Source organism: Rhinolophus sinicus, linkage group LG06 (genome assembly GCF_036562045.2).
Source record: "Rhinolophus sinicus isolate RSC01 linkage group LG06, ASM3656204v1, whole genome shotgun sequence".
In the NCBI taxonomy this organism is placed as follows: domain Eukaryota; kingdom Metazoa; phylum Chordata; class Mammalia; order Chiroptera; family Rhinolophidae; genus Rhinolophus; species Rhinolophus sinicus.
In genome coordinates this window covers 96,412,112-96,556,290 of record NC_133756.1, presented here as the reverse complement: position 1 = coordinate 96,556,290, position 144,179 = coordinate 96,412,112, and the positions used below count along the sequence as shown (strand labels likewise).

The window sequence follows — 144,179 nt, the reverse complement described above, 5'->3', positions numbered from 1 at the left end:
ACGGCCCTCTACCTCCTATCCTGCTCTCTTTTGTTTCAGAGCCGTCAACTGCTTGTTTATTTGTGCATTGTCTGTTTCCTCAACTGCAGTGAAGCTCACTGAGAACGGGACTTTGCCTGTTTGGTTCATGACTGTATCCCTAGTCTTTAGAATAGGGCCCTTAGTAAATATTGTTGAATGGCTTGGTGAATAGATGAGTTCTGGAATGCAGAGAAAGGTCCTCAATATCAGTAATAAAAATGAGCTACTTCTGCATAGCAATTGCCTTTTGTATCAAAAGCTGCCTTCCAGAAAGTAAATGGGAAGATTGCATGAATCCCTTTGATATATGTAGCTACCATGTTTCCTGCTTCGAAGAGCGTGTTTTGAGCCAACATTAGATGAACTTCTCATGTGTCCTGTCCTCTGCCTCCCGTGGTGTAAAAGGGAATGAGAGGTTACCTGAGCTTCTGGTGGGGAAGAATATTCTGGAAAAAGAAGGGACACAGCTAGAGGCAGATGAAATTTATCTGATACTCAAATCTACTCGTGGTCATGACCCTACTAGATCCCATTCTCAGAGCAATAAAACCCTCTATAACATTTTTAATATCCTAAGCAACTCGAATAAACTTAGGAAGACTTCTCATACAAAGGAAATGTCAGATTAATTATGTCCAGAGTTCTGAACCATGTAGAAAAGAAAACCTTCATAATGGTGTTTTAAACCACCTCACCATACTGCAGTTGTACTGTCCAGTGCAAGGAATGTTATTGCTACTGAAACAGAATAATTCTTCTTCAGTACTTTGCAGTCTTAAGAGGGCCATATTTTTTTTCTTTGTGCAATGTGACATCTTCTATTCTTGTCAGATGGATGTGATTTAGCACAATATTACAGTTAGCAGTTGTGTCCAAACATAATCAGTATAATGCTGAGCGATACAAAAAGGCTATATAAAGAGTAATTAACCACATTGACAATTACAGTTTAAGTAGCTGTTTCACAGTCTGAGACATTGTGAAAAGTTACCATAAAAAAACCCTAAAATTTCCTGAAATATCTTGACCTTTTATAACTAAACTATAACACATGGTTTCATACTTATGATGAAATTATGCTCTGCATTGACTTAAAATATTTTAGTTTCTTTTTCGGAGTTTCATAGTCTTTGTGGCTATATGAACAAAAGCAAAGAAAAGTAAAAATGCCACGAAGCTCTAAATTTTGTTTACGTTTTTTTTACTTAAAGAAAAAAAAAAAAAAAAACCAGCAAACCTGAACCATCATGGCCAGGTTTTGCTTTCTTACCACTAGAAGGAGCTAACAACACTATTAAACAAAAGTTCACTGTTCAAGTGTAACAAACTATGAGAAGAAGCCCAGTGGCCCCAGGAAGAAATATATTTATATGTTTATTTTTGAAAAAACTGATAGTAATTTGATTTGAAAAGAAAAGATAGAAAGGTCCGTCTTTGCTTTAATGGGAAAACACCTAATCATAAACGTTGTTATTAATGTTCAGTCTAGAAATGTAATATAAAGAAGGAATACATACAAAACATGATCTCTTAGTCTCTGGAATATATGAAAGTAACCTGAGGTGTACTCTTGGACTTGGTGACAATGTTTCTTGAAATTTGTGCCAAGGTAAAATGTCAGACAAGTGAACAGAAAATAAATAAAATCTTCACATAGCAGAACACTGTGTAATCATAAAAATAATGGTGTAGACCTGTGTTTATTTTCATGCAAAGCTACCATGCAATATTATTAAGTTAAAAATGCAGGTTACAAAACAGTGATTTAACATCTCATTTAAAGCATTTATAAGGAAAAGTGGGGGAAATATTCGCTGAAATGATGATTGTCTCTACATGACGTGATTATTTGTTGTCATTATTTTCCAGTTGTGTGATCTGGAGAAACAAATGTAACTTCTCTGTACCTCTCAGATTCATCAGTGGCAAATGGAGGCAATGATAGATCATAGAACTATATGTAAAGTTCTTAGAAATATGTAGAACACGTATTAACTCCTCAAAAAATATTAGCTATCATAATCACTATCCTAATTGTATATTCTGAGTTTAGGAGTGTGTACCTATTGATGTTATAATCAGAAAAGATAATAAACACCTTCTTTTTTAAAAAAGAAAAAGATGGTTCACATGGGGAAGAAGAGAATTGATTTTATTCCCATCTGTAAGAATAGTAAGTCAACTCCTGTTTACTCAGAAAGTTAAATGGTCAGATCATTTCAATGTATAATTTGCTAAATGTTCTAAACAAGAATTCACTTACCCTATATGGATTAATATCAGCATTAGTTTCCTTGGTGTCAATTCTAGCTAAAGGGTTAAAATGAAACATTATTAAGGTCTGGCATATAGTAAGAGCTCTAAATATGTTGTAGGTGTAACAAACCAATTGACGCTTTACACCATGGCTCTTCCTAGATAAGAGATCATTTTTGTTTGGAATAAAGACATTTAGATAGGTAAATGTTTGGGTGAATGGTGGACCAAAGCCTAGGTGTCGATTTGGTTAGTGCTTTACAGAAGAAAGGAATTGGTGCTCTTCAGTGTGAGGGGAAAGATGAGAAAAGGGGGGAGTTAAGGGGATGAGAAGAGAGGGAATGAGAGGGCGGGGAGAGGAGGGAAGAGGTAGGAGAAAGAAGCTGGGTGGAGGCCTGGAGGAAGAGAGTCTGCACAGGACTTCCTAGAAATGCCCAAGTCATTATGGGTCATAGGTGATGTAATGGACCTACTGCTCCATTCTGCAAAGTCGCATGTTACTTTGGTTAGTGGAAAATGATGAAAAGGCTGGATTTCACATGAATGTTGGTGTGGCTTGGACAGAGATAGCATGTGTAGATGCAGGATTCTTAAAGCACAGGAGATCACGAGACCACATAAATTTCCAGAAATTCACAGAAATCTTGGACATCTCAAGCCATGAAATTTGGGCTCAATGCCATCTAGATCTCAAACGACAAAGGAGGGGGGACTCCAGGCAGCGGCATCCAGTTTACATAAGATGTGCGTGGTGTGTGTGTGTGTGTGTGTGCATGTGTGAGAGAGAGAGGAGAGAAGAAGAAGAAAGAAAGAAGAAAGATTACAGAGAGAGGAAGACAGAGAAAGAGAACGAGAGAGGAAGAGGTAGAGAGAGGTATCACACATATGGGACGAGAACGGAGGAATGGAGAGAGAAATTAGTAATCAGTTGTGCTTGTGAAAAATCCAACCACATTTATATCTTTAATCCTGTAATAGTCACATTTCATGCAAATATCGATTCTTTTCTGGTTTCCTCCTTGCTTTCGATTAGTAGTTGAATGTGTTGCCCAATATCCTGAGAAGCAGATATCTCCATTCATAGGAAACTCAGTGCCTTTGGGGGAAGGTCTTTCCGTTTTTGAAAATTTCTGTGTTAAAAAGTTCTTCATATTGAACTAAAAATGTCATTCATTCATTCATTCACTGTCAAATATTTATTAAGTGTCTACTATGTGTCAGGCACTCTTCTATGTATTGTGGTTACACAGTCCTTGTTCTCATCAGACGTATTTTGTAGCAAAGACTAATTGAATAAATGATATACACTATGCCCGGTGGTATACAGGCATGTGCTAGCATACTATTCTGAGAAATACTAAAAAGGGAAATAAACAAACCTCAGGGTAGAGTATGGACTGGAGATACAAATGAGTGAGCTGTCAACTCATAAAGATCTTTGGATGGTGAGTGTAAGTGGTGATGAGACGAACCCTACAGCACTCCAGTGTTAACATTCTGGGCAATGTGGAGAGACTGGCAAAGCAGCTGTAAAGTTGCAGATTCCTGTAGCTTCCATTTCTGTTCACTGGAGTAGAAACTCTTCCTCAGGAAGAAAACATTGTTTTATATTTGAAGATCATTCTTTGACATGGTATAGTGGAAACGGAGTGCTTGTTAACTCTAGTAGGAGCAGATTTCTTCCCACAACCTGGGTGCAGGAATGTGACAATGCCACAGAGAGCTGCTGGTACTGTGCCCAGGGAGAGGAGGCAGCAATGGCAGCGGCCAGCACCCACCAGCAGGGGCAGAAGCCACAAGGAAGCAATGCCAGATCAGTGAGGAGATCTTTACAGGCCACAGGAAGAAGGGGAAGCCACCCAGGGTGCTTCCCAGGGGAAGGGATTTGCATGGGTTTAGAGTTCCAGTAATTAGAGTAACCGGAGACTGTTGTTACCATGACCCACTGTCCTGGAACTAAATGTACTCCTCACACCCTACCCCACCCCACTCCACCCTACCCCATGCTCCTATGGCCTGGCTCTCACAGCTTACACTACAAAACACGTCTGTCTCTGCAATTCTAGTCTTTCTTTTCTTATTTTTTATTTATTTTATTTTTTTATTTTCATTCATTTGTCTCTGCAATTCTATTCTTAAGCTATTTTATGCCTTGGTGAGGTCAGTTGAAACCACAAATCTCACCTGTTGAGATCTTGATTTTTAAGACTATTATCTATTTTACTGTCAATCAATCCTGGGTTTCTGCCACTTGTAAAAAAATGATGAGTAGTATCTTCATCCAATCTATTCTTAATTATATTCACTAAAATATTGTGAAGGACAAATTTGAGATCAGAGCCTGAAGCATCATCTCTTTAGAGACATCGTCAAAACCTGCAGGGAGAAAAGAAATCGGTTTCATAGACATCTAGTTGGATTGAACAGATACAAATCAATGCCACTTATGCCATCGTCAAGCCAGTTTCTATCCATTTTGCCAGAGATACTGTGAGAGGTGTTGCCAAGGGCTTTGTTGAAATTCAAACATCTGCAGTGTTACCATCAGTCTCAACAGTTTTTCAAAACAGGAAGTGGATGTGTCAGGCACAGATTGTTCCTTATGATTGCAAGTTATCACACAGCAATCAGTTTTTTATTTTCTAAAAGCTTATGTACCACCCTTTGACTAATTCATAATAGAATCTTGCTGAAGATGGCTATTAAATGTATTTACTCTGAACTGTCTGCAGAATTTCCTTTCTTTCCTTTTTTGAAAATTAGAATCTTGACTCATTTGTGTGACTTCTAAAAATTATTTAGAGTTGCTACTTACATTTTACAGCCTCCTCATTCATTTGGACCTCTGTTTCCTTCTTACTAATGTTTGCCCCATCCTACTCCCACCCCCTTGCTGGGGAGTCAGGCTGGACTGGGAGAAGCACTAACCAAGTAGCTATGCCAGAGGATGAGACCAAAAAGCTGACACTAAAGCAGGATGGTCTGATTTAGTAGAGAGCAGTGAAGGACAGCAAGATGAGTCTGAGCTAATGTGCAGCAGGAAGGATAAAGAGTCTAATGCATAGCAGACCAAAGGTCAAAGTTGGGGTTCAAAAGCAAGCCAAGACCAAGCAAGCATTCTATAAGGTTAGTGTGTCAAATTTGGTGACCACTAGCCACATGGGTTTCTGAGCCCTTGAAACGTGGCTTGCACCACTGAGGAACTGAATTTTTAATTTCAGTTTAATTTTAACTGGCTTACACTGAAATTGAACCAATGTGCAATATTTTCCATTAAATACAACCCAATTTTTAAAAGATATAGATATAATGGTTTACTTACTTTATTATTTATTTATTTATTTTATTTGGGATATATTAGGAAACAGTGGGTTTCTCCAGGGCCCATCAGCTCCAAGTTGTTGTCCTTCAATCTAGTTGTGGAGGGCGCAGCTCAGCTCCAAGTCCAGTCACCATTTTCAATCTTAGTTGCAGGGGGTGCAGCCCACCATCCCATGTGGGAATTGAACCGGCAACCATATTGTTAAGAGTTCATGCTCTAACCAACTGACCCATCTGACTGCCCCTCCGGAAGCTCAGTGGCAGCTCGTTGTCTTCAATCTAGTTGTGGAGGGCACAGCTCACCGGCCCATGTGGAAATCGAACCCGCAACCAAACTGAGCCATCTGGCTGCCCCTATATTTCTCAGTCACATTACATTGCATGTAAACCTGAAGCTCCAATGAACTGAAAAGCTTATTTGTAACCTAGCTCCATAGAATTAATGTTGATATTGAAATTTTTCATAATATAAGTCAATAATTTTTCACACTTTTAAAACATGGATTAATATGCAGGATATTTTAATTATAGTTAATGTTGTTATGTAAGAAGGCTGAAAAAAAAACTAGAAAAAAATTGAAAAACACTTCGTTGCTAATGATAGAGTTGCTTTGCTTCCCGCCTCCCTCCCCACTTTACTGAGATATAATTGACATATGAGGTTGTGTAAGTTTAAAGTGTGCAATGTGATAATTGTGCAATAGTTACCATAATAAAGTTAGTTAACAAATCACTTCACATAATTGCTTTTGTGTGTCTATGTGTTGGGGGAGGTGTTGAGAATATTTAAGACCTATTCTTTTAGCAATTTTCAAATACAGAATATGGTATCGTCACCACACTGTATGTTAGATCCTCAGAACTTATTCATCTTGTAACTGGAAGTTGGTACTCTTTGACCAACGTAGAGTTGCTTTTCAATTTATGCAATACCTTGAATCTGAAGATATTACTGAACTGTCATAAGTTCGTGAATTTACTAAATTGTGACATCGTTTTGAAATTGACATGCTTAATTTTTAAGGATGTCAAGAAATTGACATGCTTTTTTTTTTTTTTTTTTTTTTAAGATTTTTATTGGGGAAGGGGAACAGGACTTTATTGGGGAACAGTGTGTACTTCCAGGACTTTTTTCCAAGTCAAGTTGTTGTCCTTTCAATCTTAGTTGTGGAGGGCGCAGCTCAGCTCCAGGTCCAGTTGCCAGGGGTGCATCCCTTGCGGGACTTTAGGAATCGAACTGGCAACCTTGTGGTTGAAAGCCCGTGCTCCAACCAACTGAGCCATCTGGGAGCTCAGCGGCAGCTCAGCTCAAGGTGCCGTGTTCAATCTTAGTTGCAGGGGGCAGAGCCCACCATCCCTTGAGGGACTCGAGAAGTTGAACCAGGAACCTTGTGGTTGAGAGCTCACTGGCCCATGTGGGAATCAAACCGGTAGCCTTCGGAGTTAGGAGCATTGAGCTCCAACCGCCTGAGCCACTGGGCTGGCACAACATGCTTTATTTTTAAAGATACCAAATATTAGGGTTTGTTTTAATGTGTGACATTTGCATAAAAAAATATTATTGAAAACTGTAAGACATCATGTAATCATCAATTAGCCAAGTGCTAACTGTACACTTAAGATAAGAGGACATATAACCTAAAATTTAAAGACTAGTTCCAAAAAAGTACACAAAAAAATTAACATGTTAAGCTATTTTTAAATTTTTTTATTAGTTTCAGGTGTACAAAGCAACATAATAGACATTCAAACCCCTCATAAAGTGATAACCCACCCCCCAAGCTACTACCCCTCTGACATCTTATATAGCTGTTACAATACCATCGATTATCTTTCCTATGTTGTACTCCATATCCCGTGACTATATGTACCTATATATTTTGTTATAGTTGACATTCAATATTATTCTACTTCAGCTACAGGTGTATAGTGCATTGGATACAGTCGATGAAGTGCTCCCCCTGAGACGTCCAGTGCCCATCTGGCACCTTACATGATCTTTACAACATTGTTGATTATATTCCCCATTCTGTATTAACTACCAATTTGTATTTCTTAGTATATGTGCTGCTGAAGCGAGCACCTAATTTGTATTTCTTAATACCTTCACTTTTTTCATCCTGTCCCCAACCCCATTCCTATCTATCACCCCGATAGAACTAGTACCTGTCTGGCACCATACCTAGTTATTACAATATTATTGACTATATTCCTTATTCTATACCCTATATCACCATGACTACTGTGTAACAACAATTTTGTACTTCTTAATCCCTTCCCCTTTCACCCATCCTTAACCCCCCTCCCATCTTCAAGAAGTCCATCTGAGATTCCTTGTAATACTGGTTTGGTGGTGATGAACTCCTCCAGTTTTTTCTTGTCTGGGAAGCTCCTTATCTGACCTTCAATTCTAAATGATAGCTTTGCTGGATAGAGAAATCTTGGTTGTAGGTCCTCACTTTTCATCACTTTGAATATTTCCTGCCACTTCCTTCTTGCCTGCAAAGTTTCTGTTGAAAAATCAGCGTCCAGTTTTATGGGGGCTCCCTTGTAGGTAACTAACTGCTTTTCTCTGCTTTTAAGATTCTCTCTTAGTCTTTCACCTTTGGCATTTTAATTATGATGTGTCTTGGTTTTAGCCTCTTTGGGTTTATCTTGTTTGGGACTCTCTGTACTTTCTGGGTTTGTAAGTCTATTTCCTTCACCAGGTTAGGGAAGTTTTCTGTCATTATTTCTTCAAATAGGTTTTCAATTCTTTGCTGTCTCTCTTATTCTGGTACCCCTATAATGCGAATGTTGGTACTCTTGATATTGTCCTGGAGGCCCCTTAATTTTTTGGATTCTTTTTTCTTTTTGCTCTTCTGGTTGGGTGTTTTCTGCTACTTTATCTTCTACATCGCTGGTTGGATCCTCTGCTTCATCTAATCTACTGTTGATTCCCTGTAATATATTCTTCATCTCTGTTAATGTATCCTTTATTTCTGACTGGTTCTTTTTCATGGTTTCCATCTCCATTTTTATGCTTCCTATCTCTCTGTTGAGGTTCTCCCTGAGATCATTGAGCATTCTTATAACCAGTGTTTGGAACTCTGCATCTGATAGATTGCTTATCTCCATTTTGCTTAGTTCTTTTTCTGGAGCTTTGTTCTATTCTTTTATTTGGGACATGTTTCTTTGTCTTCCCATTTTGGCTGACTCCCTGTACTTATTTGTTTCTATGTGTTAGGTAGGGCTGCTATGTCTTCTAGTCCTAGTAGAGTGGTCTTATGTAGTAGGTGTGCTGTGGGGTTCAGTGGCGCAGTCTTTCTGGTCATCTGAGCCACACGCTCCAGGTGTGTCTCTTGTGTGGGTTGTGTGTGTCCTCCTCTAGTAGTTGAGCCTTGGTTGATAATTGCACATCAACGGGAGGGACTGACCTTTGGGCTCACTGGTTGTAAGGACTGGCCTTGACTACAGTGGAAGAGTTGTTGTGCAGGGGCTGATTCTACAGAGCAGGATCTGCCTCAGCAGGACTCTGGTGCCTGCCCAGTCTGCCACTTGGGTGTGACATACTTGGAGGAGGCTAGGTGATGCTCCAGCTCATTTTGAAGCTGGCCACACAGGGCACCAGCCCCAGGACCACCTTGGAGGGGACCCCCTGTAGGTCAAGTTCAGCTACAGCCCATGCCCCACCTGGAGCCACCCAGCAGGAGCCACAAAGAAATCTGCAGATGTCTGCCACCCATGCTGTGCTTGGAAGCGTCTTGAGAGGCCAAGCCATGAACCAAGGCCAGCTGCTGCTAGTGCCATGTTTAGGGCTGCTCAGCCAGAGTTATGGGACATGCTCAAGCCAGATGCTGCTTGTCTGGGTTCCGCAAACGTTTGAGAGACCCTAGGAAAGCCTGTGGCTTGAGTTGAGGTAGGAGGTCTGCATGAAAGAGCCACTAAACGTGGCCTGGGTGTGCCCAAAAGTTGGGCAGGGTGGTGTCTGGAATTGCCAGGGCATGGAGAACAAACAGTGGAGACTCAAATATGGCGGCCTCCTGCATCTTCATGTGGGGATGGGGAAGGTCTCAACAAAGAAAAAATGGCCTCCACCAGCTAACCTAATCCAGGAAAAATCCACCTCTCTAGCCCCCGTCTGCAGCCAGGCAACTCAGTTCCCCACCATCTGTCCCTGCCACCTTTCCAGCTGCCACCCCAGCACTGGAGCTCAGAGTGAGTGATTCTGTTGGTGGGTAAGTCCATGCAGTCCCTTTAAGAGGAGCGCCTGGGAGTACAGCTGCACTCAGTCTCACTCAGTCACAATCTCTGCTGGTTTTCACAGCCAGAAATTATGGGGACATCTCTCCCCGGCACTGGAACCCTGGACAGGGGTGGGGCTGGAAGATGGCAGGGGGTATCCCCACAGCCAAAATACCCCTCCTGATCTTTAATGGTCACATAGGGTGTGGGAACCAGTGTGTTCAGTGTCTCTGCCCCTCCTACCAGATTGGATGTGGCTACTTCTGCACATCCTTAGTTGAAAGGCTTCAGTTCAGCTTGATTTTAGGTGATTGTTGATAATGGTTGTTTGTAAATTAGTTGTAATTTTGATGTGGTTGTGAGAGAAGGTAAGCACAGCGTTTACCTACTGCACCATCTTGCTTGTCCCTCCATGTTAATCTTTTAAATATGGCTTACATTTGTAGTTTCATGTTGTTAAAAAGTGCTCCAAGTGTACTGCTGGAAAGTTGCTCTTTATAAATGGAGCTGGGGTAATATCAAATTATAAACAGTAAAAACTAATTATTTTTAGGGAATTAGAAAGCTAACATTGTTATATTCAAACTTATTTGAATAGTTTTCAATTCTCACTCAGATTAAGTTGATAAAATATTATAACCTAAAAAATCTGTTTTGTAACCAATGAAAGTCTATTGAATTCAAGTTATACATGTTGAATAACCAAATCTCTGAGTAGGCCTGAATGGTGAGACCTGGAACCCATTTGGGTTGGTGTTAATTAATGTACTGTGCCATGCAGTGGAAGCCTTCTAGGTAGTATTGTCTTTTGAGTACACTGCTTATGAAAACTTAAGGGTTATCATTCAGTTTTTTCAGAGATACTCTGCCCTTTCCTGTTGTTTGACCATATAAACCAAACATCTCTTGTAACCTCTCTTCACTGATGGTTTCAGGTCTGTCGATCTTATTCCCAACAATCAGTATAGGCACATTAGAAATGTGTCATTAGTCAATCAAGTTCTTCTTTTGATTCTAACAGGCTTTCATGACCTGCACAGTCCACTGAAATACATGCCATTGATAGCAGGAATGCAGTTTTCCCACACTTTTTGAGCTTGAACATGTCCACCCAGATCAATAGTTGTAAAGGTCATGTTAGCAATGGTTAGTTCTTCTGAAGTGGGATTTAATATGGGGACATGTTGTCCAAGTCTGTCATCTTTTAGCATGTATAGCAATGTTGTTTTTCCCACATTATCCAATCCAAGAAATACCAATTTTCCAGTTTTCCTATATACGAGGTCTGACAATTAAGTTCACAAACTCATCCTAGAAAAAGTGCTACATACCTCATTGCTGAATATCACTATGGTCACCTTCAAAGTACTCCCCTTGGGAAGCTCGGCACCGATGCCAGTGCCTAGTCCACCCTTCAAAGCAATGTTGGAACTCTTTTTCTGGAAAGGCCATCAGAGCTGTCGTGGTATTATCCTTCATGTCTTGAATGTCATCAAATGTCTTCCTTTCAATATTTCCTTTATCTTTGGGTGAAGAAACAAGTCATTGGGGGCCAGATTAGGTGAGTAGGGAGGGTGTTCTAGTACAGTTATTTCTTTACTGGCTATACACTCCCTCACAGACAGTGCTGTGTGAGCTGGGGCATTGTTTTGATACAAGAGCCATGAACTGTTGGAGAAAAGTTCAGTTTGTCTAACTTTTTCATGCAGCCTTTTCAGCACTTCCAAAGAGTAAACTTGGTTAACTGTTTGTTCAGTTACTACAAATTCGTAATGAATAATCCCTCTGATATCAAAAAAGTTTAGCAACATTGTTGCAACAAGTTTGCGAACTTAATTGTCAGAACTTGTACAGTAGTCCCCCCTTTTTTTCAATTATAGTTGACATTCAATATTATTTTATATTAATTTCAGGTTTAAAGCATAGTGGTAAGACATTTATATAACTTCTGAAGTGATCCCATCAATTAGTCTAGTACCCTCCTGGCACTATGCATATTTATTACAATATTATTGACTATATTCTCCATGCTGTACTTTACGTTCTTGTGACTATTTGTAACTACCAATTTGTATTTGTACTTCTTAATCCCTTCTTCATTTTCACCCAGCCCCTCAACCAGCTCCTACCTAGCAACTGTCAGTTTGTTCTTTGTATCTATGAGTCTTTTTGTTTTGTTTGTTCATTTATTTTGTTCTTTCGATTCCACATGTAAGTGAGATCATATGGTATTTGTCTTTCTCTGTCTGACTTATTTCACTCAGCATAATACACTGTAGACCATCCATGTTGTTGCAAATGGTAAGATTTCATTCTTTTTCATGGCTGAGTAATATCCCACTGTATATATGTACCATCACTTCTTTACCTAATCATCTATTGATGGGCACTTAGATTGTTTCCATATCTTGACTATTGTAAATAGTGCTGCAGTGAACATAGGGCTTCATATATCTTTTTTAATTAGTGATTTGGATTTCTTTGAATAAATACCCAGAAGTGGAATTGCTGGCTCATAATGTAGTTTTATTTTTAAGTTTTTGAGGAACCTCCATATTGTTTTCCATAGTAGCTGCACCAGTTTTCAGTCCTGCCTACAATGCGTGAGTGTTTCCTTTTCTCCATATCCTGGTCAACACTTCTTGTTTGCTGATTTATTGATAATAGCCATTCTGACAGGTGTGAGGTAATATCTCATTGTGGTTTTAATTTGCATTTCTCTGATGATTAGTAACATTGAGCAACCTCAAAATGGATTAAAGACTTAAATGTAAGACCCAAAACCATAAAACTCCTAGAAGAAAACAGACAGTAAATTCTCTGACATTGCTCTTGGTAATATTTGTTTTACTGATATATTTCCTCGGGCAAAGGAAACAAAAGGAAAAATAAACAAATGGGACTATATCAAATTAAAAATTTTTTGCACAGCAAAGGAAACCATCAAAACAAAAAGACAACCTACAGAATGAGAGAAAATATTCTTCAATGATACATCTGTTAAATATCCAAAATTCATAAAGAATTCACATAACTCAACACCAGCAAAACAAACAATCGAATTAAAAAATGGGCAGAGGATCTGACTAGACATTTCTCCAAAGATTATAGGCAGATGGCCATATATGCAAAGATGCTCAACATCAATGACTGACTTTTTTTTTTTTAATTAGTTTCAGGTGCACAAGACAAAGTAATACTTAGACGTTCAATGACAGACATTTTTGATGTGCCATCCTATCCTAGTTTTAGAGTTTTATGTGAGACCTGCCTAGACCTCTGTTGCAACTGCATCATGATTCAGTTTACACCTCTGCTCAATCTTGCTTCTTTCATTCCGTCATGAGCATTGTCTCTGAAAGCAGTGCCCCGTGACCCACCTGCACACAATCTCCATTCCAGGGTCTCTTTGCCAAAGAATGAAATCTTAGGCCACAGTGTTCCTTTCTCTCAAGGTCCTTGTTATTTTTTACTTCATGAAATTCTTCCATATTGGTTACAATGAAGGTCAAATCTTACCTCCTATGTCTTATAAGAGATAAAGTTTTTCAGCAAGGCAAGTCAAGAAATTATCTTTGAGAATATTCCTATGAATTTTCATTGTGGGTGCATTTAATAGCATGAGATTGCTATCTGAGTAGTTGAAACTCTCATAACTAATACATCTCACCACTTTTTTTGTTTACTACTTGAAATGTTGTGATTTTTACTATGTCATTGTAGTAAATGCCTACTCAGTCACATACAAAATTTTTTCACACTTCAGAAAAAACAGAAATAATTGCCCAAAGTTGAAGCACTCCTAACTATATCAGATGAGGGCTATTTTCAAAACTCCCTTCCCGACAAAATCTGGCACCTCAAGTAGTCTCAATTTCTGAGTCAATAGCCTATATTTTCAATATGTAGAAACTAATGCTTTACATTTAAGAGGAAATATTTCTCAATCTCTCCAAAAAACAAATTTATTTACTTTTCTCTTTCCAAATTCCTGTTGTTTTACACTTGAATTTTCAAGTATAAAAATAGGATAACATAAAGTCAGGTAGTTGTATTCAATTACTGCATAAAATTATATAGACCGTGTTGAAGTCCAGTGCATGAGTCAGAATTCTGACTTTTTGACAATGCCTTTGTCCACAGATTAGATTAAATTGTATTTTCCTAATTTGATCTACAGGCTAAAATAAAAGGAAATTGTATGAAATTAAATAAAAATTTGCTTTATTTTCTATTTTCTGATCTTTATTAATTTAGAAGGTAAATTATTATTACCTTCTAAACACTTAAAAATCATTTTTGCAATATATGCACCAGACATCCAGAGGAATAGTCTCTTATTTATTATAGGTTTTTTCATAGTGCCTGATATGAGAATACAATTGAATAAAATATGTCAAAATGTTCTCTGCAAACTCTTTTTAATCAGCTTCGAATTTGACAATTACTCATATTTTCATAATATGCTTCTAAAGAAATCAAAGTTTTTATTGGTAGTTGTAAATGACTTTTCAAATGCATCTAAGAGATAATCTGTTCTTGAATATTCACTAGTGATTCCTGTTTGCTTGTGGTGGTAATGAAGCAGTTGCCACCTTAAATTACTAAATCTGAGGCAAGGTGTGTTTCAACATTTCTGGAAAGTCTCAGCTTCTTTATATTGGATTTTCCCATCTCTCTATTATCTCTTCTGGATCTTGAATTAGGCAAATATAAGACCCATCCTCCATGTCTAGCAACATTTTCACTTTTTAATTTCTTCATCTCTCTGTGCTGCAATCTAGTAGTTTCTACAGGTTGCTTATCAAGTTCACTCATTGTTTCTTCATTAGCAGTTTCATTATTTCATTAATGTTTTCATTTCAATGATTATTTTTCAGTTTCTGAAAGATCTATTTTGTGTTTTTACAAATCTATCTGTATTTTAAATAATCTCTCCCTCTTTACCTATGTTTTCAATTACCTCTTTTATTTCTATAAACATATGAGATGTACTTCTATGATGATTTTAATATGTGTCATGAGTTTTATGTGGAGGATCACATTCATTGGGGCTCTATCAGTAGGTTTTGGAGACTCAGTCTGAGGATACATTCTTCCACAGAGAATTTGAATTTGCTTCTGTCAGGCAACATAACATTATTTTTTATAGCTGTATGATATTCCATGGTCTAAACATATAATTTAGTCAATTACTTCTCTACTGACAGAGATACTGGGGAGGGATGGCAAAATAGTATTGTGTATTTCCTCTTATTAATATGAATTACACATTGAGTTTGTTGTGATGGGTTGCTAGGCTAAGAAGACTGGAAGAGGTCTTAATGTGTTCCTTGTTACTAATGGTATAAGCAAGAGCTAACTTGGCCTGTGATGCATCATTCCCAAAACAATTACGTTAATTAGCCATTCTAAAAATTATTATAAAGAACTGCCATAGCTTTATCTAAGATAGCACCAATCTCTCATAATAAGAACTGAACTCACCTGGAATCAATGTAACTTTACTGACAATTGTCACCCCAATCAACTTTAATTTAAAAAAAAAAGAACTGACTGTATGTGTCACTTTTTGAAATACTTCACAAGTCTCAACTTATTTAATCCTCTCAATACTCTTAATGGTTATTTCACTATTATCCCCATTTTACAGCTGAGGTACAGATTGATGGATAATGGGTAACTTGCTCAAGACACTACATTGTTAGGCTCTCCAGAAGCAGGCTAGCACAGGGATTCAGGAACACATGATCTATTGAGAATGTACTACTCTTCAGGAAGACCTATAGCCAGTAAGGCCAGTAGGGTACAGCCGGGGTGATGAGCTGAGCAAGGAAGGAGTCTAGCCTTAGCCTGATCCACAGTGGGAAGGGCAGGGGATTGCAATGGTAATCTGTGGGAGTAGGTTCAGACTCACATCAACCAAGGGTAATGCTCTAGAGTAGGTCACAGGTATAAGCTGCTAGGAGCTCTGAACCATCTTGGGCTTGAGTGCACAGGGAGGTAAATGGGATCTGGGCTGAGCACCAGCAGTGTCTGCTGCACTCACATAGCTAGCAAGGGGAAAGTGGGCTTCAAAGCCCAATTATCTGGTTCCAGAATTGCCCTGCTGCCATTGCACGATTGCTGTGAACTCTGCTACTGCTGCCTTTAAACACCTCAAGCACTGTCCACCAGGAAGCCCCTGACTTACCAAACCAAGTACTGCCTCCAATTTTATAGAGAGATTAGAGCTCTTTGTCTGCAGAAAATTTTATAGATATTTAATCCAGAGATTGCAAGATCAATTTATCAAGAACTCTCTTGTTTCCATTGCTCTCCGTTCAGAAAGACCTATTCAATGCACGTTTTGCATTTGCCCAGGCCCAGAACTAGGGTATACAACCCTGAGAGTGAATGCCTCCTTAAATTTTGTGCACTACATGCCTTTCTTGCCTTACCCCAGTGCACTGAGAAAGGGGCTATGATCCTACACTCTCTGTTTAGACAACAGAGTCTGCTTGGTCCTAAGTATCCTGGTATTTCTCTCTGTTTCTCCTCCTATAGCTTATCAGTGGGGGGAAACGAGGGAGATCAGCATCTGGGATTAATCACTCCAGCTTTTAAAGCTTCTGGTCTTTGGAATGTACTCAAACCTACACAGGCATGGAGTTAGCAATGGAAGGCTGGGAAGCTTTGGGAATGGGAAAACAAGTCATCACTAGCGTTCTCCTATATACAAACAGCTCTTTGGATATTTTCTCTCTCCTGGAACCTCTTCCAGTCTTCTTAGCCCAGTTCTTTTGTTATAAACAAACTTCTCCAGGTCTGAGAGTGTTCTTTCCTAGACAGCATAGAGGACTGTCAATTCCAACATTTTCACTCACAAAGGTGTCATGTGTTCAGCCGGTTTGGCTCCTGTAAGAAACGGCCAGGTCCTTGAGCAGACACCTAGTGTTTTGTTTTGTTTTTCAGCCTTCAATCATGATTTGCCTGCTTTATTTCCTCAGAAACCCAACCCCAAATGCTGTGAGAGTTGCCAACTGCTTCAACTGTGACCTAGTCTAGAGAATTACCCTTGGCTGATGTGAGTCTGGGGTCACTAAAATTCCATTAGTAATACTTACTACATGGGATCAAATATAGTAAGCATATGTTATCGTGTGTTTCTCTTCATTCAACTACATAGTAACAGTGATTAATATAAATTATTGACTTTTAATTAGTCCTTCTCGGCCACATTTAAGTATTTTATTCTAGTGATGTTCTATGTTCTCTTGGTATCTCAGTTACCCTATTTCTATTCCTCCCCCCATTGTTCCTCCTTTTCCACCCTCAACTCAAAACTCCTAAACAAAGTACTAGCAAGTTAAGTCCAGTAATACATAATAAGGATATTACATCATGACCAAGTGAAGTTTATCTTAGAAATGCTAAGCTGGTTTAATACTCATAAATTAACGTGATTCTCCATATTAACAGAGTAAAGGGGGAAAATTACATGATCATCTGTATAAATACAGCTCCTATTTATACTAAAAGAAAAAAAAAAAACTCTTAGTAAAGTAGAAACAGAAAGAGACTTCCTCAATCTGATGAAGAGTATCTACGAGAAATCTATAGTTAGCATTACTTTTTCCCTAAGGTCAAGAATAAGGCAAGGAGGTTGATTCTAGTCAAGTCTATTCACTATTGAACTCGAGGTCCCAACTTGTACAACAAAGCAAGAAAAGAAAAAAAAGAAATAAAAATCAGAAAGGAAGAAATGTAATTTTTTTATCTGTATATGACATGATAGTTTGCTAAAAATCCAGAAGAACCTAAGAAATGACAATAAGTGAATTTAGCAAGGTAGCAGGATAAAAGATCATTATACTAAAATCAATTTTATTTACAAATATTAACAGCAAATAACTGAACATGCAATTAAAAAATACTATTAACCATTGAAAATCTAAATTAAACATAGTATTTATAATAGATCACAACTATGAAATACTTAGGAATAGTTTAACAAAAGATAACATCTTTGCACTGAAAACAATGAAATTAAGGAAAATAAATAGAGAGATGTACCATTATGGATTAGAAGACTCAATAACATTAAAATATCAATACTTCTCAAATTGATCTGTAGATTGAACATAATGCTAATCAAATTCCCAGGAAATTTATAAAAGATATTCACGAGACAATTCTAAAAGTCATATGAAAATTTAAAGTTCTTAGAACAGCCAAGAGAATTTTGAAGAAAAGCAAAGTTAGAAGACTTATGCTGATATCAATGCTTACTGTAAAGATACAGTGATCAATACAGTATAATATTGGCATAATGATAGACAAATAGATTAATAAAACAGAATAGAGTCCAGAAAGAAACTTTCACATGTAAATTCAATTGATTTTTGACAAAGACACTAAAGCAATTCAATGGGGAATGGGGTCTTTTCAATAAACTGTGTTGGAACAATGGAGGAAAAAAATGAACCGTGGCCCTCATCTCACATCATATGCAAAAATTAATTTGCGATAAACCATAGTCTTAATTGTTAAAGCTAATATTACAAAGTTCTAAAAGAAAATATAGAAGACAATTTTCTGATCTTGGGGTAGGTACAGGTTTTTTAAACAGGATATAAAATGCACTGTACATAAAAGAAAAAAATTGTTAAATTAGACTTCATAAGAATTAAAATATTCTAACCATTAAAAGAAGCCATTAATAAAGCAAGCCATCAACTTGGAGGAAATAGTCACAATCTACATATCAAAGGACTCATATCTAGAATATATAAAGAACTTCTGTAAATCAATAATAAAAGGTCTATTCAGTTTAAAAATGGACAGAAGATTTGAACAGGCACTTCACAAAAGATGATATATAAATCATCAAAAAGCATATGAAAATATACTAAACATCATTAATCACTAGGGAAATAAAAAATAAAAGCCTAATGAAATAACACTACATACTCAAAATAAGAGTTCAAATTTTAAAAATTGACAATATTAAGTCTTAGGAAGAGTATTCAAAAACTAGAATTCTTATATATTGCTGGTGGGAGTGTAAAATGGTGCAGACATTTTGTAAAAGTTTTTGGCAGTTTCTAATAATATTATAAACATACACTTGTCCAATGGCAATAATATGCAACATAAACAGATTCACAAAAAGACTTGAACTGAAATGTTCATATCTTCACACTTCATAAGGAATCAAATCAGGTAATCCAAACGTCCATCAGCAGGAGAATGGATAACAAACTATGGTATATTCACCCAGTGAAATATTACTTGGCAACACAAAGAACAAACTATTGCTACACACTACAATATGGGTGAAACTAAAAATATGATGAGTGAAATAAACCTTTATGAGTACACACCATATGCTGCCATTTACACTAAATTCAAGAACAGACAAATAAAATCTATGGTGATAAAAATCAAAAAAGTAGTTGAGACAGGGGGATGGAGGATTTGATAGGTATTGACTGGAAAAAGGCATGAAGGAATTTTCTGGGGTAATGGAGAATGTTTTTCATCTTGATCTGGTTGATGGTCACCCAAGTATATAGATTTTTCAAAATTCATGAGCTGTACACTTAAAATGTGTTCACTTTAACTATGTAAATTATGTGTCACTTGATCTAACTATTTTATTTGCAAGATATAAAGTTTTCAACAGACTAGGAAATTCCCAGCATTTACAATGACTCTCTTACTTACTTTGGAATCAGACTGCACGTTCCCTTTGTTAGATTTCACTTTTACTTTCAATTCTAGATTCTGGGTAGAATCTTTATGTATTTCTTTAATGAAAAATGTTAAAAACTTATAGTGCAATAGTATTAGGCTGGAACTGAAGTTGTTATAGGATTATTATTATTATGTGAAATTCCTTCCAAAGAAAGAATTTTTTACCATAATTACCCTCAAGGAAAAAATACTTTAAAGTTGATTATGTAACAACACAATATTGAGAACATACCACTGTTAAGAGTTATCAAAGTTCCAAACCAGGAATGGGGTGAAATGCCTTCTCAACACATACACATTGACAGTAGAAGAAAACCGGAGAACTAGAGATACTAATGGCCCTATGTGTCTACCTTGTCACTTTCCTCAAACATTTCCTTTCTTATTTCTGTCTCTAAAAGTGTATTTGGAGAGAAAATATACTTAGGTAAGTTGGATGCTGGAAGGAAAAGGGGAGTTTTATATAACATATTTGGGATATTCAAAAGATTAGAGGGAAAATGTAAAGTGTGTTACACTATTAAAAATCTGGGTACAGTTTTAGAATAGAGTAGGCCCAAGTGGATAGATTGACACCATTTTTGTGAGGGAAAGATTTATTGAGCATCTACTATTTGCTGGTGCCCTGCTAGTACTAGAATAATGAGGTGAATAAAATATATACAGTCCTTGTGCCTATGCAACTTAGAATTGTTACAGGAAAACAATTCCTTTGTTGTTGTTTTTTTAAATCACCGATTAAAGTTGTGTAAAATGTTGCAAAAGAGACATAACAATCCACTCCAAGCCCAGACAGGTCTGATCCCAACAATCATTATTTGGAAGAACTTGGGAATCCTCGTCAGTGTAGGATTTCTTAGCCCACGGTTTTTAAATTGGGATAAGTGTTCTCTTAGGTGAACACCAAGTCTTTACAAAGATTTAAAAATGTGTAAGTGGGAACCCAAACAGCTTTAAGGGAATTAACAACCTGATGTTATATTTCCACATGTAGTTTTTCCTAAAACTGATCTGCATGAAAACAAAAGCTGTTCCAGGTGCCAGGTCTCTTCTTTTTTCTCACCAACCTTCTCACAATGGTCCTCTCTTCTTAAGAAATACAGGCTCACCTGTCATCCATCTTGGGTTTTAAAATGATGTATTGCCCTTAGGCGTAAAATCTTCCTGGACAATTAGAAATATCCATTGTTTAGTGTTGAGAAAATGAATGATTCTGATATCTGGCTATAGAGTTGCCAGATAAAATATAGGGCACCCAGTTAAATGTGACTTTCAGATAATCAATGAATAATGTATTCAATGAATAATGTATTGCATAGGACATACTTATACTAAAAGATCATTTGTTATTTATCTCAAATTTAAATTTAACTAGGTGCCCTGTATTTTAATTTACTAACTCTGGCAACCCTACCTAGGGAACGAATGTTTTGTGGTTTCCAAATCACCGATTTAAACAAAATTCAGTTGTCTACTGATAACTAAATACTTTTTTGGTTTAAACATCACTAAATGACTTTTGGGCTATAAAACAAATGTTCAAAAAATTGTGAAAAGTTGATATAATAACATTTCTTCTGGGCCTATCTACTTATTTGTTAATATGCAGATTTTTCAATACTTACAATCTTTAGAAATGAAAAAAAAGGAACAGAATCTATGCTGAACCCTATCATATTCTAGCAATAGGTAATATTCATGAACACACTTGAAAAATTGTTAAAATATAAACTGCAACCCCATTAAGATTGCATTTGTAATAGAATTTAACTTTTTATCTTTAGTAATTATCAACATTTATAACATATTTATATTATTTTGACCAGTTGCATATTAAGCACTGTGATGCGATCACAGAGTAATTTTTCTTTAACACTTAGAGGGTTATGATCACAGGAAAAAAAATTAAATGTCAATTTATACATATATTGTTTCAGAAATATGTGCCCAAGTGATCATAAAGATGTCCATTATGAACATATATTAAAATTCGGTGGAGGAAGTAGAATGTTCAAAGAGGACAAAAGGCAGTGATATAATATTTCCAGTTATTAATGATGAGCTAATATATTAATTGTTGAACAGATAACAGTGGCTATCAAATGGCTATGGTATTTGAATACGTTTAAAAGAGTGCTGGATCAATTTTATTCTAAAATATCCGTGTCTACATTTTGTAGTTCCTTTCCAATTACTGCAACTTTTATGTTTTAATGTCAAGCTAAAAATGTGCAGAGGAATAGTTTTCCAAATTTTTTTGGTGGGTACGTGATGAAAAGTGTATAAAGACCACAAAATGTTTTTGATCATCCAAAGGTGAGTTGAAAATGGCTTATACAGTTTTGAACTAAGCAGGTTCAAAAGATGATTGAAGCCTCTACATGATAGACAAACTTAATCTTTTTGATATAATTCCAACTGGGACTCTAACTGGAACTCATCCTGGCTATGCTGAATGGAATGGGCACATCTTCTTGTTTCCACAGGATAATGATGAATTAATGAATAATATTATGGATTCTGCGTTTGGTTCCCAAATATCTTTGATCTACTGGAAGACAGGAAAATCAGGTGAGCTCTCTTAGTCCATCTGTTTCCTGGCAAGCACTGACCTTAGAGAAAGTTGCTTAAATGCACTGCTTAGACAAGGAATGTGGAGGAAATATGGTAGTGCAGTTAGACACAAGCTTCAAGTTTCCATGAGAATATCACAGTAACTTAGAAATCTCCCCAGTGAGACAAAAAGCAGAATTTTTTTTACAGCCAATTCTACCCTAGTTATAAAAACAACCAACCAACCAACCAACCAACAAAACCATTTCAACATAGGAAACTAACGAGGTGATCTCAATCTTTAACACAGTAAAACTGAACTGAAAAGGAGAGTCATGTGATTTTATTTTACATGCTTCTGCATTTCCATTCATGCCTTAACTTTCTTGATTAGAACATAAAGTAAAAACTATCAGAAAGATTTCACAACGTTTCTTTTTTCTTTTTTTTTTTCAAAATATGTATACTAGGAAATGGGCTTTTTCCAGTCAGGCTGACCAATGATCATCTACTCAACACAGGTTATCAATATTTCCTCTGACCCACGAACAAAGAAGTAAAGATCTTTCAGTAAATGCCACGGATACGCCACGGTTAAGAAATAGTCATGCTTTTACGGTCATGGAAATCCCCCAGTGGTTTTGCCAGACCACTGATTAAGAAGGGGAAGTGTATGTGGTTATTACCGCTGGATTTCCCCTAAGTCCTAAGAGGAAAGCACCAACCACTCGGAGTGCAGGACACCGGGTGTGTAGGTTGGGGTGGGGACATTTAACAGCAGCGTGAGACTCTAACCCGCGCGGAACTGCCGGGGCGACAGGTGTCACCCGAGACGACTCGGCAGGCAGGTAGGTCTTGCCAGTGCACCTCGGCCTCCGGGCAGAAGGTGGGTGACCAGGGCCGCTGCGAGGCTGTGTAATTGTCAATCCTCCCAAACCCACCCCCTCCGGTAGGAGACGCTTCTGCTGCTCCGCCAGAGGAGCGCGGGGCCAGCAGCGGAGTAAGAGTGTCAGCAGGGAGACGCGGTCATCAAACTTCGCTCCAGGGCTCAGAGGTCGGCTACAGGTCGGCTCTCCAGCAGATCAGAGACAAGGCAAAGAGTGGGTCCTTCGCGAGCCTGGGCGTCTTTCTTTTCCCCGGCGCACGGGGCGCTCTCTTGACGGGTGGCGTTGGGGAGCGCCACTGCCCCACAGCCTTTGCTGTCAACCCACGGGGAGGTGCTGGGAGCGGGGCCGCGGGGTCCAGGGGGGCGCGAGGGTGCTGGCCGGCCCCGCACTGCCTTCGCGGGCACTCACGTTTGTCCGCTTTCCTGCCGGGTGCTCAGTTTCTGTTTTACTTTTGGGGACAGCCAGTGGACTGGGGAAGCTTTGATATTTGGTTTAATTCGCTTGCCAAGCGCAATCACCTGGTCTTTGTGCCAAATAAGCTTCAGAACAGAGCCTAAAGCAGAACGATGCCACAGCAAGGACTCAGTAAAATATTTATTTAATGAATAAATGGAGGAATGTTTCCAAATGGTGGCAGAAAGCAGATTATTTTGTTGTTGTTTTCCTGGTGATTAGCATGGAAATCTGATAGTGCTCTTAATTTAGTTAGTAAAGAGCTGGAGGCATTTACCTGATGCTAAAGTAACTAACAATAATGCTAAGTTAGTTTGCTATTATTTATTGCAAACATTAGGTGTTGCTAATTCCTATTATATGCTAGGACCCCTCCGAAGACTTCACAAGTGTTTTTCAGATTTAATTCTTACAAACTGAAGAAGCAGTTACCATAATTACCAGTAGCTCCACTGACAATGAGGAAACTCTGGCTCAGGGAGGCCTACTTGTCCAAGATCACAGGCCTGGTAGGGGACACTGAATGGTATTGGAAACCCAAGTTGTCTGACTCCAAAGCGTGGTATTAAACCATCACTGTGCAGACTTTGTGGCCATTAATATAAAATTGATGACCTTAATACCGTGCACGTGAGGGTACTGTGGTCATGCGGGCTCAGTTAAGTTTGCTAACATTCACTTCTTCAGGAGAAAGTCTTTGTTACTACGTTATATGCCAGGCTGGTTGGATATTGGGGTCCGGATGGTACAGAGCTGAAACACAGGTCTGATCTGAGGAAGCAAACAGTCTGGGGGGAGGCAGAAAGAAAAGCAAATTTATGCTCCAGTGTGAGAGACATGGATATGCCAAGTGCCCAAAAAGGTAGTTGGGCTCAGGGAGGTTGCCCACTGGAAATGTTATAGTAAGAAGAGGTTGGGGACTTGAGCCAATCTGAGAAAGAACCACTAGAAAGGTAAGAGGAATTCCAAGAGAGTGGTATCAGAGAAGCCAAGGGTGTAGAGCATTTCTAAGAGGAAGTGGGCCCCAGTGTCAGACACAAAAATTTCCATTGGTTTTGGCAAAGAAGCTATTGGTGCTATTAATATTGAGATTAGTTTTAAGTGGTTCAGGCTAAAGCCAATTGTCGTGGGTGGGAGACCTTAACCATAGACACTTGTTCAGTTCACTTGGCTGTGAAGAGACGGTGAGATACAGGATGGTTGCTAGTGGAAAGTGTGGTTGACAGAGGATGTTTTGGTCTGTTTACATTTGAAAACTGGGACAGACTTAAGCATGCTTGTTATATTGAAGGAAAAGAGCCAGTAGAGAGTGAGAGTTGAATAAATGAGGGGGATGGGGTTAAGAGCAAGATTTCTGAAGCAGAAGGAGAGGATGGGACCTGTACAGGGGCAAGTGTTGTTATCAGAGGTAGCAAATAGCTTGTGAGTGAAAAAAGCATGGATTTGAGAATGTGAAAGGATTACTGCGCAATGATGTTTCTTTTTTTGAGAAACAGAAGGCAAAGCCATCTACCGAAAACGAGATGGGGAGTAGTGGAGGAGAAATTTGAGGAAGGTATTGAATGTTTAGAAGAGCTGCATAGGGCAGTGGGCTAAGAAGCTGTATAGGGCTGAGTAGAATAGTTAGGGATGGTGAAGGGCCAGCCCAGGTGGCCCCTGAAGTCATGCTGGTCCCAGGCTGCAAGGCTGCAGATCTTCCCCAACATTTTGAAGTCTAGGTGTTGGAAATGGTTAAGACAGAGTTTGAATGATCCAGGGTTGGCATCTTGGCATATTTTTGTATATTTATTATATAACTGGTGTCTAAATTTCTACAAACATGTGCCTTGTTTTTACAGCAAATCTTCTTTAGGGTAAAATCTGTGTAAGGGGTTAGCAATCTCAAACGCATAGGGGCCAGGCAGGTGATATAAATTAAAAAACTAGGGGTATGTTGCAAACAAAAACACACTTTGTTTACATATGTAACATGTAGGAATATTCTTCCTTTCCACAAAGAAATAGGGTACTCTCATTTTTCTCCACACATGTGTCCCTCTTTGTCTACCTTCCATTTTTGTTACTTTTGATAGACACAGGTATTAGGACAATTTCACTTTCCTCAGAATTCTACTGCAAGAAAAGCAATAGTGCTAGCTCAGTGACAAGTAGCAACTGACAGTCTCTGTATCAGGGAGTGAAAGTATGGTGCCAAACTGGGGAGCATGTGCCCTCTGTAAAGGGTACAGTTGCTGCTGGGAGCTGGCTGATTATTGCCATATAGGAATACAGGCCCTGTGTGGCCTGATCTGGTTTTCCAAGAGAAGCTTGGAATCTAGAACGTTATGGAAAATCTCTTACTTTTTAAAAATGTTGGTAATTAATTAAAACATTTAAAAATACTGTGGTCCACAAAGAAACTTATTTGGAAAATTGGTGAAATTAAAGTAAGGCATCAGATTAATTAACAGAATTATCAATGTTAATTTCCTGGTTCCTATAATTGTCCTGTGGTTGTGTAGGATGGTAACTTTGGGGAAGTTGAGTGCAGTGTATGTGGGAACTGCTATTTGTGTAAGGTTCTCTAAGTATAAATTAATTTCAAAATTAAAAAGTTAAAAAAAAATTAGTAAAATACTAAAGTCCGATTCTGTGCAGGCCAAACATCATACCTCTACTGGCTCCCAGTTTGAGCCCTTTGGTTTTTGTCTGGGATTTCTTGGCCTCTGTGGTGCCTCATACAGCACCTTGGACATGGTAGGCAATCAGTAAATACTAGTGCTCTGTTTTGGAGAAAATGTTTTTAAAAAGATCATTGTGTTACTTTTATGAATTATTTCTCTTTTAAAACTATCTCTTTTTTTTTTTTAAACAGGTTTTACAAAAGAAGTGAACTGTTCTACTTCTAGATTTTTTCAATTTTTTTTTCTGTACATCAAAACAGCTCAAAATGGAGGCCTAAAACCCTTAAAAGGGACTTAGTCTAATCTCTGGGAGGTAGTTTTGTGCATGCATAAACAAATTAAGTAATTAGAGTTTTTGGCATACAAAGAATATTCATTTTAAAAATATGATCTACTTATATGAAGTGTAACTATAAAGTATAATAATGAATTTGATTTTGAATTTGACGGTGGAAAAGTGATTGTACTTGGGACACATTGTTTAAGCACTCTTTGCAAAATTGGCCGGGCAATCTCCCACTGGTTGCTGTGTAGAGTACCTGTGTTTGGTAAAGACTTAAAAATGAATGACAGTTATCAAGAACAAAGAGTTAATATTCAACCCTCTGCTAAATTAGAGAAATATACAAATAAGACCTTTGACACATTAAAAGACTTCTACAATGACAAAGAAATGTCAAGAACAAAACTTTTTGCTATGTACAACAAATTTAGAGAAAGTAGGAAAGAAGAACTTGATGATTGGTGAAGAAATTAACCATTGATAAGACTACTGGTATTTTAAAAGTCTAAAATTTAGTTTGTTAAAATGGGCTATTATCTCTGAAAATGATAAGAATAAAAATGATGGCTGGATAGTTACATTTTGGTAAATTAACAAACTTATTCAGAAAGATAATTTACACAGAGACAATAATATACACCGAAAAGATTTTGATAACAATGTGTAAAATTTTAACCAATGAAAGGAAAACTGAAACTAGACATAATAACTCACCTTTGAGGGAAATAAACACTGGTATTGAGATGTGTTTCTCCTGCCATCTGGAAGTAAAACATTAAAGTCTGCAGTAGAAAATCCCAACATCCAAAAAAAAAAAAAAAAAAATCCCAACATCTGTGGGACCCTGGAAACCATGTTTGCAAATCACTGCTAGAGAAACCCTGATGACTTGTTTATCCGTCATTGCTATTATTGATGCAGAACCTATTTACTAATTGCTACTCATAATTGAGATATTCTGAATTTTGAAAAGGTCTCTGCTGTTCATAAGGAGTGGATTGTGACAAAGTAAATTTATTTATTTATTTTGTCTTGATAAATTCCAGTTCAAGGTATGCTATCTGTGAAATAATTTCTAGCCAAAGCCAAATTTGAACAATTTGGTTATCCTTCTTAGCCTACTGACTCAGCACTCTGACTTTTGACTTTTTAAAAATAAGCCCACTGTCAGATTTGATGTTGACTCTCAACAGCGTGAAGCTGGATTTAAAAGACCCACTGAGCAAATACATTCCTCTCTGATAATTTATTTAAAATAGAATGTCTAATTTGCTAAGATTTAATGATATCACTATTTCTAAGCCACCAGGTTCCTGACAATCTATGGGAAATAATTATTATTCAATAAATCTTTAAAATTATGCCTTAAGATGTATCATCCAAGTCTGTTACTACTTAAGCTCTTTATCTGGAGGAAAATTTCAGATAGTTTGTTCTTCTATTAAAATGATTGTAGGAAGAAAAATTACTTAAGAAAGATTTGGGATACACCACATTTCACTGAATCTAATATGTCTTCAATTGTAAGACACACCATTATTTTATATACCTCTAAGAAATGAAAAATGCTGCTAATTAAAAGATGATATGCTATTAATTGTAAGATACTTCTCAACAGAGATATTGAAGCATGCATCTTAGAAGCAGTGAAATATGGTAAAGTGTTCTTTTCCTTTCTTGAGGTAGGTCTTAAGCATTTTATTTATCTTGGCTACCAAATTTTACAATTTAAATAAAGCAAAATAAACATAGTTTGAATATTTTTCTGTAGAGTACTTACATTGCATAACTTTCCATCATGAAAACAAGTTAGCTCTGTGAGTCAGATGTTTTATCTTTAGGCTGGCTGAATGTCACTGAAACAATCTAGTGGAGAAATTGACCTATCTGTGGAAATGCCTGCCACTAAATGGCATCTTGATGACCTAACGCACTCTACACTTTTATGAAGGGTTTTAATTTTCATCACAAGGTACTGTGTAGCATCACGTTTACATTGCATCTATAAAGATTGTACAAAGGTGCTGTTGTGCATAATTGTCCCTTAAGATGATCAGTGCAGGACTTAAATTTTGCTGTGCTGAAACCCTAAATGCACAGGAGGAAAAAAACCCAAAAGATTTCCCATTCTAGGTGTTTAACCTAGTACTAAAACTAACATAAATCAAAAGCTGTGCACAAAACTACCTCCCTAGAGAAAGGCTAGTCCCTTTTCCTCCCCATCCATTTCTTTATGAACATAGTAGAAAATAGTGTCTTCTTATCAAACTTGATGAAAAGCGCAAACATGTTTGAATTGAAGTACGACTTTTCATGTGAACTGTACAGAATGTCTACATATTCGACTTTCCCCGCTGGTGTTCCTGTCTCAGAAAGGAGTCTTGCTCGTGCTGGTTTTTATTACACTGGTATAAATGACAAAGTCAAATGCTTCTGTTGTGGCCTGATGCTGGATAACTGGAAAGAAGGAGACAATCCTGTTGCAAAGCATAAAAAGTTGTATCCTAGCTGTAGCTTTGTTCAGAAACTAAATTCAGGTAACATTTTGGGAGCCACCTCTCAGCTTACTTTTCCTTCTACAGTGACAAATTCCACACATTTGTTATCTCCAAGTTTGGAAAACGGTGGATATTTCAGTGGCTCTTATTCAAGCTTTCCATCAAGTCCTCTAAATTCGGCATCAAATTCTATGAACTACGGACCAAATCAAGATTTTTCTGCCTTGAGGAGAAGTCCCTACCATTGTGTAATGAATACGCTAAACGCCAGATTACTTACTTTCCAGATGTGGCCATTGACTTTTTTGTCGCCAACAGACCTGGCAAAAGCAGGTTTTTACTATGTAGGGCCTGGAGACAGAGTAGCTTGCTTTGCCTGCGGTGGAAAATTGAGCAATTGGGAACCAAAGGATGATGCTATGTCAGAACACCTGAGACATTTCCCCAAATGCCCGTTTTTAGAAAATCAGCTTCAAGACACTTCAAGGTACCCTGTTTCTAACCTGAGCATGCAGACACGGGCAGCCCGATTTAGAACATTCTGTACCTGGCCCTCTAGTGTTCCAGTTCAACCTGAGCAGCTTGCAAATGCGGGTTTTTATTATATGGGTAAGAAACTTAATCTGATAAGAATAATAAAAAAAATTCAACATGTTTTATATATTGTAGTGGGCAATTTATATGTATTCATAAGTTTTGGTCCAAAATTAATTTTAGGTCACAACGATGATGTCAAATGCTTTTGCTGTGATGGTGGCTTAAGGTGTTGGGAATCTGGAGATGACCCATGGGTGGAACATGCCAAGTGGTTTCCAAGGTAATTGTTTGAAATTCTCTTTGCAAATGTGTATGATCATCATGAGATGGATTATATGTGTTAGACTTATAATCAGTTGCTACTTTATTCTTTGTTTCAAAAATACTGTGAATAAATTTTAGGATGGATTATTTAGAAAAACAATTACTTAAAAGGTTTTGATGGAAATTTAAGACAGAAGAAATAGATTTAGGATTTTTTGTGTGTAATTATGTGGATTTTTAAATAGTCTATGCTCATTTAAAAACCAAAATCACATGTTGTAGACAAGAACAGAAACAAAAAAATTAATATATCCAAAACTCACAACCTAAAGATGACTGCAGTTACCATTTTAGTGAACATCCCTCCAGATGTCTTTTTATGCTCATGTATATGTGTAGATAAATGTACACAATTTTACTACGTGAATTAGATATTGTATATGCTGTTTTGAAGCTCTTTTCAATCAACATTATTTCTTAGACATATTTCCATTCATTCATCATTCAATAATCGATCACCTATTGCCAAGCATTGTTCCAGGTGCTTAAAATACTCAGTGGGGCAAAACTAAGACTCCTGGTTTCATGTGATGATTTTATAGCAGGAGAGGCTGGACAATTAATAAAAACTTAATAAATAAGTTACATACATAGCACATTGGAAGATAATAAGTGCTATGGATTAAAAGAAAAAAGAGAACAGGATAAGGGAGATCAAAAGCACCAGACAGGTTGTAACATACGGTGATCAGAGTAAATATAGACCCAGCTCATCTGTTTTGATCACTACATAGCATTTTATTGTCATGTCTTTCGTTTTTGATTATTTCATACTTGTTCACACTCCTTTTTAAAAAATCAAAATCAGGTCTCCTATAATTATATTTTTCATGGTCAAAACTTTTACTATTTTTAATGTTGATCACCAAACTTGGTATCCTGAATTATTTTATAATGAAAATTGTGTGCATACATATATATATTAGGAGCTCTGAGTGGAGGCGGCCTTACTCATCTATAATGGACTGAGAGCCTCCAGACCCTTAATCACTTCAGGTTTGGCAGGTTACCAGTTCTGGCCTTTCTCTTACTTACATCATATTGCCTTTGACTTCAGTGTCTCTTACCACATCTCATATGCTAAATGAATAGTCAAGTGGTTATATGTGTTTATGTTCATTTGAAATATTTAACAGTCTACAAATGTCTGGATTAAAATAATTCCCCAAACTTAATTTTGTTTACATTTTAGGTGTGAGTACTTGATACGAGTTAAAGGACAAGAATTTATCAGTCGAATTCAAGCCAGTTACCCTTACCTACTTGAACAGGTAGGAAGAGTATTGATTTTTTAGAATTTTATTGGGGAACACTGTGTTTTTCCAGGGTCCATCAGCTTTAAGTCATTGTCCTTCAATCTAGTTGTGGAGGGCGCAGCTCAGCTCCAAGTCCAGTCGCTGTTTTCAATCTTTAGTTGCCAGGGGCGCAGCCCACCATCCCATGGGGGAATCGAACCAGCAACCTTGTTGTTGAGAGCTCACGCTCTAACCAACTGAGTCATCCGGCTGCCCCTAAATGTTTTGCTATATAAATTTTCCTTAAAAGATTTGAGAAAGAGAATTGTATTGCTCTTTTTATCTTTCTGGAAAAGCAAATAAGAACTTATATAGCAGCATGAGGGTCAAACACTTTCTAGCCATAGTAAATGGAACTGATGTAAGGTCCACCTTATCCCAAAGGATGACTCAGGAAACGTAAGAGCTTTGGGTTGAAAGGCAAACAATGATTGTCTCACAGATCATTGAAAGGTGTAGCCCTTCTCCTGCTTTAATAAAAATAGATTTTATTTGTTAATATACACACAGACATACACAAAGAATCTCGGTTAGTTATGGCTTAGGAAATTACTGTTGAATGTAAATAAAATACTGCTTTTGACATAGAAAATTTTTTTTCCAGTAAGTGAGTCAATTTGCCACAAGTTAAATAGAATAGGTCTCTTGATTCATTCTTTTTTTTTTTTTTTTTGCAATGGACAGGATAAAATTTATGTTTTAATTTTCATACCTTTTTCTGTAGCTGTTATCTACTTCAGACAATCAAGAAGATGAAAATGCAGAGTCACCAAGTATGTATAATGATAATAATTGCCACATTTACATTAGAACCATTTGGTACTATTAAGATTGAAATTTGATAATGGTAATAATGTACATTTGTGTTATGATTTACAATTTATAATGAATTTCAAATACATTTAGTTGCTATTTCTCAAACTTTAGGGCATATCGTAATTGCCTGAGGAACTTTAAAAAAGATTACAGATTTCTAGTCTCCACTTTAAACCTACTGAATTGAATAGGGTGGGGCTTGAGCATCTGTAATTTTACCAAACTACATACATCCAGCCTAACCCTTGTTCTCAGACCAGTGTGGGAAGATCCACTATGACATTAGATTGCTCACATATTCTTTTTATGAAATGGAGGGTAGAAAATAGTATTCCCACTTTTCAGTAGGGACCCTGAGGCTTAGAGAGGTTAAGGGACCTGTCTATCACCTTAAACCTAAAAGGTGGTAGAGTCAATATTTGAACAAGCTCTTCTACTCCATTATCTAGTGTGTAATTTAATTCAGTATTTATTTTGTATCTATCTGCAATTATGAGGAAAGAACAGAGGACAGGAAAAACATAACTCCTGTTTTCATGAGCTAATAGTCTAAGGGATACAGACAAATACACAGATAGTTGAAAGGGATGTGGTGGGAAAGTAAAGTGTGCTATGAGAGTGCGTGAGGGACAATTACTCCGTCTTGGAAGATCAGCAAAAGTTTCAGATCAGAGGCAGTATTTGTCTTATCACAGAATCGAAGGGAATAGTAGGAATTAACCAAGTGACAAAGGGAAGAAAAGAATATTCCAGGTGGAGAGAACAGCACATGAAAGACTTAAGTGACACAAGAGAATGGGCACATTTGAAGAACTGAACAGAATTCTGTGTAGACAGAAGTAGGATTTGCAAACATATAAGTGAATAAAGCAAATCAGCTGCAAGAGAAGTCAGCACCGCAGGTGGAATTTGACCCAAGAGCCATCGTTTTGTGACTTCTGGGCTAGAATGTAGAATGAGAATGAGTAAGTGGCGAGAGATGAGGATAGAGAAGTAAACAGGGTCCAGATTGTGTGAGATCCTGTAAGCACAATTGAATGTTATCCTGAGAACAATGGAATTATTGATGGAATGTAAGAAGGAGTGTGGCACAGTCAGACTTGTGTTTTTAAAAAGTCACTCTGGTGCAATGTTGAGAATGCACTCGATAGGAGCAACGCTGTGAGAGGGCATTGTAGTCATAAAGGTGAGTGATGACAATGGCCTCTTTCGAAAATATGTGAAACGTATCTGATTTAGAAACCTCATTTGTTCATTCAACGTGGAAAAAAAGAACCTCAGTTCTGGTGGGGTTGATCCCTGACATTCTGTTTCCTTGTCCCATTCATTGTTATGCCAGATAAGGCATATTTTGTATCTTAATGCAATATTCCATATCCTTATTCTAGTGACTGAACATGTATATCATTATTTTAAATTTAACAAAGTTAATACAAAATAGTGCCTATATATTTTTTGGGCTTTATGCTTTTGATATTGTAATAACTTCTAATTTTAAAAGTATACAGATAATCCTCCTATGTGTCAAATTCTTTATTCCATATAGTTATTCATTGTGGACCTGGAGAAAACCGTTCAGAGGATGCAGTCATGATGAATACACCTGTGGTTACAGCTGCCTTGGAAATGGGCTTCAATAGAAGGCTGGTAAAACAGACAGTTCAGAGTAAAATCCTAACAACTGGAGAGAATTATAAAACCATCAGTGATCTTGTATTAGACTTACTTGATGCAGAAGATGAAATAAGGGAAGAGGAGAAAGGAAGAGCAACTGAGGAAGAAGAATCAGGTACATCTATTTGTTAGTACAGTCTCTATTTCCATAATGGTTTGGTATCATTGTATGTAAGTTACTAAAAATATACTCATAGTCAATTCAATCAGATCTTCTTATGTTCAGTATTCTGAATTTGAATTCTGAAAAATTTCTTCACATTAAAATATATTTGAGTTGAAAATGGACATAATGAATGAAAGCATTTCCTCCTGATTCTTCTTAATTTATATTTTCATTCTGGGAGTTGATTGTTTATGTAATTATTCACGGCCTATTTTTTGATCCCAGGCTAGTTGCTCATGCCCATTTGTTGTAAATTGGGGTGGGATCAGGGACAATGATTAATTTTAATGTTAGAGTAATAGTATGTCAGCCTGTGACTATAAATTAATGTACAAATTATGATTAAGTCTCCTACCTGCCCACACAAGAGCTGAGTTCCCTTTTTATCACGTCTCCCCAGTATTTAGAGGAGTCCTAGAATATGGTTTCACACCCTCTCAAGACAAGTTACCCACGCCCTTCCATGCTAGCTTTTTTTGCTCCTCTATTGCCTCTACTCTATTGCACTTCACAAAAACTCTCCTCCTCCGAGCCTGTCCAGTCTCATCTGGTTGCTCAGACAGCTATCATCACTCTGGGCCAAGACAAAGAGGATGATTTCTCTGTTGCCACTCTTTCCCAAGCATGGAGACCAGATCTGAGAGTCGTTTCAACAGACTGCAATTTTTAACAAGCTCTTACTGGAAATTTAGGGGTGACAGAAGAGCATTATATCACAAAGAGCAATTGACAACCATGCTCATATGTGGCCTCTCTTCGAGCCCCTAAGCCCATCCTCATGAATCTCTCTGCCTAGCTTCTGGTTCATCTCTGTGTAGCTCTGGCCACTTTACACAAATAACTAGGAAAATCCCTAGCATGCTTTCCCTTATCAAAGCTCACACTCCCCAATATCCATAAAGCACAGAAAGAGAAAAGAGTTTGCCCCATATTCTTGTTCAAGGCCATCGGGGATCTATTTCTTCTCAAGATGATTGACAGTGAGATCGGTCCAACGCATTTCTGGATAAACCTACCCCTGCTCATGAAGGTGGATTTGTCTTCTGGCCAACCTAGGCAAATGTATCAGACCACAGTCATACAGCATTCTATACTTACCAAAGTGTGAATTATTCATTCCCTCACACCACTGATTCAGCAGGAACATAGTCCAGGTTCATCTTTGCCCAGCCTAGTCAAGTTCTCTTTTTCACTGTGAAGATCGGGCTGCACGTCCTTCCTGTAGTCTTCTCAGTCTTGACCATTGGTCATGAGTGAACAATTGTTCAAAGAAAAGAACACCTATCTCCGTAATTGTTTACAGACCCCATGAAGTCTAAGCCATCCAGCTATAAAATATTTATATTTGTTTCAAAGAAAGTCAACAAAGTCTGCAGAGATAATCCCAGGTCAACAATATGCAATAATTTGCATTATCAAAAAGATCCCTTAGTTCTCAGTTCAGCATTTTATGCTACTACCTAGCACAGTGTCTGTACATAGTCTGTACTCAAGAAGTATGTTTTAAATGAGTGAATGCAAATACTTCCATTTAGGTTACTGATTACTTTATGTGTTCCCAAGAGCAGTGAGTGAGTAATTTCTTGACAGTTGTGTAAATAAAGAGAGAATTAAAAATATTTTTTTCCAGAATAAAAGAATAATGTGCTTCAAAGGTATTTTCAAGTCTTCACCTCTTATAAGCCAGAATATAGTCTATGACTTTGAAATGAGAATTTTTTCTGCAGCTACTAGCAATCAAATTTTAGAAATTTTAAGAATTTCAGAGAACTTATTATGTTAGGTTAAGTAAAACCTAATTAGAAAAATATATCTTAGATTGAAAAACTAATATTCTTCAATACCGGGGTAAATTATAATTTAGTTTTCTAATATATCTCTACTCTAACATAGATACTTCACCAGAATTAAGTTCTAATTCTTCTCCCCCTCTTGCTGCTACTTTTTTGATCCTGTTGTTCTTTAAATTACTAAGGCTTGGTTGTTCGTTTGTCCAACAGATATTTATGAAACGTTTACCTTGTGCTTAGACACTGTTCTAGGTCCTGGTCTTTTTCTCATTGATTCTCAGAGCTTCAATTATCTTCAAAATGTATATCTTTAACCTTGACTTTTTGAGTAAGCATTATTTTTTTATTCTTTATCAAATGGTTCTATTATTGTGTCCTATTACTTGACAAAGTCAGTGTTTCTAAAATCTAACAATCATCTCTCTCTACTAGTTCTTCTTTGGACAGTCATTATTAGTTATTTTATAAAAATAGCTTTATGGATCATGGTAAAACTATATGACAATTAGTAAACTTAGAGTCATAATTTATTTTCCAAAGAGTTAATAAAATTTCAGTTTCACAATGTCAAACATTTTACCAATAGATATAAAATCTAAATCTTGAAGGAGAATACAATGATCCTATGGGACAGGAATGTGTCATTGACGAATGGGATTTAGTTTTCAAAATGTGGTTTGTCTTTCCCTTTTTACTACAAAATACTTAGGTAATGGCAATAGCATATCTAATTTGGGGAAATATTAAAAATTCATATTAAAGTGGAATTTTTAAAGAAATTTTGTGGATGAATGATAATTTAAGAAAAAAAAGTTCTATCATTTTAATTTTCTTGATTTTATTTTTCCCCAATTTGACTAGACTGAATTGAAATTTCAATTTTTTTAGGTTCTACTTTTTATCTGGTTAAAAGTTTACCAGTATTGCCAAATAGTTGAAAGCACAGACTATGATGCCAACTGCCTTGGTTTGACTTTTGCTAGTTGTGTGTCCTCTAGCAATTTACTTGCCACACCGTGCCTCTGTTTTCTCATCTGTTAAAATAGGTTACTAGGATCGCCCTCAAAGGGCTGTTGTGAAAATGAAATAAGTAAATACATCTACAGTGCTTACCACAGGGCTCAGTAAGGGTTAGTCCTTACTATAAATAGCATTATTATTAGCACAGGGGATCAGGTACACCCAAACCTAGCAATCAATGTTAATACCTAACTGATTATGGATTATGGTTGTTTTTCATTCAGTCATATATGTAGGTGTGGAAGGAAGTTTGTGAGAAGAGTTTGAACATGTTTGTGTTTGTTTTCTTTCTTTTATTTTATTGTTTTCTTTTTTTATAAAGATGACCTATCCTATATCCGGAAGAATAGAATGGCACTTTTTCAACATTTGACTTGTGTGCTTCCAATCCTGGATAGTCTACTAACTGCCAAAGTGATTAATGAACAAGAGCATGATGTTATTAAACAGAAAACACAGACATCTTTGCAAGCAAGAGAACTGATTGATACTGTTATAGTAAAAGGAAATTTTGCAGCTACCGTATTCAGAAACTCTCTACAAGAAATTGATTTCACATTATACAAGCGATTATTTGGTGAGTGCTGGAATATTACTTTTGAGAACTTTCCAGGTCAATTGAAAATATGCTGTTATTAATAATTTGTGATTATTGAAAACAATCCAGTCTATTTTATAAACTATTAATTGCACAAAAGACTAAAGACTTTTGTTGCCTTGATATTTTGACAGTTATTCATAGTATTTGGCCAGAGTCTAAACTGTTAGTTTAAAAATAAATATTCGTGACTAAACATTACCTTATTTGCCATAGTAATACTTCTTCTTTTTCTCCCTTAGTGCAACAGGATATAAAGTATATTCCTATGGAAAATGTTTCAGGTAAATTAGTACTAATAATTAAAACAGTAGAAAACATTTAAAAAAAAATTTCTTGGCTTTTCTTGGAGAAGCAGAAATTGCCTTTCATTAAAAATTTGTTTCTCTTTAGATTTACCAATGGAAGAACAATTGAGGAGACTACAAGAAGAAAGAACATGTAAAGTGTGTATGGACAAAGAAGTGTCCATAGTGTTTATTCCTTGTGGTCATTTAGTAGTATGCAAAGACTGTGCCCCTTCTCTAAGAAAATGTCCTATTTGTAGAGGTACAATCAAAGGTACAGTTCGTACATTTCTTTCATGAAGACGATCCAAAACTTTACAATTAATGGATTAAGTGTATTGTAATTTTAACTTTTATACTAATTTGGTTTCCTTAAGATTTTTAATTTATTTACAACTCAGATGATTTTGTTTTACGCACATATATTTATATAAATCTATAGCTAAAACATATAAACATATATTTTCCATAGTAAGAGAATGATAGGCTTTTTTTCTTGTGAACACAAAATAGGGATAAGCACTACAAGTACAATACTAAGTTAATATTTCATCACTATTGAAATTATAAGTGAAGTAAAATTTAAGATTTTTGAATTAAACTTTGAGAATTTTAAATATTTTGGAGTTGTAGTACGACTACAAGAACATGGATTCTCTGCCTTTTTTGATTGGTGTCCTATACACAGAAGGTCTTGATATTTGTTGAATGACTTTTTAGGGGCATGACGTTTTTGTAAAGAATTCTGTGAGGAACATTTTAATAAAACATTTGGAATTACTTTTTTTCTTAATATTTTTATTTCTATGATAATTTAGTCACTCACAGGCTCCATCCTTACCTCCTTAAGACGTCTTGAATATTGAAGTACAGTTTAAATCCCTTTCTTTACATTCACATTTGTAGAGCACAGGGGTCAACCACACCTGGCTTTAATCTATGGGATTCTATGGGATGTCTGAGATGAAATCAAACAATCCTTTCAGTAAATTTGTTTACTCATTTGTCTATTGATTCATTCAAGAAATCACATGACAGCTCTATGATTGAGAAAAGTCCCTAGTTTTATTCTCACCATATTGGTACTAATTCTGGAACTTAGAAAGTACACTGGTTAACAGCCCTTGGAACCAACAGCTCTTTTTTGTAAATAAATTTGTTCTGTACTGTCAGTGTAGCAAAATTTCCTCCTTTGCATTACTTTTTGGCACCACATCCAATTCATAATTCTCTATCCTTTGTTTCCTATAGTTATTAGGACTTTAAAACCAGAAGTAACACTATGATGGGGAATATTTTGGAGGGACAAGCAACAGCCAATTATCTAAACCACTTCTAAATGTTTGCTAGAGTTCTACAGAGATGATTACAAATCAAGCAACTGGAGAAAGGATCCACATCCTTATTCTGATGCTGGGAGACTATTTCTTTGGGATGTAACTGATTTTGCCTCTCTGTTAAAAGGCTCAGGAGTTTAGCCACATGCTAACCACAGGGTCCTCCTCGGGTACTAGGCTTAATAAAATTGTAATATTGCTTAGATGATTTGCAACTCAGTTATAGCATAAATATTTAGATAGTACATGCCCTTTTTGCAACACCCATTTTTTTAACTGGTCTTACTGCATACCATACATACTATTTGAACTGCTATCTCCATTGTGAAACTCTCATTCATTTCTCATTTTAATAATCTATAGCTAACATAACCAACTTATTTATTCAAATATTTTATTCCCTAAGTATTAGTTAAATTGAAATTTTGTTTTGGAAAAAAATAAATCACTGTACATGATACTGGTATCTCCATTAGCTAATGATATGTCAGACACTGTTTTTGAGTATTTAACATCCATTAATTAATTTAGTTCTCTCCAACTTCACCCCCGCCCCCATCCAACATGGCCTTCAGTTCCCAGAATTAATTGGTAGATAATTTAAACTTCAATATGCAATATATAATATAAAGTGTTACAATTCAGAACTTCGCAGCAGGCTTAATTTCATACTTAGTTCATGCTCATTATAACTTCCATCCACTCTTTTTATTCATTTCCTAATATTACTTGATACTATTAGCCATTAAGTTCCTTTGTGGTCACAGGCAATGTGATTCAACCATCTTCACCTCCTCTTAACATTCTTGCACATCACAGTAGACAGTGTGGATGTCTACTAAGTAAATTCCAGGCAAAACTAGCAGATGTGATGTTTGAGGATTCACTATTTTAGAAGCAACATTCACATACTTGAAATAGACTCTCAGTGGGTCAGAACCGCTCATTCTTTTTAAAACTGTGCCCACCCCCACCCTTCCAGTCAAGAAGAGTTAGGCAAGGTCTAACTTGCAGTTTGTACTGTGCAAATAACAGGTATTTTTTTCAAATTGCACAATATACATGCTCCTTATCAGATTCTGACAGGTTTCTGCATAGAATTCAACCTCATTTTTTGCCATTTTCCCCTTGCTCATTATTTCCCGGTTACCTTGGTTTTCTTCAGGTCTAAACATGACAAGCTCTTTTGCTTCAGGGTGTTTGACTGGAATATTCTTTCATTCATTCTTTTCCAAGCAAATTCCTACTCATCCTTAAGGTCTCACTTAGCATAGATGTTACATCCTCAGAGAGGCTTTCTCTGATTCCTAGCTAAATTTTATCCCTTAGACTGTCTTCCAAATGGCCCTTTCAGTCTTCATAACATTTACCACAATTTGTATGTGTACTCTTATTTCTTTAATGTTATATTCTATCATCAAAATTTCCATGAGAAAGAAAACCATGTGTTTTATTCACCAGTATATGTCTAGCATCTAGCAGAGAGCCTGGCCTAGAATAGGGCCCTATTGAATAATTGAATGAATCAGTGACTTTCTGTGAGTCGGGATGGGATGTGAGAGGGGATTTTCTCCTTCTTAGTTACCATTGTTGGTAAAACAGTATGACATAATCATTGATGGAGAATCATGGGCCAAATTCTGCGCTTGTTTAGATATCAGAAGGACTTTATAAGAGAAAAGCTTAACCCAGTTTAAAAAAAAGATTCATATTTGGCCAAAACATGGAAACAACCAAAGCATCCTTTGATAGATGATTGGATAAAGAAGTTGTGGTACATATATACAATGGAATATTACTCAGCCATAAGACAAGATGAAATACTGCCGTTTGCGACAATGTGGTTGGATTCTGAGATTATCATGCTAAGCTAAGTAAGTCAGAAAAAGTCAAGGACCATACGAGTTCATTCATATGTGGGTGATAAAACTAAAAGCAACAAACAAGACAAACAAGCAAAAACTCAGACACAGACAACAGTTTAGTGGTTACCAGAGAGTAAGGGGGGAAGGGGAAGGTAGAAGAGGGTAAAGGGGGTCAAATATACAGTGATGAAAGAAGATTTGACTTTGGGTGGTGAACACACAATGCAATATATAGATGATGTATTATAGAATTGTACACTTGTAACTTATATAATTTTATTAACCAATGTCAGCCCAATAAATTTAATAAAAAAAGATACATGTAAGAGGTGGCAATTGGAACTGTTTTCTGAATGATGAAGCAAGGTATTTCAATTTAGGAAAGACCATTTTTAAAAAAGGCACAAATACAGGCCTTAGAATGTTAGTAATAATCATAAACTGACATTTATTGAACTTGCATGTGTGAGCTGTCTATGTACATTATCTTATTTTAAACTCACTGCAATTTAAGAAAGACAGTATAAGCACAGGGATGAAAAGTGCAGGCTTTGGGTTCAAATCACAGATGAATAATCTTGGCAAATTATTTAATATCTCTGTGCCTCTGTGTGTATCTGTGTGGAAAGGGGATAATATAGCAACATTTTATAGCATTATGGTGAGGATTTAAAGAGTTAATTATATATATGCGTGTGTATACACACACACACACACACACGACATATCTCAGAATGAGCAAATATTATTAAGTTGATACAATTCTTGTTTTTTAAAGATGAAAAAAACCAAGGCTTGGAGAAGTTAAGTATATTGCCTAAGGTCTCAACTTGTAAATGAAAGAGTTGGGAGGAGAACCCACATTAACTACTACCAGAAATTGAAAGACACCTTAGGAGTTCTTTAGCTTAGTAATCATCCTGCCACTGGGATATTTGAATCACCTCTATAAGGAACCTCTCAAAAGTGCTCATCTGTCAGCTTTGTAATAGGAGTGAACACAACAGAACTTAAGTCATGCCCAGAATAGTGATCCATCTATTTTGTCAAGCCAAATTGTAATTCAAATTAGCTTAAACATATTACGTCATACCATACTACGATATGGTATAGTACCATATCCTATTGTACCATTTTCTAAATAATTGTAGACACTGTTATGCAAAATAAATATACATGGAAAAGCATTGTGAAATTTATTGATAGAGCTTTTTTCAATAAGATTTTATCAATCAATAGCTATTAAGTGTCAAACTGTAATGTGGGTATACTCAAAATATTTTGAGAGGTCTTCATACTTGAAAATATTGGGAATCACTGGTCCAAAATGGATCTGTGTATGGTAGTCCTTTGCCAGGCTATGGAGCACTTAATATATGGCTTACTCAGAATTAAGATGTGTGGTAATAAATTTCAAAGACCTAGTATAGAAGAATACAAAATATCTCAATACATGTTAAAGTGATAATATTTTAGATATGTTGGATTACAAATATATTAAAATGAATCTCACTCTTCTTTTTACTGTCTTAGTATGTTTAGTAGAAAATTTAAAATTACTTATGTAGATCATATTACATTTCTACTGGTCTAGAAAAATATAATTGCCCTTAGTTTTATCACTTTAAAACATTAGAGATTCATCAGTGTACAAGTATATACAAAGGTGATGTGTACTATAAAATATTCTCTCTAGGAAGCTAGTCTTGCCCCCCCACCCCAGGCTGGGTTAAAGGTCTCCTTCATGCTCCTTTATTATCTGTATTTGACTTTATGATAATGTTTTTCACATTGTATGGGATTAATTTCTTGGCCTCTTCTAGTCTGTAAGCTCCTGGACAGGGACTGTTTTTATTCTCCCTGTCCTTAGAATTTATGCACATGGTATGTACTCCATGTTTCTTAAATGAATGAGTTAATCTGCTCAAGGCCATATAACTCAAGGAGAAGCAGCAGAGATTAAAGCAAAACCTGTTTCACTCTAATGCCCAAGTTTTATACATTGTGACATGTTGCATGTATTTCAAAGATTAAAATGATTTGAGCAATCATCTATATGTTTTCAATATTTAATATCATTTACTTTACCTAACATATGAGGAGAACTCAATTTTCTAAGTCACCTAAAGTTTTGTTTATTGCACTTTCATAAGGCTTTGGAATAATTCTACTACAGATTCAACTGGTCAGTCTCTCCCACGATTGCTTTTTGGAAAACCACAGGAAAAGCCTTTCTTGGATCCTAGAAGTCTTTTATCTTTTCCTCCTTCAACAGGAAATATATATGGAAAGAACAAGGTACTCTATGCCTTGTGTTTGCCAGCATGAATTCTTGTGACTATTTTTCTCCAATAATAATGTCTTTTCTTTTGTTATGAGTTTGAGGAGTTGGGGGCCAATTAAAGAAAAGAGCACGAGGTGGTAGTAGCACACTACCAAGCTTTATTTTGATGGTGCTTGACTGCCTCATGCGAGGGTTATTCCCTTGCAGCAGGAGGCCTTCCAGAGACAGAGGTGTGGGAGCACCATGAAGGGAAAGAGGGCAAGGGAACTCTTAGGCAAGAGGAGAACCAGAAAGAAGGCTTACATCACATATAGTCTAGGTGACTGCTGTTGCACAACAGTCCCTGAGTCAGGGTAGGTGCAGCTTCGGGTCTTTTATAGCCTGAGGGTTTGTCTTTAGATAGTGGACACTGGGTATGCAGAGCAGGCAGACTCAAAATGGATTAAAATATGGTTATTTGGGATACATTAAGTTATTAGATGTGTAAAAATTTGAGTTTGGCACAAGAAAGTTTTTCAGCTAATGGTCCCAGTCTGCTGTGAGAAGTAAAAAATATGAGGCCAATATACACGGGCCATCTTTAACCCATTTACATAAACCTTTATCATCCTAACTTTTAACACATTGATTTTTGAATTTAGAACTGCCGAGATTCTAATTTACATTAAATGATTAATGTTCACTAATTAAGCTTTTAATTATTTCTGATACAGACTTTAAAAGCTGTCATGAACATTCAGATTCTTTATAATACAGCTGTAGAAATCTTTTCCATACTTATCTTGGTCATGTCCTCAGTATGTAAGATAAATTAAACCAAGTGAGCTTTCAGATTATTTCTAGTTCCACAACCTTAATGAAAAGATTTTATGGAAAAAAAGAAAAGTCTTAAGGCAGCTACAGTAGTACCTCGGTTTTTGAACGTCTCCATTGACGAACATTTTGGTTTACGAACGCCGTAAACCCAGAAACAAATGCTTCGGTTTTTGAGCACACCTTGGAAATCGAACATGTCACACGGTTTCTGCTGAGTGCAAGATCCTGAGGCCTAGCTTTCGGCTGTTTTTGAACGTTTCAGAACTCAAACAGTCTTCTGGAACAGATTATGTTCGAAAACCGAGGTACCACTGTATACATATATAAAGTGATTTTTTTTCCCCAACAGATGGAAAGGTAATGCTTGTAAATAAGTAACCACAAGCTGGGGAAGGAAGTTGTGATGTGGCCATAATTTCAAAGCTTTTTTTTAAAAGATTTTACTGGGGAAGGGGAACAGGACTTTATTGGAGAACAGTTTATACTTCCAGGACTTTTTTCCAAGTTAAGCTGTTGTCCTTTCAGTCTTAGTTGTGGAGGGCGCAGCTCAGCCTCCGGTCCAGTTGCCGTTGCTAGTAGCAGGGGGCGTAGCCCACCATCCCTTGCGGGATTCAAGGAATCGAACTGGCAACCTTGTGGTTGAGAGCCCACTGGCCCATGTGGGAATCGAGCTGGCAGCCTTCTGAGTTAGGAGCATGGAGCTCCAATCGCCTGAGCCACCGGGCCGGCCCCTAAGTTATTAATGTGTTGTGTTCGTTTATATTTTTTTTAAAGAAATACTTCAAAAATTTAGGAAAGTATACATTTCATCTTTGTAATGAGGGGTACCAGAACATGCCACCATAAAATGTGCCTCTTTGGCATATGGATTATTTTGAGCTAAAGGCCATTGAGAACCAGTATGAAAAGGTCTAAAAACAGGTAAAAGTTTTCCTTTCTTCATGGAAATTTACATTTATAAAGTACTTTTCCTGGTAATTTCCCTAAGGCCCCAAACCTCCTTTGTTGGTATTTAAACCCAAGTTCTAACCACCTGAGGGTTCCCCTCATTGAGGTTTCTCATCTATACATATGTGATGTACATGTTAATAAACTTGTTTTTCTCTTGCTAATCTTTCTTTGGCCAGTCTAATTTACAGAACCCAAGCTGGAGAACCTAAGATGGGCAAAAGAAGAGATTTTTTCCTTCCTTACAGTACCATGTTTCCCTGAAAATAAGACCTAGCCGGACAATCAGCTCTAATGCGTCTTTTGGAGCAAAAATTAATATAAGACCGGGTATTATGTTGTTATATTATGTTATATTATATTATGAGACCCGGTCTTATAGTAAAATAAGACCTGGTCTTATATTAATTTTTGCTCCAAAAGATGCATTAGAGCTGATTGTCCGGCTAGGTCTTATTTTCGGGGAAACATGGTATATACTGATGTGGGGAAGAAAAATAATTTTCCCTCTACCCTACTGAGTTATTGGCTGAGACCCCTGTAATAAAAGATTAGCAAAAGAAAAAAAAGTTTAACATGTATACCTCACATATACATGGGAGATACCCAGGGAAAAATGAGTAACTCCCTGACGTGGACAAAACCACAGGCTTAAATACCATCTTTAGCTAAAGACAAAAGAAATAAGGGTATGGGAGGCCAGTTCTGGGGAGGCTACTAGGAAAAGCACAGTTAACAAAGGTAAAGTTTGTTTTACAGATTTAAGTCAGTGCCTTCTCCATTTGTCACCGCCCCACCCTATCTTTGATCTGCCTAGCTCAGTCTTAGCAAGAATCCTGCTAAGTCAGGTTAGTGAAAATTCCCCCACCATTGATATCTGACCAAATTCCTTAACCTCCACCTTTCATGTATTAAACCCTTGGCCTATCCTCAGCAAGAATCTCCCTGCCCTTGATGTCTCCACTAACTAATTTTACATCTGCTGACTCTTTCATTCTGCTGGTTGGCTATAAATCCTCAGCTGTCTGCTGTATTCAGAGTTGAGCCTGATCTCTCTCCAGTATTGCAATGCTCTTAGGACAATATGCCTGAATAAAGTCTCAACCTGTTGCTCCTTACTTGCTGACATTTTAACAAGTATCAGAATAATTTTTTAACAATACCACATATCAATTCTAACAATTTCATATTTAATTTTTAAAAATAAAATATATGCAATTGATTCATATGAAAAGATTTTCAGTGTCATTCATAATAGAGCAAATAAATTAAAATTATACTGAAATACTATTTATCTAATAGACTGGCAAAAAGCTGAAAGTTTGGTAACATACTCCCCTGGAATTTGTTATCAAATTGTGCAGCAAAATGGAATTTACATATATTGCTGGCTGGATTGCAAAATGCTAACTCCCATGAGGGGGAGGGATATGTGGTCATATCTAGCAAAATTACTATGAATTTACCATCTGATCTAACAATCCAACTTCTGGGAATATATCCTAAAATAAAATGTGTGTCCATGACTATTCATTATAGTACTATTTGTAATAGCAAAAGATTGGAAACCACTCAGATGTCTATCAATTAGGGAAATAGTTGAATACATTATAGTACTAGTTGAATATATTTTATGGTATATTTACACAAAGCAAAAGTATATTACCCAGCTCTGTCCATGGATTAGGTTATAAAAACAATACAACTCAATAACAACTAGCACTACAAACATTCAAATTATGGTCTTTAAACACCATTTCCCACTAAAGGAACCAAGACATGAGGTAAGAAATGTACAAAACCAGTCTGAAAAACAATCAAAGACTACTAGGGCCATGTCAAAAGGACTCAGGAGCCAATGTGAATGAGCTCATATTGGCCTAAGATTAATAAAAAACACTTGAGCACCAAGAATGACAACAACTTCAATATATTACAACTCACAAAATACATTTAAGTCACCAGATTCATAATGAAAGCTGTTCACTTTTATTTATCCACCAGGAATGTTTTTAATAGTTTAGGTCAAGATCTAACTTTTCCATTAGAATAACCATTCATTCAGGATTATTAACTAGTTCATCTTTTTCTCACTAACATGTAATACCAATGTCATATATCAAAGTTATACACATATGAATGAAACATTATATATATATATAATTGTGTGTGTGGGGGTGGCTCCTTATCTTGTTCCATTGTTTATTTGTACATTCTTGTGTTAATATAATACTGTCTTAATTACTTTATTTAGTTGCTTTATTATACAACTTGTTATCTGGTGGACAAGTCCCTTCAGTCTTTTCTTCTTTGAAATTGTCTTGGCTCCTGTAAATATTTTTTGTACATAAATGTGAAAAGTGTTAGGATGGCAACCTCAGCAGACATATACCTTAGTTTTAAAAATCACCAGCAACTCTACACTGAAAATATGAAAAAGATTAACTGAGTAAATTTAACATCAAACTGTAAGGTTATACAAGATTAAAGTCATATAGTAGTATTTATTATACCTGAACGTTATTACATACATATTTGGGAAAAATATCTAAGGCTTTTGAGTTTTTTAAATTCGAATTTTCCCCTATACTGAAGTATACTCATTATCTTACTTTTTGGTCTGGACAAGAACTGAAATAATCTTGAATTCAGAATGAACAATTCTTGCTATATATATTTTCCCACATACATAAGGAAGATTCTGTGACTTTCCGAGAAATACTGACTTGAACTAAATACTAAACTACTACCAAACTCTTCTTGTGCATATCTGAAAGTTTTTAGTCATTGGGAGCCATGACATTTCTTTTCTCTGTATCATAAACTGTTATGAATACTTTCTTTTTACTATTAACGTTGGAACAGAAGACCTCCTGTTTCGAGACTGACTGGCAGGCAGAAATGACAGGGACAGGAAATGGGAAATGGTTCAGGGTCTTGGAATTCCCCAAATGCCTAAGTGGCTTGTTATTTGGAAGTTTTTGAAATGTTTGCCCACTGGAGTTCCCCCCGAGAAAAAGCATCTGATTTTATTGACAAAGGGTGTCTTCACAGAACATAAAATTAAGAAATTCGCTCCTGCAATACAACAAACATTTACTGCATGCCACTACTTTTGTGGTACTAGGTGGGGGGGCGGGGGGAGACAGACGTCCATGACTAGTAACATCAAGATTTCTTATTTGCAATCCTCTACCAGTTATTAACTGAACTACTTAAGACTTCATTGATAAGTCGGCTCCTTTGTGGTTCACGTACGATTTTATATATAAACACATACATGAACGTATACATTCTATTTTAGTCACATTCAGAAAAATGTGACTTCATAGGGAGTGAAGACTGGTCTGAAATACCGTCCACGTTGCTAGCGATGAGCTTTTGAAATAAGGACACTTTTTCGTTAGTGCATATGTCTCCAGAACAGAAAAACAAAGTTAAAAAACAAGTTTAAAAATGAAAGCTATATTGGTTGATTATAGATTTATCATGTGATCCCTAAAGATTATAAAGTCAGCACTTCAAAATTAATCTTCCGATGCTGTTCTACTTTCCAACTTTGCTTTTTTCCATTTCCACCGCCAGCTGTGAATGTTTATGTTAGGCAGCTGTGTTCTGAGGAAAAACGGTTACAACTGTTTTAAACGGTTACAATTGTTTACTTAATTGAAGCAAAAATGCCACCAGGTTGACTCCATCCTCAAATGCAGTCATCTACGACGAGTGGAGGCGTCACACTAGAGGAATGTGGCCTGGAGCGGGATCACATAACTCAGAGGGAACGCAGAGAAGACGCGCAAAACCACCGCCGCACGGGCGTTTCCGCAGGGCTTCCCAAGAGTCAAACTCTTCGGCTCACCGTTTGCCATGTTCCCCTCGGGAGAATGTTAGGGCCAGAGAGAGAGGGAAACGTCAAAAGTACTCAAGCCGCGAGATTAAAAATCGAAACACCGAGCTGACGGAAACGGTTTCGTTCCTGCCCGAACACCGTAGACTCCCCGGCGCCCTCGCGCGGCGGTGACGCTGTCCCCGGATAAGCGCGCTGACGTCACCGTGCGTCGGCAGGGGCCTTGCGTGGCTGCGGGCTTTGGGAGCGTTGAACCGGAGCCAGCCGGGGCGCATCTGTTGTTCGCGCCGTTCCTCTCGGGTGTGTGGAGACCTCCAGGCCGCCGCGCCGTTTCCGTGTGTGCTGCGCCTGCTCTGAGGTGAGTGCTTCTTCCGGGCCCCGGCCGCTCCAGCCGGTTGGGGCCCGCGGGCTCGCGGGGCCCACTTCCTTTCCCAGAAGCTGTGGCGGGCGGAGGAAAGACAGGGCCTAGGGCCCAGCGGCCGGGGGATTCGAGGGTCGCAGTGAGCTTCTGCCCTCGCGTAGGCTTTTATTTAATACGGAAGTTCCACTCCAAGATACGTAATCGAAAATACTTGTGAAAAATTGACCTGTTTGCTTCCCTGCTGGGCCGCCGCCCAATTTTCCGGCCCTTGGACTTTGACCAAGATGCTTTCTCTTAGAGTGTTTGCAGGGTTTTCAGTTTAGCCTTGGGTATTCCTTTAATTTGTTGAAACAAAGACAGTGTTCTGTCTCATACCGTGTTTCCCAGAAAATAAGACCTAGCCGGACCATCAGCTCTAATGCATTTTTGGAGCAAAAATTAGTATAAGACTCGGTGTTATATTATGCCCGGTATTATATTTATTATATATTATATTATCATAAATACCTGGTCTTATAGTAAAATAAGGCTGGGTCTTATATTAATTTTTGCTCCAAAAGACGCATTAGAGCTGATGGTCCGGCTAGGTCTTATTTTCGGGGAAACACGGTATTTAAGGTAGTTTCAAGTAGTCTATTGTATGCTGTGAGAAATAACTCCAGGAAATTAATGGGTAAATCCTAATTGTTGCTCTCCTTTTTCCTTCCAGTCTATCCCCCGCATCCAGCTACAGTTTGCATAGAGTAAAAATCCACAGAACAGTGCTTGTAGACAAAAAAAATATATATATGATTTAAAGATATGATGTCAAGTCTGGGTGTACCGAAAGCATTCGTGCAAGTGGTCACATTCCCAAGGCCATTGGACTAACGTTTTGTTTTTGAGGTGCTTTCTGTGGTTGCTTTGGAATTGGGAGGGAATTGTAGAGTTGAAGAATTTATTTATGCTAATAAGTTCCTGATGCGTTTTACTCTTACTGGTCAGCTTGCCTAGTACTGGAGAGACTTGACATTAAAAAATAGTGTTACTGTCTAATTACTGCTGGACTGTTGCTGATAGGGTGTTGTGTCCTTCACCACTATCCCCTTTTGCCTCTAGCAAACCGCCAGAGATTTATCCTTAATATTAAAAGTTGTCACCAAAAAAGGGGACGAGACCAAGGACAAGATATTTTCCTATGAGGAAATGTCTGTCTTCAAAGTTGTATATTTAAAAAATACATATGTGTGTGTGTGTGTGTGTGTGTGTGTGTGTGCACACACAGTGCTAACGGGGGTATATTGCATTTATTTTAATTAAAAGCTTTTCCAATTAGAATGTTTTGGTGACAAATTGCTGGAATTAAGATGTATTATTGAAAGTATATGTCATTTTTAGACTTTACTTAATAAATTGAAGTCTATAAATTCTATTTACAATTAAAATACAGTTTTCTAAAATAGTTTTTTTTTTTTTTTTCCAGATTTATAACCCTGAAGAGACTACTTTTTTCCTCTCATTTTTTTCTGATGCAGTAATAAATCCCATTATGGAGACCTAGAAACTTTATAAAGGGGTATAGTTTGAATTCTGTGGAGTGTAATTTTGTGTATGAATTATATTTTTAAAATATGAAGGGTTTTCAGAAAGAAGGCTAGTAGGGTTAATTGCTGGTACATTATGCATAACAGTAATTTTGTTGGTAATATAGTTTATTAGGCATTTTGATAACAGTAGAAAGGACAAACAGCATCTTGATAAATTGATTTATCTTTAGATACAAAATGAATGATACTATAGGTACATCATCCTTAAATGAAAGACAGGTTAATTTTTAAATGCAGTGTAAAAAGTTTCTACTGTGGAAGTTTTAAGGTTAACTAGTTAAGTTTATGGAGAAAATACCTTCATCAGCTGATCAAGTATAATGTGGTTTGCAAAGTTAGGAAGAAAGACAAATAATCATGCTGCAGGAAATGGAAACATATATAGACAATAATTTAAAAAGATGGAAAAATTAACAGTTTGTGAGTTTTAAGCAGAATTTATTTCATTTGACATCATATACACTATAACAGACATAGGTTCAAAAAGGTTGTGGGTGTTGACTGTCCCCAAAAGTTGTTAGCTGAAACTAATATAATCCACTTAAGTAGATACTGTGATGATAAGCTGTGTGAAATTAGCCTTTAGATAATGTGACTATATGAAGACTTTAATTCTTGTTTACTAGACTGAAACTTTTTTTTTTTTTTTGATAATCATATTAAAATACTTATAGGGAAAGAAGCCTGCTTATAGTTTTTCCTCTTGTAGCATAATCAGTAATTGGCTTGATATCTAGGGTTTGTAGCTTATAACCAAAAGCACATTAAAGGTATAATTTAGGTATTCTATAGTTGTTTAGAATTTTGGGAATATAAACCTCCTTGAAAAGTCGAGTAGTTTTAACATATTTTCAGAAGTGTGTCAACTTCTTTCAGGCCATTGAGTTAGTATTACACCAAATAATGAGCAAATAACACTTGGGTTACCTAAAAAAGTTAATATTGTATCCCAAAGAGTACTAAAAATTATCTTGGTTATTTAAAAGAGATATTCATTCTACCTGTGTGTAAATTCAGGTGTAAATCCAGTAAAGGTCTGGTGAATTTGACATAACTAGGAGTCTATCATTTGATTCTTTTTTATAGTAATCGAATTTAGTGTGAAGAAATAAGAGATTGCATCAAAAAGTAAAATCACTCATGCACAAAACTACCTCCCAACGACTTGTCGCAGGTCCCTTGTATCAAAAAATTAAGAGTATAATGGAAGATAGCACCATCTTGTCAAATTGGACAATCGGCAACAAACACAAAATGGAATATGACTTTTCATGTGAACTGTACAGAATGTCTACATATTCGACTTTCCCTGCTGGTGTTCCTGTCTCAGAAAGGAGTCTTGCTCGTGCTGGTTTTTATTACACTGGTGTGAATGACAAAGTCAAATGCTTCTGTTGTGGCCTGATGCTGGATAACTGGAAAGAAGGAGACAATCCTGTTGAAAAGCATAAAAAGTTGTATCCTAGCTGTAGCTTTATTCAGAATCTGGTTTCTGTTACTAATTTGGAATCTACCTTTAAGAATACTTCTCAGATGAGAAACAGTTTTACACATTCATTATCTCCCACTTTGGATCATAGTGACTCATTCAGTGGTTCTTATTCAAACCTTTCACCAAATCCTCTTAATTCTCGAGCAGTTGAAGACTTATCCCCATTGAGGACTAACCCCTATAGTTACGCAATGAGTACTGAAGAAGCCAGATTTCTTACTTACCATGAGTGGCCATTAAGCTTTTTGTCACCATCAGAATTGGCAAGAGCTGGCTTTTATTACATAGGACCTGGAGATAGGGTAGCCTGCTTTGCCTGTGGTGGGACACTAAGTAACTGGGAACCAAAGGATGATGCTATGTCAGAACACCGAAGACATTTCCCCAACTGTCCATTTTTGGAAAATTCTCTAGAAATGCTGAGGTTTACCATTTCAAATTTGAGCATGCAGACACATGCAGCTCGACTGAGAACGTTTATGTACTGGCCATCAAGTGTTCCAGTTCAACCTGAGCAGCTTGCAAGTGCTGGTTTCTATTATGTGGGTAAGAAACAAACTAATACTTAGTTCTACATTTTATCCTGTTTATTTTGATTTACATATTAGAATGTGTATTCAATTTTAGCTTCTGTTTTCTTAAGGTCGCAATGATGATGTCAAATGCTTCTGTTGTGATGGTGGCTTAAGGTGTTGGGAATCTGGAGATGACCCATGGGTAGAACATGCCAAGTGGTTTCCAAGGTAATTGTTTTTAAAGGTATTCCTACACAAAACTGCATAAAGAAGTAGGCATGCTTTCATGGTTCAGTTTACATCTCAGTATAACAAAGCTTCTCTTACGCCGTTGGGGTATTAGCCTTTGAAAACACCTAATTTGAACTTTATTTTGATGACAAAAGTGGTAGAATATTCTGTGCCCTTTTCTCCTTTTGTAAGCCATGTGTTCAGGATATAGTTTAACTTGACTCATTTACAATTATGACCGTACATTTCATTTGTATATTTCCCATTTTGCTTTAAAGAAGACTTAAGGATTACAAAGATAGGTAAACTAGAACAAAAAGAGTATAAGTTAGACGTAAGAAGGGAAAGGAAAACAGGAAGAGACATAAAATTGATCTAGGAATAAGATAAATATAAAATGCATATAATATCTATTAAGTCTGATTATAAATTATTTTTTTCTGTACAATTTTATCTTGTGATATGTCATCTCCTTTTAGTCACTCTGTCTCTAGCAGTATCTCCTATTTTTAGAAAGAATTTACAGACAGTGTTGTTAGTGGAAATAGAATTAGAAATTATTTTTGTTATTGGGTAGCTGTGTGAACTTGGACAAGTTGTGTAATGTCTTTGAGCCTATTTCCTCTTCTGTAAAAGGAGAGGGTTGCACCAGATAATATTTTCTTGATTGTGGTAAAACATATGTAACAAAATTTACCATTTTAACCGTTTTTAAGTATGTAGTTCCGTGGCATTAATAAGTACATTCACATTGTTTCTCAATCATTACCACCATCCATTTCCAGAACTTTTTTGTTTTCCCAACCTGAAACTTGTGTTCAACCCCTAGCCTCTGGCAACCGCCATTGTACTGTCTATGAATTTGACTACTTTAGATACTTATAAGTGGAATTGTTTAATAATACATGTTTTGACCTGTGAGTGCCTTTCACAGTAATCTCTTGAACCTCTTCAGGATATTAAAAAATCCTCTTGTCATTTTTGTATAAGATTAAAAAAGCAATTTAAGCCAATAAATATTGTTATGGATAAGTACATTGTTAAAAGTTGTGTTTTAAAATTGTCTTTAATATTCATAACATATCAAGATAAATTTTGACTTTTTAACACTGAAACATGACATATGTTTTGTTTACTTTAAATAATTTATATCGTAATTTATGTTTTATTGCCAGAATTTTAAACAATTTCACTATCTTTGGCTCTGTGGGGTTGTGTACCTACAATTTGAAATTTAATACTCTGTGGAAAAGGGAAAAATAGCTTTCCAATTCCAGTGTTTGAATTGCTGTATTTTGTCCTTTATAAAACAAAACGAAATCTTGGTTTATTTCTGTAATTTGTGTTTTGTTTTAAATAGTTACGTAAGGGAAAAGGCGTAGGGGTGCTTTTTTGTAAATAGTTCTGAAAACAAATTTCAATTGTGGATAATCTTTAATCTTAGTAAAGGAAAACCAAAATGGATAATCATTATCACTGTATTTTAACACTGTTCACTTATTTATCAAATGCTTGTGCCTACTGAATAGTATTTTAGATGCTGGGAATATATAACAGAATAAGACACAAAAATCGCTGTCCTCATGGACTTTATTGAAGGAGGGGGAAACATGGGGCTGACACAGTTTCTTATACTTCCTGTCTTTAATCATTATGAATACAAATTAATTAGTCCCAGAAGAAAATAATTTAACACTATATAAAACTATATAAAGTTATTTGGGTGATAAAACTTGAGTTTTGAACATGCTTATGTAATTTTTACTAATTCTACCCATTCACCAGTTGAAGGACATTTGGGTTTCCAGTTTGGAGAAATAATGAATAAAGCCTCTCTAAACATTAATAAACATTTGTGGACACATGTTTTCGTTTTTCTATGGTAAATATCCACAAGTGTTATTGATGGGTTGTATGGCATATTTTTTTTAACTTTATAAGAGACTGCCAAATTGTCTTCTGAAGTGGGCGTACCACTTAAAACGTTAAATTCCCACCAGCAATGTTTGAGACCTACGTACAGATGTTCCTCATTTTTAACAACATTTGGTATTTTCAGTCTTATTTCAGTCTTATTCTATTATAATAGATGGGTACGTAGTGGTATTTCACTGTGATTTTAATTAGCATTTCCTTAAGGATTAATGATTGTGAGTTTATTTGCCATCTATACATTTTTGCTGAAGTGTCTGTTTAAATCTTTTTTTTTTTGCGGTCTGTGGCTTGTTTTTTCATTTTCTTAACAGTGACTTGGATGAACAGAAGTTTTTAATTTTGATGATGTCAGTTCATCAATTTTATCTTTTATGGATTATGCTATACCTAAATTGACAAAAAGATCTATGTTTTCTACTAGAAGTCATATTGTTTTACATTTTACATTTATGTGTATGATTCATTTGTAGTTTATTTTTTTATAAAGTATCAGTGTAGGTCGAGGTTCATTGTTTTTTGTGCATGGATATCTAGTTGTCTAGCACCATTTGTTGAAGAACAAAAGGAGTGAATTGGAAACAGATATCATTTGAACTTCCTGGAACACCTTTGAGAAGCCCTAGTAGTTTGAAAACAGGTTTTTGGGAAAACACTGTCACATTATGTATAGATGTGATTCAGCATTTTTTGGAGGGAGGGTTTGTGCTTCACATTTAATGGACGAGTGGACACTGGAAAAAGATTAGCAGTTATTGTGAAGATCACGTTTTAGAAATACTAAATTACAGTGTCTGAAGCTGTTAAGCCTCAAAAGTAAATTGTGTAGAACAGCATTTTTCAAGCCTCAGCTTGTGCTCCTTTTTAAGTCTGAACCCTTTTATTGTTACTGTGTTAATGGAATTAAATAGAAAATATCAGAATGCATCAACACATGGTAAGAGTCTGTAGCATGTTAGGAGAATTTTGTTCCTGTTATGTATGTGTACTAGGTTTGTGATTTAGTATTTATACTGTGGGATACTAAGAGTTTGAACTCCACTTTTCTAGAATGATCAGGTTATATTTTTGGTATGAAACAATTTTAAAACATAATTTTCCTCTTATGTTTCAGGTGTGAGTTCTTGATACGCATGAAAGGACAGGATTTTGTTGATGAGATTCAAGCTAGATATCCTCATCTTCTTGAACAGGTAAATTTTTATAATTGGCAACATCTAATTCTCCTAAATAATACTTACAAAAATATTATTAGAAGTGATATTAACATTTGTTTTCTTAATTATAGTTACAGGTTTTGTATGCATATTAATGATACCTTTAATTTTTATTTTTGTAACTACCTTGTTTGTTTAGGGCTTTTAAGAATAGGTTGTTTTTTGAAAATCACCAAACATTCTACTGTATAGTTTGTAGTGGAGTTGGCGCAGGATCTTTAGTGTCCCCTCTATCTTTTCTAGAAAAACACAAAAATATAACTTGTCAGGAGTTTGAAACCTCTGAGAGTGAACCAGCTGAAATAAGACTTTCTAAATGGAATGAGAAATCATTAATATTTTTCCTTACTTGACTGAAACTAGAAATACTTGAATTCTAATTCGGAAGTAGGTGAAGATTAAGGACATTTTTATGATGATTAAGGTAATATAAAGAAAAGTGAAGTATTATTTTGTAAATTACCCAGTTTTCAAAAGAGTATGTACATTACTTAAGGGAAACTTCATGTTGCTTTGTTCAGGTTGTTTGAGATTTCTGATTTTACCAGTTAATTTTTCTTTGTTTGATAGCTGTTGTCAACTTCAGAGACACCTGGAGATGAAAGTGCTGATCCACCAAGTATGTATGAAAATACTTCAAATACGGAATGGGAATTTTTATAAGAATGTTAAGAATGAAAGTATGTAGACAAAGGATTTCTGAGGTCATAGGAAAAAAGTCTGGGAAGTTAACTAATAAATACTATGTGTCTACTTAGATTAATGACATTGAGGATTCATGGAAATGTACTGGTTTTTCTTCTTGAAGTGCTGACCTTCCAACTGGGGAGACAAAATACATGCAAAAGGAAAACAACCATAACAAATAGTTCAAAGAATACCAATGAAAGGTGCAAATAAGAAGCCCTCCAAGGAGGAAAAGTTGTTTGCTATAAGCTAGCATATTTGAAAAGGCCTAGTTCACATGTGATGTAAGAACTGGGCTAGATATTAGGTATTTGTCAGGTATATATAGTATTTTAGTGTAAGGATAGGAAATACATCTGGTTAGTACTTAGTTTTCGCCACATCTGGCATTTAGTATATGTAATATACGTATATTATGGTGTCCAAAATAGTGAAGATAATAGTCCACAGTTTTCTACACTAATCATATCTAGAAAGAGGTGTTCTTTTCTTGGTATACTCTTTCAAAGAGGGATACTGGCACGTTTGTAGCAGGACAGAAAGAGTCCTAGAAACTATGTATAAGAGTCCTAGAAACCATGGCTTGGGGGATTGTTGAGGATTTGATTCGTAGTATATGACTTGGAAAAGAAAAAGAGTTACATGGATGTATAACTATATCCTGTGTAATAGAGCTGGAAAAAAACAAGACAGTAGTGTTGACTGTTCTTGCTTTAAATTTATAACCGCAAATTTCTAGTAGGCTGTCTTGCAGTCCTACTGCAGTTCCGTATAAAATCACTTTGCTAAACTTCCAAATGACTTTCACATTTTCTCCATAAGTTTCTAACACTCCTTCCCATCTTATTCTCATAACCTTCATTCACTGAGAAAATGAAAAGAATCAAGAAAACTACTTGATCTTGTCACCACCAAAACCACCAGTCTACAAATGTACCCATATACTCTTCTTTCTGTTCTTTTGTAAAGGATGCATTGTCCTTGCCTTTGTCTAAGCTCAACTCGTCCATTTGTCCTCTTTCCTCTGAAGCTCATCCCTTACTGCCAGCTTGAGAACTTTGCTTTGGCAATAATTTGCCTGTCTCTCACATCATGGGTTTTTCAGTTTCTTCTCAATCATTTATTTCAGGATACAAACATACACCATTGCCAGTCCTAAGAAAACTTCCTTGAACTTACGGTTCCCATCCAGCTATTGTCTCATTTCTCTGCTTCTCTTTACAACAGAATGCCCAGTGAGATGTATCTGTGCTTACTTTCTTCACCTTTCATTCTTTAATTCTACTGAAAACTGTTCTTGTCAGAGTCAACAAGAACCACCATCTTAGCAAATCCACTGCTTGACCTGTTATCCCATTTGAAACAATTAAGTGCTTTATTCTTGCTTTATAGAGATATAATTGACATAAACATTGTGTAAGTTTGAATGGCATGATTTGATACACATATTGCAAAATGATTACCATATTAATGTTAGTGAATACATCCCTCACCTCACATAATTAAAAAATTTTTGTGGTGAGAACATTTAAGATTTACTTAGTAACTTTCAAGTATTTAATACAGTATCATTAACTGTATATCATACAGGTAATAGTCACCATGCTGTATATTAGATCCACAGAACTTACAACTTACTTGTCTTATAAGGTCCACCCATATTGTCACAAGTGGCAGGATTTCCTTCTTTTTATGGCTAAATAATCTCTGTGTGTGTGTGTGTGTGTGCGCGAGCGCGCACACATAAAGCCACATTTTCTTTATTCATCTGTTGTTGATGGACCCTTAAAAGTTGTTTCCATGTGTTGGCTCTTGTGAATAATGCTGCAATGAACATGAGGTGTGGATATCTCTTCAAGATAGTAACTTTTTTCCTTTGGATATATACATAGAAGTGGGGATTGCTGGATCATATGGTTGTTCTATTTTTAATTTTTTGTGAACCTCCTTACTGTTTTCCATTATGGCTGCTCCAATGACACTCCGACCAACAGTGCACAAGTGTTCCCTTTACTGCACAGCGTTCCAACTCTTATCTCTGGTCTTTTTTATGATAATAGTCATTATAAAAAGTGTGAGATGATATCTCATTGTGGTTTTGATTTTGTATTTTCTAGTGATTAGCGTTATTGAGCATCTTTTCATGTACCTACTGGCCATTTGTATATCTTCTTTGGAAAAGTGTCTCTTCCGGTCCTCTGGCGATTTTTTAATTTAGTTGTTTGTTTTTTCCTATTCAATTATGTGAGTTACTTATTTTGGGGGGGGGGCGATATTAATCCTTTATACATGGTTTGCAAATATTTTCTTCCATTACGTAGATTACCTCTTCATTTTGTTCATGGTTTCTTTTGCTGTGCTGCAACTTTTTAGTTTGATGTAGTCCTACTTATTGATTTTTGCTTTTGTTGCTTGATCTTTTGGTGTTATAGCCAAAAGAATCATAGCCAAGGCCAGTGTCGGAGCTTTTTCTCTTTTCTTCTAGGAGTTTTATGGTTTTAAATCTAAAATTTAAGCTTTTAATCCATTTAATTTTTGTGAATGGTATAAAATAGTAGTCCAGTTTTATTCTTCATGTGAATACCAGTTTTCCCAGCACCATTTACTGAAAAGACTCTCCTTTACCTACTGAGTATGATGTTAGCTGTGGGTTTGTCATCTATGGCCTTTATTATGGTGAGGTATGTTTCTTCCATACCCAAATTTTTGGGAGCTTTGGTCATGAAAAGGGTTAAATTTTCTCAAATGTTTTTTCTGAATCTATTGAGAGGATCATAATGGTTTTTATTATTCATTAATGTTAATGTGGTTTATCATGTTTATTAATATGCATATGTTGGACCATAATTGCATTTTAGGATAAATCCAACTTGATCATATGTATGATTTTTTTAATGTGCTGTTGAATTCAGTTTAATAGTATTTTGTTGAGAATTTTTGCATCTATATTCATCAAGGATATTGGCCTGTAGTTTTCATTCAGTGTCCTTATCTAGTGTTAGTATCAGAGTAATGATAGCCTCATAAATAAGTTTGGGGTTTTCCCTCGTCTTCAGTTTTTTGGAAAAGTTTGAAAAGGATTGAAACTAATTCTTTTTTAAATCTTTGGTGGAATTCACCAATGAGACCATCTGGTCCTAGGCTTTCTTTATTGGGAGGTTTTTTTGATTACTGCTTCAATCATCTTAGTTGTTACTGGTCTGTTCACATTTTCTATTTCTTCATGATTCAGTCTTGGTAAATTATATATTTCCAGGAATTTATTCATTTCATCTATACTATCCAATTTGCTAGCATTAGTTGTTTATAATAGTCTCTTAATGATCCTTTGCATTTCTGGTGTGCATTTGTAATGTCTCTTCTTTCATTTATAATTTGAGTCCTCTCTTTTTTTTTTCTAGATTAGTCTAGCTAGAGGTATTTTAATTTTGTTTATCTTTTCAAAAAACCAACTCAGTTCCATTTTTTTCCTTGTCTCTATATTATTTATTTCTGCTCTAATCTTTATTATTTCCTTTGTTCTGCTAACTAGGGCTTAGTTTCTTTTCCTAACTTCTTGAGGTTTAAGGTTAAATTGTTTATTTGAGATCTTTTTTCTTAAGGCAGGCATTTATCACTATAAACTTCCCTCTTAGAGCTGCTCATGCTTCATCCTCTAAGTTTTGGTTTTTGTTTATTTCAAGGTATTTTCTGATTTCCTTTTGGTTGCTTTGATCCATTGGTTGTTCAGGAGTGTGTTAATTTTTCTGTATTTGTGAATTTCTCAGTTTTCTTTCTGTTGTTGATTTGTCGATTCTTACTGTTGTGGTTGGAAAAGATACTTGATATAATTTCAGTATTCTTGAATTTGTTAAGACTTGTTTTGTGGCCTGACACATGCTCTATCATGAAGAATGTTCCTTGTGAGTTTGAGAAGAATGTGTTTTCTGGTGCTGTTGTTGGAATAGTCTTTCAATGTATGTCTGGTAAGGTAATTTGGTATATTATTGGTATATTGTGTTATTCAGGTCCACTGTTTTTTTGTTAATTTTTTGTCTGGGTCTTGGATGACCTATCAGTGTTCAAAGTGGGGTAGTGAAGTCTCCTAATATTATTGCTCTCTATTTCTTCCTTTCATTCTGTTAATATTTGCTTTTAACATTTAAGTACTCCAATGTTTCGTGAATATATACAGTGGTACCTCGGTTTTCGAACATCTCCGTTGACGAACATTTTGGTTTGTGAACGCCGTAAATTTTATGGATCTATGGTATCATTAGATAGTAAAATTCATGCTAAATTTTCAGTTTTAGGGTTGGTTTTAAAGGTCTGAAACGGATTAATCCATTTTGCATTACTTCCTATGGGGAAACCATGCCTCCGTTTTCGAACGTTTCAGAACTCGAATGGTATTCCAGAATGGATTATATTCGAAAAATCAAGGTACCACTTGTATCTTGTTGATGAATTGACTCCTTTTACCTTCTTTGTCTTATCACTGATTCTGACTGAAAGTTTATTTTATATGATGTAAGTATAACCATTCCTCATCTTTCTAGGAATGGACAAATAACAGTTTTCCATACCTTCACTTTCAACCTATCTGTGTCCTTAAAGCCAAAGTATGTCTCATGTAGGCAGCATGTTGGATCTTTTTTTCCCAATCCTTTCATCCATTCTGTATCTTTCAATTAGAGAATCTAGTCAGTTTACATTTAAAGTAACTATTGATAGGTAAGGACTTAACTGTTATAATTTTGTTTTCTGACTTTAAGCCCTTTTGTTCATTTCTTCTTTTCTTGCTGTCTTTCTTTCTGATTAATTTTTCTTTGTGTTTACCATAAGACTTACATAAAGCATCTTACAAATATGTTTATTTTAATCTAATAACTTCCAATCATAAACAAAAACTGCACTTTTACTTCACCCCACATTTTGCACTATTGATGTTATATATTACATCTTTTTATATTATGTGTTAGTAAATCATTGTAGCTATAATTAATATTTTTTTCACATTTACACTAGAGGTAAAAGTGATTTACACAACATTGTTACAGCACAGGGTATTTTTATTTTAATTATATATTTACCTTTACCAGTAAGTTTTATACTTTTATATGTTTCATGCTGTTATTTAGCATCCCTTCATTTTAACTTGAACAAATTCCTTTAGCAATTTGTGTAAGGAATGTCTAGTATTGATGGACTCCCTCAACTTTTGTTGTCTGGCATGTCTTTATCTTTCATTCACTTCTGAAGAACAGTTTTGCCAGTATTCTTGGTGGCCTTTATCTTTTAGCACTTTGATATATTAAGTCACTCTCTCCTGTCTGCCAGTAGATTTCTGCAGAGAAATTTACTAGTAGATTTAGGAGGTTAGCGTATGAGAAGTTGTTTTTCTCTTGCTTCTTTCAGAGTTCTCTCTTTGTCTTTTAACATTTTGATTATGTGCCTTAGAGTAATCTTTGGGTTGATTTTGCTTAGGGATTTTTGAGCAAATTGTTCCTGGATATCCATAACTCTTCCAAGATGTGGGAAGTTTTCAGCTATTCTTTACTATTATTTTTTTAAATTATTATTTCTTTAAGCTTTCTTCCCCTTTCTCTCTCTCTCTCTCTCCTGTGACTCCCATGAGGAGAATATTCATTTGTTTGGTAGTGTCCCATAATTCACATAGGCTTTCTATATCCTTCATTCTCTTTTGTTTTGTTAGTATAACTGGCTCATTTCAAATGCTCTGCGTTTGTGTTCTCTGATTTCTCTGACAAATCATGATCAAGTGTGTTGTTGAATCTCCCTGTTGAATTTTTCAGTTCTGTCATTGTATGCTTTGGCTCCAGGATTTCTTTTTTATTTTTTCTATTGCTTCTATTTCTTTATTAACCTTGTAATTTTGTTCGTGTGTTGTTTTTCTCATTTTGTTTAGTTGTTTATCTTTGTTCTCTTGAATTTCATTGAGTTTCGTTAAGACGATTTTTAATTTGTCAGGCAAATCAGTTGTCAGAAGACTTACAGCTTTCCATTTCTTTGGAGTTAGTTACTGCAACTTTATTAGTTTCCTTTGATGGCGTCATACTTGCCTGATTTGCATGATACATATAGTCTTGTCTTGATATCTGTGCATATGAAGGAGTATACACCTCTTCCAGTCTCTACAGACTGGTTTCGGCCCATAAACACCTTTTATAGGGTCCCCTGGCTCATGGGATTATCTTTGAAGTTGCAGTCATGCTCGCTTGGAGCTGTTATGAGGGTGCTGCTGGGTCTGTGGTGGGATCCATGATTGGCGGGCTAGTTAACAGGGGCTTGGGTTAGTGTGGATCCTATCTGGTTCCTTGGTAGATGGGATTGCTTTCAGTACATTGTTCAGTAGGATGTTGTTGGGACAAGGGTTGACTTCAGTGTCCATAGTTGGGCTCCAGACAGTGGGCCTATTACCAGATGTGCAGATGAATGAGGTTCCCTCCAGGTCCTTGGGAGGGCTCCTGTCTGGACACTGAATTTGTCCCTTGATGGGCAGGACTGGCTCTGGACTATTGCTGAGAGGGGCTGGAACTGAGCCCCAGAGCTGTTCCAGATTCTACAGTCAAGATTGAGGTCTGCAACCTGGCTCTGGAGGCATGCACGGATGGGCACGTCTCCTGCCCGGTCCCTTGGTGGACTGGAATGCTCTCTAACTACGGTAGGGAGGCTGTAGTTGTTTCAGGACTTCCTGAGTGTCTCCCAGCAGGTCCCTGTGCTTGCAGTACTGCTGTGGACTGGGCCTGAGAGGGCCTGGAGCCGAGAATGGGCTCTTTCAGGGTCTCTTTGTGCTCAGTTAGGACTGTCACTTGCTGGGTCCCTGTGCCAGCAGGACTGTGGACTGCAGCCGGGCTGGATTGGAGCTCAGTTATGAGGTCCTTTCAGAATCTGCACTTTGACAGGTCCTGGCCCAGGGTTAGATCCAGTTCATAGGCAACTTCAGTGTCAACAGCTGGGCCTTAGGTCTGTATTCCTGTTACCCAAAGCACAGGTAGGCCTGGCTCCTCTCGATTCCCTAGTGTATAGGGTGGTGACAGGACCAAATTAAATGGGATTGCAGCTAAGTCCTGAGGGATACGAAGCTGTTTTTAGGTCTCTAGATAGGACCATGGTCAGTGAGTCAGCTGCCAGGGTTCAGGCCTGTCTTCCCCAAACAGTTCTCTTTGGTCTTGGACTGCATTGGAATTTCATAGTCTTCTAGCCGGATCTCAAAGCTCTCACAAAGGTACTTTGTCCATGGATGGATTCTAAATTGTTGTTGATATAGGAGTATGAGTGGGAGACATCTTATTCAGCAGTCTTGCTGATGTCACTCTCCTTCATCCTTTTTAAGACATGTTCTTCTCTTGGCTTCCCAGACACCACACTTCTGGTTTTTCCCTATTTCCCTGATTGATCATGAATAGTCTCCTTTGGTGACTACTCCTTTTTTGAACCTCTAAATGGTGGAATTCCTCGCAGTGCTCCGCCCAAGTTTATTTCTCCATTTCCTGAGCTCCAAGCTGGCGTGTTCAACTATCTGTTTAAATTTCTACTTGGCTATAACGAGTATTTCAGAGTTAATATGACCAAACCAAACTTTTCTCCTGTCCTTCATCCCTCAGATTTGCTCCTTCTCTGGTCTTTCCCATCTCAGTTAATGGGACCCACTGCTAGCTAAGGTCGAAAGTTGACTAAGTTACACATCATTCCTGATTCCTCTCTTTACTTTGTATGTTTAATCTATTGGAAGTCATTTAATCTCTGCTTTTATACTGTGTCCAAAATCTTGCCACTTTTCTCCATTTCCACCTCTTATCAACCTAATGCAAACTACCATCATTTTTTGTTGTAATGATATCCTAACAGGGCTTATTGTTAGGATATCATTACAGCAGAAAATGATGACAGTTTACTCCATTCTACCACATAAAAGTTTATCACCAAGCTGCCGGAGTCATCCTTTGAAAAAAGAAACCAGGTTTTAACAGTTCCCTGCTTAAAACCCTTCTATAATATTCTAGCAAACTTCAAATAGAATATAAACTTCTCTCAAGGCTCTTCATTATCTGGGCATCACCCTCCTCTACTTTCATCACCTTTTTGCATCTTGAATATATCAAGCTTTGCTCTTGACTTAAGGTTCTGTACTTGCTGTTCTCTTTGCCTGGAAGACTCCTTTCAGATATTCCCATGGCTCACTCTTTTCTATCAAGTATTTGTTCTGGTATTGTCTCTTCCCACAGGCTTCCCACATTTGAGCAAGGAAGCACAGTACACAGTGTAGCCATTGCATATTTATATATTTAGTATAACGATTTTCCAGCAGATGGCAATAAAGTGTCTTGAAGAATGTCTTTTGTAATTTTCACAGAGTGCCATATTGGCTAAGCACTGACCCTGTTATCAGAAAATGCTTCTCTGATTACCCTATAAACCATCTCCCTGCCTCCTCGTTTGTTTTAATCACCTTACACTGCTTTATTTTCTTCAGAGCATGTCACTATCTGAAATCGTATTACTTTGTTTACTTCTTTAACCATATGTTTTTTTACATCTTTAGACATTTTGTGTGAACTAGCCTTCCATTTTACTCTGCTTCCTGTCTTTGTTATTCTCTGTTTCATCTGTTCACCGCTTTAGATTCTGTCCATCTTCAAGTCACAGCTCTAATGCCTCCTTTTTCATGAAGTCTTTGTTGATTTCCCCCACTTTCTTGGCTGACATGAGATAATTTCTCACTTCTAAATTTGTGTAGCATTTTGGTTTCTAAAAATGACTAAATCAGAATCATTTGGAGGACTTTTAAAAGATACAAATCCCTAAGCCCCATCTCTACTCCCTCATTAAGTAGGGCTGGAATGTAGCCTGGGAAGTGGTATTTTTTAAAAGTACAGCATATTACTATACTTTCATTTGATCCTGATCAAAGTATTGTTGGAGTTATAGGTAATTGTTGTATGTAGCTCATCTCCCTTACCAAGATATAAGCAGCATGAGAGTAAAGATTGTGTCATAGTCATTGTTTTTCTACATATTTTTATATTTGTGGAATTTAACATTGGTACATGTGTTTTCAAGTAGTTGTTCATTGTGGACCTGGAGAAAACCATTCAGAAGATGCAGTTATGATGAATACACCTGTGATTACAGCTGCCTTGGAAATGGGCTTCAATAGAAGGCTGGTAAAACAGACAGTTCAGAGTAAAATCCTAACAACTGGAGAGAATTATAAAACCGTCAGTGATCTTGTATTAGATTTACTTGATGCAGAAGATGAAAAAAGACAAGAGGAGAAGGAAAGACAAACTGAAGAAATGGCATCAGGTATTTGGGAATGTTAGTCACCTGCATTATTTCTCGGGGGCTCATAGGAATGTCTCACATGTTGCAGGATCGTTAGCATCCTCGTCTGTCCATCCACTAACTGCTGGTAGCAGCCTCCAGTCATTTCCAAACTGTACATCCCCTTTCTCCACTGTGGGCAGTGGACTACTCTACTCGAGAACCATTGACGAGCTTTTTTCCTATGTGTTTATTTTCCAGTTAGATTGCCTTACATATGCTAATCAGAGGATTTTAGCATAACTCTTTTCTTGAACTATATTTATTTCTTAAAACAATTTAAGTTCTGAAAAAGCTAGATTTCAAAGTTGAATGTGGATCTTATTTCTCTCTCTTTTTTCAAAATTCCTTGAAATCATAATATGGTATTTGACTCTCTGACTTTTGTAAGGGATCCTTAGACAAAATACAGAAGTGATGATGAAATCCTAGAGCTTGATGAGAAGCCCCTGTCCAACCCAAAGATTGGGAGCTGATTTTAGTATTCATCCAGATAGAGTGTATTAAGTCTCAAGACTCCCAAAACAAGTCTTTTGGGTAATCATTCCTTCAGGAAATGTTTATTGAGTATGAACATCTGTGCCATATACTGTGCTGGTCATTCAGCTTGCTCTCAAGGAGTTTATAGACTAGCTGTGGAGACTAGGCTGCAAAAGATAGGGTTAAAGAGCCAGCAGAGGTGAAGGGTGCATATGTACTGTAAGGTGGGGTATTTGGATTGGAAGACACTTTTTCTGTTTAAGCTTGTAAGTAGTGATAGGATTAGTTTAAGGGAACCTTACTGTGTGGCCATGTAGCAAAACGTTTAAAGTGTGACTTCTAAATTGAGACAGATTTGTGTTTAAATCCTGGCTCTCAGTTACCAGGTTGACAGTTTATTTAACCAGATGTCAGCGTTCTCATCAGTAAAAATGGGGATAATAATGGTACAAATTGCAATGGGTTCCTATAGGACTCAAATAAAACAGTTTAGCACACTGCCTCTAACACATCAAGAAATGTTCGTTAAGTAGATTGATTTGGGAAGAAAGAAGGGCTTAAGTGAAAGAAAGGGCCTGAGCAGAATGAAAACATTTAAGGATTGTTAAGCAGTAATAAAACACAAGTTAAATGAAATCACTGTAATAAATCTGGTCACCGTTGTTTTGTGACTGTCTCTTTGTGAGGCTCTGAGAATGGTCTTGAATTATAGATATGAAATTATGGATTTCTTAATAAGAGAAAAGGGCAAGTAAGGAATAGGGAGGAAGAGTTTAGGGTGCTAATAAGAGATCATTGAAACACCTGACTGATATTAGACTAGAATTGGAAGTAAGCAAAGTCAGGAGACAGCTCTTTTTCTTTTTTTCTTTTTGTTTTTCACTGTTGAAGATCATCTTTATTTAGTTGTTTAACCCTTCGCCCCTCCCATCTCCCATCCCCTACTCCAAGAATATGAACTCCTTAGAAAGCTGTGGTGCCTTCCCTGGCATTTTGCAGAGCCTGGCATGTCGAAGATGCTTTGTTGGTATTTATTGTATGAATGAATTAGTCTCTTTCCATGTGGATGTGCCTTATCCTGCTTCTGCTGAAAGGCTAACAGAGGGAGAGAGACGGAGGAGGAAGTAGGGTACTCGAGTGTGTATTCAGTGTCTGTTTCACATGTTCTTTAGTGAATTTCATGCTCCTTCCTTGGCTCAAAAGACTTCTGCTGGCTGGGGAAGAGGGAGGGGGCTCTGGGAATTGCAGCCCTTGGACACTCTAGCCTGGCATGCTAACCCCCTCTTCCCATGGGCAGGCTCTTCCAGTTAATCTGCCTGCCCACAGACAGAGGAGGAGAGGGCTCTGAGTGAGCCTATGACGGTTTCCCAAGCTGAAGATCTTGCAGGCAGTCTTCAGAGGGCTCCCCTTGGCTTGAGGGGCCTCCTGGGAGCAGAGCGTGTTGACTTGGAGGGGAGATGGGGCCACAGCCCTTCTGCAGGATGGCAGGGTGCTCCTGGCTTGAGCAAGGTGTCCTCCACCCAGGGGAGCCTCTGGAGTTAGATGGGGCTGGCTTTCCCCACAGAACAAGATGTGGGTCTTCATTGGAGGGGTGACAGGTCCTACGTTGCAACTGGGGGCTCGGGGCAGCACTGGGGGGGTGTCAGGGAGAGCTGTTTCCCATGAGCACAGTCGATAACAAAAGTTAGGTGAGCTGTGGGGATGGCCTTCTAAGGGTGGGCCGGCTTCCCACCTAAACTGGTCTTCAGGCTTGCCTCAAGGCCCGTGATGGGGCTGGCTCTCTGGTTCCTGGGATCTTCTGAGGGGGCCATTGCTGCTGCCACAGTGCCTGGCTTAGCGTAGGCAGGAGGAGCAGTTTGCCTCAGCTTCTTCTAGGATGCAGTTCGAGATAGCTCTTATTAGTAGAATTGGGAATAACATGTAAATATTTTAAAAGGTGGATAACAAATTTGTTAGCGAGGTGAATTATTAAGGTAGAAGGATAAGTTGTGATCAGATAGAGGAATTTCATAGTTTTGAGATGAACAGAGCATTTCACTTCTGGAAAGAAGTAAAAGGGGAAGGAAAATAGACCTCACTATTTACAACTTATTTTTAATTAAGCTATAAATGTAAAGATGTACTATTTTGTCCCCATCTCCCTATCCCCCAATCTGGTTCAAGCCATTGTTTCTCAGACTAGTTGTGTAGGACACAGCTCCCTGGCCCATGCTGGTATTATGAGCCTTGCGCTCCCCCAAGGGGCAGTCAGTCGCAGGTCGGCCGCTCACAGCAGCTCTCGCTGGCTGCTGGCTGCTCACGGCAGCCCAGCTCCAGGGAGAGCCGTCGTTCACAATCTTAGCTGTAGAGAGCGCAGCCCACTGGCCCATGTGGGAATCGAACTGGCGACCTCGGCGTTAGGAGCAGGGCGCTCCAACCACCTGAGCCACTGGACCAATCCAAGATGTACTTTTAAAATAAATTTTGTTAAGGCTGAAAACAGGCAGTTAAATATTATGGTGATTGGGACACCCAAAGAAGGGACTTCTTGAAAAATCCTTCAGGAATGAATGCTCATATTCCATAAATAAAGGAAATTTAACTATGGATTTTATGTGATTTGAGGTTAAAGGACAAAACATTTGCTTTAGAAAAAAATTAGGCTGGAGGTGGGGGGAGGCGGAAGAAAGGGGGAGGAATTAGGCTTGATTCATATGAATTTTTTAATTGGTTTAAACCTAGACATAAAATAATATTGGTAGCTAACTATGTACCAGATATTATGCTGAATACTTTACATATATTATCTTATTTAATCCTCACAACCTTTTGAGGGAGGTACTACTATTATTATCTATATTTTACAGGTGATGAAATTGAGGTATGTGGAGGTTAGGCGCACAGCTAGTAAGTAGCTGGCCAACATGGGGATCTGTGTCTGCCCTACTTTACGGTTCAGCCTCTTTAACACTGCAGTACGGTAGGCCCCCCTTATCTGCAGTGTACATGTTCCATGGATGACTGAAACTGTGGATATTGCTGAACCCTATATATACTATGTTTTTTCCTATACATGTACACCTGTGATAAAGTTTAATTTATAAATTAGGCACGTTAAGAAATTAACAACATTAAATAATAGTAAAACAATTATAACTATATACATATAATAAAAGGTATGTGAATGGCTTTGGGGCCATTACTAAGTAAAGGTTACGTGAACACAAGCACTGTGACACTGACAGTTGATCTGATAACCTAGTGACTAGGAGCGTATGCAGTATGCAAATACTGGACAAAGGGATGATTCCGTCCTGGCTGGGACAGATTGAGATTTCATCACACTATTCAGAATGGTTCTCTATTTAAAACTTGCGGATTATTTATTTCTGGACTTTTCCATTTACTGTTTTTGGACCGTGGTTGATCATGGGTAACTGAATCAGTAGAAGTGAAACTGCAGATCAGGGGAAGTACTATACTGCTTCATAAGCATGGAGTTGAGAAGAACACTAGGAGACCTGGTTCTGTAACTGACTGTCTGTGACGTTGGACAGGCTACTCATTTTTTTCTGAGTCTTTTTCTTCGTATTTGAATGTGAGAAGTATCATACCTACTTTGTTTAATTGACAGGATCTTTGTATCAAATAAGACAATTTACATGAAAGTGCTTATGAAAACAAAACGATATATGTCTCTTTGAATTAGTGTTTTTGTTCTCTTGGGATAAATACCCAGAAGTGGAGGTGTTGGGTCATATGGTATATATATTTTCAGTTTTTTGAGGAATCTCCATACTGTTTTCCATAGGGGCTGTACCAGCAGTGCACAAGGGTTCCCTTTTCTCCACATCCTTGCCAGCACTTGTTGTTTGTTGATTTATTGATGATAGCCATTCTGACAGGAGTGAGGTGATATCTCATTGTGGTTTTGATCTGCATTTCTCTGATGATTAATGATGTTGAGAATCTTTTCATATGTCTGTTGAACATCTGTATGTCTTCTTCGGAGAAATGTCTATTCAGGTTTTCTGCCCATTTTTAGCAGGATGATCACATTGTAAGGTATAAAAATGTTGAGTTATTATATTGTACGTGTGAAACTAATATAACCAATATAAGATTGTATACCAACTATACTTAAATAAAAAGTAATTTAAAAGTTAAAATGGCAGTGCAAACAGAAGTTAGTATTAATTCAATGGGGGAAGAGTACATAGATTGGAAATTTTTGCTATCCTCTAAAAGTCTCTGCTTGCTTTCAACAGAATAAAGGAAAAGCAGGATTCTAAGCATGTAAATGTATTGACTTTAAAAAGGGACAGAAACAGAGACCCTGTGTGTACACTGTAGAATATGACTTTAAATCTTTTGGAAGTTTTCCAAATGACAGACAGACATTAATGTGCAGACAAGTAATTTTGTCCCTTTTTCAAGTTTCTATTTATTTAGTGCCTAAATTGTTTGTAGGGTTGGTGTGAGTTCAGTTGGAGCACTTTAAAATCTAATGGATTGTTTTTTCCTTTTTTATTTAAAATGAAGATGATTTGTCATTACTTCGGAAGAACAGAATGGCTCTCTTTCAACAGTTGACGTGTGTGCTTCCTATCCTGGATCATCTTTTAAAGGCCAATATAATTAACAAACAGGAACATGATATAATCAAACAAAAAACACAGATACCTTTACAAGCAAGAGAACTGATTGATACTGTTTTAGTTAAAGGAAATGCTGCAGCCAACATTTTCAAAAACTGTCTAAAAGAAATTGACTCTACATTATATAAGAACTTATTTGGTGAGTTTGTTGGTAAAATTATTTTTGAAATCCTTGCAATTATGTTCATCTTTGTGTTTGACAAACAAAATAAATCCAATTAGCAAACTATAGTTTATAATTTAACATGTTCTAAAAAACTGAAGTCTTTTTTGTTGCTCAAGTAGTATGGCTAAATATTTTCTGATAATATATACTTAGAATCTGTGTTGTTCATTAGATAGTAGGTAAAACAGATAGGCAGTAGGTTAGGCAGTGTTGTATTTGGTAGAGTGATGCTTTTTGTGTATGTTTTTATTTTCTTTAGTGGAAAAGAATATGAAGTATGTTCCAACAGAAGATGTTTCAGGTAAAACAAAATTAAGACTTAAGACCAACCTAAAATATTATCTGTATTATTATTTTTTTAATGGGAGGAAGTAAAGGAGAAACTGAATTTCACTAAAGTTTTTTTGTTGTTACTAGGTCTGTCACTGGAAGAACAATTGAGGAGGTTACAAGAAGAAAGAACTTGTAAAGTGTGTATGGACAAAGAAGTTTCTATTGTATTCATACCTTGTGGTCATCTAGTCGTATGCCAGGAATGTGCCCCTTCTCTAAGAAAATGCCCTATTTGCAGGGGTATAATTAAGGGTACTGTTCGTACCTTTCTCTCATGAAAAAATAGGCTATATGTTAGCTTGTATGTAAACGTATTTAAAATATTGTTGAACATTTTAAGCCACCTGAAATGAAAAAAGAATTATTGGTTCTTTAATTAGTAACATTTGTGTTCTACCCTGATTTGGTACTAGTAATGTTGTTTCAAAACATAGATAGTATTGTAGATCATGTTTAATGTTAACCTGTTTATATGAAAGGGAAGACTTATGTTTGCTGGGCTATTTAGTGTCCATGTGTGAACATAGGAGAAATGAAAGAGTAGTCTCAGTGCTATTATGTATCATTTCAGGAGTCACTGAATTTGGTTTTCTTCCTGACAGCTTTGAGTACCACATTATAATTTAAAAGAACTGGAAACCAGGAACTCTGGAGTTTATCAAAGTTGCAGTGCCAAATTCTCTGTGGTGTTTTTCACTTGTAACATAATAAAATTTCTCTTACTGGTAAATAAGCTTCTCCCTAATTTGTGAGTAACATCTTAATAAAGTTCTTTAAAAAGACTGCATCATCAAAAAATATTTTTTTCTTGATTTAAAATAACTTTCCATATGTTTTCATAGGGTTAGAAGGGTTAATGGCGATAACATACATAAACATAGTACCTGTTACATTCTAAGCATTCAAATGCTAGCTATTAGATTAAAAAATTGAAATCATGAAACAAATTACTAATGTTTAATAATGTGAGTAATGAGAATTCCATTAGATAACATTATCTAATTGCTTTGTATATTATAAATATATTCTGAATTAAAAATCCATGTGGAAAATTCTTAAATTAGTAAATCTGCAGTGAATGGAAAATTCTTAAATTAGTAAATCTGCAGTGAATTTTTAAAAAATAGTGTAATAGCTTTGTTGCATAGGTGTTGTTGGGATAAGGAGGTGGAATACAGGCAGTGGTAGCTCCTTTTGGGATTCAGTCATATTTGACCTTTCCCAGATCTGAGGCTATGGCAGACTTCTGAGGCCAAGTGGAAAGAAGAGCTAATATTAAAAACTCCATTTTTCTTCTTACTCTACAACTCCTTTAGATCCCTTTAAATAGAGAATACACTGGGAAGAGTGAAAATTTATCCTCAGTCTCTTCTCTTGCCTTTATTTCCTTCTTGATGCCCTGATTCATTTATTAAGTCCACAATGCATACATGGGGTGCAAGACCTCATGTAAATGAGGGGAAGTTTCTTCTTGCCATCATAGAAGGAATGTAAAGAGGAAATTCAGTCTTTTTAGAAACTGTTCTCTTTTTTTATATTTGCTTAGTAATAGTATAGATTGAGGATCCACCATGTGCCAGGCACTGTGCTAGATTCTTTCAACAATTAAGATGTGTTAGGGGCTGAATTGCGTCTCTACAAAATTCCTATGTTGAAGTCCTAACCCCTAGGACCTCAGAATGTGACTGTGTTTGGAGGTAGGGTCTTTAAAGAGATAACAGGTAAAATGAGATTATATGAGCCCTATCCAATGTAAATCGTCCTTGTGAGAAGAGATTAGGACCCACACACTCTGTGAGGACCATGTGAAGATTCCAAAAGAAGATGATCATCAAGCCAAGGTGAGAAGCCTCAGAAGAAACCAAATATTCCAGCATCTTGATCTTGAACTTCTAGCTACCAGAAAATAAATTTCTGTTGTTTAAAGCACCTAGCCTGGTACTTTGTTACAGCAGCCCTCGCTAACTAATACAGGGTGCTAGATACATCAGAACATGTTAGCGCTACTCCTTTCAACAACTGCAAAGTAAAATTTGAACACAATCTGCTTGACTCCTTAGATTGTGCTTTCTGGAACAATTTCCTATTAAGCTATATTCATATTTTTTTTAAATTGCATGGGCTGCATCTAGCATAAGAACTAACTTTTTGAGTTCTGTTCATTTGAGAGTTTATCTTGGTTTTATTCAGCTAGTCAGTTTTAATATTGTACAATAACTGTTTTTTGCATTCAGTAAAAATATTGCATAATATCGAAGTAAATGCTAATGTAATTAATATTTTATCCACTTGCTGAATTCTGTGTACCTAGATTAGAGAGTAAGGTTTGAGTTTCTTATCCTTTACCCTCCTAATGATAATCAGTGTCGTAACAGGTATTCATCATGTTGAACAAATAAATAGATGAATGTCAGATTTTTTGTTAGGTTTATATATTGCCTTATTTAACCCTTAAAGTCCTAGGAGACATGTTATCCCTTTTTTGTAAATGTGGAAATTTAGGCTCAGTGAAATGATACAGATTGCTGGAGATAATTGGTGGTGGATTGTGAAATGTATATATGGTATGTGTGGGTATGACTCCAAAACATTTAACCTTTTTAAGTTTTAATCTGTTGTTAAACCACACTTCAGTTTTTGACTTTCCTACTTATGTTTGGAAATATTTCTCTATTTCTTTTTTTCTTAAGTATCCTTTTCTTAACTATCATTTGTTAGGTCTCTTGCTTCCGCATTCGTAGTTTGCCATGTTCTCTCTGAAGAGAGCACAAGTGCTGGAGTTGAATAGGGTTCTGTCTTCTGCTTCACACTGACAACTTAAGAGGCTCTTGTTGACTGCGATTCCGTAAGTCAAAGGACCGCTGTCTTTCTGCTTTGAAGACAGACTTAAATTTTTTTTCTAGAATTGGGAGATTTCAACCCCACTATAGCAGTATCCCCTACTATATATAAAATAAACCTGTTAGTGCATAGTAGCAGTTCTTAAACATTTTGGTCTCAGAACCCCTTTTACAATCCTAAAAATAATTTTGAGGACCCCAAGAGCTTGTGTTTATGTGGGTTGTACCTATTGATATTTACCATATTAGAAATTAAAATTTAAAAATACGAGTTCATTTAAAAAAATTTGCATGTTTAAAAAATAAAGCAATGCACATTACATGTACCTTAAGGTAGCACAGTAAGGTTAGACTGCTTTTTTATAAAAAATATTTTTAAAACTCAGAATTGCATTGTTTTATGTTTTGGCAAAGCTCTTTGATGTCTGGCTTAATAGAAGTCAGCTGGATTCTCCTATCTGCTTCTGCACCTAATCTTTTATAATATGTTGTTTTGGTTGAAGTATATGAAGACAGTTCAGCCTCTCAGAGTATGTATTTGGCAAAGGAAGATTTTTTTCAGATAATTGTGGATATTCGATGCTACACCAAAACTTGACAAGTGGGTAGTTCCTTAAAGATAGTTGGAGTGTGGAATCGAAAATCATATCGGTGATCTTTTAAGAAAATTAAGTTAAATTTTAAAAATGTATAATTTTATTTTTTAGAGTAATTTTAGGTTCACTGCAAATTGGAGCAGAAGAAACAATGTTCCCATATACACTGTGTGCCTACATGTGAACAACCACCCCCACTACCAACCTCCCTTACCAGAAGAGTATATTTGTTAGAATTGGTGAACCTGCATTGACATGTCATTATCACCCAAAGTCTCAGTTTAAATTAAGGTTTACTCTTGATGTACATTCTTTGGGTTTTGACAGATGTATAATGACATGCACCCACCATTGTAATATACAGAATAGTTTCACTGCCCTAAAAAGTCTCTGCTTTACCTGTTAACCCTTCTCTCCCAGCTAACACTTGTCAACCACTGATCTTTTTACTATTCAGTGAACTCTTTGTTTTCTGTTAGGATATTAAGATCCAATGGTGAATCTTGCACTTGGAATGGATCTTTAACCCATGCATAATGTTGTACCATCATGCATTGGTCATTTGGAAAATATCCATTTACTGAATTATGCAGATTTCCCAAATGTTCACACATTTCATTACTCAGTATCAAAAAAATCACATTTGTTCTCACCACCTATATCATCAGGGCAAGTCTAAATATTGGTAAGGCTCTTAAGCTCACAGCGTTGGATACAATTTCTAAAATTTTAATTTTTGCTGAAAAGCTTGATTTTTATCATTAGCTACAAAGACTGCCAGATTTGTCAGACACTTCTAGAGAATGACTGCCAAGTACTTAAGTCTCTTGAGTATTTTTTCTGAGTTAAAAACAAAAATTAAAAAAAATTACCACTGATATTCAATATATTAGTTTCAGATGTGTAACATAATGGTTAGACATGAATTTATGAAGTGATCCCCCTGAGAAGTCTAGTACCCACCTGGCACCATAGATAGTTATTATATTACTCACTGTGTTCCCTATGCTATACTTTACATCCATCTAGTATCTGTCAGTATTTCTGTCAGTTATTCTTTTACATAAAAGTGCTGTTCCATGAAAAAAGCAATTTCAGATTGCAGTTCAATCACAAGTGATTTTCCTTGAAACAATCATACTTTTGTATGTAGCATAAGCACTTTATGTGTACTTCCCATTTTGTCACATAAATTAAAATGTCTACCCAAGGGTCCAATTTAATAAAAATTTTACTGCTTTATCAAGAACATTCTTACATGCAAGTGGCAATTTTCTTACTGAGAGTATGTGACAGTGATGGATATAGCTACTATTGTACTTGATGCTACTACCTCGATTTATGCAAAGATATCAGCAGTTTTACCACCATTATATTTGCACCATCAGTGAAAATGGTAAATAACATATTAGTATTATTTTTGAATTTTCAGAGCCCCAAAAGTGTCTCAGGGACCCTCAGAGGTTCTTGGACCAGCCTTTAAGAAACAATGGTGCACGGTAACCATTAGTCTTATTCTTCACAAAAATTTAGGAAGAATTGTTTTAAAGGAGAACGTTTAGTCCTATCTTCTGAGGTTTCCTTCAGCATAGAAGGTGTTCTCTTTGCCCCTGCACTTCCCTTCTTGCTGTTTTTGTGGGAGAAACTCGAGTATGCCTAATAACTCAATCGCATCTTTATTCTTCTTCCTTTCTGGGAGCCAGCCTGCCTGAAGAGAGTGTACTATGCTTGTCTGTGATTCGGGCATCACAGGAACCAGCCTTGGTGTTTCAGTATGTCCAATGACAGAGTCGTAACGTTTGTTTCATTCTGGGATTCAGTATTAGGAAATAAGCGTTGTCCTCTAAAGACTTTATCAATAATAAAGGTGGTATCTGTGATGACTTCTTTCACCCTTTATTGGTTCCAAATTTGAGTAAATGAGGTGTTATTCATTGGGTCCTACAAACCCAATGGATTATACTGCCTGATTGGTCTGTTGGAATATGCGTATTTAGCATAGTAGAAATGGAAAATTCGTGATAATGATTGATAATTGTGCTAGGTCCTGTTACACCAGTATTTCTGGTATGATGATGTCCAGACAGGTTTAAGGCAATGAGTCCTTGGTGCTTTTAATCCTTAGCAGCTCTGACAATAAAGGGTAGTAGGTCATTATCTTGTTGAAAACCACATGACTGTTGCTCAGTGTGTTATAGTGAAAAGAGCCCAGAATTTCAAACCCAAAGACTTTGTCTCTAAGCTCAGTTCTACCATTTATAAGGCTTTCTCCAAACCCTTTCTAACTCTGATTCTCAGCTTTTCTATGAAGGTCAATTTCTGTCTTACTTCTTCCTCACAGATTATAAGTAGGTTCTAATGTGGGACTGCACGTAAGAACTGTGTTTTTCTATTAGCAGGCTGTGCTGATGACAATGTCATCCATCTGATCCCGGAGTAGCAAGCATCTCGTTTCCTGTCTGACCTGGACAATCTGAGTCATAGCATTGTGTTCCACTCAGTGTTTTGTTTGTTTGTTTTATTTAAAGGCCAAGTAGAACTTGAATACATACTTGTAAAAGATTTAAACAAGATAAGTGTAAAAAATAAAATAAGTTCTCCTTAATTTCTCCACTACTTTCAGTCTCCTTCCCAGTGATAATCACCATTAAATTGCAATGTATTCAACGCATGTGGGTGTGTAAACATACATGTGCATACATACGTGTGGTTATATGAATGTTTTTCAGGTCATTTTTTCAAAGATTTTTGCCTTGAAGTTTTTATCTTTCTATGTCAGTGGGTAAATATCCAATGCTTTTTCTATAAAAATAGACATCATCTCAGTTTCAAAGTTACAAGGAAACTAAAGATTTTTCTCTGTCCTTATCTGGTATATATAATCTTTGTAGCATTTCTGATAATTACACTCATGAGTGCAATCTCTGTTTCCACCAGAATTCACTATCTCTTGAGGAAGCTTATCCATTTTCATACTATTGTGATTGCTAGAGTAATTCACAGTATAGCCTAATTTGGAATAATGGGTATATTTTACAGACACTAAAGGTGAAAAAGCATGGGGGCAAGTATAGAGATTGGTGATTGGTTTAGCACTTGGAAAGGCACAGAGGTACAAAAGAATAAGCATTGTCTGAGAACAGGGAGATGTCCTATAATTTACATATCTGATTTACAGATATGGGATGCTAAGGCTCTGAGATACATCTTAATACAAAGTAGAGAATAATCGCCATAAGAGAGATTCATATACAACGCCATGGGGATTTTTTCAAAGAATTTTAGCTAAGGTAGTCATCAACTGGGTATTGAAGGTTAAATAGAATTAAAGTTGAAGAACAGAGGTATTGGGAAGTGTTTTCCAGGCCGAGGGGAAAATATGAAGACAAAAAATGCATGAAGCATTTTTGGAAAAAATGAATTATAGTAGGGTCAATGAAGGTGAATTATGGGACACCAGGGTGGAAAGGTTGGATGGGGACCAGGTTTAAGAGGACTACAAATTATGGGCTTTGCTATCTAGATGTCATTCTGTAGGTAAAGAGGAGCTATTGGTTTTTAAGCTGAGGAGTTACATGATCATTGCTGTTATTTATAAAGAATAGTGTAGTAGCAGAATTGAATTTGTATATAAAAGGGGTTTGGGAAGGCTAGGTGATTGGTCTTGAAGTTAAATTCTTAAAACATCATAAGTAATATTGAGAAAACATCAATTGTGTCAAAAACGGAGAAGGGGATGCAGATTATGAGGATGGCTGAAGCTCCCTTAGATAACCAGCAGCCCTGCTGCCATTGGGTGGCACTGGGTATAATGTATGGGGCTGCAGAGGACTAGGAGGGGAGAGCTCTGTAGGGATTTTCAGTCGTTCACTCGATAGTAAATCCATCTTTTCTGGCTTTAATTTCCTGGAACCGTTATTAACCTGAGAAAGGCTTTTGGATTATTCCCCTTGCCCCCTTTTAAAACTTAAGATAAAATTCACATAATATAAAATGAACCATTTTAAAGTGTATCATTCTATACCATGTAGTACATTCACAATGTTCTACAATCACCACTTTGCTCAAGTTCCAAAACATTTTCATAACCCAAAAGGAAATCCTGCACCCTTTAAGTAGGCAGTCCTCACCCCTCTTCCCCCTTGCCTCTGCCAAACACCATTTGCTTTCTGTCTCAATGGATTTATCTGTTTTGGATATTTCATATAAATGTAATCATACAATATGTGGCTTTGTGTCTGGCTTCTTTCTCTTAGCATGTTTTTGAGGTTCATCAAATTGTAGCATGCACCAGTACTTCATTCCTTTTTATGAATGAGTAATATTCCATTGTATGTATATACCATTTTGTTTATCCATTCATTCACTGATGGACTAAGATAGTTTCTACCGTTTGACTATTGTGAATAGTGCTACTATGAGTGTTCCTGTACAAGTATTTGTTTGAGTTCCCATTTCACTTCTTTTGGGTATATACTTAGGAATGGAATTGCTGGGTCATATGGTAATTCTATTTAACTTACTGAGGAACTGCCAGACTGTTTTCAACAGCGGCTGCACCATTTTATATTCCCACCAGCAACACACAAGGGTTCCATTTCTCCACATTCCCTGAAACACTTATTTTCTTTGTTCTCTTTCATTTTAAAATTATAGACATTTAGGGGATGTGAAGTGTTTTTTTATTGTGCTTTCGATTTGCATTTTCCTAATGGCTAATGACATGAACATCTTTTCATGTGCTTTTTGGACATTTGTGTAATTTTGAAAAATGTATATTCAAGCTCTTCGTCCATTTTAAAAATTGGGTTTGTTGTTTTGTAGTTGAGTTGTGGTTGTTCTTTATATATTCTGGATACTAGAACCTTTTCAGATATATGATTTGCAATATTTCCTTGCATACTGTAGGTTATCTTTCCACTTTCTTGATAATGTATTTTCGTGCAGAAGTTTGACTTTTAATTTTGATGAAGTCCAAGTTATCTCATTTTTACTTTGGTTACTCAAGCTTTTTGGTATCTAAGAAACCATTGTCAAATCCAAGGTCATAAGAATTTACCTCCATGTTTAAAGAGTTTTATAGTTTGGCTTTTATGTTTTGGTTATTGATTTTAAGTTAATTTTTGTATATTGTACGAGGTGAGAGTCAAACTCCACAGCATGTTTGTGTTGGAACAACTGGATATTTGTTGCAGAGACTATTCTTTCCCCATTTAATTGCCTTGGGACTCTTGTCAAAAATCAATTGGCAGTTGATGAAACAAGTTGAAGAAAAAAATAAATGGAAAGATATTTTGTGCTTGTGGATTGGAAGAATTAATACTGTTAAATGTTCATAATACCCAAAATGATACACATACAGATCAATGCAATCCCTATCAAAATTCCAATAGCATTTTCACAGAAATAGAAAAAAAAATTCTAAAATTTATGTGGATCCACAAAAGACCTTGAATAACTGAAGCAATGTTGGGAAAGAACAGAGTTGGAGGCATCACACTTCCTGATTTCAAATTATATTACAAAGCTATACTAATCAAAGCAGTATGGTACTGGCATAAAAACACACAGACCCCAGTGGAACAGAATAGAGAGCCTAGAAATACACCCAAGCATATATGTTCAATTAAGTTTTGACAAGGGTGTCAAGAATACATTATGGGAAAAAAGATAGTCTCTTTGATAAATAGTGTTGGGTAAACTGGACAGCAACATGAAAAATAATGAAATTGGATCCTTATCGCACACGATTCAGAAAAATAACTAAAAATGGATTAAAGACTTAAACATGAGACCTGAAACTGTAAAAACTCCTAAAATAAAAATAGGGAAAAATCTCCTTGACATTGGCCTTGGCTGTGGCACCAAAAACTCAGGCTGCAAAAGTAAAAATAAACAAGTGGGACTGCATCACACTGAAAAGCTTCTGCACAGCAAAAGAAACCATGCACAAAACAAAAAGACAACTTACAGAATGGAAATATTTGCAAACCATATACCTGATAAGCATTTAATGTCCAAAATATGTAAGAAACTCATATGAGGTCTGACAATTAAGTTTGCGAACTCATCCTGGAAAAAGTGCTACATACCTCATTACTGAATATCATTATGGTCACCTTTGAAGTACTCTCCTTGGGAAGCTATGCACCAGCACCTAGTCCACCCTTCAAAGCAATTTTGGAACACTTTTTCTGGAATGGCCATCAGAGCTGTCGTATTACCCTTGATGTCCTGAATGTCATCAAAATGTCTTTCTTTCAATATTTCCTTTATCTTCAGATAAAGAAAGAAGTCATTGGGGACCAGATCAGATGAGTAGGGAGGGTGTTTCAATACAGTTATTTGTTGACTGGCTAGAAACTCCCTCATAGACAGTGAGCTGGTGCATTGATGTGATGCAAGAGCCATGAATTGTTGGCGAAAAGTTATGGTTGTCTAGCTTTTTCACACAGCCTTTTCAGCACTTTCAAATAGTAAACTTGTTTAACTGTCCAGTTGATATGAAGTCCTAATGAATAATCCCTCTGATACCAAAAAAAGGATAGCAATGTTGTTGCAACAAGTTCTTAAACTTAATTGTCAGACCAGATACACCTCAATAGCAGAAAAACAATCCAACCAAAACATGGGCAGAGGAACTGAAGAGATTTTTCCAAAGAAGACATACAAATGGCTAACAGGTGATACGAAAAGGTGCTCGGCATCACTAATCATCAAAGAAATTCAAATCAAAACCGCAATGAGATATTAACCTTATACCTGTTAGGATGGATATTATCAAAAAGACGAGATAAGAAGTGCTGGTGAGAATGTGGAGAAAAGGGAACCTATGCATTACTCTTGGGATTGTAAATTAGTACAGCCACTATGGAAAACAGTATGGCAGTTCCTCAAAAAATTAAAAATAGAATTACCATATGATTTAACAATTCCTCTTCTGGGTATCTACCCAGAGGACATGAAATCAGTGCCTTGAAGAGATAGATATCTGCACTCCCATGTTAATTGCAGCATTATTAACAAGCAAGATATGGAAGCAACCTCAGTGTCTATTCATCAGAGAGTGGGTTAAAAACGTGTGTGTGTGTGTGTGTGTGTGTGTGTGTGTGTGTGAATATGAATATTATTTAGTCTTGAAATTACGCTATCGCGACAACATGGTTGAGCCTGGAGGACATAAGTGAGATAAGTCAGACACAGAAGGAAAAAAAGCATGATCTCACTTATATGTGGAATTTAAGAGAGTTAAATACATAGAAGTAAAGAGTAGAACAGTGGGTGCTAGGGGAGGGGAAGTGAAAAAAATGGGGAGATGTTAGTCAAAGAGCACAAAATTGTAGATCTGTAAGATGAAGAAGTCTAGACATCTAATGTGCAACTTGATGACTATGGTAATGTACTGAACACTGGAAATTTGCTAAGGGAATAGAATCAGGTACTCTGATCACACACACACACACAAAATGGTACGTATGTTTTTTATGTAAAAAATAAAGTTAAAAATATCGGGCACTTGCCATCCAGTACACAGCAAAAAACAAACCAAAAGAAAGGTTTATTCCTGGGCTCAATTCAATTCCATTGGTCTCTATGTCAATCTTACGCCAGCACCACGCTCTTTTGATTCCTATAGTAGTTAACTTTTTAAATTGGGAAGTGTGATCCTCCAACTTTCTTATTTTTCAAGATTGTTTTGGCTCTTTGGGGCCCCTTGTGATTTCATGTGATTTGGAGGATAAAGCTGTTGGGATTTTGATAGAGATTGCATTGTATCTGTAAATTGCTTTGGATAAGTATTGCCGTCTTTACAATATTAATTCTTCCAATCCATGAGCACAGAGATTTTTCCATTTAATTTCAATAGTGTTTTGTAGTTTTCAGTGCATACATCTTTCACCTCCTTGGTTAAATTTCTTCCTATATATTATATTCTTTTGGATGTTCAAAATGAGATTGTTTTCTTAATATCCTTTTGGATTGTTCATTGCTAGTATATAAAAGCACAACTTGTTTTTGTGTGTTAATCTCGTACCCTGAGACTTTGTGAATTTTTTTAGCTCTAGATTTCTTGTTGATTTGTTGGGAATTTCTGTATCTAGAATCATGACATCTATAAATAGAGATAGTTTTACTTCTTTTCCAGGTTTGATGCTTTTTTTTCTCACCTAATTGCTTTGGCTAGAACTTTCAGCACAATGTTGAACAGCATTGATGAAAGTGGGCTTCCTTGTCTTGTGCCTGATCTTAGAGGGAAAGCTTTCAGTCTGTTACCATCGAGTACCTTAGCTGTGGGGATTAAAATAAATGCCATTTGCCAAGTTGAGGAAGTCACTTCTATTTCTAGTTTTCTGAGTGTTATCATGAAAGGATGCTGGGTATTGTCAGATACTTTTTCTGTATCAAGGTCACATGTTTTTCCCTCCCTTTGTTTTTATTAATGTGTTATATTACATTGATTTTGTTATGATGAACCACCCTTGCATTCCTGGGATAAATTCCATTTAGTCATTGTGTGTGGGGACAGAGCCCCAGAAAGCAGTTTCCAGGCTCTCGGCCTCACATGGAAAGGTGCTGGCTCAGGTAGTGGATGGCCATCAACTGTGATTGGATGGCCATCAGGTGTGGCTAGTTGGCTGTCAGCTGTAACCAGTGAGCCATTGGCCACTAATATAACTGCTGTGGCTACGCTAGCAGCAAATGGGGGCTAGCAAGAAGATGGTGGCTGAGCCTGCAAACGGTGCAGTGAGGGTTGCGAACAGTGTGGCTCCTGCTTCCTGTGTCTCCAACCCAGCCGCCAGAGAGAATATACTGGTATGACTCCCCCACCTATGGCTCCGAGGGTGTTCCTTTTTGGCCTCACCGTGTCCTGCGTTTTTATGTGGGGAGCGGGAGCAGAGACCCCGCCTGACACCCTGCACGACATGGTGTATAATCCTTTTAATGTTATTGGATTCAATTTGCTAATATTTTGTTGAGGATTTTTGCATTTATATTTGTTAAGGATATATTATTTTGTTTTCTTGTGGTGTTTTTCTGGCTTTGGTATCAGGGTAGTGCTAGCCTCACAGAATGAGTTAGGAAGTGTTCCACCTCAGTTGATTTAAAAAATTTTTTTTTTATCCTTTGGGTGCAGAGCATTTGCGGTTCCCAGAAATTTCCTGCCTGATCCCACAGCAAAAGGACAGGATGACATGTTCTGAGATTCCTTTTGATACATGCTCTTCTCTCAACTTTTTGAAGCAGCAGCAAGCAGAGAACACAGAATAGAAAAAAGAGCAGGCTTGGAGACATGAGAAAAATTCTATATGAAAGAGATGGCGCTTTGATTTTTAAGAAAGGGTTAAAAATTATGATAAATGTTTTATTAATAAAGACAGGCAAGGCCTTTGAATAGTTCAAAGTGATAAATCCAGACACTTTGGGGCAGTAGTCCATCTCTTTCTCAGATGGGAAGGCAACGGGTTAGTTAGGATGGATGGGTGTGTGTAGGGGAAGTAAGTGTGGTGGTGCTGGTGCAGGAAAAGGACAGGAAGTTGAGTATTTTCTATTCCCAGTAGAAATCTTCCAGGACTTAATCTCAGATCTCCAACTAACTTTCTTCTTAGTTGTCAGCTATTTATATCTAGAGATGTCTATTAAATTGTGTTCTCCATGTACTACAAACCTACCAATGAATTTGTAAGATTGCGTTAACAGCGGGCTAGACATAAAATGTTTATATTTATCAAATGTTTCTTTTTACGTATATTTCTTAGTTTAATGTAGTCCTAATTTTGTTGCTTGTGTTTTTGTTGTCATAGCCAAAAATTCATTGCCAAGACCCATGTCAAGGAGCTTTTTTCCCTACGTTTTCCTCTAGGAGTTTTATGGTTTCTGGTCTTACATTTAAGTCTTTAATCCATTTAATTTTTGTGAGTGGAAAAGGATAGGAGTCTAGTTTGATTATTTTACATGTGAATATCCAATTATCCCAGAACCATTTACTGAAGACTGTCTTTTCTCCATGAAGTACTCTTGGCTCTCCTGTCAAATATTAGTTGACCATATATGCATGGGTTTATTTCTGGGCTCTTTTGTTCTATTGGTCTATGTGTGTTTTTATGCCAGTGCCATACTGTTCTGATTACAATATTTTATTTAAATTGTTTTTTTCCCCTATCTCCTCATCACCTCCCCTTTGGCAACCACATATAGCTTTACAATATGGCTTGAAATCAGGAAGTGTAATGCTTTCCACTTTATTTTATTTTTTTCTCAGGATTGCTTTGGTATTTGGGGTCTTTTGTGGTTCCATACAAATTTTAGGATTCTTTTACTTGTTTAAAAAAAATGTCCTTGGAATCTTGGGGATTGCATTGAGTCTGTAGGTGGCTTTTAGTAATATTGACATTTTAACAATATTAATTCTTCCAGTCCATGAACTTGAGATACCTTTCCATTTGTTTCTTCTTTGATTTCTTTCATCTGTCTCTTGTAGTTTTCAGAGTAGAGATCTTTCACCTCTTTGGTTAAATTTATTCCTGTGCATTTTACTGTTTTTAATAGTATTATAAATGGAATTATTTTATTTTTCAGATAATTCATTGTTAGTGTATAGAAATGCTACTGCTTTTTGTAAATTTTGTTATTCTGCATCTTTACTGCATTTGTTTACATCTAACATTTTTTTTTTGGAATCTGTAGGATTTTCTATATATAAAGTCACGTTATCTGCAAATAGAGACAATTTTACTTCTTCCTTTCCAATTCTGATGACTTTTATTTCTTTTTCTTGCCTAACTGCTCCAGCTAGGACTTTTAGTGCTATGTTGAATAGGACTGGTGAGAGTGGGCACTCTTGTCTTATTACTGATCTTAGAGGAAAAACTTTCAACCTTTCATGAGTATGATGTTAGCTATGTTTGTAATATGTGGCCTTTATTATGTTGAGGCACATTCCTTCTATACTTATTTGTTGAGTTTTTATCATGAACAGATGTTGAATTTTGTCAAATGTTTGTGTGGCTATTGAGATGGTCATGATTTTTTTTTTTTTCATTCTATTAATGTGATGTATCACATTGATTTGTGAGTGTTGAACAATCCTTGTGTCCAAGGGATAAATCCCACTTCATCATGGTGAATGATCCTCTTACTAGTGTGTTGCTAAATTTGGTTTGCTGGTATTTTGTTCAGAACTTTTGCATCTATATTCATCAGGGATATTGGACTGTAGTTTTCTAGTAGTGCCCTTTTCTAGCTTTGGTATTAGGGTAATGCTGGTCTTATAAAATAAGTTTGGGAATGTTCCCTCCTGTTTGATTTTCTTTTTGAAGAATTTTGGAAGGTTTAGCCTTAATTCATCTTTAAATGTTTGGTAAAACTAGTGAAGCCGTCTGGTCCAGGGCTTTTCTTTATTGGAAGATTTTTGATTACTGATTTAATATCTGTACTAGTAATTGATTTGTTCAGGTTTTCTCTTTCTTCCGGATTCAGTCTTGGTAGGTTGTATGTTTCTAATAATTTTTCAATTTCTACTAGTGCTATATTCATCAGTGGGCTGGGCTGCCTCAGCTCCCCTGACCTAACAGGGGTAGAATAGGCTCCAGGGCTGGTAAATCTGCATCCCAAGACATTCCCTGGTCAGACTGCACCACGGACTTGACTACAGATGAGCAAAGCCACTGCTTGGGGTTACTACTTGGGCATTTCAGGTAGGAACTCTGCCAAGTTCTGATTGCAAATGGTTGCAAGCCCTTGCCCCCTTCTCCACTAGATTCCCAGTGGTCAAGCCCCACAGATTTCCGGGGTGAGACAAGAATGGGAGCTCATGAGAAGTGACCCCCAGTTCTGGGGGAGCGGATATCTACCCTGGGCAACCTTTTCCCAATGGGGGAACTGCAGGTTCAAGGGAGACCTCTTGGCATGGTGCTGTGATGGCTTGGGGAAGGGGCAATGCAGTCAATATGTAGCCGCTCTGACCCTTCTAATGCAGTCTGTCTTGGTCTCTTATCCATGAAAATAGTTTAGTTTTTCTTGTGAGGGAGAGCAAAGTCAGGAATGCCCTATGTTGCTATCTTGGTGACGTTACTCTCTGCATTGTTTTCTATGTATAGCATACTTTAATTTTTAAAAACTATTTAGCTGAAACTTTTTAAGGGGTATTTTTAAAAACAGATACACTACTTATTACATATACTCCCATACCACTGGGTCAAAAGCAACATACCCAAACCTGAAGTTGGTGGGGGCATAAACTGTGCCAGAATGAAGCGAAAGCAAGGGTAAGGAGGAAGAATTGTATACAAATAATACTAGGCCAGGGTACTTTTTATTATATACAGGGTTTCCTGAAGACTCCAACCTCTCGCCTTGATTACCTTATAATAAATATTTGTTATTCTAAGATAAAGTTAAATCATATCCAGTTTTAAAGAAAAAAGAAAACTGTTGAAAACAACCACACTATACATTAATGCATTTGCAGTTGATTTATATAAGGAATGGGAGTTTTTATTTCTACTATGAATATATATTTTTTAAAGGTTCTACCCAGCATAATTAAAGTAGTTTGAAATGAAAATCCTTTGAGCAGTGCTTCTCAAACACTGGTGTTCATCAGATCAGTCACCTGGTAGGACTGTTAAAACAAAATACTGATTCTGTAGGTGCGGGGTGGAGCTCAGGAATGTGCGCTGCCAAATTTCTGGGTGATGCTGAAGCTCCAGGTAACGACAACAGTGTCAATTTAGCCCCAACAACCTGCCTTTTTATTTTGGGTTTTTCCTATCCTGTTAATTCCTCTTGAGTATGATGAAATGAAGCAAAATCACACACATGAAACTCTTGGAGAACAAAATTTTATTCTAAAAATATATCTCAGTAACAATGAAATATCAAAAGCTGGTCATTGTAATAAAAAGGAAAAAGAGCAGTTTGCTTTAAATGTTTTTCTGACGTATACAAAATTATCACTAATATATTGCCAACTCTCATTTATCTGTATTTGAATTATTCATTTTATGGATTAGCCAAGGAAATTTAAAAATCATTGATTAGACTCTGCCTAGTATTTAGATATACATCTGGACTGCTTTTCAAGTAAATACATTCTCAAGGAATGCAAATAAAACTGAACATTTGCTTGAGTAAATATAATTAGGAAGATAAATTTATGTTTAGGAAATGGGCTCCAAAGCTAAATATTGGTTGCATCACTGTTTCTTTCAATTTTTGAACATAACCGAAAAAAAGCTGATCTGCATTGAAGTACTGGTATTTGAAAGTAACAAATTATACAACTTATATACAGAGAAAAGACAACTAAATTATTTCAAACCCAAAGCACAGGAAACTTTAAAGGCATATAATGACATTTAAAACTTTAAAAAAAAAAGTGGTTGTTTTAACTTCAAAGTGCTAAAGAAACAAGTATTCAAGAAAATTTCAAGCCTATCTACAAAGTTCTGACTGATTTGAAGTACTGAAATATAAAGAATGCAAGGGACAAAACAAGTTATATTTAAAAGGTGCCCATTACTATAAAATGTATCTTAAGTATATTTTTCAAAGATACAAAAGCAGTAGTTGAAAGACCAGTTAGGGCGAAGTTAGTAACATACAACTTACCTATCAGCCCCATCTTTTTTCAAACTAATATAAACACATGTTTCATAATAATTCTTCCACTCTGTGTGTGTCAATACATCCTGTCATATTCATACTTTAGATAATTTATCATCCATATTCATCCCATCAATTGGCCACAATGCACAGTAAGTAGAAATGCTTCTTTTATATAAAAATTCTTGATACATGACATTCTCTGTAAACCAAAAGCTGATCACAGAAGTTATATTTAATTCCTATTAAATGTTGGTGCATGTTCATTAGGACATCTTAGCTCATTTTAGACTATTAATTGGTGTGATTTACTTTGAGCATTCTGAGATAGAAATATTATCTTAGTATTTACATTTAGTTGACTAAATATATCTTTTGTCAAAACTGGACCCTGAGTTTTGAGTGCTGGCATATAAACTGTAAAACTGAAACCCTCCCAAACCCGCTGGCTAATATTGGTGTCCCTGCAGTGCTGTGCTTTTTCTCTCCATTAACGTAGTACATATGAAAAGTGCCTCGTCTTCAGCAAAGGAGGAAGAAGAGTGGTCTGAAGAATTCCCAAATAAGGCAGCAATAAGTTTCCTGTCTTAAAATTTTCTGTTTTAAAACTTCATGAGCATTTATTCCAAAATACATTGGTGTTCTGGTGTGAAAATGTTGTTTCCCCCCAAGTTTTGAGTGAAATAAGCAGCGCAGGAAAAGGCAGCCTTTCATCCTGTAGGTTTAGTAGCCCAAGGCGAGCTCCACAATCCCTGGCCTGATAAACAGCATTCACCTCTAGTTGTGACTATACAGAGCTCTAAATGTGGTTTCGGAATTCAGAAGGGGCTTTTTTTTTTTTTTTTAAGTTAGGTGTGTTTACACTACATTAAACATTTCTAGTTATTGAAAGTAGCTCTACATACATCTCAAAAATAGTCACTAAATATATAATAGCTGAATATAAAATAAAGCAGTTTCCAGTGGTGATGATATCCTCACAGTAGCAAATAATCTAACTTCTTATTTAATACTAAGAACTAACTCTTTAAAACATTATCATGTTAAACATTGAAATTTGCTGAAATTACAGAGGAAAAAAGATAGTTATATCAACTGCCATTGAAAGCGCAAAAGAAATTATTAATAAAAACACAGGCTCTCCAACAGGGCTAACAAAGCCCAGGTATTGTTTCTGCTGGTTTTTTTTTCGGGGTGAGGTGGGGTGGTACATTTTGTTTCTAAACCAAGTACTAAGCTTTCAAACATTAAAATATTGATGCTTTCTGAAGAGACACTTAAACTAAAATTATGCATAAGATCTGGTTTACTCATAAAACTTCCGTCGTGTGGCATTGGTAATTAGGATATACCCAGCCCTGAACAGCATGGAAGTTCTCTGTGTGAACCACTGTGTGTGCGGAGATGGCATTGTGCCCTTTAGTGGTGTCTTCCAATTACTGGTCCTGTGAGACCAATGCCACAAACAAATGGGACAGGACATGTTTGTCTTACATATTTTCTAGAAGCGAACGTAACCATTGCATTAACTGTATGCTCCAAATGTTCATTAAAAACCCAAAGCAAGCCCTTTTTACCTTTAGTAATCATGAGGCACCTTTACATATTTATATATTATACATTATATGCATGGCCTGTTTGTACTGTTTTCAAAAAGAGAATATCGTCTTAAACTAATTGATAGGGTTGCATCAATCTTCTCTCCATTGGTCCTTGGATTTCCTTAAATGATGGCATCATGTTCATCGCTGTAATATAGCAAAAGTTAAAGTTACTTTGTTTTGTATTTGTCAAAATTACTTATATATTTATAATTTTAAGTAAAGTAACAACTTCAAGTTTTAGGATCAAAATTAATTGTGATTGCTTGTGTAAAGGTTCTTAAATCAAAGTATCTGGTGTACAGTACTGGCTAAGGATTCAAACTGTGGTTCAGGTTGTCAAACAGACCTGCACTCAAATCTTTGCTCTGCATTTTGGTAGGTGTGTGACTTTTCACCAGTTAGCTATTATAACCCTCTTTAAAAAGAAAACCACCATTATTTCTTGAGCATTTACTATGTGCCAGATTAATACTGTAGACTTACATCCTTAACTCAGTTAATTATCACAGTAGCCCTGTGTAGAGGGCACTTTTATTTATTTGCTTTATTTATTCATTATCCCATTTTGCAGATCAGAGATGATCAGAAGCTAATCCAGCACGTGAACTCTTGACTTGACCACTATCCACTATGCGCCTCATTTACATAAGCATGGAAGGCACCCAGCTAGTCAGCAGTCAACTGGACTCAAAACTAAGTCTGTCTGCCCTAGACCCCATCTCTGAACTATTTCACTCCACTGTCTCTCCATGCAACTGCAAGAAACATAGGAGCTAACATTTTAATCAGTTATTACCCAATACATGAAAACTAGAAAGGCTCATTATTACTAGACATAGAAGGTCTCAGTTTCTTTAACAGGACAAACATTAACTCCTTACTTATGGAATGTCATGATTTTTTATAACTTCAAAGGAACTACTAGCTTTAAAATCCACTATTTTTTTAGTAGCACTAAGAAAAACACAGCCAATTAAACTACAACACAGTGCTTTCTCATCGCATAAACTCTAAGATATATTCTAATTTCAGAGGGGTTAAAATGTGGAAAAAAACAAAATTGTGTACATAGACTCAACTAAACATGGTATTTTCACCATCTACTTTTCCTATATGAAAATAAGAGTCCTATTAAGAGTCAAATTCTGCTTCTGCCAGCACAGTTCCCTTAACAGCAATGGGGATTCTGGACTCTGACTTATTCCACAGGTATGCAGCATGTGGTCACATATATATGGAAAAAAAAATTAGCCCATAATGCTAAAATTCCATACTTTGTAGTTAAGGCAGTTTAAAAGGAAAATCGCACATCTTAATTTAACTGCTTCACTATTTTATAGCCTCAACTATATCAATAAATACTGATGGCATAGAAAAATGTGGCATTTAATTTACTATAATCAAAATATGCCTTCTGGTTAACTGATTAAATTTACCAAGAAAACAGATGATAAATATTTCTAGGAACATGTAGTGTTTTTAAAGAAACACTGCAAATTTTAACGCTTAATCAGTATTTCTCAAATGTTTCTGACATGAAAAGTCTCTGTGAGATGCATATGGGTACAAAAACTTAAAGAACAAATTCTGGAAAATTGTCATCTATTCTATGGTATTTATATATACTAACAATCAAATGAATGAATTGGTGGTATTTGTACACGTAAGACGTAAAAGAAAAAAACAAAAAGATGTTGTTGGAGTAACAAAAGCCGGGAGAGAATACCTCTAAAAATCATTAAGACCTACAGAATTATAAGAAGGCTCAACATGGTTTGGTTATCAGGACTTGATAAAACTCACCTAAAAAAGATAGTTTTACTACAGATAAAATAACGTATATTATACTAATAACTTATTTGATAGAGTAAATTATCAGGGAAAATGTGGCTGTCAGAAGAATTCCTTTAGTTGCTTTCTTTGTCATAGAAAGCAAAAACCATGTTTTTAGTGCTACTGACAAACATAAGACATGCTAGTTCAACAGCCACATGATAAGGTATTTCTTAACCATTAGAGCTATAAGCAAGTGAAAAGGGTTGACTTAACCTGGTGTCTGCTAAAAAAAAAAATGTATGACAATAAAATACAAACATTTTGATAGGTATATATGTCTATTTTTGTTTGTAAATAATTATCATCAGAAGCTGTACATAAACAATTTACTTTGATGGGAACATAACTCATAAATGTATAAATTATCCCCGAGATGAACATTGCCCCTACTCTGATATTTTGTCATGATATTTAAAGAAATACAGAAATAATAATAAAAAAAAGTCTTGGCCAATCAAAACTCACATGGTTCTATACCGAATGCCTCTTCTTGAATAGTATGTTTTACATCCAATGTAAAGAACAGACAAAATTCCCAGTGTTAATGCAATACCACCAACAAAGCTGCCAATATCAAATTTTGATCCTTTATTGTCTTTAGAATTTACAGTTGCTGTGACTAGAAGAAAACAGAACAAAATAGGCTTTAGTGCTTTTTAAAAACATTGTAATAAGCTAAAACTTTCTGAATTTCTGTATCAATGAATGCTGAATTGGGGACAAGAGGGACTGTAAGCACAGAAAGTTCCTCTCCAGTATGTCTAGTGACTTGCCTCGCTCTAGTTTTCTTGTTTATCCAACACATTTCTTAAAGAAAAACCCCTAGTATCTGCAACCCCAAGATCTTAAGGTGTTTGATGGTGTCGGACTTGGACAGTCTACCAAAACCTCAGAGGCAGCAGGATTTTGGGAATATTTTTCCTTAGGAATCCTCTTAAGAGTTCATGCCTTAACAAAATAGGTCTGGGTAACACAGCTGTAATCTTGTAACTGGATCCAATTTGAAGAAATGTTTCTGAGATTTCTCCTTTTTGAATAAATTGGGAATTTAAACTTTGGTTTTATCATGGCAAGCGTCCCTGAGACATTAAAGTTGATTTCCATATGTAAATTGTACTAATAAAGAAAATAAACTAGATGGAGTAAAATAAACACACACAAAAGAAACCATAGTCTGCTATTTGTTCTGATAAATTGAATCACTAGCTTTCAAACAGAACTTCAATGTTGGATAACTAAAAAGACAATCTTAGGGTTTCGGAACTCATCGTTTCACAGGTATTATATTTTTAAAAATGCAAAAAATAGAGTGCTGAGGCTCTTGATACTACATACGTGATTATATCTAATACCATGTAAAAATATCTTTATGGCACAAATGAATTAAAACCAAAGTTCACCATGATTTTGGTTCAGAAATCATGTAGATTGAACCTGCCTAATTCCTTCCTATAATGAGGGGGAGAGAGAGAAAGGTGTAACAAATTCTCAAACAATGTAAAATAAAATCCAGTTAGGATAAATTATTTATTCACAGATGACCCTTATAAAGTCATTATTTGGCATGATTAAGTTGGAATCCTTTTTTTTTTTTTTTTAAGGGACAAGAACACTAAGTCAATTGACTCTTTTCCTGATCTCTACCACTAATTTATTTACTAGGAAATCATTGTCTAAATTCCTGTATTTATTTTACAGAATGGAATTGTGATGTAAAGGTGGCATTTAACAACTATCTTCAGCATGGGAAACACAGGTCAGTTTTAATACATACTTGTTCCTGATGAAGCAGCAGATGTCACCGAACTATTGTGGGTTGTGGTCATCGTGGATGTTGACATCTGGGTTGTGTTTTGGGAAAGACTTGTTACTTTGGTCGTAGACTTTAAGGTGGTAGAAGTCACATTTGTTGAGACCTGTGTTGTTGTCTTTTTGGATGTTACGGGTTTCAAGGTGGTGACTGTCCCATTTTTTGAGGCTGAGGAAACTGAAGTTGTTGATGGTTTTGTTGTGGGTTTTGAGGTGGTGACTGTCCCATTTTTTGAGACGGAGGAAACTGGAATTGTAGATGGTTTCACAGTGCTTTTGAAAGATTCATCTGTATGGCTCGCAGGCACATGTGTGGTATTCCCTATAAGAATAGCAAGAAACATTAAAACTGGAGCTATAACTTAGGGAATTAAGATCCCACATCACTGTGACTTTCATGGTCACATGTAAAGGAAGAGGTCTAACAAATACAGTGGAATGAAAGATACCTGGTCCATTAATACTTTGCACTATATAGCAATAAAATCTCTTAAAGTAGTAAAATACTCAATAGGAACCAAGCCTAGATTTACATAAAGTTAGGAATTTTTGTGAAGATATGAAAAAAGTAATTGAGTTCCAGAGGACTGAGTTCCTTCGATACAGTAATAATCTCTTGACCATCTCTGTCTGAACATCTTGCCATACTTCCTGTCACAGATATTAGTTGAATAGATGAATAAATTAATGGGTGTAAGGGTTTTTAAAGTTTAAAGTTTCTCTACCAGATCCTTCCAAGGAGCTTTGAGCATGTTTCAAATTCCTGTTACATTTTCTCAACTTTGAGTCTCTCTGTTGTGTGGTCTATTTGGGTCTCTCATACTCTTGCACTGAGTATTATCTAATATTTTTAAAAGGCCAAAAGGAATGAATACTTTTGTACTATATAGACCAATAAGTTATAATTTTCAAGTTGATGATACAAATGCTATGAAGTTGAACTAATCTTTTATTATTCAATTCTGAATGCTCTGCGTAAATACACTTTAGCATGGAAATAATCACCTTTTATTTAAAACTAGTGAATGAATTCTATTGCAGTGCAATTAAATACAGCAAGGAACCAGCTTTTATACCATATCTTTAGAACAGAATGATCTTTGCAGAGTACAACGATGAACAGTGCTGCTTTGGGATTCAGCACATACACAGCCCACTCCCTTTTCCCTGCCCAAATCAGAAATTCTTCTGATACTACACAAAGTCACATGGGCAAAAGTAGGGAGTTATAAATAACAGGTTAGTTCTCCACGAAGAAAGTCCAAATATGTTAAAGAAACAAAGCCACTGAAAATATCTACAAATTGACAAAACAGGCAAGTAAGTTTTGTATTAGGCTGTGTTTCATGATGTTTAAGTGTGCAAACTGCAATGCGAGGATGCTCTCCTCAAGGTCAGAACTCACATCCGGTGACCCAACTCCCTGTCTGTAATGTAAGTAAAGGTTATTCATGCTGCTCCACAAATGATACCATCCCACCATGGAAGTCCGGATGTCTCCCTTCTCCCTTAACTGTTCAGTTCTGCCTAGTACACCTGCAGGAGTTGGCAGAGTTAGCACCTGCAAAGGGTTGCGCCTGACCAGACTTTGCCAGGCAGTCAGCCATTCAGTCTCCTCCAGCCTCTAAGCAGAAGTTGTAAAGGCATGGGGGTGCGTGAAATGGGTGAAGGGGTTAAAAGGCACAAACTTTCAGTTATAAAATAAATACAAGTCAGTCACGGGAATGTAATGTATAGATGGAGACTGTATTTGAAAGTTGCTAAGAGAGTAGATCTTAAAAGTTTTCATCACAAGGAAAAATATTTGTAATTACATATGGTGATGGATGTTAACTAAACTTATTTTGGTTGATCATTTCACAAATATGGAATCATCATGTTGTGTATCTGAATCTAATGTCACATGTCAATTATATCTCAATAAAATGAAAAAGTACTAAAAACAAAATAAAAAAAAAATAAAAAAAGTTGTAAAGGCCGGGAGAGGGTAAGTTACTGGAGGGTATCACTGATGTATGTCCACTCCCGCCTCACCCATGGAGGAAAAGAGGTGAGCACCAACCCTCATTTCAAACTAAGCTGGAAAGGCTCCAAGGGAACCACTTCAAGGGCAGGACCAGGATTGGATTCCAATCTCCTGGATTGGAAGGGCCACAGACTAGGATTTGACTCAAGCCTGAAAAGTAACAGCTAAAGGTGAGATGGTGTGGCTGAGCTGTCTCTCTACCTGTCAGGAGAGTTTAAAACGCTGAACTGGGAGCAGACTATTTCCACTAACAGCCAAGGTGCTTGTTTCTCATGAACTAACTCAGGCCCCATGGCGTTGCCTTAAAAGAAGCCTCCCGAGAGTTCTTCAGAGGGTCAGCTGGGCGTGGGGGGACGGGAGGCCCCACTGCAGCATCAGGGGAACTAAAGCGGTGGAGGCCCCACGTGGAGGGTCTCCCAGGAATCTACCTAAAGAACCAAGTCGGCCATGAGGGCACCTATGCCAGCTGAAAACATCCCAGCCTTCACCCAACTGGCTTTCTTCCCTAAACCCCTTGTCTGATCCTGTAAGGGTCAAAACAGGAGAAGTGAGGGAAAAAAGGCAGAGCAAGGAAGGAAGCCACCAATGTCAACTTTCCCACTGTAGGCTTCCAATCCGGAAGCAGGCCAGGTCGGTGGAAAGAACTTCCAACTTTGAATCACTGTAGAGTTTTATTACTTTGGTATTATTCTGGAAAGGAGAGGCTCCCTACCAACCTGTTTCCCCGAAAATAAGACCTAGCCGGACAATCAGCTCTAATGCGTCTTTTGGAGCAAAAATTAATGTAAGACTCAGTATTATATTATATTAATTATATTATATTATTATATTATATTATATTATATTATATTATATTATATTATATTATATTATATTATATTATGTATTAAGGACCCAGTCTTATATTATACTAAAATAAGACCGGGTCTTATATTAATTTTTGCTCCAAAAGACGCATTAGAGCTGACTGTCCAGCTAGGTCTTATTTTCAGGGAAACACGGTAAATACAACTCATTCAATAAACTGTACATACTATGGATAGATAACCCCTCAGTGTAGGTGGAAGGGTGGAGTTGCCAGGGACGGGGTGTATGTGACATACAGTTTTTGATGCTTAGAGTTATGGGTTGAACTGTGTACCCCCAAATTCATGTGTAAGTCCTAACCTTCGGATGTTACCTTATTTGGAGATAGGATCTTTACAGAGTAATCAAGTTAAAATGATGTCATGAGGATGGGCCTTATAAGGGGAAATGGGGGTTAAGTAACACTTATCCTTATAAAATGGGGAAATTTGGAGATAGACACACACACAAGAAGAACGCCACATGAAGATAAGGCACAGATCAGGGTGATGCTTCCATAAGCCAAGGAACGCCAAAGATTGCCAGCAAACCACTAGAAACTAGGCAAGAGGCATGGAGCGGATTCTCTCTCACGGCCCTCAGGAGGAAGCAGCCCTGCTGACAATGCGATCTTGGATTCTAGCCTCCAGAGCTGTGAGACAATAAATACCTGTTGTTTAAGCCACACAATTTGTGGTCCTTTGTTATGGCAGCCCTAATAAACTAACACACTCAGGTGCACAGTTTTCTCATTTCTAACAAAATGTGTCTGTTGGCAGCTGTATGACACTCAGTAGTGACTGTGCTGCTGGTTCCTTTCACAGATCTTTGAAACTAATCACTGTGGGATGAACTAAGTCAGTCAATACTTGTCAAGTCACTCTCAAAACTTGTTTTGAAATCATCTATAGATTTCAGAGAATTTCTCAGTCTTAACTCCTAATTACTAACGTAATTACAGAGAAATGAAAGGGCTGTAATAACGGTATCTGTGCCCTTCTTTCCCCACAATTGCAGTGCTCAGGAGGAAAAGAACAAGATAAAGAACGTACGTATGGATATGGGTGATGTTTTGTCACTTCTGTAAAAATACAATAGTCCAATTAGCTCTCCATTTTTGTTTTGCGATAAGAGAACTATTTCTCGTGCATGATTTCTCTATGATAGAATGAACTCTTCTCTTGATCAGGTGTCGGTGATGTTTTCCAGACACGGTGGGTATGAGCTCAAGCTCTGGATCAGCTCAGCCATTTACTTGGCTGGGTTACCTTAGACAAGCTACTTAACCTCTCTGAGATTCACTCTCTTTCCCCATTTATAAGAAGGGATATCACAAGTATTTGGAAGAAACTGAGATAATTTGCACCGAGCACTTAGTACAGTGCCTGCTACAGAGAACATGCACAAAGAATGTTCTTGGTTTAGCATTAGTTTTATTAAATCTATCTCCCCTACAGAGCTACACTATAAAGTTCCCTACAGAAGTCTAAAGAGTAGGCCTGGCCAGATAGAGCCCCTATTTCCATGGTTATCATTGCTGCCATCTGAATAACATTATATTGAAGAGGAGATTTTCAGTTCATCGATGTAAATATCCAAGAAAGAAAAAAAGTGATGCCCCAGGCTTTTTGTTCTATTAATACCTATTGGCCACCTTCTTATTACAGCAAGGCCAAGGACAGTAGAAAGCAGCCTGCATTTTCTAGTACACGTAAAAATACTAGAAAAAAGTACTCATCCTCTTCAAAGTCTGCATTTATTCCAACTATCTTTGTATAACGTTGTTGTGCTGAAATTACTTTCCTTTGTCCTATACCTTTGAGTCCAAAAAAACCTAAGTGCCATATTTTTCCCTTTAAATGTTTCAAACTTAACGGTGACAATTTGTTTGCATCAAGGCATGAAATACACACTGAAACCAGAGCTGAAAATACATCTCCAATTTTTTTAAATTTCAGTTATTTTAAAATGGCATAGTAGTAGCTTTTTCCCCCCTATTACAGTTGCTCCAAATACTAAGCTATTTAAGACATGGGCCATAAATTTCTAGTATCAGAGTTATTTTGAGGAGTCTGTGACTCTAAGCACAGTCTGCAGCTTGAGCAAATTAAAAAATAATTAGTCTTGTGTGTGGCTCTGGGAATATTTTTAAACTCTGATAATAACCCTGAGAACCTCTTTCCTAACTAAATATCAGTGTGGTCCTTGAAATATTCATTATTTAGGAAGCAAAGAAGCCAGCATACGATGTCAACAGACTCATTCGAAAACATTCTTCTGAATTCAAATTACCTGCAGACCAAAAATCCACAGAACTGAAAAATCTAGATGAAAGAATCTAATAAGAAAATTGGGCTTAAAAAAAAATAGTGTCATCATAAAGAACTGTTCATTTTTCTGAAAATCAATATATTTTTACAAGTTCCTAAATTTACACTTTTAAATTCCAAAAAGGAAAACAACTGTGTATGCATGAACACAGAACAATAACAGCTGGAATGTTTTAAGTAAGTTATAGTATATCTGCAATAAATTTTATTTCCACATTTCAGTTACACTATCTTTCACTCTACCTAAATCTCTTACTAATATAAACAGGATGTTTGTTTACTCTGGCAAGAACTGAAAGAGGTATTTTTAGTCAACGTAATTATCTGCCTAAGGACAGTGGGAGCTAACAACTGTGAGATGCAGTTCAGGTTTGTTAAAGGAAATTCAGTCTGATGGGCGATCCTGTTCATTCCCAGAGCAATATGGAATAAAGCAGCAGAGCAGAGAGGGTCAGAAAAGCAGCAAGGTTTCTCAAGGCTGTCAGACTGCCAAGAGATTAGGCCGGAGTTGGCTGGGGCTATGTAGACAATGTCCAGGTTTTATTATGTTTTTGCCACAGGTATCATGCATTCTATTCCATTACCATAGTCTCAACCTGCAATTAGTAACCCTGCTAATTACAAACAAAAAAACAGGAATCACAGTCACAAGGGCATCAGACAAGACTGATAGTATTTTTCCTCTGTTTCTGCTCAAAACCTTGCAAGCTTCTCATCCTGGCAATCTTCACTCACCACACAACAGAATAAACTCTGAGTGTTCTTCTCTCCCAACACACTCCAGGTAAGCCTAGCTTCTCACTACTCAAGAACCAGCCACTCTCATTCCTCCCACACTTGTCTAGGACCTACTCCATACCAAGAACTATGCTAGGAGGCTCTGCAGACACAGAAAAGATGCAATCCTTACCTGAAAGAGGTCATGGATGAGTAAGAAAGACAACGAAACAATAATGTTACAGTATGGTGTATCAGAGGCCATTTCCATTTTGACCTCCTTCCCATGCGTCTCCCTTTTGATTGAACAACTATTTTTCATTTTTTGAATTCTTAATTGTATTATTATTACTACCATAAAAATTAATGTCTTGTTTTGTCTTTTCAATAGAATTAGCTGGTTATTAATTGCAAGAACTATATCTTGTATTTTCATTTTGTTCTGCAAAAGTACCATGCAGTTTTGAGAGAATTTGATCATTTCTAGCATGTGTTCCAAACTGTGGAAGGAATAGAGGTAAGACCAAAAAGGTGCTAAACTCGTCACCATGACAGACAAGGCCCACGTTTCCTCCGCTGCCTAATCTTCTGCCACTTCTTTTGCCCCAGCAGATATAACTACTCAACTTTACCCTGGCATGGAGTTCATTTCTATGTTTCTGTTGCTTTGTCATATTTTAATTCCTCTGTCTGGAATGTTTCCCACCCATTTTCAGCATGGTGAAATTCTATTAACGTTCAAGGCCTAGTCTAGAAATCACACTAAAGCTACATTAAATGGACTAAACAGGTCCCTTAAAAGATAAAGATCATCAGATTGGATAAAAGAAAAACAAAAACAGTTTACAAATGATATATCTTAAACATAAAATACAAAAAAGATGAAGTGTTGAGTAATTCTTATTCAAGATGATGGCAGGAAGATTCTAAACTCACCTCTTCCCATAAATACACCAAATCTACAGCCACATTTGGTAAAATTTCCTCTGTTGGGGGGGAACCCTCAAAAATTAGCTAGGTTAACATTCACATTATACAGTTCCCAGAAAGAGAAAAGGGGACAGAAAACTTACTGGAAAAATAATGGCTAAAAACTTCCCTAGTCTGGGAGAGGACAGGCATCCAGATCCAGAAAGCCCAGGAAGTTCCAAATAAGATGAACCCATAGAGACTCATACACATTATAATTAATGTGTCAAAAGTTAAAGACAAGGAAAGAATCTTAAAAGCAGCAAAAAACTTGTTATGTGCAAGCCCCTCCCCCACCCTTCAATAAGACTATCAGCAGATATTCATCAGCTCCAGCTCGTTGTCCTTCAATCTAGTTGTGGAGGGCCCAGCTCACTGGTCCATGTGGGAATCGAATCGGCAACTTTGTTTTTCAGAGCTCACACTCTAACCAACTGAGCCATTCCATCCGGATGCCCCTATCAGCAGATATTCAGCAGACACTTTGCGGGCCAGAAAGGAGTGGTGTGATATATTCAAAGTGCTGAAAGAAAAACTTCCAACCAAGAATATTCTAATTGGCAAAGTTGTTTTTCAGAATTGATGTACCGTTTTCCAGAAAAGCAAGTTAAAGGAGTTCATCACCACTAGACCAGCCTTACAAGAAATGTTAAGAGACTTCTTTACACTGACATGAAAGGGCATGAACTAGTAACAGAAAAACACATGAAAGAATAAATTCACTGGTAAAGGTAAAATTCAGAATGATCTAATGTTCTAAAGGTGGTGGTCTGAAGCTAATATGAAGGTTAAAAAACAAAACTAGTAAAAACACAACTATAATAATTAGTTTAGGATTACAAAACATAAAAGATACATGTAACACCAAAAACAAAATCTGGGGGGAGAGTAAAAATGCAGAGCTTTAGAATGCATTCAAACTTAACTTGTTATCAACCTGAAATAACTATTATAAATATAGGTTGTTATATGCAAACCTCATGGTAACCACAAAGCAAAAACATATTGTAGATAGATAAAAGATACAGGAATCTAAGCATACCATTAAACAAAATCATCAAACCACAAAAGAGAGCATGAGAAGAAAAAAGAACAGAATTACAAAAAGCCATAAAAAAATTAACAAAATGGCAATAAGTCCATACCTATCAGTAATTACATTAAATGTAGTTGGACTCAATTTTCCAATCAAAGACAGAGTGGCTGAATGGAAAAAAATCAAGACCTATCTATATCCTGTCTACAAGACATTCACTTCAGATGTAAGTACACACACAGACTGAAAATAACGGGATGGAAAAAGATATCGCATGGAAATGGAAACCAAAAGAAAGCTGGAGTAGCTATACTTACATCAGACGAAATAAACTTTAAAACTGTAGTTTTAAAGGCTGTAGTAAGAGACAAACAAGGACATTATGTAATGACAAAGGGGTCAATCAAAGAGGATATAACATTTGTATATATTTATGCACCCAACATAGGAACACCTAAATATATAAAGCAAATAGTAAAAGACTTAAAGAGAGAAATAGACAGCAATACGATATCAGCAAGGAACTTTAATACTCCACTTGCATCCATAGATAGATCATTCAGACAGAAAATCAGTAAGGAAATATCAGCCTTAAGCCACGTTAGAGCAGATGGACTTAAGATATATACAGAACATTTCATATAAAAGTAACAAAATACACATTCTTCTCAAGTATACATGGAACATTCTCTAGGACAGATCATATGTTAGGGTACAAAATAAGTCTTAACAAGTTTAAGAATAATGAAATTATATCAGGTATCTCTTCTGTACAGTGGTATGAAACCACAAATTAATTATAAGAAGAAAACTGGAAAATTCACTAATAGGTATAGATTAAACAACATGCTACTGAACAACCAATGGGTCAATGAAGAAATCAAAAAATACCTTGAAACAAATGAAAACTGAAATACAACATACCAAAAATTATGGGATGCAGCAAAGCAGTTCTAAGAAGGAAGTTTGTAGGGATGAATGCTTACCTCAAGAAACAAGAAAAATCCCAAATAAGTAAAATTATACCTCAAGAAACTAGCAAAAGAAGAAGCAACTAAGCCCAAAGTTAGCAGAGGAAGGAAATAAAGATCAGAAAAGAAATAAATGGAATAGAAACTAAAAAGAAAATAGAAAAGATCAGTGAAACCAAAAGCTGGTTCTTTGAAAAGATAAACAAAATTGACAAACCTTTAGCTAAATTCACACACACACACACACACACACACACACACACACACACGGACTCAAAATAAAAAAATGAAGGAGGAGATATTACACATCGTACTACAGAAATACAAAAGAGACTACTATGAACAATTATGTGCCAACAAATTGGTAACTCAGAAGGAAGGATAAGTTCCTAGAAACACACAATCTTTCAAGACTGAATCATGAAAAAATATAAAATCTCACCGGACTGACTAGTAAGGAGATTGAATCAGTAACCGTAGACCTACCAACAAACTAAAGTTCAGGACTAGATGGTTTCACTGGTGAATTCTACCAAATTAATACCAGTCCTTCTCAAACTCTTCCAAAAGTTGAAGAGGATGGAACACTTCCAAACTTATGAGTTATTACCCAAATACCAAAACCAGAGACCACAAAAGAAAACTTATATGCCAATATCACTGATGAACATAATCCTCAACAGAATACTAGCAAACCAAATTCAGTAGCACATTTAAAGAATCCATTCACCATGATCAAGTGGGGTTTATTCTAGGGATATAGGATGGTTCAACATCCATAAGTCAATCAATATTATACACCACATTAACAAAATGAAGGCTAAAAGTCATATGATCATCTTAATAGATGAAGAAAAAGCATTTGACAAAATTCAACATTTATATATGATAAAAACTCTCAACAAAATGGGTATAGATAAAACATACCTCAACATAATAAAGGCTATACAGACAAACCCACAGCCAATATATACTCAATGGTGAAAAGCGGAAAGCTTTTTCCTCTAAGATCAACAAGACAAGGGTGTCATTATCACGACTTCTATTCAACACAATATTGAAAGCCTTAGCCACAGCAATCAGACAAGAAATAAAAAATATCCGAATTGGAAAGGAAGAAGTCAAACTCTAAAGATTTCCAGATGACATGATACTACTATATATAGAAAACCTAAAGATTCCACCAAAAAACTATTAGAATAAATGAATTCAGTAAAGTTGTAGGATACAAAATCAATATACAGAAATCTGTTGCCTTTCTATACACCAATAATGAATTATAAGGAGGAAAAATAAAAAAAAAATCCCATTTACAATTGCATCAAAAAAGGAATAAATTTATAGCTAGAAGTAAATTTAATTAAAGAGGTGAAAGACCTGTATTCTGAAAACTATAAGATACTGAGATCAAAGTAAATCAAAGTAAATGCAAATAAATGGAACAATATACCATGCTTATGGATTAGAAGGATTAATACTGTTGAAATGTTCTTACTACCTACTGCAGTATACAGATTCAATGCAATCCCTATCAAAATACCAACTGCATTCTTCTCAGAACTACAACAACTAATCCTAAAATGTATGTAAAACTACAAAAGATTCCAAGTGGCCAAAGAAACCTTGAGAAAAAACAAAGTGGGCAGTATTATGCTCCCTGATTTCAGACTATACTACAAATCTACAATAATCAAAACAGTATGGTACTGGCATAAAAACATATATATATATATATCTCAATGGAATAGAATAAAGTGCCCAGAAATCCTTGCTTATATGGTCAACTAATCTGTGACAAAGGAGGCAAGGACATACAATGGGGTAAAGACAGTCTCTTCAATAAGTGATGCTGAAAAAACTGGATAGATACATGCAATGAAATGAAATGGGATCAATTTATTACACCATATACAAAAATATACTCAAAATGTATTAAGGACTTAAATATAAGACTTGAAACCATAAAACTCCTAGAAGAAAACACAGGCAGTGTACTCTTTAACATCGATTGGTCTTAGCAATATCCTTTCCGATAGTTCTCCTTGGGCTAAAGCAACAAAATAAAAAAATAAGCAAATGAGGCGATATCGAACAAAGTTTTTGCACAGCGAAGGAAACAATCAACAAAATGAAAAGATGACCCACTGAATGGGAGAAGATATTTGCAAATGATAAATCCAATAAGGGGTTAATATCCCAAATATATAAGGAACTTATACAACTTAATATAAAAAATCCAATTAAGAAATGGACAGAGAATCTGAATAGACGATTTTTCCAACGAAAACGTACAGATGGCCAACAGGTTCATGAAAAGATGCTCAGAATCACTAATCATCAGGGAAATGCAAATCAAAACCACAATGAGATATTACCTCACACCTGTTAGAATGGCTGTAATCAAGATGAGATAACAAGTACTGCCGAAGATATGGAGGAAAGGGAACTCTTCTGCACTTTGGTGGGAAAGTACACTTTGGTGGGAATGTAATTTGGTGCAGCCACAATGGAAATCAGTGTGGAAATTCCTCAAAAAATTAAACATAGCTATTATATGATCCAACAATTCCATCTCTGGGTATTCATGCAAAGGAAATGAAAACACTAATTCGAAAAGATACCCACACCTCCACGTTCACTGAATCATCATTTACAATAGCGCAGACATGGAAACAACCTAAGTGTCCAACGAAGGATGAAGGATTAAAGAAAATGTAGTATAGACTCGCAATAAAATACTATTCAGTCATAAAATGAAGGAAATATGGCCATTTGTGAAAACACCGATGGACCTTGAGGGCTTTACGCTAAGTGAAATAAATATGCAGAGAAAGAAAAATACTCTGTGATCTCACTTATATGTGGAATCTTAAAAAAAAAAAAAAAAGTTCATAGGTACAGAGAACAGACTGATGGTTGCCAGAAGTGTGCGGTGGGAAGTGAGTGAAATGGGGTCAAAAGGTATAAACTTACAATTATAATAAATAAGTCCTGGGGATATGTACACCAGCACGGTGACTACTCAATAATACTGTGTTGTACATTTGGAAGTTTCTAAGAGGGTAGATCTTGTAAGTTATCACAAAAAAAATTTTTTTAACTGTGTGGTGACAGATGTCAACTAGACCTATTGTGATCATTTTGTAATATATACAAAAATCAAATCATTATGCTGTACACTTGAAATAATGTTATATATGTCAATTATCTGTCAATAAAAGAATTACCTTTGCATATTTTTAAATTAAGTTTTGTACAGTATGTTTATGCAACAAAGTAAAACAGATTCCATACTCCCCCTACCAAATTTGCCACTTAAAAACATGCTCAAGATTGTAAGATAATTCTAAAGCTTGATTTATTTATTTATTTATTTATTTATTTATTTAGAGGTTTCTAGCAAGTTCAAAGCAAGAAAAGCTATAAATGCAGGCAGAAAATAGTTGTGATATATTAAAGGAATAATTAATAAGTACCTGCCATGAATAAAAAAGGAAAAGAAACAGATGAGACAATGATAATATCAGCCAGATTATGACTGTAAATAAATTTTACCTGGAACGCAGTCATGCATACATTTACATATTGCTTATGGCTGTTGTCACGCAACGACAGAATTGAGGATAGCTACAGCTGAGACGCTATGGGCCCCAAAGTCAAAAATAGTCTACCTGCCACTTCACAGAAAAAGCTTGCTGACTCCTGATAAAGGTTGTTGGTCTATTTAATAATTGTTAATCGTCTGTAAAGGTTCCTGTGAGGATCAAACATATAAAAATTATGCACTACTAACAGACTCTTCCCTAACAAGAACTTGTGGTTTCACACCCTAAACCATTATTGCAATAATTTTAGCCTAGAAAAGACGCGTGTTGGCCATAAACGTTTTTTCTTGGGGAAATACCCACAGCACAAATAGCTTAGATAACGTCTGGTATTCTATCCAAGATAAACTCGTTGCAAAAGGTACTCCTAGGTCTCTAGATGGGGAAACATACTGTATGGCAGCGGTTCTCAGCTCCAGCTGCACATTAGAGCCACCTGGGTAGGTAACACCCAACACTCATTTAACTACTCCAGGGTGGAGCCAGTGTTGAGAACATTGCTGTACAGGATTACTAGTTACAGTAAACCAATTTATAAATTGGGAAGCATCTACAGAAGTGATTACTTTGGTTTTGAAACCATTTATATTTGCAGCTGTTCATTCTGACAGATCCAGTTATATACTACGACCACTCTAACATAATGATGACAAAACGATGCCATCTACCTAAAAGAGTTCTTATGTATTTATTCTAATGGGAAGGATGCATCTAATTCCTCCCCAAAAGTATTAAATTATAAAAAAATACAATTTAAACAGAAAGGGGCAAAGGTGAAGACAGGACAAGAGATACACACTTATGTTACTCAACTGCAAATTACTGTCTCAACCATATATATATGGCATCAAAAGATCTCATTTAGCTCTAGCTCTTGCATTAATATTAAGACACATTGTAAGCATCTCAGGCAATACAGCCCATACTGTCTTTCCTAACCAGAGACAAAGGCTAAAAAAGTCCAAACAATCTGTAAATGTTCTGCATTGTCCCTGAGTTTTTCTACAAGGTGGTACAGGCGACAACAGTGGTCAATGTCTACTCTTGGAGTAAAATATTCATTTGAAAGGTCCAGTCCTGTAAGAAATGGGCATATGTCTTAGACAGAATCTATACTGTATAGTAAAACTAAAGGATCTATAATTTAGGGAGGGTAAAAGGGTTGTGCTTTTAAAAAATGGGATACACAGTGATCCAAAACCACCCCCCTTCAGAAATGATAAAGGTAAAGAAACTAGAAAGGGTGAGTGCCTCCACTGGAGTGGCTGTGGAGTTGGGACATCTTCCTTGGGCGATCTAGTGGGCTTAAGTTTAACAAACAAGAATTCAATAGGAGGGAGAGTTTTTAGATCCAGAGCCTTGCCTAAGACCAACTTGGGTTCCAGACCATCTTAGTTTCCTTTTGCTGTGTAACAAATTACCACAAACCTGGTGGCTTAAAACACCACCATTTATTAGCTCCCAGTTGTAGAGGTCAGAAGTACAGACACATGGGCTCAGCTGGGTCTCTGCTCGCATCTTACAAAGGTTAAAATCCAGGTATGGCTGAGCTGGGCTCTTACCTGAAGTCTCTCGGAAACAATCTGCTTCCAAGATCATTCAGGCTGATGGCAGTAGCCTGATGGTCCTTGAGCCTGTGGAGCTGGGGTCCCCATCTTCTTGCTGGATGTCAGCTGGGCCACTCTATGCACCCAACCCCACCTGCATTCAAGTTGCCCCCTCCATCTTCAAAGCCAGCCACAGCATATCCTTCCTCAGCCTTCAAATCTCTCCGATTTCCCCTTCTGCCACCAGCCAGAGAAAACTCTGCTTTTCAAGGGCTCATATGATTATGTTAGGCTCATCCAATAATCTATCTTAAGGTAAGCTGATTAATAACCTTAATTATATTTGCAAAATCTCTTTTGCTAGGTAAGACAACATAATCACAGGAATGATGTCTCATCATTGTCATGCAGGGTGTCATGTGGGGTCTCAGCTCCCGTTCCCCACATAAGAACTCAGGATATGGTGAGGCCAAAAAGGAACACCCACGGAGCCATAGGTAGGGGAGTCATACCACTATATTCTTGCTGGCGGCTGGGTTGGAGACACAGGAAGCAAGAGCCACACTATCCGCAACCTGCCGTCCACTTCTCTCTGCCAACCAACCTCACTTGCTAGCTTCAATCCGTCATGCTAACTGCAATCTCCGCTTGTAGCTCCGCCCCCATCTTCTTGCTAGCCCCATTTGCTGCCAGCGTAGCCACAGCAGTTATATTAGTGGCCAGTGGCTCACTGGTTACAGCTGACGGCCAACTAGCCACAGCTGATGGCCATCCAATCACAGCTGATGGCCATTTACTACCCGAGTGAGCACCTTTCCACATGAGGGCGAGAGCCTGGAAACTGCACTCCTGGCTCTGTCCCCACCATCATGTTCTCACAAGGGAGGGAATTATGCAAAGAGTCACTAGAGGGTCATCTTAGAATTCAGCCTACCACACAGAGTTCTGGGCCAAGTTGATCTTTCTTTGTAAATGTGGTAAAATGAAATTCCTAGCTGTCAAATGGGAGAGAGCATAAGTAATCTCTCACTAAATTCAAAGGTTTGAAAGTCAGGAAAACAGAACTGGCCACCAACCATAGGCAGGCTAAAGTTCTCCTACGTGAATTTACTGAACATACTTTTTTTGTGTTTCGGAGGCTACAAAACCTTCCCAATAGACTTTGAATTTCATAAAAGCCATGTTTTCTCATGTCCTGAATTAGCTACCAAGAGCTACTTGTCCAACCAGAGTTAATCGTGTCCCTTGTGTATCTGGACACAGACAATCCAACGGTGTGAGGCAAGAGCGCATCATTCTCAAGGCTGCAGGGGAGGGATTTTAAATGGTCTTCCAGCAACAAATCACAAAGAGAACAGACAGCCCCTCATCCACCACCTCTTAGCCACCTCAACTCCCCGGGGCAGCTCTGTGCCTGGACTATTAGACAATGGTCTCTTTTTAAGCATTCTTTCACCTACTTTTCTTATTCAGTATACACTGTATTACATACCAGCATTACCTTCCCTTGAAGAATATTCGAGTGGGCTCAGTGGGGCTGTACTAGAGCAATGAGATGACTGATTTAGGAATAGATTTATGAGTCTAAACAGAGAATTCAATTTAGTTATAAACAGAAATTATTGGTGCAAATTAGAAAAACTTGGTATAAAGATTGGGGGAGGGCAATTCTGCCTTCATTTCTCACCCCCTCCTTCTTCTGCCTCCCTCCCCCAACTCCGGTTCAAGCTGTTTCTCAGTCTAGTTGTGTAGGACACAGCTCCCTGGCCCATGCTGGTATTATGAGCCTTGCACTCCCCCTGCCCCTGGTTGAGGCAGTAGGTTGCCGGTGAGAGCAGCTCACAGCAGCGGCAGCAGCTCACGGCAGTGGCAGCAGCTCTCGCCGGCTGCTGGCCACTCAGGTTGGCCACCAACCATTCATGGCGGCACATGGTAGCCCACGGCAGCACATAGCAGCTCGCGTCTGCCTTCACTTCTAAGTGGCAGGTAGCATTATGAATCCTGTCCATCAGCTTTTTTAACACTTCCTACCATGCTTGGAATGGCTTATCTGGATTAGATAGAAAATGAACTGTTTCACCCTTGTTTTAAGTCTTGGAATGGTAATTCTGGAAATATGTTTTAAGTGACTGTGAGAATTTTATTTTCATTGTAGTTACATGCTGAGACCAAATTTCTTTCTGTAGACACCTAAAAAATATATTGGAAAATAATGAAAAAGAATGGTTTTTATGTAGCAATATGCACATATATACATATTACAAGTACACTATATATAAATATGCACTAAGACACTCTATCTTAGAAACTGATGGATACTTTGTTTGTCCCTCCAGATCCCTTCCCTCCCTTGTCCTGCTTGGTAATTGGAGAGGGGATCCTTATGAATTGCACTGATAGGCTCCCTAGCCCCCTAGGCTTCTGGTTTGTTTTGGCCCAAGGAAAAGCATTCTTAGTTAATGCTTTAGATTCCTCCTTAGTCTTATTAGCTTGCATAACTAATCTGATTGAAAGTGCAGTGTCTTTTACTGTTTGGGGATAGATCCAACCAGGAACGAGCTCACAGAGCTAAGCCAAGTCCTGTGTGCACTGTAGCTGTCTGTCCACACGTATTTATTTAATGAATACTTCAATAATATTCATTTGGAGCCAGACACTGCTCTAAATATCTTATAAATATTACAATTTTTGTAATTATCTTAGGAGGTAAATGTTATGGTCATCCCCATTTGACAGATTAAACTAACACATGGAAAGGTTGGTAACTTGAGCACAAGCTAGTAAGGGGAGGAGACAGGATTTGAACTTTGGATCAAGAGTCTCTGTTCTTACTCACTATGTTAGGTTGCCAGTCCAAAAAGTAGTGTGTTGCGAGGGGCAGCCTGTGGGGTCTCAAGCTATAGTCTCACTGGAGGCTGGAGCCACATGACCTGCAACCTGCTGTCCGCTTTTCTGCCTGCCAACCAACCAACTCTCCAACCAGCACAGCCGCGGCAGTTATATCAGGGGCTAACTGGCTAACTGGTTACAGCTGATGGCCAACTAGCCACAGCTGACGGCCATCTACTACCCAAGCCAGCACCTTTCCACGTGAGGCCGAGAGCCTGGAAACTGCTCTCTGGGACTCTGTCCCCACACTCCACCCTTACAGGGTCACACCTCACAATCTACACAACAAGCGTCTTCCACGAGGGTCCCTGTGCAAGGAGCCTGGAGGTGAACGCAGTATGCTGGACACAGCCAGGGTTTCTCAGAGCACCACCAGTCCTTCTGGGCACAGCCAGATTTCCTGGGCTTCTTAGCGTACCACCAGTCTCCTCCTGCCCTCCTGGCAGGTGTTACTGTAGCACTGTAACCACGCATCGGGGCTGCGGCAACACTTGAGGAGGGTGGTGAGCATGCCCGCGTGTCACCGCTTTCACCACCCGGATCCGGAGACGGAACTCTCCTACCGATGTCTGTAAGCTGAGGCCATGTAGCATGTCCACCCCTAGAATATACTCCGGAACGGGGGAGACATAAATCTTGTAGGTACCAGGGGGAAGCCTTCCTATACCCAGTGGTAAGGAAATGGCTTTTACAGTCACAGTCTTCCCCCCCCGTATCCATCCATGCAGATTGCTGGTCCGGGGAACACAGTGCCACCAAGTCAAAAAGGTTCAGATGGGATGGGTGAGTGATTGTTTCACTGCCCCACTGTTGACCTTCAACATATTGCTGGATAAAGACAAGCTAGTAAATGGATTTTAGGCAGAAAAAATAAACATTCTCAGCATTACTCCAAGTATTTAACAAGCCTCAGCTGGGTATGTACCGAATACTCTTGATGTTCATGTTCTACAAACTTACATACAGGAAATACTGCCAGTCTGTCTGCATTATAAAATACACATAAAACAGTAACAACAACTTCTCATCCCCTGAAATATCATTTCATTGGTATTTAGCAGGGCTAAAATGTGTGACAAAACAAGTCTGAAATATTCTGAAATAACATTATTAGAACTGTATTTGCAACCTTAAAAGGCTGTGTGGGTGGTGCTGTCACTCAGGTGCAGAAGATTTACGGCCAAAACATGAGAATAAGCGTGTACAATGTGCAGCTGCCACATAAGAATTTGGTCATTAATAAGCTCAAAGCACCACAACAAAGAGATATTCAGTCAGCAGAAAAAACCTGTCTGCTCAAATGTCAGCAAAAAGAAATCCCTAGAGATGACAGCTCTACAGTTTAGTAGCCACTACGTAGTAAATAATTTTAATTCATCATGTAAAGGTATTAGAAAATTTAATATTTAATACTGAACATTTTTCCTGCACAACCAAAGAAAAATGCAAACTTTGCAATTCCTAAAAATACACGCTTAAAATGCTAGAAATGTCCCAGAGTCAAGATGGCAATAATCTGTGGGAATATGAAGAAAATACTGAACATCTGCTGTGTGCTAGTCACTGTACTAGATGCTTTTCATATTTCAGTTTTTAAAAAATGTCATGTGATCTGTATAACAGCACTGAGAAATAGGTTTGCTCCCTACAACCTACAGAGAAGAAAACTGTGACTCAGAAGGTTAAGTAAACATTCTACTAAATTGCTCGCTGTAAGAAGGTGGTCAGCAGACCTGAACACAGGTTGTTGGATTCCTCCAGGTTAGGGATTTTTCCATGTATTTGCTGTTTCCTGATGAAAATCCACCTGAATTCCAGAGCTTCTTGTATTTATTTTGGGTACAATTTTACCATTGACTAGCTTCATTGCACTAAAATCACCATCAAAAAACAAATGTATACACTTAATATCAAAAGTTAAAGCTAAAATAAGAGTTTCTAAGATTTTTAAAAATTTAAATTTAAAAATTAAGAGCCTCGTGTAATTTTCATTAAGCAATACTGAAGACTTACAAAAAGGTACAAAGAATACAAACATCTGAGTTCTCACTATTGTGATTAAGAAATAAAACTTTGCCAATTAAGAAATCCCTGTGGGTGACTGGTTAGCGCAGTTGGTTAGAGCGCAGTGCTGATTACACCAAGGTTGCCAGTTCGATCCCCGCATGGGTCACTGTGAGCTGTACCCTCTTTAAAAAATAAACAAATAAATGAACGAGAGAAAGAGAATTATAAAAAAAAGAGAAATCCCCCAAAGGTGTACCCCACCTCAATCACAGTACTGTCAGAGTAACCACTATCCTGAATTTATCAGATTTCTTTATATTTTTACTTTACACTGTTTCTAAGCAAAATACTGATTTTCGCATGTTTAGATTTTTATATAACTAGCATCATGTAAGAAGTATTTTGCTTTTGCTTTTTGTATTCAACGTTATGTTCATGAGCATTATTCATGCTGACATCTATACTTCTAGTTCATTTCTCATAGTATTTAAATTTTTTTATTCTGAGAATTATGTTTTGAGATGTTTTCTGTTTCTATGAAACTGATTCCATGCAATGACTAACTCCAAATACCTTTCTAAACAATCTATCCAGGACACAGCTGAATGGAAAAACATGTTTGTATAAGTTCAGGCTCTCTAGTTACAAGAGATCTATCCCCTTGGGCCCTCACTCAGACCCCAACAACTACTGACATAATAATTCCACTTCTAGGAATCTAGCTAAAGTTTGTAAAGGTATATATGTGTGTTCACTGCAGCACTGTTTAGAAGAGTAACAATATCAATTAATTGGGGCGCAGTCAAGAAAATTATGGTACATCCACATTACAGAATATAATACAAACATGGAAATGATTCAGAGGGAGCTATACATACCATGGTGGTTTTAAAAAATATCCACAAATTCTTCGATATATCTCTCTTCAAAAGGTGAAGCCTAATTCCACTTCCCTTGTATGTGGACCTGAGTGACTTGCTTGGAATCTCTAGGATTGCTCACTCTTGGGAAGCCTTCCACCATGATGTGAAGATACTCAAGCAGCGCCACCGTGTTTCCCCCAAAATAAGACCGGGTCTTACATTAATTTTTGTTCCAAAAGATGCATTAGGGCTTATGTTCAGGGGATGTCATCCTGAAAAATCATGCTAGGGCTTACTTTCCAGTTAGGTCTTATTTTCGGGAAAACACGGTATCCTGTGTGAGGAACGGAGGCTCGCCAATTGCCAGCCTGTGAGTTATTTCACTTCCAAAGTGAGTCCTTCAGCCTCACTCAAGCCTTCACGACTGCAACTTCACAGACAACCTCCAGCTAAGTACCCAGCGAAGCCAGTATGAACTCACCCGCAGGAACCGTGAGATAATAAATACAATTTTAAACCACTAAGTTCTGGGGCTCTGTTATATAGCAATAACCTATAACGTACTAACACAAAAAAAATCAGTATTTCATAGTTCAGTCAAAAAAAAGTAACCAAGTTAAAGAACATTATGTATATGCCCATTTTGTATATTCTTACCAGCAAACAGAATTATATCTAAAGATTTATTGCGAAGGGAAAGGGAAAGCAGATCAGATTCTTTTTTCATTTTATATGCTCTTGCATTGCTAGAAAGATTAAGCACATTCATTATTAATGTCTACAATTTTTTAAGCCTATAAAGACTTAAAAACAGGAAAACATTTTAAACCAATAGCGATAAAAAAATCCCTTAACCCTTGTTAAAGAACAAAATTACCTTAATTTTAGACACATTGCTAAGAAGTTCTATTATGTGGTTTCCTAGTTGATTGTTGATTAAAAGCAGCATATTGAATGAAGAGTGGGCTATTAGAGGGAGACATAATGTTAATACAAAGACATGACAGTTGAGTCTGTTAGTAAAAAGGGGACAAAAGCTAAAATAAGCCATCTGACGCCACTCAAGCGTAGGAACAAAGATCCTTATGTATCTAGAAGCCTCTGAGGGTATAACTCTCACAATAATATAATTATAAAAACAATATTTATAAAGCAGTGAATAATTTATAAATTATTCCACACACAGAATTTTATTTTATCCCACAATAAATCTTGAGGCATACAGAAGTATTTTTACTGCCATTTTACAGGTTTGGAAACAAACCCCTGGAGTGAGTAGAGCCAAGGCACAAAACACCCTGAATTCCACTCTAAGATCAAATATGAAAATAGGTATGATATCATTTATCTGATACTGAAAAGAAAGAGGGTTAAGCTTATAGATGTGGGTCTCCAAGTCACTACAGCCACAGTTAGTATTCCTTCCAGAGCAACCAATTCTGTACTGACTGCGTGCTCAAGTAACCTTTTCAGAAACAGTCTAAACACATGTACTTGGTATCAGGGGTTTCTGGGAAATGCTGGCAGAGGCAGAAAATCTTTGTTGAAAAAGTAGAAGTAGGAAGGAAGAAAATTCTAACTTGTATCAATTTCTTTTTTCCAGATGGTAGCATATGTGTCTAATTATCTGCCAATCAATCACCTGACATTCTGAAGAGAGGGCCGGGTACAGAACGGGGGGCAACCACTCCTGTGCTTAAAGGTTACACAGTCACTTTCTATCTGTACAACTTTTTCTCATTTTTAAAATAGGGAAAATAATACTTAACTCATATGGTTATTTTGTGGAATTCAAAAACAAGGGCTAAATACCTGTATAGTGCTTGGCAGCAGCATCATGTTCAACCCGTGGTTACTATGGTTACTACACCACCACCACCACCACCACCATTTTACAATAGGGTAAATGTGCAAATAAAGATGCCTTGGGCCTTCTTTCTAGCAAAGACAGACCATTTCTTTCTCCCACACCTTTCTTCATGGTGCGTCCTCCAATGATATGTATGTGTTTCCTCATTCCATCTCTGAATTTCACATCCAATCAAACCTAGTTCATGCTATTTCCTCTAAGATTTTTCTAACTGAAAGTAATCTCTCCCTCTTGAGTGCTCAATGATGTATTCTGCACTTTTATTATTACACTTAGCATACTGGTCTTTTATCATAGCTATTTTTATACTTATTACCTTTTCAATTAAATTGTAAGCATCCTAAGAGCAGTATCTATGTCCAGTTACATCTCTAGCTCGCACAGTACCTGGCACAATGCCCAACGCATATTCGGTTCAAAATGAACATTTGTTGAGTGGATATAACAAAGGAATATCAGAGGCTTATGTAGCAGAATTATTATTAAACTTCGATAGGAAGGTCAGCTGGATTTTTGTAGCTTTGAATCTAAGTAACAATAGTAACCTATTAGAAATCTGACTTCTCCACCCTTGACCACTATATTTGGATCACTGACAGTAATAATAGTTAATGCATACATAGCATGTAATATGTTCTAAGGGCTTTACCTATATTAACTCATTTCATCCTCACAACAACCCTATAAAGTAACGGAACTAAGGCACAGAGATTTTAAGGTCGTATCATAATTCCATTCTAACTGTATAAGAAAAAAGGCTAAAGAAAACTCGAATCAGTCAAAATAGATGCCAACAATTCTTTTTTTTTTTGATGCCAACAATTCTTAAAAGCTATAATGGCCAAAAAGAATTCATTGAGCTTTCTAAGAGTCTATAAAGTTTAACTCAATCTTCACAAAAGTCTTGTGGGTTGAAAATCAGTTATATGTTTTATCTTCCATCCTTTCCCTATTCATATTTTAATGGATATTAATGCTTATGCTTTTTTCTCCAAGGTAAAAGAAGTTTCTACTATCGTCTATAATCAATTTCCACAGATCTACCAAAACACTTTTAGTTACCTGTAACTAAACAGTGTAAAAGTCGAGCAAAATGATCTCCCTATCTGTAGGCCCTGGACTACCACAGGAACTTACTTTGCCTGAGGTCAACTGCTTTGCAACTAACCAGTAGATTGACCAAGCATGTATAATCAGATATTTTAAAAACAAAAAAAGTTTATCTAAATAAAACCCTTGAGTGGAAAATTACCTAGGACCAATCTTTTTTTTTTTTTTTTTTTTTTTTACAATAATTTATCTCTACTTAATGAAGTTGCTACATAAGTTTTAGCTATCTAAAGGAAAATATAAAAATTGTCTTTAACTTCATAATAGAAAAACCCAGAAAATTTACAGTCAAATAATATATGCAAGGATTTTGGTATACCTTTTATTGCTGTTAACAGTGAAAGCAAATTTACTTACCAGAATAAAGACTGAATGAACATGTGGTTTAAGGTTTAAAAAGGCTGTTTTATTCCCTACCTATTGATCAAAATCCATGACAGGCTAATACATTCACAATTAGAAAAGTTCTATTTGGGTTGGTGACATCCTGACTACTGTAGAATATCAAAATAACTGATGTATATGCCCAAACACAAAACTTGTTTATTAACTGCATAGTAGTTGTGGATAAAGTTTTTTATCTGGGCATATATATCAGTTATTTGATATTCTATTGTAGCAGGGACATCACTTTAAATCAAAAGCTAGATATAATTAAGCTTAGTGAGTAAGGCACTAAGCCAAGGCCCAAAATTTGGCCTCTTGTAAACAAACAAAAGCAAAGCTGTGAATACAATAGAAAAATTCTTGAAAAAAATTCAAAGTACTGCTCCAGTGAACACACAAATGATGAGACAGCAAAACTGCCTACTGTTGATACAGAGAAAGTTTTAATGGTTTGAATGTTGCGGGAAAAACGGCAGAGACCAAGAAACTCAAGTGGCACGCAGAGATCAGGGAGAACACAGCTTTATTTCGCCGGCAGGCTCAGTGGGATCGTTCCCAAAAAGACTGAGCCCACCGGCGAAATAAAGCTGTGTTCTCCCTGATCTCTGCGTGCAGCTTGAGTTTCTTGGTCTCCGCCGTTTTTCCGCAACATTTGATTCCCTGACCAGGAAACCCAACCGTGCTGACCCCTTGTGCCACCGGTGTGGGGTGAGAGGAGGGCCGTGGAGCGACAGGGAACCTGAGAAGGGTGTAGGCGCACCCCGCCGATTTTGGTGGACCCGAACCAGGCCTTCCCCTGGTGACCGTGACCCGTGTTTCCCCAGCTGGACCTGCAAAAGAGACCGGGGACAACCAGCCAGATCCTCCTGTTGGACCAGGTAAGCCCCAGGGCCATTATCCGAGTCAGTCCTGTCGCACGTGACAGAAGGGGGGCCTGATCACCTCCCGGTAGGTTCTTATAACTGACCCAGGCAGGGATGCCCTTGGGAGGGTGTCTATCCGGTATAATTGTGTGAATGCCTGATTGTGTGCTTGTTTGTTTGGTTCCACCGCTTTTAGCTATGGAACCTGAGTGGGCTGCACCCTGATTCTCGCACAGAGCCCTCCTCGAACCTATGCAGGTTTTATGGTCGAAAGTCCCTCTGCTGGGACGTCGCTGACAGCTACCTGGACTCCCCTGTCCACACACAAATAGGTGTTAGGGGACCTGTCATAATTCCCTGGACCCTTCCCCCTGTCACCCCAATTCCCCGGGTTGTCTACTGGGGCCTTAACCTCACCTCTTTATGCTGACCACCACTCCTAAACTCCCCAGACTTCACTCAACAGCTCCTCAATACATCTTAACAGCTTTGGCTCAACTCCACTCCTCTCCCCAACGGTTCCCCCTGTTGGATTTGTCTGCCCCTTATCCGTTCAGCTTTTTTTGGAATACCCGTTCCGCCCAACTGGCCCCTCCGCAACTCCACCAATATTTCCGCCTCAATAGTCACTGAACCCATCGGTGATCCCGTCCCGCTGGCTCCGGCCATAAACCTCACCTGTTACCTACCCCCTGGCCTCACCCAGGCTCCCGACCCCTGCTGCCAGAGCTTCTGCACTCCTCCCGGCATATTTCTCTTCTGTGACGGAGGCTACCCTTACAGGTGTCGGGACACACGTCATAATGAAAGTGACTGCATCCTCACTTTCATTTCTCCTTCTGCCACCATTTTCACTGATGTGGAATTCCAGTTGCAGGTCTCCCCTTCCCTTCACACCCGTTGGGCAGGCTTTCCTCCCTTTCCTCATAGGTGCTGGCATCTTTACAGGGGTCGCCGCTGGTGCCTCAGGCCTTGGGACTTCCATCAGTTTTTACTACAAACTTTCTCAAGAACTCAATGATGACATGGAGCGGGTCACAGACTCACTCACGTCACTCCAGACCCAACTCTCCAGCCTGGCGGTGGTCGCCCTCCAGAACTGGCGAGCCCTAGATCTGCTCACGGCCAAAAAAGGTGGGACCTGTCTCTTCCTCCAAGAAGAATGTTGCTACTATATAAACCAGTCTGGAATCATCGCTACCAAAGTCCGCGAGCTCCAAGATTGCATACAGCGCAGCTGTGAGGAGCTTGCCTCCTGGGGGTTTGGCTCTCAGTCCTGGACTTCCTGGCTCCTCCCTTTGGCGGGTCCTTATTCTCCATTCTCCTCCTTGCTACCACAGGCCTGTGCATCTTCAATGCCCTTGTCGGCTTCATCGAAAATACCGTCTCCTGTCAGACCACCGCCCACATCCTTGCCCTACGGGGCTATCGCCCCCTTGATTTAAATGATGATCTTCAGCGTTCCCCTTCTGATCATCAACAGGGGGGACATGTTGGAGCAGTTTTTATCCTGCGAGCATAGCCCTTAGAGGCTTTCCTGTCAGAGCAGTATAGAGCTATCACAGCTGTTAGGGATGGACCTCCCGGCACCCCGGCCAGCTTTAACCAATCCCTTAGTGCCACAATAGCAATGGCACGAATTCTCCCAAACCCAGAAGCCTAACCCTATAAAACAAAGCGCCCGACCCCAGTAAGTGCTGTCTTTTTGGGAATGATCCTGCTGAGCCCAGCGGCAAAATAAAACTGTGTTCTCCCTGATCGCTGCGTGCCGCTTGAGTTTCTCGGTCTCCGCCGTTTTTCAGCAACATGAATAGAAAATCAAACCAGCCACAACATTCCCTTAAGCCAAAGCTTAAACCAGAGCAAGGCCCTAACTCTCTTCAGATCTATGAAAACTGAGAGGGGTGAGGAAGCTGCAGAGGAAAAGCTTGAAGCTAGTAGAAGTTGGTTCATGAGGATTAATGAAAGAAACTGTCTGTTGCCACACAGCAGCCTACCCATCTGTCTCCTCGTACCTGCCCCTAAAGAAAGGAGAGTCTGTGAGACAGATCCTTTCAGGGACTTTGCTTCACCTTTGTGCTTGCATCTTATGTCTCCCTGTTTGGCCCCAAAATATGGCTGGTCAGCCAATGATGGGTAAGACTCCCCATGGAGGGAGCAACCCAAGCCAGGCGGAGCCGTGTGGGGACCAACAGGAGAACCCACGGGGTCGACAGAGGTGGGCACAGCCCCCACCTTCCCCTGGCTAAGAAGAGCCTCTGCTTCTGTGGCTGCATTCCTTCCCACTACCTGCAGGGGAAGAGATTCAATGATGTGCTCTCCATCTATTCATATGCATAAAGGTTTTGTCCCTTGGGGAAGTACATACATCCTGAGACTTACTGTTCAGCTGCCTGTAGGCAAGGGTGATTGGCTTCAATCAGTTTCCTATTATAATGTATGGGATTCACAGATCTTGAGATTGACAAGCTTTATCTCCTTTACTTCCTCACCTAACTAATAAAACTATGCATTGGCTCAGTCCTTGAGGCTGGAGTCCCTTGGCCCCCGCTTGCACCCTATTCTTGGCTACTGTCTTTCTTAACCCTGTGCCGCCCTCCTCGCTCCCCACACCCTTTGTGGTGCAGGACACAACAACTATCTCCAAAACAAAAGTGCAAGGTGAAACAGCAGGTACTGATGTAGAAGCTGCAGCAAGTTATCCAGAAGATCTAACTAATTAGTGAAAGTGGGTACACTAAACAACATTCAGATATTCAATGTAGATGAAACAGCCTTATACTGGAAGAAAATGCCATCTAGGACTTTCATAGCTAGAGAGGAAGAGTCAAAGAGAGAAGCTTTAAAGCTTCAAAGCACAGGCTGACTCTGTTTAGGGGCCAATGTAACTTTAAGTTGAAGCTAATGCTCATTTGGCCTTCCATAAATCCTAGGGCCCTTAAGAATTACGCTAAATCTACTCTGTCTGTGCTCTATAACTGGAACAAAGCCAGGATAACCACACATCTGTTTACAGCATGGCTTACTGAATATTTTAATCCCACTGTTGAGACCTACTGCTGAGAAAAAAAAAAAGATTCCTTTCAAAATACTACTCCTCACTGACAAAGCACACGGTCACCCAAGAACTCTGATGGAAATGTACAGAGATTAATTTGTTTTCATGTCTGCTATCACAACATCACAACATCCATTCTGTAGCCCATGGATCAAGGAGTAATTTCGACTTTCATGTTTTATTATTTAAGAAATACACTTCATAATGCAGTAACTGCCACAGACAGTGATTCCTCTGATGGACCTGAGCAACATAAATTGAAAACCTTCTTGAAAGGATTCACCATTCCAGATGCCATTAAGAACTGCGAATGGAAATTGTCACGACAGAGTCACCTATGTCAAGGGAACTAAAATAGAGCCAGGAGGTCATGAAGAAGTTGCCTTACACTTATCCCACCTGTGAACTTCTGAACCAGCTGTGAGGCCACATCCTTAACCTCACCATGGCAACAAGACCATCTGTACTCTTCATCCTGAAAGGAGCCAATCTAGATCACCAGTCAGAATCTTTCATTTGCATGGGGGACCTAAATGAGGCTTGAACTCTTGGACTTTTCATGCTTGCCATAGAGGCACATCTTAGAACCTGCTTACTTCAGAACCTCACCACCTGGACCTAACCAATCCTTTTTAACTCATCACACCATGCTAGACAGCCAACAGGAAAAGTTTCCTTTGTTACAAACCTTGTGGTTTATGCCTTTACAAACCCTACCTTTCTTTGTTCCCTCTGGAGTGGTTTGAGTTGCTACCCGAATCTGCATTTCCCAGATTCCATTCCTACAAGACCCCAAATAAACTTTTGGTCAACAGAACATCTGTTATTTATGGGTGAGGTCAAACTATCAACATTAACAGGAGTCTGAAAGAAGTTGATTCCAACACTCATGGGTGACTTGGAGGGGTTCAGACGGCAGTGGAGGGAGTAACTGCAGATGCGGTAGAAATAGCAAGAGAAGTAGAATTAGAAGTGGAGCCCGAAGATGTGACTGAACTGCTCCAATCTCCCCAGGATAAAACTTTGATGAGGAGCTGCTTCCCATAATGGAGAAAATAGAATAAGCATTGCGGACAGAGTCACTTAAAATGGAATTGGAAGAACACTGAGGAAATGGGGCCAATGTACCTCTCATTCCGGAGATGTTACTAAGTTGCTCAGAGTTTAGCTGTTACTAAACTCTGCTCAAGGCCAAGCCATAAACATCCTGGAACAACTGCTGCATGGACATATATGGACTTCACTGTCTCCTTATAGTATTTGCCTCCCTTTTGTATTGGAACTCACCAATCCCTGTTAACCTAGCCAGCCAGCATCCTTCATTTGCATAGAGAACCTAAACAGAAACTGCACTTGTGGTTTTTGCGTTTATAAACCCAGCCTTTCTTTGTCCTTTGGAGTTCATTTTGGGTTGCTACCTGAATCTACATCTCCTGGACTGCAATCCTTTTTGCTCAAATGCTTTTTGTTCTTTATTATGGCCTAAACCTATTCTTTGGTTAACATCTCTTATGGATGAGCAAAGAAAGTCATTTCTTGAGATGGAATCTACTCCTGGTGAAGATGCTGTGAAGAATGTCAAAATGACAAGGATTTAGAATATTACATAAACTTAGTTGATAAAGCAATGGCAGGGTTTTAAATGATTGACTCCAATTCTGAAAGATGTTCCAGTGTGAGTAAAACACTATGAAATAGCATCGCAAGCCACAGAGAAATCATTCGTGAAACCAAGAGTCAACCAATGTGGCAAACCTCATTGTTGTCTCATTTTAAGAAACTGCCACCCCAACTTTCAGCAACCAGCACTGTAATCAGTCAGCAGCCATCACCATTGTAGCAAGACCCTCTACCAGCAAAAAGATTATGATTTGTTAAAGGTTCAGATGATGGTTAGCATTTTTTAGCAATAAAGTATTTTTAAATTAGGATATGTACTTTCTTTACAGACAATGCTACTGCACACTTAAAAGACTACAGTATAAACATGATTTTTATATGTACTGGGAAACCAAAAAAATCGTGAATTACTGTTTTGTGGTGGTCTGGAACTGAACTCTCAATACTTGTATCTCTGAGGTATGCCTGTACACGTTGATGAAAAATAATTCAAAGAGCAGTGGCTGCATATTTGCATATATTAAGAAATTACTGAGCATAATGTCAACGAGGTGGTGATTTAAGACATTCCTGACTTTGATCCCCCACAAGATCAACTAACAAGTATTCACGGACAAGACACCACTGAGAGAATCCTAGAACACAAGGTTAAGGCTAAAGCACTCCCTGCATCACAGAGCCCAAGACAGACCACATTGTAGCTGAGTGAGACGAGGGCTGCCGGAGTCTCAGTAAGTCCTCCTAAAAGGCCCACATACAGACTTACTCACTGACAGACTCACTGGCTCTGAGATCCAGTGCTGGGGCAGCAGCTCAAAAGGCACCAGGAACATACAGGGAGGGACTGAATTGTCTGGCTTCAGAGCAAGGGCTGGAGGGGAAGCTTTCTCCCAGATGGATGAGCTGCTGGAAGCCATTGTTTCTTTGTTGACTTCTCTCCCCTCCCAGCATGCAGATACAGGCAGCTGCCATATCTGAGTCTCCATCAATCTAACACCATTCATTTGCCCCCACCCTGATGACTCCCTGAGACCCTGCCCCACCCACTCTCAGATACACCCAAGCTGCTTCCAGTGGGTTTTCTATACAAACAGCCTGTCTTGGCTGATGTCATGGTCTTTCCTAAAGTCTCTCAAAGGTTCACAAAACTCAAACAAGCAGCATTTGGCTTCAGCATACCCTGTACCTCTGGCTGAGAGGCCCTAAGCCCAGCACTAGCGACAGACAGCCTCGGATCCTGACTTGGCCTCTTGAGGCACTTCCAAGCCCAGCATGGGCAGCAGCCATCCACAAATTGTTCTGTGGCTCATACCAGGTGGCCCCGAGCAGGGCACAGACTATGGCTGAACTTGGCCTGTGACACGGCCCCTTCTAGGAGGCCCTGGGGGTTACATGCACCGTGGCCAACTTCAGAATGAGCCGTAGCATCACCCAGCCACTTCCAAGGATGATACACCCAAAGCACAGACTGGGCAGGCACCAGAGCCCTGATAAAGTGAATCCTGCTCTGTAGGGTCACTCTTGCACAACAGCTCCTCCTCCGTAATCATGGAGAGTTCTCCCAGCCAATCAGCCTGATGGTCAATCCCCCCATTGACATGCAAACAGCAACAAAGGCTCAACTACAACAGGAGTGCACACACAACCCACACAAGGGACACATCTGCAGTAGCCAGCAAAGGTGTCCAAGGAGACTACACCACTGGGCCCCCCATAGGACACCCACTACTACTAAGATCACTCTACTAAGACTGGGAGGCACAGTAGCCCTTCCTAATACATAGAAACAAACATAGGGAGGCAGCCAAAATGGGGAGACAAAGTAACATGTCCCAAATAAAAGAACAAAGCTCCAGGAAAAGAACTAAACAAACGGAGGCAATCTACCAAATGCAGAATTCCAAACACTGGTTATGAGGATGCTCAATCACCTCAGGGAGAACTTCAACAAAGAGATAGAAAACATGAAAATGGACATAGAAAACTTAAAAAAGGAACCCATCAGAAATAATACAATAACTGAAATAAAGAATATATTAAAGGGAATCAATAGATTAGATAAAGCAAAGGACTGAATCAGCGATTGAGAAGGTAGCAGGAAACACCAACACAGAAAAGCAAAAAGGAAAAAAAAAATTAAAAACATGAGGATAGTTTAAGTGGCCTCTGGTACAACATCAAGTGTACCAGCATTCGCATCATAGGGGTAGCAGAAGGAGAGAGAGAACAAGGAATTGAAAACCTAATTGAAAAAAATGACAGAAAACTTCCCTAACCTGATGAAGAAAATAGACATACTCAGAAGTGCAGAGTTCCAAACAAAAGAGGCCCACACCAAGACACATCATAATTAAAATGCCAAAGGTTAAATACAAAGACTCTTAAAAGCAACAAAAGAAAAGCAGTTAGTTATGTACAAGGGAGCTCCCATAAGACTATAAGCAGATTTTTCAACAGAAACTTTGCAGGCCAGAAGGGAGTGACATGAAATACTCAAAGTGATAAAAAGCAAGAACCCACAACCAAGATTACTCCACCCACCAAAGCTACCATTTAGACCTGAAGGACAGATAAAGAGCTTCCTAGACAAGAAAAAAACTAAAGGAGTTCATCACCGCCAAACCAGTATTACAAGGAAAGCTAGAGGAACTTCTTCAAAATGAAAAAAAGATAAAAAATATGAATAACAAAATGACAATAACTCCATATCTATCAACAATTACTTTAAATGTAAATGGATTAAATGCTTCAATCAAAAGATAGGGTGGCTGAATGAATAAGAAAACATGCCCCTTCCATATGCTGCCTATAAGAGACTCACTTCAGATTGAAAGACAAACACAGACTGAAAGTAAAGGGATGGGTAAAGATCTTTCATGGAAATGGAAACGACAAAAAAAAGCTGGGTTGACAATACTTATACCAGACAAAATGATTTTAAAACAAAGGCTATAACGAGAGACAAAGAAGGACCCAGTAATCCTACTTCTGGGTATTTATCTGAAGAAACCCAAATGATATTTCGAGGGCACGTGTGCAACCTATGTTTACTGCAGAACTGTTTAAAATGGCCAAGATATGAAGGCAACCTGGGTGTCCATCGATGGATGAATGGATAAAGAGCAGATGATATACATACATACATACATACATATGTGAGTTCTTGCCTTCTGCAGCAGCTTAGATGAGCCTGGAGGGTACTGTGTTGAGTGGAGTATGTCAGACAGAGAAAAACAGGTGCAAGGTGATTTCGCTTATATGTGGAATCTAAAGAACTAAATAAACAAAACAGAAAAACTCACAGATAGAACATTTTGATGGTTGCCAGACAGGAGGGGGTTTGGAGGAGTGAGTGAAAAAGGGGAAAGGATTAAGAAGTACAAATTGGTTGTTACACAGTAGTCATGGGGATGTAGGGTGTAGCATCGGGAATATAGTCAATAATACTGCAATAACTATGTATCATGTCAGATGGGTACTAGATTTATCAGGGGGATTGACTAGAAAGGGGTTAAAGGCAGGGTAAAAAAAGTGAAGGGATTAAGAAGTACAAATTGGCAGTTACAAAATAGTTACGGGGATGTAAAGTAAAGCATAGGGGATATACTCAGTAATGTGGTAATAACTATGTACAGTGCCAGGTGGGTACTGGACTGGTCAGAGCAATCGCTTCTTAAATTATATAGATATCTAACCACTATGGTGTACACCTGAAATATAATACTGAATGTCAACTGTAGTTGAAAAATTAAAAAGGAGGGGAAAAAAGGGAAGGGGAATAAGAAGTCCAAAATTCCAGATATAAAACAAATAAGTCATGAGGATGTAACATACAGCATAGGGAATATAGTCAATAATATTGTGGTAGCATGGTGTGGTGTCAGATGGTTGCTGGACTTATGGTGATCATTTCTTTGGGTATATAAATGTTGAATAACTATGGTGTATATCTAAAACTAATATAATATTATATGTTAGCTATATTTTAATAAAAATCTTTAAAAAAATAGCATGAGAGTAATTGGGAAAAAAAAAGGGTCACTCTGGCCGCAGTGCAAAGAAAAACACATTTAATTTTCACTTGTGCCAGGGGCTCTTTTAAAGTCAGCTGCTTTACATGTTCTTTCATTTATCCTATGAGATGGCTATATTACTTCATCAGCTCAATTTTACAGAGGTAACTGAGGTACAGAGAGGGTAAGTAACTTGCCCAAATTTACTTAACAGCAATGCAAATTTTCCCTTTTTAATCATCCCCAAAATACAACAAAGCAATGAATATTAAAACTAGTGAATCAAATTCATTGTGGAGGAAAAAAAAAGCAAACAAAAAGCAGTCAAACTAGTTCGTACTGATTAGGTAATAAACTAAAATTGTCACTTTTCAACTAGTTGTTTTCATGTCATAAGATGTAACCATAATGAAATGTTTTGTAACAGAAGGTTAGTTCTCATTTTAAGAAACTGCACTTACGTAGTTAAGTTTGAGCTTAAAAAAACTAAAAATACTTCGTGAAAGTAATCTGAATAATGATTTAAAAAAGACTTTGCTATAGTTTCCAAAATTGCCATAAAAACTATACACTATTTTTATAATCAGAAATGAATAAAAAGACACAGACAAGCTAACAAAATGATAAGCTAGTAAATGAGAAACCTAATTAAAAAATGGGCAAAGGACTTGAATGGACATTTCTCAAAAGAAAACATACAAATGACCAATAAGCATATGAAAGAACTCATCAAAAAAGCACATCTTTACTCATCAAAATGTAAATCAAAACCACAATGAGACACCCACTAGGGTGCCTAGAATAAAAAACGTTATATAATAACAAATGTAGATGAGGATGTGGAGAAATTAGAATCCTCATACCCTGCTGTAGGAATGTAAAACAGTGCAGCCAACAGTCTGGCGGTTCATTAAGCATAGAGATACCACATGAGCCAGCAATTCCACTGCTAGGTATATACCCAAGAAAAATGAAAACACGTCCACATAAATGTTTATTAGCAGCATTATTTATAATAGCCAAGAGGTGGAAACAACCCAAATGCCCTTCAGTGATGGATAACCAAAATGGCGCATAGACACACAATGGAGTATTATTCAGCCCTAAAAGGAAATGAAATACTGATACATGCTACAACTTGACGAACCTTGAAAACATATTAAGTGAAAGAAGCCAGTCACAAAAGACAACATACTACATGACTCCATTTATAGGAAAGTCCAGAATAAGGAAATCTAGAAACAGAAAGTACATTAGTGGTTGCTAAGCGGTGGAGGTGGGGTAGCGGATAAGGCAATGATAGCTAAAGGGCATTGGGTTTCTTTTTGAGGTGATGACAATGTCCTAAAATTGACTTGTTGTACATATCTATGAATATATCCTTTCTTAAAATGTGTTTACCTGGTTTTGAAAACAAAAATGTATTTAAAAAATGTTTCAGTCTTTAATTTTTCTCTTATTTCTGTTGCTGTTTCGTATTTCTCAAGAGTTTCTGGGACTGACCTGTACAGCTGAAAGGAATTAATTGTATGATTTCCTAATTATATCTCAATAAAACTGTTTAAAAAAAGAACAAAAAATCTCCAAAATCAATATGAAAATATTCTCCACTCATAATTAAGGAAATGTAACACCAAACAGTGAGACTTTATAACTCACATCTCAGATTGGCAAGTATTAAAATGTTTGGTATTTCCCAGTGCTGTCACGGTTGTAGGAAACAGGTACCTTTAATACTGACAGTGGGAATAAAACGGTAACGGTATAATCTTCTTGGCAGAAAATTTAGCAATATATCACCAATTAAAATGCATACACCGTTGACTCAGCAATTTCACCATTAGAAAAAGCACCACAGGTGCCCCGGCAGAAGCATTCCGAAACTGACCAGGAAGGATGCTCACTGCAGCACTGCTTGAAATAGCAAAGACTGCAAATAACCTCAATGTCCATGAATAGGGAACTGGGTGAATGAGTTATGCTGCATCCCTACCAGGGAATACCATGCAGCCATTACGAAGGATGAGGTGTGAGACCAACTAGGCAGAGAACAGTGAGCTGAGCATTATCCACTTATGATAATAAAAAGCATATATACTATATATGGATTGTGCTGGGGAAGGATGCATGTGAAACTGGTAACCATTTCCGGCCTGAGACACTATAGGAATGGTGGTTACAAGTGAGGTGAGATAAGAAATACAACAGCAGATCTTCAGGTGGAAATAATGAGTCTGGCTTTTAACTGTTAAAGTACATTTGGGAAAAGGACTGCATGGGGCTCAATAAAGAAAAGAAGACTGGTATTGTGCATTTTACTATTTTCACATACGTAATGTTTAGACTTTTTTATCACGTGGTTTTATTTTACACAAAACTGCATATTAAGAAAAAAAGTGACAAGCAAAATGATGAAGAGCCAAAGAGTTAATGCTGATATTAATTACTATTTAATGATAATCAGTACCTCAGACAAAGTCTCTTCCTAAGAACTTTATACATGAGGGAGAGTGACTCTTGCGAAATCTGTATGCAGTTCCTACTCATCATGATGAGGTAAGTCTGAATTTTAGTTTCAAAGAAGTCATGAGAGTCCGGAGCTAGCCTGCCAGCTTTCTGTGAAAAAGGAGTATTTAACGGAAAAGATAACAAAAAGAAGTGTCATCTATTCAATCCGAGTTGAGTGCATTCTCCTATTCACACTAGAATTCAGAGTCAACCAGGACCCACTGTGTCCCCAATGTGTACTGGACCCTTCACAGGTTTTATAGAAAGACAAGAGGAACCAAGAGTCAGGTAGCTGGCTTTTCTGCCCTAGGCCTACTTATCCAGGGGGAGATGGGGGCGGCTACGGTTTATCTTCTATACATCTTTTGTTTTACCTGGTTTTGAAAACAAAAAACGTATTTAAAAAATGCTTCAGTCTTTAATTTTTCTCTTATTTCTGTTGCTGTTTTGTATTTCTCAAGAGTTTCTGAGACTTTTGCATGTTTTCTCAGTTCACATACTTCCCCCACTGTTTATCTTTCCACTCATCACGACCTCCTCTTCCCACCCACCTCCACAAAACTAAGCCAACATTCACAGTTTTCTGGGTTTTCCCAGAACTCATACAACAGGCTGGTGACTCAGCCTCCTATCTCTAACCCTTAAAATGACTTAAAATGTTAAATGTTCTTGTTTATAGTTCACATCATAACAAAGTACAGCAGCAGTTCTTGGTCTGAATCGGAAGCATTTTGTTGGGCTCTTAATTACGACTTCAGGATAGAGGCGTACTTCAGGAAAGAAAACACCAGGGCAGTTCCATTATATTATTATACTGCTGTCTTGGGGATACAGAGAACATGCAGGTACATAGTAGTTAACGAAGTTGCCAGAATCCACGTTTCCGGCCTCCTCTTCTAGAGCCTGCTCTACTATGTTTTTGATGTCTCAAAATATAACTTTTAGATCTTAAATACTGTATTTGTTTCCTAATTTCCTTTATGTATATATGATAATGTAACTAAAGTCTGGACCCACCACTGCGTGCCAGCCACAGCGACCTGCCTGTGTTCCTTGGACACAAGAGGCTCACTTTCAGGGTACCTGCATCAATTATGCCTCGGCCTGGAATGCTTTTCCCTCCGGTATCTGTAGGGCTGTATCCTGTCAGTCAGGTCTCAGCACAGATGACCCCACCTCAGAGAGGTCCTCCCTGCCCACCCAATCAGAAGCAGCCCTTCAAGGTTACTCTCTACCACATTCCCATATACCGGGGGTGCCAAAAAAAGGTATACTCGTACACATTTTAAGAGACATTACCTATGCTCAAAGCAGTTCTCCATGATCAGAAGTGTCTGGACGCCGATAGTAACCTCTTTGAGCACCTCTTGTAAATGCAGGAGTCAAACGTGACTTGTATTTATCTGTTGTTATTGGTATATATCGAGTATTACAATTTTAATACTGTTTTCCTTTCTTAAAATGTGTATACAGTTTTTTGGTATCCTCTATATGTGTGTGTGCATATATATACCCTTTATATGTATATATACATAATATATATTTATATTTAAATTCTGTTTATGTATTTTAAAATCATGATTCCAACCAGTCAACTCTGAAGAATAAAGACAGTAAGAAGATAACCTAAATATTGTTTACAAGAAACATGCTCTAATGGTTTACTACTGATATTTATGACATCAACCTGGTTCCTATATCTTTCCATGCTACTAAACTCAGAATTCCAAGTACGAAATCTATTTGTTCCAAACTAAAAGCACAGGGAAAATGTCTCAGAAAGCAGGATGGTGGGGTTGAAGTCTGACTGACTATTGAAATGTAAGCAGGGTCTACTTAGAGTCTGCCAAGGCAAATTAAGGCTGCCACGGCTGACCAGCTTGGTGTGAATTGTTTCACCAGCAGATTTGCATATTCACATTTCATATCTATAGGCAGAGTGCAAGACCATTATACCTAAAAACGTGCTTCAAAACTCAGTATGAACTTCTAATATGCTTTCAGTTTTAGACTGTATTCACATCTTTGCTAGGCTAAGAAAGGCTGTCCACCCAGTGGACTACCATTAATTGACAGCAGCCCTTGAGGAAAGCTTCAGGGATTCATGGATGGATGAATAACTGATGGTTAAAACAGGTCAGTATACCAGCTTTCATGTACTTTCCTGGCTGATATTACTTTATGTATCCTAGACAGATGAAAATCCATTTCTTCAACTTTTTTAAACTTACCTGTTGGTTCAGTAGTGGGGTTTTCAACTAGTACGGAAGGATTTCCGCTTGAGGATCCTATAAAAATAAAGAAATACCCTATGATCAAAGCACATTTAATATTTAACTAAGAACTCTGGCAACAGATTGTGGTGGTGTTATGGGGGAGGGTAGATTATTCCACAGGAAGTTCTACTTTTGCCACTGTTGCTATGAAACATAAAACTGCCCAAATACCACATGATCTCACTTATATGTGGAATCTAAAGAATAGAACAAATGAACACACTGATCAGAAACAGTTTCAGAGATATAGACAAAAAACTGAGGGTTGCTAGATGAGAATGGGGTGGGGATGAGGGAGAAGGTGAGGGGATTAGAAAGCACAATCGGTAACCACAAGATTGCCATGGGGATACGAAAGACAGTTTGTGGAATATAATCAATAATGTTGTAAAGATTTTATAGGGTATCTGCTGGACACTTGTCTTATTAGGGAGACCACTTCAGGGATGGTGTAGATGCCTGATCACTACACTGTACACCTGAAGCTGAATAATACTGAACGTCAACTATAATTTAATGTATATATATAGTCACAGGAAGTGTAGTATAGTATAAGGAATAGAGACAGTGGAAATGTAATGGCTGTGTGTGATGTCAGAGGGGTAGTAGATGGGAGGAGGAAGGTTATTACTTTGTAAGGGGTATAAATGTCTAACTATTACATTGTTTTGTACACCTGAAACTAATAATTAAAAAAACAACACACAAAACTGTCAGTAAATCTGGAACTGTATTACTGTTTTTTTTTCAAGACAAACACATGGTATTTACTATGTGCCAGCCACTGGCAATTTATACAATAGCTTGGCCAAAGTTTTCATTCAACCCCACAAGGACACAGTGATTGGCGAGAGAGAAACTGATTTCTGCTACTATAACTCTGCTCTTCTGAGTGGAGTGGACCATCACGGGAGGGCCCCTAGGTCTTGTACCACCAACACCCCTAACTTCCCACAATGGAAAGATGAACTTCATACAATGGGGAGAAGATGAATTTACTTTTAATTGCAAGCCTTCTCAGTATGCCTCTTAATTTTAATTAGTACCTTAAGATCTGGAAAAGGTTTAGATGAATTCTAAGCCTCAGTTAAGCAATTTTTCAGTTGGTTTATTTACCTCGGGTCCTTGCATAATGGAAGATTAAAAACATATACCACATGAGAAGAGAGCAAGTGTATTATCATGTACTTTTCACAAAGATAGCCCTCTCTCACCGTAAAAACAAAAACAAAACAAAACATACACACACCTCAGAGTACAAAAAGTAAGCAATAACAACTTAGAAGGATCTATCTTTACTGCATGTGCAAATTTCTTCCTCTTGATGGAACTATAATCCATTTATCACAAAAGGATCCGATGTGAAGATTAAACTTGAAAAAGATCAAGGTCAGTAGACTATACTATTTAGCAGTAGGTATCAAATAAATGCCAATATTATGAAGAGCTTAGTACATGCCAGGCCTCCTGGGGAGCATGTAACTTGCATTAGCTCATCTAACCTTCCCAGCAATTCTGAGACAGGAATATTGTTTTGCAGTGATAGGAACTGAGCTCCCAGAGGCCACCCAGCTAGTAAGTGGAAAAGTCTGGATCTGCACCAGGCTGTTTGATTCCAAAGCCCATACATGTGAGTGCCAAAATGGAACTGTTGATTTTCTACTATAAACCTGCTTCTCCCCCAGTCTTTCCAGTTGTTGCATTACCAGTTTTTCAACCCCCAAACCAAGCAGTCATTCTTTGATTCCTCCTCTTCCTCACTCCACTATCCAATCCATTAGCAAGTGATTTCAATTTCCCCCTCCCCCACAATAGATCTAGAATCCGTGTACTTAATCTCCACACCATGCACCATTATCTTTTGCCTGGACTACTGCAAGAGTCTTCTGTTTTTATATCTCCCTTCTGTTGTCATTCTTATGAGGGATGATTTCCTGGCAACCAATCTTTTATTATTTTTCATTTTTTGCTTGAGAAAGAAGACAGAATCTTTCTAGCTTTACTAACTTTTCTTCTTTTTTCAATACTTATTAAGCACCTGCTGTGGGCAGGCACTGTTTTTGTATCCTAAGAGACAAAGAATGTCACGGACAACGCTAAGTACACGGAGTTCATTGTTTTACTTGACAGAAAGACCAAGTATTCAATTGTATAATGCACTGAGTGGAAAAAAATAGGAAGTTCAATTCATGAAGTGGCACAGACTCACTTAGGAGTAATTTCATTTCCTAACTGGGTACACATTATGGTGGCTTTGGAAGCCTGGGACTCACTTTAGAAAGTTCCTGTAATGTGGAGTGTCATATTCTTCCCACCCCAAACCAGTCTGAGAATAGTTTAATTATGGCTTGCCTGAGTTTTGACAGATGTAATCAAAAGAGCCAGAAATGACCATCTCCTGGCAACCTATATGAACTCTTGAATACAGCATTTCTGAAGCCACCTTAATCCTAGCACTTTTTGGTTCAAGAGTCAATAAAGCCTCTTCTTTCCCCAAAGGTTGTTCAAGGTGGGTTTCTGTCACTGGCCACCAAGAGTCCTACATAACAGCCTCCCCCTTCTCTCCTCTCTTATGTCTCCTATTGCAGCACCACAATCTATCCCGTTTGCTGGTTTGCTGACTTGTACATAGTCCCCTTCTCCTCCAACTGAGGATATTTACAAAACTATGCAACAGACCGTGAAGGATATTTTTAAAAGAATTTCAGTAATGTTTTTTATCTTCTCCCACAATATTCTGGACAATGGTAGTATTGTGGACTTAAGCATTATCTACTAGAAAAGCTAGCATCATCTAATATAGCTTAGTGGCAAAATGGTGAATTAAGAGTTTGGATTCTGGTCTCTGAAATCAAACATGTATTAGCTGTTTTACTTTGAATAAGTTGGGTAATTTCCAAGCCTCAGTTTCCTCATAAAATGGGGACAATACTGTGAGGATCCTATGGGATGTGGTATGGACTTCAATTAGCATAGTGTGAGGTATACAGGAAAAGTGCCTAGTGAAAATTAGCTATGAGTATATAAGCTCTAGGATGACTGTTAAAAATCATACTGTTAAAAATCACTGCACTTCATAATGACACTTTACACAGATTACACACTGTACATGAAGACTAGGACATTTACTTGCTTTTTTGAGAAATCCTCTACAGAATCTTCTTTTTTTACACTAGTTTCAAGGTGACATTATAGTCTGTAGAAATGGATTCCAGCTTATGTTGGTTATACTAGTTCATGAAATAAAGCCTTTTGTATAGTAGAGCATTCATTCCAAGTTTTTAAACAGCACTAACCTCTGGTGAGACATTAAGTAACAAACAGAACAGTCAAACAATAAGTATTAAAATAGGGCCAAAAAAAAAAAAAAAATAAAAGTGTGTTAGAAAGGCAAAAGAAAGAAAAGCAAGGACACTCAGTTTCTCTAATCAGTAATTCATCAGAGAAACAAAAAGGTTTACTTTCACAAAGTAACAAATAAAAAAATGGAGACCGCTCCCCATAAATATTGGTGTAAAATTAGCACTAAGATATACAGAGGGTGCAAAAAAAGTATACGTATTTTAAGAAAGGAGAAAACTATTAAAATTGTAATACTCAGTATATACCGATAACAAAGGATGAATGCAAATCATGTGTATACATTTTTTGGCACCCCCAGTATTGTGTCATTCCAGATTGTTCACTTTTACAGTAAAACATCGCATAATATTGAAAATATGGACATGATTTACTGAGCCTCCTTTTCTTAAATGATCTCAAAATTGGATCTGCAAAGCCAGTTTGTCACATGTACAATTTAGCAAAACAAACAAAAACATTCATTCAGCAAAACAAACAAAAATTGTTATTGTCTCACCCAGATTATTCTGGCAAAAGCAGGTGTGCCTGAACCATATGGTTTTGCAAACTGCTCTTTCTTTATCACTTGCTGGATAAAACGAATCTAAGGCTAAATACACAGCAGTTGGATAGAATTTGAAGCTATGAAAAACCTGAATCACTTAAAGAATCTTATTCTAGTTTACTACCCAGTGACCCGACTTCTGTAATAGTTCACAGAGAGAAAATGGAATTTAAACAATTCCCAGCTTCCTTCCCTTAGTCAAAAAGAACTTTTTAAAAAGTCCCCAAAGGCTCAAGGGCCTAACTGGAAACCCCCTTCCCTCAAGAAAACAAATGTCAAAATCACTGTTATGACTTTGACGACATTGTGGGCGCCTGACGATCGTCAGCTGTGATCTTCCGGCTGCACAGCTGATGCGCGCCCCGGCGGGTTTCAGGCACACACACACCAGGGGCAGGAGGCGCCCTTCCACGCGGCAGAAACCTCACCTGCGCAGGAGGGCAGGGCGCGCGACCCAAAACCTGCCAACCAGCTACATTGGCCCCGAAGTCTTCACTTGAAGCATCTGGGCACATTAAGAGTATAATTTGTTTGATGCTACACAATTGGACGATAAAACGCCGGGGTAAACTCCTGAAAGGTTCCCCAAAGAACTGGTAGACAATTTCCAAAGGAACCAGTAGACAAATTTTTCAATCCACCTAATCTTGTTTACAAAAGGAAGCTTTAGGTAAACTAACCTCCCAGAAAACATTAACTTCAGGGAAAGGCTGGAACACTAACTTGAGCCCTCCGCTGAAGGCCCGTCCTTCGGGTAACTCAACAGGTTATACGCACTCCTCCAGGCCTGCGAGCGCCGCTTGTGGAAAAACCGAGGGGAACGACCGGACAGTTTCCTCTGCAGGCGGCTCCCGGGCAGGTGGGAGACCAGCAGGAGCCTCAGTTTCCCCTAACCCCATCTAGTCACCTTCAGGTTGGCCCCCTGCGTTCGGCCTAAGACATGCAGAACTTTCCTCCCAACCAGATCCCCACTTGGAAACTCCCGCTGGGTAGCGCGCTTTTTCCCGAAACAGGGGTTGGCGACTCTTGCAGCCACTTACCCCCGGAGTCTTCGCTGTCCACTGCGACCTTCAGCAGCGCTAGCACCAGCAGCGCCCCAACGATGAAAAAGGCCAAGCCACCTCGCGCGCCGAGTCCCATTGTTCTGAGCGCAGGATGCGGCGGCCTCGTGGGTCTCCAACCGTGGTGACGGTTGCGCCAGCGAAAGCAGCCCTTCTGCGCACCCAAACCCGCTGGGAGTCCCCTCCACCGCTCAGGCCTCTCCTCCAGCCACCTGCCCCCACTGACCAAATAGGGCGCGGGTGCCGGGCGAGGACCAGGCGTCGCGCACCGAGCGGTGGCGGCAGGACGGGGCGAGGCCGGCACGCGGGGGCGGGGCTTGCGATTCTTGGCGCGGTGACTCCGCTTCCCTCCTCCCCCTCCGAGGCGCGCCTGCGAGCCCAGAACGCTCGAGCGGTTTCCTTTCTTTTCGGAAATGGCAGTTTTTTTCTCTCGGATAAAAGCGAGCACCAGTGCCTCTCCGGATACAGAGCACGCTGGGTTTTGCTCGGCCCGGAAGGATGTCTTTGAAAAGTAGCTTTAGGAGGGGGGATACGGGAGTGCGTGCAGCTCAGAGTGAGAGGGGAAAGTTGCCGGCGAGGGCAGCAAAACGGGGAGGTGAAGGAGAGAAACTCAGAGTGGTGGGATTCCTTCTAGGGGGTCTTGGGCCATCAGCGCTTTCCTTTGGAGTGACCCAGCCTACATGGGGGCGGGGTGGTGATGATCGACAAATTCATTTTTTAAGTTCGTAAGTAAAACATCTATAATCTCTGTACCCCAAGTTGTTCCTCATCCTCTGCCACTGGTACCCTGCATCTATGGATAAAGATACATTTTATGCAGAAAGAGATTAGTGGAGTGGGTAGGGATGGAGGGAACAGAAGAGGTGGTAGCGTTTCACAAGCAAGTATAGTCACCAAGGCTGAAGTTGCACAAATCTAACCTAGTCCCTTCTCTCCTTGGTGTCTGCTGTCCCAGTTCAGATGGAATAACCTGTTTTGAATAGTTTTTGGCTAAGTCCCTCTTAAGCCCTTGGAGCCAATTCTACTCACCTGTCTTGACTTGCAATGCTTCTCAAGCCTGCATCTTGTTTCTGCTAAGAATTCTGAAGTGATCTGCAGCAACCGTGGCTGATGCAGGAGAAATACAAAGATCAGGTTGGGGTGACAAACGCTCAGCTGAGATGGAACAAAAGGATCCAGGGCACTTAAAACTACAGTGAATCTCCCACCTGCAAAGCTCTAAACGGTGCAGATTTTTCACATCTGATCCATATTTTATGACATAAAAGTGATATTGCAGTTAAATTCCCAAAAATATGTTTTTGATCTCAGGTAAGTGTCAATATGGAGATGACATCTGTTGTGCGGGGCAGCCTGTGGGGTCTCTGCTCCCGCTCCCCACATAACGCAGGATATGGCTAGGCCAAAAAGGAACACCCACAGAGCCATAGGTAGGGGAGTCATACCCACTATGGTCTCACTGGAGGCTGGGTTCACACGATGTGCGACTTGCTGTCCATTTTGCTGCCAACCAACCGACTCTCCTCGACTCTCCTCTCAACTCTCCTCCGTAGCCACAGCAGTTATATTAGTGGCCAATGGCTCAATGGTTACAGCTGACGGCCAACCAGCCACAGCTGACGGCCATTTACTACCCGAGCCAGCACCCCTCCACGTGAAGACGAGAGCCTGGAAACTGCTCTCTGGGGCTCTGTCCCCACAACATCTCATAGAAGTTAACTCGGGCAATCTGTCCCAAACATACAGACTTCCATCTGTTGATTCAACCAAACCTCTAGGCATCCACCGTGGGCAAAAATCAAGCACTGCACATTTAGCTTTTGGTTACTCTATTTAATAAGGGAATTTGGTTTAGAAATAAATTATTGGGTGGACGGGTGGCTCAGTTGGTTAGAGTGCGAGCTCTGGGCGACGGGGCTGCCAGTTCGATTGCCACATGGGTCAGAGAGCTGCGCCCTCTGCAACTAGAATGAAGTCAATGAGCTGCCGCTCAGCTCCCAGGTGGCCAGATGGCTCAGTTGGTTGGAGTGCAGCCTCTCAACTACAAGGTTGGTGGTTCGACTCGCACAAGTGATGGTAGGCTGAGTCCCATGCAACTAACAATGGCAACTGGACCTGGAGCTGAGCTGCATCCTCCACAACAAAGATTGAAAGGACAACAACTTGACTTGGGAAAGTCCTGGAAGTACACACTGTTCCCCAATAAAGTCCTGTTCCCCTTCCCCAATAAGGTTGTCCAGCTGAAAAAAAAAAAGAAATAAATTGTTCTGATGACTGCTTACCCCATTGTCCAAGCATTTCACAATCCAGGCTCAACCGGTCTTTCCAGCCTTGGTTTGGCTGGCCATGGACAGTAGTGCTTTCTGGTTTCTAGCATTTGCATTCACTCTTCCCTCTTTCTGAAATGCCCTCCTCCTCTTCCATTCTCTTCATCAACCCACATCTTCCTTTAATGTTCAGTGTACATCTGCCCGGGAATCTGGAATGGAATATAAGATGACTACAGAAGAGAAATGAGAAAGTATAGAAGACAAGATGTCTACTTAACAATTTATCCTGGGACTGACCTTGATGGAGGCACACTGAGGTCTTCTTTGCTGGTTTCCCAACCTTAGATGTGAGTGGGTGTGCCCAGCTTTGCTTTGATAATAATAGCACAGAACTGTGGGTTGGCCATTTTTTCTCTAATCTGAGGAGGGTGAAAAGGGCAAGGAACTGTGTCCTTTCTGCCCTCTTAGAAACTCCCATGAACGGTCTGGACTCCCTGGGGGAAGATCTAGTCCCAGTTTTGATTCAGGCTCTGCCCCCATCACTGCCCAACATTTTACTTCGGTGACATGAAAAGTTTAAAGAACAGCATGGAAGCCTTTGGCAGTCTAGTTATCCCCTACTTTTCTAGCCTTGTGTCTAGATCCTTCTCTGTAACCTCACAAGGCTACTGAAAGTTCTGCAAATATGCTAAGACCTTCCACGTCCCTATGTCTTTGCTCCTGCTCTTGCCTTTGTCCAAGATGCCTTCTGATCTCTTCTCCTGGGCAATTTTCACTCATCTCTCAAGATTCCCCTCTTATGTCACTTTCTCTCTAACCATCTGGGCAGATTTCAGTGCTTTGATCCCTCTGTTCATTCTTTGATCAGGTTGGTCTGCCTGCTTCTACCCTTTCCCCCTCTAATCTGTTCTTTATACAGCCGCCAATGTGACCCTTTTAAAAATATAAGTCAGATCATGCCATTCCACTGCCACCGTTCCTAGTCCAAAATCATGGCCTGCAAGGGGCACTGTCCTTGGCTGCTTGTTCAATATTATTTTCTACCCTCTTTCCGCCTTCACTTACTCAGTTCCGGCCTCCTTGTAGTTTTTTAGAAATGCCAAATCGGCTCCTATCCCAGAGACGTTGTGCTTGCTGCTCCCTCACATCATTTAAGTCTCTGCTCATCTTCTCAGAAAGGTCTTTCCTGAACACCCTGCCTCACAGCTTTATTTGTCTTTGTAGCATCTAGTGCTGTCCATCATTATGCTCATTCATGTTTATTGTTTGTCTCTCCTACAAGGATGTAAGTTCCATAGAAACAAAAGGTTATGTCTGAATGCATATCTCTGGTTTAGCTCCTGTCACATATAGCTATAGGACAGTGGACATCTATCATGTTTATGGATACTCATCATCTTTTGAATAGCTTTCCTTTATTTAGAACTCAAAGCCCCAGACTCCTTTGCAGTTGGGCTCTAACATGTGACTGAGGCTCTGCCAATCAAGTTCATTCATGTGAAACTTAAATTCAGGTTTGGACAACCAGTGGAAAGAGGCTCTATATGGAGCTTCCAGTTTTGCTGATATAAATAGCAGCAGAGGTGGCTGGCTTTGCTGGCAGCAGTAGCAGCAATCGCAGTTTCTCAGTGGTTGCAAGACTGAGTTGCTCATGCAAAAGTGGCATTTGTAGGGAGATGCAATGAAGACAGTTTCCTCACTGGACAAGTTCTATAGTGTTTTTTTTTTTTTTTTTTGCATTATCCCTGAGGCTTAGCTTTAGTCGTGATTCTCTACACCTTTCAACAATTCTGAGAGCTACCCAATATCTTTGATACAGGAGAGTTAGCATATCCCTAGATAGACAGGGAGGTCCCTGGTGGAATAAACAAAGGCAGTCATATCCTAAAACTTCAAGTTTTGAAATCACTCCTTTGCTCCAGGACATAATGTAACAAGGCCTTGAGGTTAATCATAAAATTCATTTTGGTCTGACAAATGGAGCAGGTCTGATAGATAAGAGTGGGTTACTTTGCTAATTCCTTTAGGATGGGCAAGCAGAACAAACCTGGTAGACGAATTTCACGAGAAGTCACCAGTTCCCTTCTTTAAACAAGTTCCCTTCTTCAAACAGCTCCAGTTCCCCAAGCAGGCAAGGGAAGGTATAAAACTAAGAGCTTTTGCCTCAGTCATGGGGAATCCCCCATTCGGGACCCCCTCCTGCTCGGGAGCTGTAACCTCTTCTCCTGCCTCTAACAAACTATCCTCTTTTTAAAACTCTTTGCCTCTCCCTGGTCCGTGTTTCCATTCTTCGGCTTCAAGAGACACGATCCCGGCCCGCACTCAGAAACTGCCGGCAGATCCAAGATCACCTACATCATCTTCAACATACTCCTTTTCTGCTACAGCAGCAAGAGTCAGCTTTTCTCACAACTAAGGCTTACAGCTGATTATGTCTTTCCCCCAGGAGGTTGCAATCTCTGTTCGATGATATACCAACTCTTTATTGAGTGCTTACTATGTGATGGACAATGTCCTCAGAGTTTCCAATCTAGTGGCAAGACAGATACATAGATAATTACAGTAGAGTATGATAGATGCTAAAATGTGGTAATGGGAAAGCACACATTGGAACCAGGTCTATGTCTTTATCTTTGTACCCAAGGGAATAACACACTTTTCTATATGGGAAGAATTGCCTATAAATTTTGGATGGAGATAAACAGAACAGCAAAACTGGTGCTCTTCTTCATTAACGATGTTCTTTTTTCATCCATCCTGTATTTCTCATATTTCTGTGTCTGACTTAGGATAACCTGAGGGTGAACCAGAGGTTGGAACCATCATTCATTCATTCACTCATTCATTCAATCAATAGCCCAAAATTTATTGAACACATGGCATGTACCAGGCATTATGCTAGGTGCTAGGAAATAGCAGTGAATAACACAGCCTTACCTGCCTCATAAAATGACAGAACCCCCCAGTGAGTGTTTTAAAAGTGAGTTGATTTCTAGAGAGGAATGGCAGACACTGCTTCTGTTATGACTGAAACTTACTTATATCCCCACAGTAAATTTTTATTCATTTAAAAAGAAAGAGGTGATAGACAAAGGCTCATCTGATTTGATATCCACAGATGATTACCTTCTAGCTGTATAGAAATCAGTCTGTTGGTAAATCAATATTTGCATGAGGAATGAATCGTAATCTGCCTGACTTTGAGACTGTGAGGTAGCTGCAAATAAGGCAAGGCAGTGGGAAGAGTTAACAGAAGAGTGTAAATTGGCCTGTGGTCATTTCCCTGTTTCTGCCAATTTCCTGTCAACTTCCATTTTAGCAGATTGACAACATGCTATAAACTGTGATTAAGTCTTCACAATGGAAACTGATTTATTGGGTTTCTTCCTAATCCCTCTTCCATTCCTCTGCTCCCTTTCCCCTACATTTTAGATTCTCTGTTTTTCTTGCACCTCCTTCCCTCTCCTTTTAGGTTTTACTTCTTGTTTCTTCCCCCATAGTATGAATCTATTCAATTAATAAAAAAAAAAATGTATTGGGTATCTATTGTTTGTTCAGTTCTATGTAGGATTCTCAGATTAAGACAAGAGCAAAAGTAAAAATAAAGCAAGCAAACAAAACAAAACAAAATAAAAACAAGTAACGGTAAAGGATAAACAAACAAAGATAAAGAGAAAATGAACTCCTACACAATTAGATTTTCCTCTTGAAACAAGAAAGTTAGTGAAGAAAGAGTTCTGGGTAGACCAAAGTTTGTAAGGAATTACTTCTCAAAAAGGGTGTAGGGAGCTGTGTCTGAATCGGAAGGATTTGGTTGGGAGAGAGGTGATGATGGTGAGTTTTCAGTATGATTTTTCGGCAAGATTATGTTGCATGCGCTATGAGGACAGTAGGAAGGTGAGATGTGAGTTCAGAGGCTTTGGGGGTGAACACAGGGAAGCCCTGTGGGCCTTTCTATTGTTAATTCCCAGTTTATTTGTCAGCTCCTACTTTGACTCTTTTTGTTTCTTCTCTATAGAGGCTACAAAATTCAGCCTAGCTTCCTTTCCTGTTTAAAGTTACTGCCACCTATCCCATCATTTGGTGTTGTTTCTTCAAGCCTTCATATGAAGTTGGTTGCAAGTCCCCAGGCCATTCTTCCTTGCTGCCCCAGAACATAAGTACTTTCTATAGAAAGAGTTTAATTGCCAATCATGACAGAGAAATTGACAAAACATAAAATAGCTATTGTGAGGAAGTTCAAAAAAAAAATCTGAAATAAAGTTCTTAGAGTCTTGTTCCTTACTCAGTATTTCCTATCTTTCATCTAGAAAATGGAGGAGTAGGGCTTACCGTTCATTCATTCAACAAAATTTTGAGCAATTGAAAATACATACACATAAGAAACAACTAGAAGTAAATGTTTTGCTGAGAAACCACAGCAACGTGGTGGAAACAACTGAGTGGGTACTTTAGCATAACTAGTCAGGGAAGCCCTCCTTAAGAAGGTAACAGTTTAGCTGAGTCCTTAAAAGGAGCCATGCAAAACCAGGGGGGAAGTACAGACATCTACTTCCAAGCTTGGTGTGTTGGGAGAACAGAAAGAAAGCTGGAGCTTAGTGAATAAAGGCAGAGAAGTACAAAATGAGGTTTGGGGCTTTATAGGTGAGGAGTTTGAATTCTAATCTAAGTATGGTTGAAAGCCATTCAAGAATTGGCAAGTGACATGTTATGATTTATATATTGTAAAAAGATTACACTGGTGGCTATAGAGAGGAACAAGAATAAAAACAGAGAGTCCAGTTTGGAGGCTACTGTATAGTGGCTTGAACTAAGGTAGAATTAGCGAAAATAGAAGAAGTAAAGGATTTGGGATGTGGATTGAGTGTGGAGTCAATTGGATGTGGTGGCTGAGGGAAAGTGAAACTAAGGTTGGCTTCTAGGCTTCACATCCCATACCCTGGAATACTCACACACACTTTCTAAACTCTGTCCCACTGTCCTGTCATTTTTGAGACTCTTATAGCAGCCTTTATTAAGAATGCATACAGAGATAGCCAAGGTAGAACAAAAAGTTTCAATGATCATGGGTTGGTATCTACATGGACTAAGTGGGTAACTAAGCAATATTGGGTGTTACCTACGTCTACTGTTGACCAGGAGTAGTGCATTTTGGGTATTACCTGGACTGAGGGAAGAGAGAAAATAAGAAATATGAATAGGTTAAACACTTTTTTTGGAAAATCATCATAGTGTTGGGGAAATAAATAGACTCCAACAAAAGATCCCTCTGTACTAATACAGAAGAGACAGAGAACATAATTTTAATACTGGGTAAGCATTATCAGCGATAACATGCATGCAAGATAAGAGAAAAGTGACTACGAAGTCTGGAGATTTTCACACACATTTATACAGAAAAGGAGAAGGGAGATAAATCAAAACTTACCTCCATAAGAGATGAGAGGATGTACCTTGTGATTGTCTATTGTACCCATGAGAGACCTCCAGAGTAAGTGTTTATAGTTCCAAGGTCAGAGGGTCCATGACTTGGCTTTGTAAGATCAAAAGATCATTTATATCAGGGCTCTTATGTCCTCAAAGTGACACCCTAAAGAAGAGAAACTGGATAGGCAGTGACCCTTTTCCTTAAAGAATATTTCATCATTTTAACTTTGCAATTTGCCACATAGTTT

At 37.8% G+C, this 144,179-nt stretch overlaps 3 protein-coding genes and 2 pseudogenes across 4 annotated transcripts; 2 read left to right on the top strand and 3 right to left on the bottom strand.

Annotated features, from left to right (window-relative positions):
- Nucleotides 1–10,578: 10,578 nt before the first annotated feature.
- On the bottom strand, nt 10,579–20,680 carry LOC109435098 (small COPII coat GTPase SAR1B; annotated as a pseudogene).
- A 2,146-nt stretch (nt 20,681–22,826) lies between these two features.
- On the top strand, nt 22,827–38,185 carry BIRC3 (baculoviral IAP repeat containing 3). The gene is made up of 9 exons (XM_019712684.2): nt 22,827–22,961; nt 26,308–29,506; nt 29,615–29,714; nt 30,951–31,029; nt 31,778–31,826; nt 33,416–33,658; nt 36,842–37,096; nt 37,360–37,401; nt 37,511–38,185. Exons 2-9 carry the CDS (start codon nt 28,633–28,635, stop codon nt 37,702–37,704), a joined length of 1,836 nt encoding a protein of 611 aa, XP_019568243.2. The 5' UTR covers nt 22,827–22,961; nt 26,308–28,632; the 3' UTR covers nt 37,705–38,185.
- Nucleotides 38,186–48,719: 10,534 nt separating this feature from the next.
- On the top strand, nt 48,720–72,252 carry BIRC2 (baculoviral IAP repeat containing 2). 2 transcript variants are annotated; one of them, XM_019712683.2, is made up of 9 exons: nt 48,720–48,859; nt 50,325–52,486; nt 52,584–52,683; nt 55,733–55,811; nt 56,406–56,454; nt 65,589–65,831; nt 70,851–71,105; nt 71,392–71,433; nt 71,550–72,252. In XM_019712683.2, exons 2-9 carry the CDS (start codon nt 51,589–51,591, stop codon nt 71,741–71,743), a joined length of 1,860 nt encoding a protein of 619 aa, XP_019568242.2. In that variant the 5' UTR covers nt 48,720–48,859; nt 50,325–51,588; the 3' UTR covers nt 71,744–72,252. The 2 variants fall into 2 exon arrangements, with proteins under 2 accessions (XP_019568242.2, XP_019568240.2); XM_019712681.2 differs by having other exon boundaries at nt 65,586–65,831.
- Nucleotides 67,637–68,140, bottom strand: LOC141572195 (steroid receptor-associated and regulated protein-like; annotated as a pseudogene).
- A 15,475-nt stretch (nt 72,253–87,727) lies between the features above and the next one.
- Nucleotides 87,728–136,750, bottom strand: TMEM123 (transmembrane protein 123). The gene is made up of 5 exons (XM_019712672.2): nt 136,214–136,750; nt 131,222–131,278; nt 93,721–94,077; nt 92,412–92,565; nt 87,728–90,254 (listed from the first exon to the last, which is right to left on the bottom strand). The coding sequence occupies exons 1-5, from the start codon at nt 136,311–136,313 to the stop codon at nt 90,230–90,232; spliced, it is 693 nt and encodes a 230-aa protein (XP_019568231.2). The 5' UTR covers nt 136,314–136,750; the 3' UTR covers nt 87,728–90,229.
- Between the last annotated feature and the right edge of the window lie 7,429 nt (nt 136,751–144,179).

Excerpts from the sequence above, each read along its gene's own strand:
- BIRC2 (XM_019712681.2), top strand. The coding sequence starts at position 51,589 with ATGCACAAAACTACCTCCCAACGACTTGTCGCAGGTCCCTTGTATCAA. Across the intron at positions 56,455-65,585 it reads TGAAAGTGCTGATCCACCAA|TAGTTGTTCATTGTGGACCT; the intron begins GTATGTATGAAA and ends TGTGTTTTCAAG. Across the intron at positions 71,434-71,549 it reads TCCAACAGAAGATGTTTCAG|GTCTGTCACTGGAAGAACAA; the intron begins GTAAAACAAAAT and ends TGTTGTTACTAG.
- BIRC3 (XM_019712684.2), top strand. The coding sequence starts at position 28,633 with ATGAACATAGTAGAAAATAGTGTCTTCTTATCAAACTTGATGAAAAGC. Across the intron at positions 29,715-30,950 it reads CATGCCAAGTGGTTTCCAAG|GTGTGAGTACTTGATACGAG; the intron begins GTAATTGTTTGA and ends TTTACATTTTAG. Across the intron at positions 33,659-36,841 it reads AACTGAGGAAGAAGAATCAG|ATGACCTATCCTATATCCGG; the intron begins GTACATCTATTT and ends TTTTTTATAAAG.
- TMEM123 (XM_019712672.2), bottom strand. The coding sequence starts at position 136,313 with ATGGGACTCGGCGCGCGAGGTGGCTTGGCCTTTTTCATCGTTGGGGCG. Across the intron at positions 131,279-136,213 it reads GGACAGCGAAGACTCCGGGG|GATCCTCAAGCGGAAATCCT; the intron begins GTAAGTGGCTGC and ends TTATTTTTATAG. Across the intron at positions 90,255-92,411 it reads GGCATTCGGTATAGAACCAT|CGATGAACATGATGCCATCA; the intron begins GTGAGTTTTGAT and ends GCTATATTACAG.